Below are 144,179 nucleotides of genomic sequence, written 5' to 3'. Positions count from 1 at the left end.
ATGGTAGACCTTTGAATTGTCTGAATTCTTTCTGGTCCTAGCTGCCTTTGCCCCTGAGATATGTGAAAACCCAGCTACTGGACTTGAGTCTGACAAAATTGTAACTTTTGTAACGACATTCGGTGCCCTCTTTCACATAGGTGCTGTAACAGTTTCAGGGAATCTTGCATGCACCTGTATCCGTGGCTGGAAGCCACAAGCAAATCGTCCGCATACTGCAGCAGTACAGACTGGTCTTATAATGGACAGTCTTCGAGGTCTCTTTTTACTGCTGCTGCATATACTGCGGGGCTTTCGGTGTATCCTTGGGGCAACCTGGTCAATGTGTACTGCTGCTTCTTGTGGGTGAAAGCAAACAGATACTGACTCTCTTGATTTAACGGGATGGAGAAAAAAGCTGAACACTGGTCTATTACTGTAAAGACAGATGCTGTTGGTGGTATAGCAGATAGTATAATGTTGGTGTCCGGTACCACAGGGGTGATAGGGACGAATATCTTATTAATAGCTCTCAAATCTTGCACAAATCTCTATTCATTCGGCCTATTAACCTTTGGTATGGGCAGTATCGGAGTGTTACATGGGCTCTGTGTCTTTTCTAAAACTCCTTGTACCAACAATGCAGAAATGACTGGTTCTATCCCATTTTCTGCCTCTGGAGGCAGTCTGTACTGCCTAATGCTTGGTAACACGGCGTTCTTTATCAATTGTACCCGAAGGGGTACTGCAGAATGTACTTGCCCAACATGATTCTTATGCTTTGCCCAAAGTTCAAAAGATACTTGATTCAATGCCATTGGCAGCTTAGGGCTTGGTTGTTCCGGGGTTTGCTGTTTTTCAAAAGTGGAGGCATGATTTTTACCTTTCCACTGGAGAATCCCCCTGTTGTGGGTAATAAAGTCTATCTGAACATTTTGCAGTTTTATTACTACCCAAGGTTGATAGCCGTGTTGCTGTTTTTCTCTTTCTATTCCTACAATCATCGGACCCATATCTTTAGGTTTCGCTTGCGGTTTTACAGCCAATGTCAGATGGGGTGTCGAGATGTCTTCTCTAAACCACTGTTGCTGTAAGGGTGTCAAATCGATAGCTACCCCCAATCCTTCTGGTCCAAAATAAATGCGGGGCGTAGCTTCTACTATTTCTTCTCTATTTAAAAAGGACTGTACCAAACACTGGTAAGTTTCAGCCTTTTGGCGAGTGTACCAGGCTGTACAGTGAAGCTGAACTGCCTCAAAGCTTTTCAAAATTCTATACATCAATTCTTCAGTTTTAGAGTCAAATTTAGCTTTTAAGTTTTGTACAACTTCATGTATCACGGGGGAATACAATCTGCCATTCAATTGCCAACAATAGAGGGCAGCCTTTTCTTTGTTATCCTCCCTTTTCTCTTCTTAAATCCCATTAAAGAACTGATGAATATTATAGGGAGGGAGCTCCATGTACATTCCTTCCTTTGTGCAATAAATTTTGGCTTCTAGTTTGCACAAAGTCTGTCTACCCAATAAAGGGAGCGGTGCTGTTTTAGCGACTATCAAAGTCTCATCATTAACCGATTGTCCTTCAATTCTCAATTTGGTAGGTTCTGATAAAAATTATTTCAGGGAGATACCGGCCACAACCATACTTAAGACGGTGGTGTTGCTTACAGGTAATCCCACAGAGGATGCTACAGAAGACATAGTAGCAGCGGTATCCACCAGGAACTTCACATAAGTGTCTCCTACTTTTACTACTGCCAGAGGGTTTTCTTCTATGTCCGCTGATAGGCGGAGGGCTGGCGCCTGTACCACTAACCCTCCGGGGCATCCCTATGCTGATTGGTGCGGGTTGGGGTTAGAGAACGAAAACTGAGGGGCCAAGGGAAACCCCCTTTCAATCCTCCAACCTGTTTCGGGGGGCAGCTGCAATCGCGAGCCCAATGCCCTTTTCTTCCGCAATTTCTACACTCATCTTGAGATCGGTCTCTTTGGGGCCACTGTCCTCTCCCTCTTCCTCGTCCTCGTCCCCCAAATCTTCCTCTATTATTCTGCGCTTGTCCTCTTCCTTTTTGCTGATAGTACTGACCTGCTGTTTTAGCCTTGTTTTCCTTATAGGTAAATAGTCCCTCCCTATCCATGTTGGCCAGTACTGTGGTCGTTTCTTTCCAACTTTTTCCTTGCCAGTCCAAGATCTTAATTTTGTATGTTCTTGCTTGTTGTGGCAACATACAATTTAGCAAAGTTTGGACTGCCAAAGGTTCATTTTGATCCATTGGTATTCCTGCATGCTCGCCCCAACTATTTTTCCATCTGCCTGCAAAATCTATCATCGATTCTTCTGCTTTCTGCAAGCAGCGGGTGACTTCCACTATATCTCCATGCTTTTTAGCTCCCTTTAATATGGCATCCTTGCCCCGGTGCTGTAACCAATGTTCCCGGGACTCATTTCCTTCTATGTCATTATTTTCCCGCCAATCTCCATTTTCTCCGGCGGGTATAGGGAACATGTCTTTTACCCCTTGCCAAGAGGACCCATATGCTGCCTGCAGTAATAATTTCACATCTCCAGGGAGGGGGTTATAAATGGTACAGGTTTGCTCAAGCCAGTTGTGAAAGGTCACTGGCTTAAAAAACAGGATTAGGGGCGGCTGATATCATATCTCTGGCTTCTCCAGGGGACCATGGTTTTAAAAATGCCGTAGTTCCTATCTTTACCCTAGGATTTTGGACGACGGGGATTGGGAAGTAGAGTCAGCTGCTTCTCTTTGAGCCGCTTGCCCTCTTGCTATTACCCCAGATCTGTGGTCTATGCCCTCTTCTCCAGAGGCTCTGGCTTCCCCTGACCCAGATGCTCCCGGGTCCCCTCCATCGGCTCCTCTTTCCCCGTTTTCATTTTCTAGTGGGTTTTGTGGATTTTCTCGTCGCCTAGAGGACTGATCCAACTGAGCGGCCACTATTTCTATAATCTCCTTCCAATCATCCGGCTTGGTGGATGGAAGACGGGGGTATAAGCCGACAGGGGGAAGCGTTCAGAACCCGGGCACTCGGGGGGCTGTAAGAGGGAGTGGGCTTCTCCTTACCCTCCTCCTCTTTCTTTTTATTTTTAGGGTGCTGGTGCTTCTTTGCCACCTCTGTCTATTTTTTAAAACAATTCTCCATATAATCTTTATCCCAAGTGGGGTCCCCCGTCCCATTTTTGGTGGTCTGTCTGCATTCCTCAATTAAGGACAACTTAAAACTTCCTCCATATGGCCAAACCCCATCAGACCAACCGTACAAATCGCTACTAAACGTTACTGCGTATCTGTCATCTCCTGTTTCTTTAATTACAGTGTCCGCCGGCGAGCCAGGCGGCACAATGGGATCTCCTACCTTCTCTCGTTGCTTTATTACCTTACTGATTCTTTTCTCAGTCTTAGGATGTACTTCCATTCTTTCAGTCGAGAGGTCGTCCGTCTTTCCTTTTCTAGGAACTGGGCGCCAGCGACCTGCTCGACTAGAGCCGTTTCCCATTCTTCCGGGTGCAACGTCTCGCAATTTTTTCTGAAATGAGAGTTAGGGCAATCCTAAAAAATATACAATAATTTACAAAGCGCTCATCGGTGTTCTCTTTTCTGCTCAGCTCGGGGTCTCCTTTTGCCTTAATGTTATTTTAGCTTCTTAGCGGTAGCTATCTTAGGCCTCACCCCCTAGGGGATCTCGGCGGCCCGTCCCCCTTTTGCTAGGACGGCCTAGGCACCTTCCTTCTTTCAGCTAGTAAGGCCCTTAAAATTCCTCTTTTTTAGTTCCTTTGGATCTCGTTTTTTAGAGATCCTGCCGACTATGCCAGAATCTGTCGAGGAAATATTTAGCTTAAATTAACTCAGGCGGAGACCTTCAGAAGTGCACTTCGAGAGAATTTATTTTAAAAAGCAAGATATATCTCGGAGAGCCTGCTTGGACCGTACCACGGCAAAAACTCTGTCGTACAAGCAAATTACACTTATCTTTATACAGAAATTGTATACAGAAATAGAAAAGGAATCTTATTCATTACTCCCAAGAGTACAAAGGCCGTCTCGGGAGGTAGACACTCTAGCTGTCCTTGCATAGTTTTTCTCTGTTCACAGTCTGATAAGCAGAATAAAAAGGAGACTCCCTTTTAATATCAGATGGTCATTCCTAAGTTTCAAGGCTAAAAAGCGTGGCTATTTTTCTAGTCCTATTATTTCTTTAAGCATAGCAGAAATAGAATTTAACACTTCCCTCTTCCATAAGCCATACATTCATAGATTCTTTCTTCCACACACTCTCTGGTTAAAGATGTCTACATCTCCATCTCACCATTCGCTGGGTAAAGATATCTATATCCCCATCTCAACCCTCTCTGGATAAAGATGTCTATATCCCCATCTCACCCCTTTCTGTGTAAAGATGTCTATATCCCCATCTCACCATTCTCAGGGTAAAGATGTCTATATCTCGATCTTAGCCTTCTCAGGGTAAAAATGTCAATATCCCCAGCACACCATTCCCTGGGTAAAGATGTCTATATCCCCATCTCACCATTCTCTGCATAAGGATTTCTATATCCCCATCTCACAACTCTCAGGGTAAAGAAATGTATATCCGCATCTCACGCCTCTCTGGGTAAAGATGTCTATATCCCCATCTCACCCCACTCTGGGTAAAGATGACTATTTCCACACCTCATCATTCCCTGCGTAAATATATCTATAACCCAATTTCACCATTCCTATTGTAAAGATGTCTATATCTCCATCTCATCATTCTCTGGGTAAAGATGTATATATCCCCATCTCACCATTCTCTGTGAAAAGATGTCTATATCCCCATCTCACCCCTCTCCAGGTAAAGATGTCTATTTCACCATCTCACCATTCTCTGGGTAAAGATGTCTATATTATCATCTCACCATTCTCTGGGTAAAGATGTCTATATGCTCATCTCACCATTCCCTGGCTAAAGATCTCTTTATCCCCATCTCACCATTCTCTGGGTAGAGATTTCTAGATCACCATCTCACCATTCTATGGGTAAAGATGTCCATATACGCATCTCAACATTTCCTAGGGTAAAGATGTCTATATCCCCATCTCATCATTCCCAGGGTAAAGATGTCTATATCACCATCTCATCATTGTCTGGGTAAAGATGTCTATATACACATCTCACCATTCCCTTGCTAAAGATCTCTCTATCCGCATCTCACCATTCTCTGGGTAAAGATTTCTAGATCCCCATCTCACCATTCTACGGGTAAAGATGTCCATATCCGCATTTCAACATTCTCTGGGTACAGATGTCTATATTCCCATCTCACTCCTTTCTGGGTAAAGATGCCTATATCCCCATCTCACCATTCTCTGTGTAAAGTTGTCTATATCCCGATCTCACCATTCCCTTGGTAAAGATGTCCATATCCCCATATCACCATTCCCTGGTAAAGATGTCTATATTCCCATCTCACCTTTCGCTGGGTAAAGATGTCTATATCGCCAGGTCACCATTCCCTGGGTAAAGATGTCTATATCCCCATCTCACCATTCTCTGGGTAAAAATGTCTATATCCCCATCTCATCATTCCCTGGCTAAAGATGTCTATATCGCCATCTCACCTTTCTCTGGGTAAAGATGTCTATATCCACATCTCAGAATTCCCTTGCTAAAGATCCCTCTATCCCCATCTCATCATTTTCTGGGTAAAGATATCTAGTTCGCCATCTTACCATTCTACGGGTACAGATGTCCATATCAGCATCTCAACATTCTCGGGTACAGATGTCTATTTCCCCATCTCACTCCTTTCTGGGTAAAGATGCCTATATCCCCATCTCACCATTCTCTGTGTAAAGTTGTCTATATCCCGATCTCACCATTCTCTGGGTAAAGATTTATATATCCCCATCTCATCATTCCCTTGGTAAAGATGTCTCTATCCCCATCTCACCACTCCATGGGTAAATATGTCTATATCACCATTTCATCATTCCCTGGTAATTATGTCTATATCCCCATCTCATATTTCGTTGGGTAAAGATGTCTACCTCTCCACCTCACCATTCCCTGGGTAAAGATGTCTATATCCCCATCTCACCATTCTCTGGGAAAAGATGTCTATATCCCCATCTCACCATTCTCTGGGAAAAGATGTCTATATCACCATCTCACCTTTCCCTATATAAAGATGTCTATATCCCCATCACACCATTCTCTGGGTAAAGATTTCTAGATCCCCATCTCACTATTCTATGGGTAAAGATGTCCATATCCGCATCTCAACATTCTCTGGGTAAAGATGCCTATATCCCCATCTCACCATTCACGGGTAAAGATGTCTATATCCACATCTCTACCGTCAGTGTGTAAAGATGTCTATATCCCCATCTCATCATTCCCTGGGAAAAGATGTCTATATCACAAACACACCATTCCCTGGGTAAAGATGTCTATATCCCCATCTCACCCCTCTCTGGGTAAAGATGTCTATATCCCCATCTCACAACTCTCTGGGTAAAGAAATGTATATCCACATCTCACGCCTCTCTGGGCAAAGATGTCTATATCCCCATCTCACCCCTCTCTGGGTAAGGAAGTCTATATACCTATCTCACCCCACTTTGGGTAAAGATGACTATTTCCACATCAAACCATTCACTGAGTAAAGATGTCTATAACCCAATTTCACCATTCCTTGGGTAAAGATGTCTATATCTCCATCTCATCATTCTCTGGGTTAAGTTGTATATATCCCCATCTCACCATTCTCTGTGTAAAGATGTCTATATCCCCATCTCACCATTCTCTGTTTAAAGATGTCTATATCCCCATCTTAACCGTCTCTGGGTATAGATGTCTATATCCCCATCTCATCATTCCCTGGGTAAAGATGTCAATATCCCCATCTCACCATTTTCTGGTTAAAGATGTCTATATCCACATCTCACCATTCCCTGGCTAAAGATCTCTATATCCCCATCTCAGCATTCTCTGGGTAAAGATTTCTAGATCCCCATCTCACCATTCAATGGGTAAACATGTCTATATCTCTATTTCATCATTCTCTGGGTAAAGATGTATATATCCCCATCTCACCATTCTCTGGGAAAATATGTCTATATCCCCATCGCAACCGTTTCTGGGTCAAGATGTTTATATGCCCATCTCATCACTCCCTGTGTAAAGATGTCTATATCCCCATCTCACCATTCTCTGGGTAAAGATGTCTATATCCACAATTCACCATTCCCTGGCTAATGATCTCTATATCCCCATCTCACCATTCTCTGGCTAAAGATTTCTAGATCCCCATCTCAGCATTCAATGGGTAAAGATGTCCATATACGCATCTCAACATTCCCTGGGTAAAAATGTCTATATCCCCATCTCATCATTCCCTGGCTAAAGATGTCTATATCGCCATCTCATCTTTCTATGGGTAAAGATGTCTATATCCACATCTCAGAATTTCCTTGCTAAATATCCCTCTATCCCCATCTCATCATTTTCTGGGTAAAGATATCTAGTTCGCCATCTTACCATTCTACGGGTACAGACGTCCATATCAGCATCTCAACATTCTCGGGTACAGATGTCTATTTCCCCATCTCACTCCTTTCTGGGTAAAGATGCCTATATCCCCATCTCACCATTCTCTGTGTAAAGTTGTCTATATCCCGATCTCACCATTCTCTGGGTAAAGATTTCTATATCCCCATCTCATCATTCCCTTGGTAAAGATGTCTCTATCCCCATCTCACCAATCCCTGGGTAAAGATGTCTATATCACCATTTCATCATTCCCTGGTAATTATGTCTATATCCCCATCTCATATTTCGTTGGGTAAAGATGTCTACATCTCCACCTCACCATTCCCTGGGTAAAGATGTCTATATCCCCATCTCACCATTCTCTGGGAAAAGATGTCTATATCCCCATCTCACCATTCTCTGGGAAAAGATGTCTATATCCCCATCTCACCTTTCCCTATATAAAGATGTCTATATCCCCATCACACCATTCTCTGGGTAAAGATTTCTAGATCCCCATCTCACTATTCTATGGGTAAAGATGTCCATATCAGCATCTCAACATTCTCTGGGTAAAGATGCCTATATCCCCATCTCACCATTCACGGGTAAAGATGTCCATATCCACATCTCTACCGTCAGTGTGTAAAGATGTCTATATCCCCATCTCATCATTCCCTGGGAAAAGATGTCTATATCACAAACACACCATTCCCTGGGTAAAGAAATGTATATCCCCATCTCACGCCTCTCTGGGTAAAGATGTCTATATCCCCATCTCACCCCTCTCTGGGTAAGGAAGTCTATATCCCTATCTCACCCCACTTTGGGTAAAGATGACTATTTCCACATCAAACCATTCACTGAGTAAAGATGTCTATAACCCAATTTCACCATTCCTTGGGTAAAGATGTCTATATCTCCATCTCATCATTCTCTGGGTTAAGTTGTATATATCCCCATCTCACCATTCTCTGTGTAAAGATGTCTATATCCCCATCTCACCATTCTCTGTGTAAAGATGTCTATATCCCCATCTCAACCGTCTCTGAGTATAGATGTCTATATCCCCATCACATCATTCCCTGGGTAAAGATGTCTATATCCCCATCTCACCATTTTCTGGTTAAAGATGTCTATGTCCACATCTCACCATTCCCTGGCTAAAGATCTCTATATCCCCATCTCAGCATTCTCTGGGTAAAGATTTCTAGATCCCCATCTCATCATTCAATGGGTAAACATGTCGATATCCGCATCTCACCATTCCCTGGGTAAAGATGTCTATATCCCCCTCTCATAACTCTCTGGTTAAAGCAATGTATATCCCCATCTCACGCCTCTCTAGGTAAATATGTCTATATCCCCATCTCACCCCTCTCTGGGTAAAGATCTCTCTATCCCCATCTCAACATCCTCTGGGAAAAGATTTCAAGATCGCCATCTCACCATTCTACGGGTACAGATGTCCATATCCGCATCTCAACATTCTCTGGGTACAGATGTCTATATCGCCATCTCACTCCTTTCTGGGTAAAGATGCCTATATCCCCATCTCACCATTCTCTGTGTAAAGTTGTCTATATCCCGATCTCACCATTCTCTGGGTAAAGATGTCTATATCCCCATCTCATCTTTCCCTGGGTAATGATGTCTATATCCCCATCTCACCACCCCCTGTGTAAAGATGTCTATATCCCTATTTCACCATTCCTGGTAATTATGTCTATATCCCCATGCCACCCGTCGCTGGGTAAAGATGTCTACATCTCCACCTCACCATTCCCTGGGTAAAGATATCTATATCCCCATCTCACCATTCTCTGGGAAAAGATGTCTATATCCCCATCTCACCATTCCCTAGCTAAAGATGTCTATAAACCAATCTCACCACTTTCTGGTTAAATATGTCTATATCCACATCTCACCATTCCCTAGCTAAAGATGTCTTTATCCCCATCTCAGCATTCTCTGGGTAAAGATTTCTAGATCCCCATCTCACTATTCTATGGGTAAAGATGTCCATATCCGCATCTCAACATTATCTGGGTAAAGATGCTTATATCCCCATCTCACCATTCTCTGTGTAACGTTGTCTATATCCCCATCTCACCATTCTCTGGGTAAAGATGTCTATATCCCCATCTCCCCATTCCTTGCATAAAGATGTCTATAACCCAATTTCACCATTCCTTGGGTAAAGATGTCTATATCTCCATTTCATCATTCTCTGGGTAAAGATGTATATATCCCCATCTCACCATTCCCAGGGTAAAGATGTCTATATCCCCATCTCAACCTTCTCTGGGTAAAGATGTCTATATCCCAATCTCATTATTCCCTGGGTAAAGATGTCTATATCCCCATCTCACCATTCTCTGGGTAAAGATTTCTAGATCCCCATCTCACCATTCTAATGGTAAATATGTCCATATACGCATCTCACCATTCCCTGGGTAAAAAGGTCTATATACCTATCTCATGATTCCCTGGGTAAAGATGTCTATATCCCCATCTCACCATTTTCTGGGTAAAGATGTAAATATCCACATATCTCCATTCCCTGGCTAAAGATGTCTATATCCCCATCTCACCATTCTCTGGGTGATGATTTCTAAATCCCCATCTCACCATTCTATGGGTAAAGATGTCCATATCCCCATCTCACCATTCTCTGGGAAAAGATGTCTATATCCCCATCTCACCTTTCCCTATATAAAGATGTCTATATCCCCATCACACCATTCTCTGGGTAAAGATTTCTAGATCCCCATCTCACTATTCTATGGGTAAAGATGTCCATATCAGCATCTCAACATTCTCTGGGTAAAGATGCCTATATCCCCATCTCACCATTCACGGGTAAAGATGTCCATATCCACATCTCTACCGTCAGTGTGTAAAGATGTCTATATCCCCATCTCATCATTCCCTGGGAAAAGATGTCTATATCACAAACACACCATTCCCTGGGTAAAGATGTCTATATCCCCATCTCACCCCTCTCTGGGTAAAGATGTCTATATCCCCATCTCACAACTCTCTGGGTAACGAAATGTATATCCCCATCTCACGCCTCTCTGGGTAAAGGAGTCTATATCCCCATCTCACCCCTCTCTGGGTAAGGAAGTCTATATCCCTATCTCACCCCACTTTGGGTAAAGATGACTATTTCCACATCAAACCATTCACTGAGTAAAGATGTCTATAACCCAATTTCACCATTCCTTGGGTAAAGATGTCTATATCTCCATCTCATCATTCTCTGGGTTAAGTTGTATATATCCCCATCTCACCATTTTCTGTGTAAAGATGTCTATATCCCCATCTCACCATTCTCTGTGTAAAGATGTCTATATCCCCATCTCAACAGTCTCTGAGTATAGATGTCTATATCCCCATCACATCATTCCCTGGGTAAAGATGTCTATATCCCCATCTCACCATTTTCTGGTTAAAGATGTCTATATCCACATCTCACCATTCCCTGGCTAAAGATCTCTATATCCCCATCTCAGCATTCTCTGGGTAAAGATTTCTAGATCCCCATCTCACCATTCAATGGGTAAACATGTCGATATCCGCATCTCACCATTCCCTGGGTAAAGATGTCTATATCCCCCTCTCATAACTCTCTGGTTAAAGCAATGTATATCCCCATCTCACGCCTCTCTAGGTAAATATGTCTATATCCCCATCTCACCCCTCTCTGGGTAAAGATCTCTCTATCCCCATCTCAACATCCTCTGGGAAAAGATTTCAAGATCGCCATCTCACCATTCTACGGGTACAGATGTCCATATCCGCATCTCAACATTCTCTGGGTACAGATGTCTATATCGCCATCTCACTCCTTTCTGGGTAAAGATGCCTATATCCCCATCTCACCATTCTCTGTGTAAAGTTGTCTATATCCCGATCTCACCATTCTCTGGGTAAAGATGTCTATATCACCATCTCATCTTTCCCTGGGTAATGATGTCGATATCCCCATCTCACCACCCCCTGTGTAAAGATGTCTATATCCCCATCTCACCATTCTCTGGGAAAAGATGTCTATATCCCCATCTCACCATTCCCTAACTAAAGATGTCTATAAACCAATCTCACCACTCTCTGGTTAAATATGTCTATATCCACATCTTACCATTCCCTAGCTAAAGATGTCTTTATCCCCATCTCAGCATTCTCTGGGTAAAGATTTCTAGATCCCCATCTCACTATTCTATGGGTAAAGATGTCCATATCCGCATCTCAACATTATCTGGGTAAAGATGCTTATATCCCCATCTCACCATTCTCTGTGTAACGTTGTCTATATCCCCATCTCACCATTCTCTGGGTAAAGATGTCTATATCCCCATCTCCCCATTCCTTGCGTAAAGATGTCTATAACCCCATTTCACCATTCCTTGGGTAAAGATGTCTATATCTCCATTTCATCATTCTCTGGGTAAAGATGTATATATCCCCATCTCACCATTCCCAGGGTAAAGATGTCTATATCCCCATCTCAACCTTCTCTGGGTAAAGATGTCTATATCCCAATCTCATCATTCCCTGGGTAAAGATGTCTATATCCCCATCTCACCATTCTCTGGGTAAAGATTTCTAGATCCCCATCTCACCATTCTAATGGTAAATATGTCCATATACGCATCTCACCATTCCCTGGGTAAAAAGGTCTATATACCTATCTCATGATTCCCTGGGTAAAGATGTCTATATCCCCATCTCACCATTTTCTGGGTAAAGATGTATATATCCACATATCTCCATTCCGTGGCTAAAGATGTCTATATCCCCATCTCACCATTCTCTGGGTGATGATTTCTAAATCCCCATCTCACCATTCTATGGGTAAAGATGTCCATATCCGAATCTCAAAATTCTCTGGGTACAAATGGCTATATCCCCATCTCACCCCTTTCTGGGTAAAGATGCCTATATCCCCTTCTCAACATTCTCTGTGTAAAGTTGTCTATATCCCGATCTCACCATTCTCTGGGAAAAGATGTCAAGATCCCCATCTCATTATTCACTAGATCAAGATGTCTATATCCCCATCTCACCATTCTCTGGGTAAAGATATCTATATCCCCATCTCACCATTCTCTGGGTAAATATGTCTATAGCCCCATCTTTCCATTCCCTGGTAAATATATCTATGTCCCCATCTCACCCTTCGCTGGGTAAAGATGTCTATATCCCCATCTCACCATTCTCTGGGTAAAGATGTATATATATCCCCATCTCACCATTCCCTGAGTAAGGATGTCTATATCCCCATCTCACCATTCTCTTGGTAAAGATGTCTATTTCCCCATCTCACCATTCCCTGGGTAAAGATGTCTATATCCCCATCTCACCATTCTCTGGGTAAAGATGTCTATATCCACATCTGACCATTCCCTAGCTAAAGATGTCTATATCCCCATCTCACAATTTTCTGGGTAAAGATTTCTAGATCCCCATCTCACCATTCTATGGGTAAAGATGTTCCTAATCCCCATCTCAACATTCTCTGGATAAAGGTGTCTATATCCCCACCTCACCATTCTCTGTGTAAAGTTGTCTATATCCCCATCTCACCATTGTCTGGGTAAGCATGTCTACATCCCCATCTCATCATTCCCTGTGTAAAGATGTCTATATCCCCATCTCACCATTCCCTGAGTAAAGATGCCTATATCCCGATCTCAACATTCCCTGGTGAAGATGTCGATATCCCATCCCACCATTTTTTGGGTAAAGATTTCAATATCCCCATCTCACTATTCCCTAGGTAAAGATGTCTATATCCCCATCTCACCATTCTCTGGGCAAAGATGTCTATTCCCCATCTCACCTTTCCCTGGGTAAAGATATCTATATCCCCATCTCACCATTCTCTGGGTAAAGATAACTATATCCCCATCTCACCATCGTCTGAGTAAATATGTCTATATACCCATCTTTCCATTCCCTGGGTAAAGATGTCTATATGACCCTCTCACCATTTTTTGGGTAAAGATATCTATATCCACAACTCAACGTTCTCTGCTAAAGTTGTGTATATCCACATCTCACCATTCTCTGGTTATATATTTCAATATCCCCATTTCACAATTCCCTGGGTATAGTTTTCTATATCCCCATCTCGCCATACCCTGGTAAAGATATTTATATCCCCATCTCAGCATTCTCTAGTTAAAGTGGTCTATATCCCCATGTCAACATTCCATCGGTAAAGACATGTATATCCCCATCTCACCATTCCCTTTGAAAAGATGTCTATATCCCCATCTCACCATTCTCTGATAAAATATATCTATATTCCATCTCACCGTTCCCTGGTAAAGATATCTATATCCCCATCTCACCATACTCTGGGTAAAGATGTCTATATCCCCATCGGACCATTGCCAGGATAAACATGTCTATATCCCCATCTCAACTCTCTCTTCGTAAAGATGTCAATATCCCCGTCTAACCATTCCCTGGGTAAAGATGACTATATCCCCATCTCAATCCACTCTGTGTAAATTTGTCTATATCCCCATCTCACCATTCTTGGGTAAAGATGTCTATATCCCCATCTCACGCCTCTCTGGGTAAAGATGTATATATCCCCATCTCACCATTCTCTGGGTAAAGATGTCCATATCCCCATCTCACCATTCTCTCGTTAAAGTTGTCTATATCCTCATCTTACCATTCCCTGGATAAAAATGTATATATACCCATCTCACCCCTCTCTAGGTAAAGATGTCTATATGCCCATCTTACCATTCCCTGGGTAAAGATACCTATATCCCCATCTCACCACTCTCTGGATAATGATGTCTATAACACTATCTCATCCCTCTCTGGGTAAAGATGTCTATATCCACATCACTACATTCACTGGGTAAAGATGTCTATATCCCCATCTCACAACTCTCTGGGTAAAGATATGTATATCCCCATCTCACGCCTCTCTGGGTAAAGATGTCTATATCCCCATCTCATGCCTCTCTGTTTAAAGATGTCTATACCCCCATCGCACCATTCTCTGGGTAAAGATGTCTATATCCCCAACTCACCCATCTCTGTGTAAATATATCTATATCCCCATCTCACCATTCCCTTGGTAAAGATGACTATATCACCATCTCATCATTGCCTGAGTAAAGATGTCTATATCCACATCTCACCATTCCCTGGGTAAAGATGACTATCTCACCATCTCAACATTCCCTGGGTATAAATGTCAATATCCCAACCTCACCATTCTCTGGGTAAAGATGTCTATATCCCCATCTCATCGCTCTCAGGGTCAAGATGTCTATATCCGCATCTCACCATTCTCTGGGTAAAGATTTCTGGATCTCTTTCTCACCATTCCCTGGGTAAAGATGTCTATATCCCCACCTCATCATTCTCTGGGTAAAAATGTCTATATCCCCATCTCACCATTCGCTTTGAAACGATATCTATATCCCCATCTCACCATTCTCTGATAAAATATATCTATATTCCATCTCACCGTTCCCTGGTAATGATATCTATATCCCCATCTCCCCATACTCTGAGTAAAGATGTCTATATCCCCATCGGACCATTCCCAGGATAAACATGTCTATATCCCCATCTCACCTCTCTCTGGGTAAAGATGTCAATATCCCCGTCTAACCATTCCCTGGGTAAAGATGATTATATCCCCATCTCACGCCTCTCTGGGTAAAGATGTATATATCCCCATCTCACCATTCTCTGGGTAAAGATGTCCATATCCCCATCTCACCATTCTCTCGTTAAAGTTGTCTATATCCTCATCTTACCATTCCCTGGATAAAAATGTATATATACCCATCTCACCCCTCTCTAGGTAAAGATGTCTATATGCCCATCTTACCATTCCCTGGGTAAAGATACCTATATCCCCATCTCACCACTCTCTGGATAATGATGTCTATAACACTATCTCATCCCTCTCTGGGTAAAGATGTCTATATCCACATCACTACATTCACTGGGTAAAGATGTCTATATCCCCATCTCACAACTCTCTGGGTAAAGATATGTATATCCCCATCTCACGCCTCTCTGGGTAAAGATGTCTATATCCCCATCTCATGCCTCTCTGTTTAAAGATGTCTATACCCCCATCGCACCATTCTCTGGGTAAAGATGTCTATATCCCCAACTCACCCATCTCTGTGTAAATATATCTATATCCCCATCTCACCATTCCCTTGGTAAAGATGACTATATCACCATCTCATCATTGCCTGAGTAAAGATGTCTATATCCACATCTCACCATTCCCTGGGTAAAGATGACTATATCACCATCTCAACATTCCCTGGGTATAAATGTCAATATCCCAACCTCACCATTCTCTGGGTAAAGATGTCTATATCCCCATCTCATCGCTCTCAGGGTCAAGATGTCTATATCCGCATCTCACCATTCTCTGGGTAAAGATTTCTGGATCTCTTTCTCACCATTCCCTGGGTAAAGATGTCTATATCCCCACCTCATCATTCTCTGGGTAAAAATGTCTATATCCCCATCTCACCATTCGCTTTGAAACGATATCTATATCCCCATCTCACCATTCTCTGATAAAATATATCTATATTCCATCTCACCGTTCCCTGGTAATGATATCTATATCCCCATCTCCCCATACTCTGAGTAAAGATGTCTATATCCCCATCGGACCATTCCCAGGATAAACATGTCTATATCCCCATCTCACCTCTCTCTGGGTAAAGATGTCAATATCCCCGTCTAACCATTCCCTGGGTAAAGATGATTATATCCCCATCTCAATCCACTCTGTGTAAATTTGTCTATATCCCCATCTCACCATTCTTGTGTAAAGATGTCTATATCCCAATCTCACGCCTCTCTGGGTAAAGATGTATATATCCCCATCTCACCATTCTCTGGGTAAAGATGTCTATATCCCCATCTCACAATTCTCTCGTTAAAGATGTCTATATCCTCATCTTACCATTCCCTGGATAAAAATGTATATATACCCATCTCATCCCTCTCTAGGTAAAGATGTCTATATGCCCATCTTACGATTCCCTGGTTAAAGATACCTATATCCCCATCTCACCACTCTCTGGATAATGATGTCTATAACAATATCTCATCCCTCTCTGGGAAAAGATGTCTATATCCACATCTCTACATTCACTGGGTAAAGATGTCTATATCCCCATCTCACAAATCTCTGGGTAAAGATATGTATATCCCCATCTCACGCCTCTCTGGGTAAAGATATCTATATCCCCATCTCACGCCTCTCTGTGTAAAGATGTCTATACCCGCATCTCACCATTCTCTGGGTAAAGATGTCTATATCCCCATCTCACCCATCTCTGTGTAAATATATCTATATCCCCATCTCACCATTCTCTGGGTAAAGATATCTATATCCCCATCTCACCATCGTCTGAGTAAATATGTCTATATACCCATCTTTCCATTCCCTGGATAAAGATGTCTATATGACCCTCTCACCATTTTTTGGGTAAAGATATCTATATCCACAACTCAACGTTCTCTGCTAAAGTTGTGTATATCCACATCTCACCATTCTCTGGTTAAATATTTCAATATCCTCATTTCACAATTCCCTGGGTATAGTTTTCTATATCCCCATCTCGCCATACCCTGGTAAAGATATTTATATCCCCATCTCAGCATTCTCTAGTTAAAGTGGCCTATATCCCCATGTCAACATTCCATCGGTAAAGACATCTACATCCCCATCTCTCCATTCCCTTTGAAAAGATGTCTATATCCCCATCTCACCATTCTCTGATAAAAGATATCTATATTCCATCTCACCGTTCCCTGGTAAAGATATCAATATCCCCATCTCACCATACTCTGGGTAAAGATGTCTATATCCCCATCGGACCATTGCCAGGATAAACATGTCTATATCCCCATCTCAACTTTCTCTGGGTAAAGATGTCAATATCCCCGTCTAACCATTCCCTGGGTAAAGATGACTATATCCCCATCTCAATCCACTCTGTGTAAATTTGTCTATATCCCCATCTCACCATTCTTGGGTAAAGATGTCTATATCCCCATCTCACGCCTCTCTGGTTAAAGATGTATATATCCCCATCTCACCATTCTCTGGGTAAAGATGTCCATATCCGCATCTTACCATTCTCTCGTTAAAGATGTCTATATCCTCATCTTACCATTCCCTGGATAAAAATGTATATATACCCATCTCACCCCTCTCTAGGTAAAGATGTCTATATGCCCATCTTACCATTCCCTGGGTAAAGATACCTATATCCCCATCTCACCACTCTCTGGATAATGATGTCTATAACACTATCTCATCCCTCTCTGGGTAAAGATGTCTATATCCACATCTCTACATTCACTGGGTAAAGATGTCTATATCCCGATCTCACAACTCTCTGGGTAAAGATATGTATATCCCCATCTCACGCCTCTCTGGGTAAAGATGTCTATATCCCCATCTCATGCCTCTCTGTTTAAAGATGTCTATACCCCCATCGCACCATTCTCTGGGTAAAGATGTCTATATCCGCATCTCACCCATGTCTGTGTAAATATATCTATATCCCCATCTCACCATTCCCTTGGTAAAGATGACTATATCACCATCTCACCATTGCCTGAGTAAAGATGTCTATATCCCCATTTCATCATTCCCTGGGTAAAGATGTCTATAACCCCATCTCACCATTCCCTGGGTATAGATGTCAATATCCCAACCGCACCATTCATGGGTAAAGATGTCTATATCCCCATCTCATCGCTCTCAGGGTCAAGATGTCTATATCCGCATCTCACCATTCTCTGGGTAAAGATTTCTGGATCTCTTTCTCACCATTCCCTGGGTAAAGATGGCTATATCTCCACCTCATCATTCTCTGGGTAAAAATGTCTATATCCCCATCTCACCATTCTCTTTGAAAAGATATCTATATCCCCATCTCACCATTCTCTGATAAAATATATCTATATTCCATCTCTCCGTTCCCTGGTAATGATATCTATATCCCCATCTCCCCATACTCTGGGTAAAGATGTCTATATCCCCATCGGACCATTCCCAGGATAAACATGTCTATATCCCCATCTCACCTCTCTCTGGGTAAAGATGTCAATATCCCCGTCTAACCATTCCCTGGGTAAAGATGACTATATCCCCATCTCAATCCACTCTGTGTAAATTTGTCTATATCCCCATCTCACCATTCTTGTGTAAAGATGTCTATATCCCAATCTCAAGCCTCTCTGGGTAAAGTTGTATATATCCCCATCTCACCATTCTCTGGGTAAAGATGTCTATATCCCCATCTCACAATTCTTCGTTAAAGATGTCTATATCCTCATCTTACCATTCCCTGGATAAAAATGTATATATACCCATCTCACCCCTCTCTAGGTAAAGATGTCTATATGCCCATCTTACCATTCCCTGGGTAAAGATACCTATATCCCCATCTCACCACTCTCTGGATAATGATGTCTATATCACTATCTCATCCCTCTCTGGGTAAAGATGTCTATATCCACATCTCTACATTCACTGGGTAAAGATGTCTATATCCCCATCTCACAACTCTCTGAGTAAAGATATGTATATCCCCATCTCACGAATCTCTGGGTAAAGATATCTATATCCCCATCTCACGCCTCTCTGTGTAAAGATGTCTATACCCCCATCTCACCATTCTCTGGGTAAAGATGTCTATATCCCCATCTCACCCATCTCTGTGTAAATATATCTATATCCCCATCTCACCATTCCCTTGGTAAAGATGACTATATCACCATCTCATCATTGCCTGAGTAAAGATGTCTATATCCCCATCTCACCATTCCCTGGGTAAAGATGACTATATCACCATCTCACCATTGCCTGACTAAAGATGTCTATATCCCCATTTCATCATTCCCTGGGTACAGATGTCTATAACCCCATCTCACCATTCCCTGGGTATAGATGTCAATAACCCAACCGCACCATTCTCTGGGTAAAGATGTCTATATCCCCATCTCATCGCTCTCAGGTTCAAGATGTCTATATCCGCATCTCACCATTCTCTGGGTAAAGATTTCTGGATCTCTTTCTCACCATTCCCTGGGTAAAGATGGCTATATCTCCACCTCATCATTCTCTGGGTAAAAATGTCTATATCCCCATCTCACCATTCTCTGGGTAAAGATGTCTATATACAAATATCACCATTCCCTTGCTAAAGATGTCTATATCCCCATCTCACCATTCTCTGGATAAAGATTTCTACATCTCCATCTCACCATTCTATGCGAAAAGATGTCCATATCCGCATCTCAACATTCTCTGGATACAGATGTCTATATCCCCATCTCACTCCTCTCCAGGTAAAGATGTCTATATCATCATCTCACCATTCTCTGGGTAAAGATGTCTATATCCCCATCTCACCCCTCTCTGGGTAAATATGCCTATATTCCCATCTCTCCCCTCTCTGGGTAAAGATGTCAATATCCCCATCTCACCCCTCTCTGGGTAAAGATGTCTATATACCCAACTCACCATTCCCTGGGTAAAGGTTTCTATATACCCATCTCACCATTCCCTGGGTAAAGATGTCTATATACCCATCTCACCTCTCTCTAGGAAAAGATGTATATATCCCCATCTCTCAATTCCCTGGGTAAAGATACCTATATCCCCACCTCACACCTCTCTGGATAAATATGTCTATATCCCTATCTCATGCCTCTCTGGGAAAATATGTCTATAACCACATCTATCCATTCTCTGGCTAAATATGTCTATATCCCCATCTCACCCCTCTGTGGGTAAAGATTTGTATATACCCATCTCACTCCTCTCTGGGTAAATATGTCTATATCCCCAACTCACCATTCGCTGGGTAAAGATGTCTATATCCCCATCTCACCCCTCTCTGGGTAAGGATGTCTATATCCCCAGCTCAACATTCTCTTGGTAAAGATGTCTATATCCCCATCTCACCACTCTGTGGGTAAAGATTTCTATATCCCCATCTCACCATTCTCTGGGTAAAGATGTCTATATCCTCATCTCACCATTCCCTTGGTAAAGATGTCTCTATACCCATCTCACTCCTCCCTGGGTAAATATGTCTATATCTCCATCTCACCATTCCCTGGTTAAAGATATCTATATCCCCATCTCAACCCTCTCTGGATAAAGGTGTCTATCTACCCATCCCATCATTCCCTGGGTAAAGGGTTCTATATACCTATCTCACCATTCGCTGGTAAATATGTCTATATTCCCATCTCACCCATCTCTGGGTAAAGATGTCTATATCCCCATCTCACCCCTCTCTGGACAAAGATGTCTATATCCCTATCTCATGCCGCTCTGGGTAAAGTTGTCTATATCCACATCTCTCTATTCTATGCGTAAGGATGTCTATATCCCCATCTCACGACTCTCTGGGTAAAACTATGTATATCCCCATCTCACGTCTCTCTGGGTAAAGATGTATATATCCCCATCTCACCCCTCTCTGGGTAAGGATGTCTATATCGCCATCTCACGATTCTCTGGGTAAAGATGTCTATATACCCATCTCATCATTTCCTGGGTAAAGGTTTCTATATACCCATCTCACCATTCGTTGTGTAAAGATGTCTATATACCCAACTCTCCCATCTCTGGGTAAAGATATCTATATCACCATCTAATCCTCTCTGGATAAAGATGTCTATATCCCTATCTCATGCCTCTCTGGTTAAAGATGTCTATAACCACATTTCTCCATTCTCTGGTTAAGATGTTTATATCCCCATCTCACCGCTCTGTGGGTAAAGATATGTACATCCCCATCTCACGCCTCTCTGGTAAAGATGTCTATACCCCCATCTCACCATTCCCTGGGTAAAGATGTCTATATCCCGATCTTAGCCCTCTCTAGGTAAATATGTCTATATCCCCAACTCACCATTCTCTGCGTAAGGATGTCTATATCCCCATCTCACAACTCTCTGGGTAATGATATATATATTCCCATCTCACCCCTCTCTGAGTAAAGATGTCCACTTACACATCTCACTATTCCATGCATACAGATGTCTATATCTCCATCTCATTATTCTCTGGGTAAAGATGTAGATATCCCCATCTCACCATTCTCTGGGTAAAGATGTCTATATCCCCATCTCACCCATCTCCGGGTAAAGATATCTATATCCCCATTTCCCCATTCACTTGGTAAAGATGACTATATCACCATCTCACCATTGTTGAGTAAAGATGTCTATATCCCCATCTCATCATTCCATGGGTAAAGATGACTATATCACCATCTCACCATTGCCTGAGTAAAGATGTCTATATCCCCATCTTACCATTAACTGGGTAAAGATGTCTATAACCCCATCTCACCATTCCCAGGGTATAGATGTCAATATCCCAACCTCACCATTCTCTGGGTAAAGATGTCTATATCCCCATTTCATCTCCCTCAGGGTCAAGATGTCTATATCCTCATCTCACCATTCTCTGCGCAAAGATTTCTGGATCTCTTTCTCACCATTCCCTGGGTAAAGATGTCTATATCCCCATCTCATCATTCCCTGGGTAAAAATGTCTATAGCCCCATCTCACCATTCTCTGGGTAAAGATTTCTACATCCCCATCTCACCATTCTATGGGAAAAGATGTCCATATCCGCATCTCAAAATTCTCTGCGTACAGATGTCTATATCCCCATCTCACCCCTTTCTGGGTAAAGATGCCTATATCCCCATCTCACCATTCTCTGTTTATAGTTGTCTATATCCCGATCTCACCATTCTCTGGGTAAATATATCTATATCCCCATCGCATCATTCCCTGGGTAAAGATGTCTATATCCCCATCTCACCATTCCCTAGGTAAAGCTGTCTATATCACCCTCTGAGCATTCTTTGGGTAAATATATCTATATCCCCAACTTACCATTGTCTGCTAAAGATGTCTATATCCCCAACTCACCTTTCCCTGTGTAAAGATGTCTATATCCTCATCTCACCATTCTCTGGGTAAATATATCTAAATTCCCATCTCACCGTTGCCTGGTAAAGATATCTATATCCCCATCTCAACATTCTCTGGGTAAAGATGTCTATATCCCCCTAGCACCATTCCCTGGAGAAACATGTCTATATCCCCATCTCACCCCTCTCCAGGTAAAGATGTCTATATCACCATCTCACCATTCTCTGGCAAAAATGTCTATATCCCCATCTCACCTCTCTCTGGGTAAATATGTCTATATCCCCATCGCACCCCTTCTGGGTAAAGATGTCAATATCCACATCTCACCCCTCTCTGGATAAAGACGTCTATATATCCATCTCACCATTCCCTGGGTAAAGAATTCTATATACCCATCTCACCATTCCCTGGGTAAAGATGTCTATATACCCACCTCACGTCTTTCTGGGAAAAGATGTCTATATCCCCACCTCACAATTCCCTGGGTAAAGATAACTATACCCCACCTCACCCTCTCTGGATAAAGATGTCTATATCCCAATCTCACGCCTCTCTGGGTAAAGATGTCTATAACCACATCTCTCCATTCTCTGGGTAAAGATGTCTATTCCGCATCTCACCCCTCTGTGGGTAAAGATTTGTATATCCCCAGCTCACGCCTCTCTGGTAAAGATGTCTATACCCCCATCTCTCCACTCCCTGGGTAAAGATGTCTATATCCCAATCTTAGCCCTCTCTGATTAAATATGTCTATATCCCCAACTCACCATTCGCTGTGTAAAGATTTCTATATCCCCATCTCACCCTCTCTGGGTCAAGATTTCTATATCCCCATCTCACCATTCTCTGGGTAAAGATGTCTATATCCCCATCTCACCACTCTCTGGGTAAAGATTTCTATATCCCCATCTCACCGTTCTCTGGGTAAAGATGTCTATATCCTCATCTCACCATTCTCTTGGTAAAGATGTCTCTATACCCATCTCACTCCTCTGTGGGTAAATATGTCTATATCTCCATCTCACCATTCCCTGGGTAAAGATATCTGTATCCCCATCTCAACCCTCTCTGGATAAAGGTGTCTATATCCCATCTCAACCCTCTCTGGGTAAATGTGTCTATATACCCATCTCATCATTCCCTGGGTAAAGGTTTCTATATACCCATCTCACCATTCGCTGGGTAAAGATGTCTATATACCCATCTCACCCATCTCTGGGTAAAGATGTCTATATCCCCATCACACCTCTTTCTGGATAAAGATGTCTATATCCCTATCTCATGCCTCTCTGGGTAAAGATGTCTATATCCACATCTCTCCATTCTATGCGTAAGCATATCTATATCCCCATCTCACAACTATCTGGGTAAAGCTATGTATATCCCCATCTCACGCCTCTCTGGGTTAAAGATGTCTATATCCCAATCTCAAGCCTCTCTGGGTAAAGATGTTTATATCCCCATCTCACAATCTCTGGGTAAAGATGTCTATATCCCCATCTCACTACTCTCTGGGAAAAGATGTCTATATCCCCATCTCACCATTCTCTGGGTAAAGATGTCTGTATCCCTATCTCAACCCTCTCTGGATAAAGGTATCTATATCCCCATCTCACCATTCCCTGGGTAAAGATATCTATATCCCCATCTCAACCCTCTCTGGGTAAAGATGTCTATATACCCATCTCATCATTCCCTGGGTAAAGGTTTCTATATACCCATCTCACCATTCGCTGGGTAAAGATGTCTATATACCCATCTCACCCATCTCTGGGTAAAGATGTCTATATCCCCATCTCACCTGTCTCTGGATAAAGATGTCTATATCCCTATCTCATGCCTCTCTGGGTAAAGATGTCTATATCCACATCTCTCCATTCTATGCGTAAGGATGTCTATATCCCCATCACACAACTCTCTGGGTAAAGCTATGTATATCCCCATCTCACGCCTCTCTGGGTAAAGATGTCTATATCCCTATCTCATGCCTCTCTGGGTAAAGATGTCTATATCAACATCTCTCCATTCTCTGGGTAAAGATGCCTATATCCCCAACTCACCACTCTCTGTGTAAAGATTTCTATATTCCCATCTCAACATTCTCTGGGTAAAGATGTCTATATCCTCATCTCACCATTCCCTTGGTAAAGATGTCTCTATACCCATCTCACTCCTCTCTGGGTAAATATGTCTATATCTCCATCTCACCATTCCCTGGGTAAAGATATCTATATCCCCATCTCAACCCTCTCTGGATAAAGTTGTCTATATCCCGATCTCACCCCTCTCTGTGTAAATGTGTCTATATACCCATCTCATCATTCCCTGGGTAAAGGTTTCTATTTACCCATCTCACCATTCGCTGGGTAAAGATGTCTATATACCCATCTCACCCATCTCTGGGTAAAGATGTCTATATCCCCATCACACCCCTTTCTGGATAAAGATGTCTATATCCCCATCTCATGCCTCTCTGGGTAAAGATTTCTATATCCACATCTCTCCATTCTATGCGTAAGGATGTCTATATCTCCATCTCACAACTCTCTGGGTAAAGCTATGTATATCCCCATCTCACGCCTCTCTGGGTAAAGATGTCTATATCCCCATCTCACGCCTCTCTGGGAAAATATGTCTATATCCCCATCTCACCATTCTCTGGGTAAAGATGTCTATATCCACATCTCTCCATTCTATGCGTAAGGATGTCTATATCCCCATCACACAACTCTCTGGTTAAAGCTATGTATATCCCCATCTCACGCCTCTCTGGGTAAAGATGTCTATATCCCTATCTCATGCCTCTCTGGGTTAAGATGTCTATATCAACATCTCTCCATTCTATGCTTAAGGATGTCTATATCCCCATCTCACCATTCTCTGGGTAAAGATGTCTATATCCCCAACTCACCACTCTCTGGGTAAAGATTTCTATATTCCCATCTCAACATTCTCTGGGTAAAGATGTCTATATCCTCATCTCACCATTCCCTTGTTAAAGATGTCTCTATACCCATCTCACTCCTCTCTGGGTAAATATGTCTATATCTCCATCTCACCATTCCCTGGGTAAAGATATCTATATCCCCATTTCAACCCTCTCTGGATAAAGTTGTCGACATCCCCATCTCACCCCTCTCTGGGTAAATGTGTCTATATACCCATCTCATCATTCCCTGGGTAAAGGTTTCTATATACCCATCTCACCATTCGCTGGGTAAAGATGTCTATATACCCATCTCACCCATCTCTGGGTAAAGATGTCTATATCCCCATCACACCGCTTTCTGGATAAAGATGTCTATATCCCTATCTCATCCCTCTCTGGGTAAAGATGTCTATATCCACATCTCTCCATTCTATGCGTAAGGATGTCTATATCTCCATCTCACAACTCTCTGGGTAAAGCTATGTATATCCCCATCTCACGCCTCTCTGGGTAAATATGTCTATATCCCCATCTCATGCCTCTCTGGGAAAAGATGTCTATATCCCCATCTCACCATTCTCTGGGTAAATATATCTATATCCACATCTCTCCATTCTATGCGTAAGGATGACTATATCCCCATCTCACAACTCTCTGGGTAAAGCTATGTATATCCCCATCTCACGCCTCTCTGGGTAAAGATGTCTATATCCCCATCTCACGCCTCTCTGGGTAAAGATTTCTATATCCCCATCTCACCATTCTCTGGGTAAAGATGTCTATATCCCCATCTCACCACTCTCTGGGAAAAGATGTCTATATCCCCATCTCACCATTGCCTTGGTAAAGATGTCTCTATACCCACCTCACTCCTCTCTGGGTAAATATGTCTATATCTCCATCTCACCATTCCCTGGTTAAAGATATCTATATCCCCATCTCAACCCTCTCTGGATAAAGGTGTCTATCTACCCATCCCATCATTCCCTGGGTAAAGGGATCTATATACCTATCTCACCATTCGCTGGTAAATATGTCTATATACCCATCTCACCCATCTCTGGGTAAAGATGTCTATATCCCCATCTCACCCCTCTCTGGATAAAGATGTCTATATCCCAATCTCATGCCCCTCTGGGTAAAGTTGTCTATATCCACATCTCTCTATTCTATGCGTAAAGATGTCTATATCCCCATCTCACGACTCTCTGGGTAAAGCTATGTATATCCCCATCTCACGCCTCTCTGGGTAAAGATGTCTATATCCCCATCTCACCCCTCTCTGGGTAAGGATGTCTATATCGCCATCTCACCATTCTCTGGGTAAAGATGTCTATATACCCATCTCATCATTCCCTGGGTAAAGGTTTCTATATACCCATCTCACCATTCGTTGTGTAAAGATGTCTATATACCCAACTCACCCATCTCTGGGTAAAGATATCTATATCACCATCTAATCCTCTCTGGATAAAGATGTCTATATCCCTATCTCATGCCTCTCTGGGTAAAGATGTCTATAACCACATTTCTCCATTCTCTGGTTAAGATGTTTATATCCCCATCTCACCGCTATGTGGGTAAAGATATGTACATCCCCATCTCACGCCTCTCTGGTAAAGATGTCTATACCCCCATCTCACCATTCCCTGGGTAAAGATGTCTATATCCCGATCTTAGCCCTCTCTAGGTAAATATGTCTATATCCCCAACTCACCATTCTCTGCGTAAGGATGTCTATATCCCCATCTCACAACTCTCTGGGTAATGATATATATATTCCCATCTCACCCCTCTCTGGATAAAGATGTCCACTTACCCATCTCACTATTCCATGCATACAGATGTCTATATCTCCATCTCATCATTCTCTGGGTAAAGATGTAGATATCCCCATCTCAACATTCTCTGGGTAAAGATGTCTATATCCCCATCTCACCCATCTCTGGGTAAAGATATCTATATCCCCATTTCCCCATTCACTTGGTAAAGATGACTATATCACCATCTCACCATTGTTGAGTAAAGATGTCTATATCCCCATCTCATCATTACATGGGTAAAGATGACTATATCACCATCTCACCATTGCCTGAGTAAAGATGTCTATATCCCCATCTTACCATTAACTGGGTAAAGATGTCTATAACCCCATCTCACCATTCCCAGGGTATAGATGTCAATATCCCAACCTCACCATTCTCTGGGTAAAGATGTCTATATCCCCATTTCATCTCCCTCAGGGTCAAGATGTCTATATCCGCATCTCACCATTCTCTGCGCAAAGATTTCTGGATCTCTTTCTCACCATTCCCTGGGTAAAGATGTCTATATCCCCATCTCATCATTCCCTGGGTAAAAATGTCTATAGCCCCATCTCACCATTCTCTGGGTAAAGATTTCTACATCCCCATCTCACCATTCTATGGGAAAAGATGTCCATATCCGCATCTCAAAATTCTCTGCGTACAGATGTCTATATCCCCATCTCACCCCTTTCTGGGTAAAGATGCCTATATCCCCATCTCACCATTCTCTGTGTATAGTTGTCTATATCCTGATCTCACCATTCTCTGGGTAAATATATCTATATCCCCATCGCATCATTCCCTGAGTAAAGATGTCTATATCCCCATCTCACCATTCCCTAGGTAAAGCTGTCTATATCACCCTCTCAGCATTCTTTGGGTAAATATATCTATATCCCCAACTTACCATTGTCTTCTAAAGATGTCTATATCCCCAACACACCTTTCCCTGTGTAAAGATGTCTATATCCTCATCTCACCATTTTCTGGGTAAATATATCTAAATTCCCATCTCACCGTTGCCTGGTAAAGATATCTATATCCCCATCTCAACAATCTCTGGGTAAAGATGTCTATATCCCCCTCGCACCATTCCCTGGATAAACATGTCTATATCCCCATCTCACCCCTCTCCAGGTAAAGATGTCTATATCACCATCTCACCATTCTCTGGCTAAAATGTCTATATCCCCATCTCACCTCTCTCTGGGTAAATCTGTCTATATCCCCATCTTACCCCTTCTGGGTAAAGATGTCAATATCCACATCTCACCCCTCTCTGGATAAAGACGTCTATATATCCATCTCACCATTCTCTGGGAAAAGATTTCTATATACCCATCTCACCATTCCCTGGGTAAAGATGTCTATATACCCACCTCACGTCTTTCTGGGAAAAGATGTCTATATCCCCACCTCACAATTCCCTGGGTAAAGATACCTATACCCCACCTCACCCTCTCTGGATAATGATGTCTATATCCCAATCTCATGCCTCTCTGGGTAAAGATGTCTATAACCACATCTCTCCATTCTCTGGGTAAAGATGTCTATATCCGCATCTCACCCCTCTGTGGGTAAAGATTTGTATATCCCCAGCTCACGCTTCTCTGGTAAAGATGTCTATACCCCCATCTCTCCACTCCCTGGGTAAAGATGTCTATATCCCAATCTTAGCCCTCTCTGATTAAATATGTCTATATCCCCAACTCACCATTCGCTGGGTAAAGATGTCTATATCCCCATCTCACCCTCTCTGGGTAAAGATTTCTATATCCCCATCTCACCATTCTCTGGGTAAAGATGTCTATATCCCCATCTCACCACTCTCTGGTTAAAGATTTCTATATCTCCATCTCACCATTCTCTGGGTAAAGATGTCTATATCCTCATCTCACCATTCTCTTGGTAAAGATGTCTCTATACCCATCTCACTCCTCTCTGGGTAAATATGTCTATATCTCCATCTCACCATTCCCTGGGTAAAGATATCTATATCCCCATCTCAACCCTCTCTGGATAAAGTTGTCTATATCCCCATCTCACCCCTCTCTGGGTAAATGTGTCTATATACCCATCTCATCATTCCCTGTGTAAAGTTTTCTATATACCCATCTCACCATTCGCTGGGTAAAGATGTCTATATACCCATCTCACCCATCTCTGGGTAAAGATGTCTATATCCCCATCACACCTCTTTCTGGATAAAGATGTCTATATCCCTATCTCACGCCTCTCTGGGTTAAAGATGTCTATATCCCAATCTCAAGCCTCACTGGGTAAAGATGTCTATAGCCCCATCTCACCATTCTCTGGGTAAAGATGTCTATATCCCCATCTCACTACTCTCTGGGAAAAGATGTCTATATCCCCATCTCACCATTCTCTGGGTAAAGATGTCTGTATCCCTATCTCAACCCTCTCTGGATAAAGATATCTATATCCCCACCTCACCATTCCCTGGGTAAAGATATCTATATCCCCATCTCAACCCTCTCTGGGTAAAGATGTCAATGTACCCATCTCATCATTCCCTGGGTAAAGGTTTCTATATACACATCTCACCATTCGCTGGGTAAAGATGTCTATATACCCATCTCACCCATCTCTGGGTAAAGTTGTCGACATCCCCATCTCACCCCTCTCTGGGTAAATGTGTCTATATACCCATCTCATCATTCCCTGGGTAAAGGTTTCTATTTACCCATCTCACCATTCGCTGGGTAAAGATGTCTATATACCCATCTCACCCATCTCTGGGTAAAGATGTCTATATCCCCATCACACCCCTTTCTGGATAAAGATGTCTATATCCCCATCTCATGCCTCTCTGGATAAAGATGTTTATATACACATCTCTCCATTCTATGCGTAAGGATGTCTATATCCCCATCACACAACTCTCTGGGTAAAGCTTTGTATATCCCCATCTCACGCCTCTCTGGGTAAAGATGTCTCTATCCCCATCTCACGCCTCTCTGGGAAAAGATGTGTATATCCCCATCTCACCATTCTCTGGGTAAAGATGTCTATATCCACATCTCTCCATTCTATGCGTAAGGATGTCTATATCCCCATCACACGACTCTCTGGTTAAAGCTATGTATATCCCCATCTCACGCCTCTCTGGGTAAAGATGTCTATATCCCTATCTCATGCCTCTCTGGGTAAAGATGTCTATATCAACATCTCTACATTCTATGCTTAAGGATGTCTATATCCCCATCTCACCATTCTCTGGGTAAAGATGTCTATATCCCCAACTCACCACTCTCTGGGTAAAGATTTCTATATTCCCATCTCAACATTCTCTGGGTAAAGATGTCTATATCCTCATCTCACCATTCCCTTGGTAAAGATGTCTCTATACCCATCTCACTCCTCTCTGGGTAAATATGTCTATATCTCCATCTCACCATTCCCTGGGTAAAGATATCTATATCCCCCATCTCAACCCTCTCTGGATAAAGTTGTCGATATCCCCATCTCAACCCTCTCTGGGTAAATGTGTCTATATATCCATCTCATCATTCCCTGGGTAAAGGTTTCTATATACCCATCTCACCATTCGCTGGGTAAAGATGTCTATATACCCATCTCACCCATCTCTGGGTAAAGATGTCTATATCCCCATCACACGCCTTTCTGGATAAGGATGTCTATATCCCTATCTCATGCATCTCTGGGTAAAGATGTCTATATCCACATCTCTCCATTCTATGCGTAAGGATGTCTATATCACCATCTCACAACTCTCTGGGTAAAGCTATGTACATCCCCATCTCACGCCTCTCTGGGTAAAGATGTCTATATCCCCATCTCACGCCTCTCTGGAAAAGATGTCTATATCCCCATCTCACCATTCTCTGGGTAAAGATGTCTATATCCACATCTCTCCATTCTATGCGTAAGGATGACTATATCCCCATCTCACAACTCTCTGGGTAAAGCTATGTATATCCCCATCTCACGCCTCTCTGGGTAAAGATGTCTATATCCCCATCTCACGCCTCTCTGGGTAAAGATTTCTATATCCCCATCTCACCATTCTCTGGGTAAAGATGTCTATATCCCCATCTCACCACTCTCTGGGAAAAGATGTCTATATCCCCATCTCACCATTCTCTGGGTAAAGATGTCTATATCCCTATCTCAACCCTCTCTGGATAAAGATTTCTATATCCCCATCTCACCATTCCCTGGTTAAAGATATCTATATCCCCATCTCAACCCTCTCTGCGTAAAGATGTCTATATACTCATCTCATCATTCCCTGGGTAAAGGTTTCTATATACCCATCTCACCATTCGCTGGGTAAAGATGTCTATATACCCATCTCCCCCATCTCTGGGTAAAGATGTCTATATCGCCATCTCACCCCTCTCTGGATAAAGATGTCTATATCCCTAACTCATGCCTCTCTGGGTAAAGATGTCTATATCCACATCTCTCCATTCTATGCGTAAGGATTTCTATATCCCCATCTCACAACTCTCTGGGTAAAGCTATGTATATCCCCATCTCACGCCTCTCTGGGTAGATGTCTATATCCACATCTCACCCCTCTCTGGGTAAGGATGTCTATATACCCGTCTCACCATTCTCTGTGTAAAGATGTCTATATCCCCATCTCACCAATCTCTGGGTAAAGATTTCTATATTCCCATCTCACCATTCTCTGGTAAAAGATGTCTATATCCTCATCTCACCATTCTCTTGGTAAAGATGTCTGTATACCCATCTCACTCCTCTCTGTTTAAATATGTCTATATCTCCATCTCACCATTCCCTGCGTAAAGATGTCTATATACCAATCTCATCATTCCCTGGGTAAAGCTTTCTATATACCCATCTCACCATTCCCTGGGTAAAGATGTCTATATACCCATCTCACCCATCTCTGGGTAAAGATATCTATATGCCCATCTCACCCCTCTCTGGATAAAGATGTCTATAACGACATCTCTCCATTCTCTGGGTAAAGATGTTTATATCCCCATCTCAAAGCTCTGTGGATAAAGATATGTATATTCTCATCTCACCTCTATCTGGGTAAAGATGTCTACTTCCCCAACTCACTATTCCATGCGTAACGATGTCTATGTCTCCATCTCATCATTCTCTGGGTAAAGATGTAGATATCCCCATCTCACCATTATCTGGGTAAAGATGTATATATCCACATCTCACCCCTCTCTGCTTAAAGATGTCTATATACCCATCTCATAATTCCCTGGGTAAAGGTTTCTATATACCCATCTCATCATTCCCTGGGTAAAGATGTCTATATACCCATCTCACCCATCTCTGGGTAAAGATATCTATATCCCCATCTCACGCCTCTCTGGATAAAGATGTCTATATCCCTATCTCATCCCTCTCTGGGTAAAGATGTCTATAACCACATCTCTCCATTCTCTGGGTAAAGATGTTTATATCCCCATCTCTCCGCTCTGTGGGTAACGATATCTATATCCCCATCTCACGCCTCTCTGGTAAAGATGCCTATACCCCCATCTCACCATTCCCTGGGTAAAGATGTCTATATCCCGATCTTAGCCCTCTCTAGGTAAATATGTCTATATCCCCAACTCAACATTTTCTGCGTAAGGATGTCTATATCCACAGTTCACAACTCTCTGGGTAATGATATGTATATTCCCATCTCACCCCTCTCTGGGTAAAGATGTCTACTTCCCCATCTCACTATTCCATGCGTAAAGATGTCTATATCTCCAAGTCATCATTCTCTGGGTAAAGATGTAAATATCACCATCTCACCATTCTCTGGGTAAAGATGTCTATATCCCCATCTCCCCCATCTCTGGGTAAAGATATCTATAACCCCATCTCCCCATTCCCTGGGTAAAGATGACTATATCACCATCTCACCATTGCCTGAGTAAAGATGTCTATATCACCATCTCACCATTCCCTGGGTAAAGATGACTATATCACCATCTCACCATTGCCTGAGTAAAGATGTCTGTATCCCTATCTCACCATTCCCTGGGTAAAGATGTTATAACCCCATCGCACCATTCCCAGGGTATAGGTGTCAATATCCCAACCTCACCATTCTCTGGGTAAAGATGTCTATATCCCCATCTCATCTACCTCAGAGTCAAGTTGTCTATATTCGCATCTCACCATTCTCTGGGTAAAGATTTCTGGATCTCTTTCTCACCATTCCCTGGGTAAAGATGTCTATATCCCTATCTCATCATTCCCTGGGTAAAAATGCCTATATCCCCATCTCATCATTCTCTGAGTAAAGATGTCAATATCCACATATCACCATGCCCTGGCTAAAGATGTCTATATCCCCATCTCACCATTCTCTGTTAAAGATTTCTACATCCCCATCTCACCATTCTATGAGAAAAGATGTCCATATCCTCATCTCAAAATTCTCTGGGTACAGATGTCTATATCCCCATCTCACCCCTTTCTGGGTAAAGATGCCTATATCCCCATCTCACCATTCTCTGTGTATAGTTGTCTATATCCCGATCTCAATTTCTCTGGGTAAAGATATCTATATCCCCGTCGCATCATTCCCTGGGTAAAGATGGCTATATCCCCATCTCACCATTCCCTAGGTAAAGATGTCTATATCACCCTGTCACCATTCTTTGTGTACATATATCTATATCCCCAACTCACCATTGTCTGCTAAAGATGTCTATGTTCCCAACTCACCATTTCCTGTGTAAAGATGTCTATATCCTCATGTCACCATTCTCAGGGTAAAGATATCTAAATTCCCATCTCACCGTTCCCTGGTAAAGATATCTATATCCCCATCTCACAATTCTCTGGGCAAAGATGCCTATATCCCCATCGCACCATTCCCTCGATAAACATGTCTATATCCCCATCTCACCCCTCTCCAGGTAAAGATGTCTATATCACCATCTCACCATTCTCTGGGTAAAGATGTCTATATCCCCATCTCACCACTCGCTGGGTAAAGATGTCAATATCCCTATCTCACCCCTCTCTGGGTAAAGATGTCTATATACCCATCTCACCATTCCCTGGGTAAAGGTTTCTATATACCCATCTCCCCATTCCCTGGGTAAAGATGTCTATATACCCATCTCACCTCTCTCTGGGGAAAGATGTCTATATCTCCATCTCACAATTCCCTAGGTAATGATACCTATATCCACACCTCACCCCTCTGTGGGTAAAGATTTGTATATCCCCAGCTCACGCCTCTCTGGTAAAGATGTCTATACCCCCATCTCACCACTACCTGGGTAAAGATGTCTATATCCCGATCTTAGCCCTCTCTGGGTAAGTATGTCTATATCCCCAACTCACCATTCGCTGGGTAAAGATGTCTATATCCCCATCTCACCCCTCTCTGGGTAACGATGTCTATATCCCCATCTCACAATTCTCTGGGTAAAGATGTCTATATCCCCATCTCACCACTCTCTGGGTAAAGATTTCTATATCCCCATCTCACCATTCTCTGGGTAAAGATGTCTATATCCTCATCTCACCATTCCCTTGGTAAAGATGTCTCTATACCCATCTCACTCCTCTCTGGGTAAATATGTCTATATCTCCATCTCACCATTCCCTGGGTAAAGATATCTATAACCCCATCTCATCATTCCCTGGGAAAAGGTTTCTATATACCCATCTCACCATTCGCTGAGTAAAGATGTCTATATACCCATCTCACCCATCTCTGGGTAAAGATGTCTATATCCCCATCACACCTCTTTCTGGATAAAGATGTCTATATCCCTATCTCATGCCTCTCTGGGTAAAGATGTCTATATCCACATCTCTCCATTCTATGCGTAAGGATGTCTATATCCCCATCTCACAACTATCTGGGTAAAGCTATGTATATCCCCATCTCACGCCTCTCTGGGTTAAAGATGTCTATATCCCAATCTCAAGCCTCTCTGGGTAAAGATGTCTATATCCCCATCTCACCATTCTCTGGGTAAAGATGACTATATCCCCATCTCACTACTCTCTGGGAAAAGATGTCTATATCCCCATGTCACCATTCTCTGTGTAAAGATGTCTGTATCCCTATCTCAACCCTCTCTGGATAAAGATATCTATATCCCCATCTCACCATTCCCTGGGTAAAGATATCTATATCCCCATCTCAACCCTCTGTGTAAAAATGTCTATATACCCATCTCATCATTCGCTGGGTAAAGGTTTCTATATACCCATCTCATCATTCGCTGGGTAAAGATGTCTATATACCCATCTCACCCATCTCTGGGTAAAGATGTCTATATCCCCATCTCACCTCTCTCTGGATAAAGATGTCTATATCCCTACCTCATGCCTCTCTGGGTAAAGATGTCTATATCCACATCTCTCCATTCTATGCGTACGGATGTCTATATCCCCATCACACAACTCTCTGGGTAAAGCTATGTATATCCCCATCTCACGCCTCTCTGGGTAAAGCGTCTATATGCCTATTTCATGCCTCTCTGGGTAAAGATGTCTATATCAACATCTCTCCATTCTATGCGTAAGGATGTCTATATCCCCATCTCACCATTCTCTGGGTAAAGATGTCTATATCCCCAACTCACCACTCTCTGGGTAAAGATTTCTATATTCCCATCTCAACATTCTCTGGGTAAAGATGTCTATATCCTCATCTCACGATTGCCTTGGTAAAGATGTCTCTATACCCATCTCACTCCTCTCTGGGTAAATATGTCTATATCTCCATCTCACCAATCCCTGGGTAAAGATATCTATATCCCCATCTCAACCCTCTCTGGATAAAGTTGTCTATATCCCCATCTCACCCCTCTCTTGGTAAATGTGTCTATATACCCATCTCATCATTCCCTGTGTAAAGGTATCTATTTACCCATCTCACCATTCGCTGGGTAAAGATGTCTATATACCCATCTCACCCATCTCTGGGTAAAGATGTCTATATCCCCATCACACCCCTTTCTGGATAAAGATGTCTATATCCCCATCTCATGCCTCTCTGGGTAAAGATGTCTATATCCACATCTCTCCATTCTATGCGTAAGGATGTCTATATCTCCATCTCACAACTCTCTGGGTAAAGCTATGTATATCCCCATCTCACGCCTCTCTGGGTAAAGATGTCTATATCCCCATCTCACGCCTCTCTGGGAAAAGATGTCTATATCCCCATCTCACCATTCTCTGGGTAAAGATGTCTATATCCACATCTCTCCATTCTATGCGTAAGGATGTCTATATCCCCATCACACAACTCTCTGGGTAAAGCTATGTATATCCCCATCTCACGCCTCTCTGGGTAAAGATGTCTATATCCCCATCTCATGCCTCTCTGGGTAAAGATGTCTATATCAACATCTCTCCATTCTATGCGTAAGGATGTCTATATCCCCATCTCACCATTCTCTGGGTAAAGATGTCTATATCCCCAACTCACCACTCTCTGGGTAAAGATTTCTATATTCCCATCTCAACATTCTCTGGGTAAAGATGTCTATATCCTCATCTCACCATTCCCTTGGTAAAGATGTCTCTATACCCATCTCACTCCTCTCTGGTTAAATATGTCTATATCTCCATCTCATCATTCCCTGGGTAAAGATATCTATATCCCCATCTCAACCCTCTCTGGATAAAGTTGTCTATATTCCCATCTCACCCCTCTCTGGGTAAATGTGTCTATATACCCATCTCATTATTCCCTGGGTAAAGGTTTCTATATACCCATCTCACCATTCGCTGGGTAAAGATGTCTATATACCCATCTCACCCATCTCTGGGTAAAGATGTCTATATCCCCATCACACCCCTTTCTGGATAAAGATGTCTATATCCCTATCTCACGCCTCTCTAGGTAAAGATGTCTATATCCACATCTCTCCATTCTATGCGTAAGGATGTCTATATCTCCATCTCACAACTCTCTGGGTAAAGCTATGCATATCCCCATCTCACGCCTCTCTGGGTAAAGATGTCTATATCCCCATCTCACGCCTCTCTGTGAAAAGATATCTATATCCCCATCTCACCATTCTCTGGGTAACGATGTCTATATCCACATCTCTCCATTCTATGCGTAAGGATGACTATATGCCCATCTCACAACTCTCTGGGTAAAGCTATGTATATCCCCATCTCACGCCTCTCTGGGAAAAGATGTCTATATCCCCATCTCACTCCTCTCTGGGTAAAGATTTCTAAATCCCCATCTCACCATTCTCTGGGTAAAGATGTCTATATCCACATCTCACCACTCTCTGGGAAAAGATGTCTATATCCCCATCTCACCATTCTCTGGGTAAAGATGTCTATATCCCTATCTCAACTCTCTCTGGATAAAGATTTCTATATCCCCATCTCACCATTCCCTGGGTAAAGATATCTATATCCCCATCTCAACCCTCTCTTCGTAAAGATGTCTATATACCCATCTCATCATTCCCTGGGTAAAGGTTTCTATATACCCATTTCACCATTCGCTGGGTAAAGATGTCTATATACCCATCTCCCCCATCTCTGGGTAAAGATGTCTATATCCCCATCTTACCCCTCTCTGGATAAAGATGTCTATATCCCTATCTCATGCCTCTCTGGGTAAAGATGTCTATATCCACATCTCTCCATTCTATGCGTAAGGATTTCTATATCCCCATCTCACAACTCTCTGGGTAAAGCTATGTATATCCCCATCTCACGCCTCTCTGGGTAGATATCTATATCCCCATCTCACCCCTCTCTGGGTAAGGATGTCTATATCCCCATCTCACCATTCTCTGGGTAAAGATGTCTATATCCCCATCTCACCACTCTTTGGGTAAAGATTTCTATATTCCCATCTCACCATTCTCTGGGTAAAGATGTCTATATCCTCATCTCACCATTCTCTTGGTAAAGATGTCTCTATATCCATCTCACTCCTCTCTGTTTAAATATGTCTATATCTCCATCTCACCATTCCCTGCGTAAAGATGTCTATATAGCCATCTCATCATTCCCTGGGTAAAGCTTTCTATATACACATCTCACCATTCCCTGGGTAAAGATGTCTATATACCCATCTCACCCATCTCTGGGTAAAGCTATCTATATCCCCATCTCACCCCTCTCTGGATAAAGATGTCTATAACGACATCTCTCCATTCTCTGGGTAAAGATGTTTATATCCCCATCTCAACGCTCTGTGGATAAAGATATGTATATTCTCATCTCACCTCTCTCTGGGTAAAGATGTCTACTTCCCCAACTCACTATTCCATGCGTAACGATGTCTATGTCTCCATCTCATCATTCTCTGGGTAAAGATGTAGATATCCCCATCTCACCATTATCTGGGTAAAGATGTCTATATCCACATCTCACCCCTCTCTGCTTAAAGATGTCTATATACCCATCTCATAATTCCCTGGGTAAAGGTTTCTATATACCCATCTCATCATTACCTGGGTAAAGATGTCTATATACCCATCTCACCCATCTCTGGGTAAAGATATCTATATCCCCATCTCACGCCTCTCTGGATAAAGATGTCTATATCCCTATCTCATCCCTCTCTGGGTAAAGATGTCTATAACCACATCTCTCCATTCTCCGGGTAAAGATGTTTATATCCCCATCTCTCCGCTCTGTGGGTAACGATATCTATATCCCCATCTCACGCCTCTCTGGTAAAGATGCCTATACACCCATCTCACCATTCCCTGGGTAAAGATGTCTATATCCCGATCTTAGCCCTCTCTAGGTAAATATGTCTATATCCCCAACTCACCATTCTCTGCGTAAGGATGTCTATATCCCCAGTTCACAACTCTCTGTGTAATGATATGTATATTCCCATCTCACCCCTCTCTGGATTAAGATGTCTACTTCCCCATCTCACTATTCCATGCGTAAAGATGTCTATATCTCCAAGTCATCATTCTCTGGGTAAAGATGTAAATATCACCATCTCACCATTCTCTGGGTAAAGATGTCTATATCCCCATCTCTGGGTAAAGATATCTATAACCCCATCTCCTCATTCCCTGGGTAAAGATGACTATATCACCATCTCACCATTGCCTGAGTAAAGATGTCTATATCCCCATCTCACCATTCCCTGGGTAAAGATGACTATATCACCATCTCACCATTGCCTGAGTAAAGATGTCTGTATCCCTATCTCACCATTCCCGGTAAAGATGTCTATAACCCCATCGCACCATTCCCAGGGTATAGGTGTCAATATCCCAACCTTACCATTCTCTGGGTAAAGATGTCTATATCCCCATCTCATCTCCCTCAGAGTCAAGTTGTCTATATCCGCATCTCACCATTCTCTGGGTAAAGATTTCTGGATCTCTTTCTCACCATTCCCTGGGTAAAGATGTCAATATCCACATATCACCATGCCCTGGCTAAAGATGTCTATATCCCCATCTCACCATTCTCTGGTAAAGATTTCTACATCCCCAACTCACCATTCTATGAGAAAAGATGTCCATATCCGCATCTCAAAATTCTCTGGGTACAGATGTCTATATCCCCATCTCACCCCTTTCTGGGTAAAGATGCCAATATCCCCATCTCACCATTCTCTGTGTATAGTTGTCTTTATCCCGATCTCATCTTTCTCTGGGTAAAGATATCTATATCCCCGTCGCATCATTCCCTGGGTAAAGATGTCTATATCCCCATCTCACCATTCCCTAGGTAAAGATGTCTATATCAACCTCTCACCATTCTTTGTGTAAATATATCTATATCCCCAACTCACCATTGTCTGCTAAAGATGTCTATGTTCCCAACTCACCATTCCCTGTGTAAAGATGTCTATATCCTCATGTCACCATTCTCAGGGTAAAGATATCTAAATTCCCATCTCACCGTTCCCTGGTAAAGATATCTATATCCCAATCTCACAATTCTCTGGGTAAAGATGCCTATATCCCCATCGCACCATTCCCTGGATAAACATGTCTATATCACCATCTCACCCCTCTCCAGGTAAAGATGTCTATATCACCATCTCACCTTTCTCTGGGTAAAGATGTCTATATCCCCATCTCATCTCCCTCTGGGTAAATATGTCTATATCCCCATCTCACCCCTCGCTGGGTAAAGATGTCAATATCCCTATCTCACCCCTCTCTGGGTAAAGATGTCTATATACCCATCTCACCATTCCCTGGGTAAAGGTTTCTATATACCCATCTCCCCATTCCCTGGGTAAAGATGTCTATATACCCATCTCACCTCTCTCTGGGAAAAGATGTCTATATCTCCATCTCACAATTCCCTAGGTAATGATACCTATTTCCCCACCTCACCCCTCTGTGGGTAAAGATTTGTATATCCCCAGCTCGCGCCTCTCTTGTAAAGATGTCTATACCCCCATCTCACCACTCCCTGGGGAAAGATGTCTATATCCCGATCTTAGCCCTCTCTGGGTAAATATGTCTATATCCCCAACTCACCATTCGCTGGGTAAAGATGTCTATATCCCCATCTCACCCCTCTCTGGGTAACGATGTCTATATCCCCATCTCACCATTCTCTGGGTAAAGATGTCTATATCCCCATCTCACCCCTCTCTGGGTAACGATGTCTATATCCCCATCTCACCATTCTCTGGGTAAAGATGTCTATATCCTCATCTCACCATTCCCTTGGTAAAGATGTCTCTATACGCATCTCACCCCTCTCTGGGTAAATATGTCTATATACCCATCTCATCATTCCCTGGGTAAAGGTTTCTATATACGCATCTCAACATTCACTGGGTAAAGATGTCTGTATACCCAACTCACCCATCTCTGGGTAAAGATGTCTATATCCCCATCTCACCCCACTCTGGATAAAGATGCCTATATCCCTATCTCATGCCTCTCTGGGTAAAGATGTCTATATCCACATCTCTCCATTCTATGCGTAAGGATGTCTATATCCCCATCTCACAACTCTCTGGGTAAAGCTATGTATATCCCCATCTAACGCCTCTCTGGGTAAATATGTCTATATCCACATCTCACGCCTCTCTGTGTAAAGATGTCTATATCCCCATCTCACCATTCTCTGGGTAAAGACGTCTATATCCCAATCTCGCCACTCTCTGGGTAAAGATTTCTATATCCCCATTTCACCATTCTCTGGGTAAAGATGTCTATATCCTCATCTCACCATTCTCTTGGTAAAGATGGCTCTATACCCATCTCACTCCTCTCTTAGTAAAGATGTCTATATTCCCATCTCACCATTCCCAGGGTAAAGATGACTATATCACCATCTCACCATTGCCTGATTAAAGATGTCTATATCCCCATCTCACCATCCCCTGGGTAAAGATGTCTATAACGCCATCTCACCATTCCCAGGGTATAGATGTCAATATCCCAACCTCATCATTCTCTGGGTAAAGATGTCTATATCCCCATCTCATCTACCTCAGGGTCAAGATGTCTATATCCGCATCTCACCATTCTCTGTGTAAAGATTTCCAAATTTCCATCTCACCATTCCATGTGTAATGATGTCTATATCCCCATCTCATCATTCCCTTGGTAAAGATGTCTATATCCCCATCTCACCATTCTCTGGGTAAAGATAACTATATCCGCATCTCACCATTCCCTGGCTAAATTTTCTATATCCCCATCTCACCATTCTCTGGGTAAATATTTCTAGATCCCCATCTCAACATTCTATGGGTAAAGATGTCCATATCCGCTTCTCACCCCTTTCTGGGTAAAGATGCCTATATACTCATTTCACCATTCTCTGTTTATTGTTGTCTGTATCCCGATCTCACCATTCTCTGGGTAAAGATATGATATCCCCATCGCATCATTCCCTGGCTAAAGATGTCTATATCCCCATCTCACCATTCGCTGGTTAAAGATGTCTATATCCCCATCTCACCATTCCCTGCTAAAGATGTCTATGTCCCCAGCTCACCATTCTTTGGGTAAAGATGTCGATATCCCCATCTCACCTTTCCTTGCATAAAGTTGTCTATACCCCATTTCACCATACTTGAGTAAAGGTGTCTATATCTACATTTCATCATTCTCTGGGTAAATATGTATATATCCCCATCTCACCATTCTCTGGGTAAAGATGTCTATATCCCCATCTCAACCGTCTCTGGGTAAATATGTCTATATCCCGATCTCATCATTCCCTGGGTAAACATGTCTATATCCCCAACTCACCATTATCTGAGTAAAGATGTCTATATCCATATCTCAACATTCTCTGGGTAAATATTTCTAGATCCCCATCTCACCATTCCCTGGGTAAAGATGTCTATATCCCCATCTCACCATTCTCTGGGTAAAGATGTCTATATACATATCTCACCATTCCCTGGCTAAAGATCTCAATATCCCCATCGCACCATTCTCTGTGTAAAGATTTCTAGATCCCCATCTCCCTATTCTATGGGTAAAGATGTCCATATACGCATCTCACCATTCCCTGGGTAAAGATGTCTACATCCCCATCTCATCATTCCCTGGGTAAAAATGTCTATATCCCCATCTCACCATTCTCTGGGTAAAGTTGTCTAATTCCACATCTTAACATTCCCTGGCTAAATTTCTCTATATCCCAATCTCACCATTCTCTGGGTAAAGATTTCTAGATCCCCATCTCCCTATTCTATGGGTAAAGATGTCCATATACGCATCTCACCATTCCCTGGGTAAAGATGTCTACATCCCCATCTCATCATTCCCTGGGTAAAGATGTCTATATCCCCATCTCACCATTCTCTGGGTAAAGTTGTCTAATTCCACATCTTAACATTCCCTGGCTAAAGGTCTCTATATCCCCATCTCACTATTCTCTGGGTAAAGATTTATAGATCCCCATCTCACCATTCTATAGCTAATGATGTCCATATACGCATCTCAACATTCCCTGGTTAAAGATGTCTATATCCCCATCTCATCATTCCCTGGTTAAAGATGTCTATATCCCCATCTCACCATTCTCTGGGTAAAGATGTCTATATCCACATCTCACCATTCCCTTGCTAAAGATCTCTCTATCCCCCATCTCACCATTTTCTGAGTAAAGATTTCTAGATCCCCATCTCACCATTCTAATGGTAAAGATATCCATATACGCATCTCAAAATTCTCTGGGTACAGATGTCTATATCCCCATCTCACTCCTTTCCGGGTAAAGATGCCTATATCCCCATCTCACCATTCTCTGTGTAAAGTTTTCTATATCCCGATCTCAGCATTCTCTGGGTAAAGATGTCTATATCCCGATCACATCATTCCCTGGGTAAAGATGTCTATATCCCCATCTCACCACTCCCTGCTAAAGATGTCTATATCCACATCTCACCATTCCCTGGTAAATATGTCTATATCCCCATCTCAACCTGCGCTGGGTAAAGATGTCTACATCTCCACCTCAACAATCCCTGGGTAAAGATGTCTATATCCCATCTCACCATTCTCTCGGAAAAGATGTCAATATCCCCATCTCACCATTCCCTGGGTAAAGATGTCTATAACCCAATCTCACCCTTCTCTGGGTAAAGATGTCTATATCCACATCTCACCATTCCCTAGCTAAAGATGTCTATATCCCCAACTCACCATTCACTGGGTAAAGATTTCTAGATCCCCATCTCACTATTCTATGGGTAAAGATGTCCATATCCGCATCTCAGCATTCTCAGGGTAAAGATGCCTATATCCCCATCTCACCATTCTCTGTGTAAAGTTGTCTATATCCCCATCTCACCAATCTCTGGGTAAAGATGTGTATATCCCCATCTCTCCATTCCTTGCGTAAAGATATCTATTAACCCATTTCACCATTCCTTGGATAAATATGTCTGTATCTCCATTTCATCATTCTCTGGGTAAAGATGTATATATCCCCATCTCACCATTCTCTAGGTAAAGATGACTATATCTCCATTTCAACCGTCTCTCGGTAAAGATGTCTATTTCCCCTTCTCATCATTCCCTGGGTAAAGATGTCTATATCCCCATCTCTCCATTCTCTTGGTAAAGATGTCTATATCCACATCTCACCATTCCCAGGCTAAAGATCTCTATATCCCCATCTCACCATTTTCTCGGTAAAGATTTCAAGATCCCCATCTCACTATTCTATGGGTAAAGATGTCCATATACGCATCTCACAATTCCCTGTGTAAATTTGTCTATATCCCCATCTCATCATTCCCTTGGTAATGATATCTATATCCCCATCTCAGCATTCTCTGGATAAAGATGTATATATCCACATCTCACCATTCCCTGTCTAAAGATCTCTATATCCCCATCTCACCATTCTCTGGTAAAGATTTCTAGATCCCCATCTCATCATTCTATAGCTAAAGATTTCCATATACGCATCTCAACATTCCCTGGGTAAAGATGTCTATATCCCCGTCACATCATTCCCTGGGTAAAGATGTCTATATCCCCATCTCACCATTCTCTGGGTAAAGATGTCTATATCCACACCTCAACATTCCCTTGCTAAAGATCTCTCTATCCCCATCTCACCATTCTCTGGGTAAAGATTTCTAGATCCCCGTCTCACCATTCTACGGGTAAAGATGTCCATATCCGCATCTCAACATTCCCTGGGTACAGATGTCTATATCCCCATCTCACTCCTTTCCGGGTAAAGATGCCTATATCCCCATCTCACCATTATCTGAGTAAAGTTGTCTATATCCCAATCTCACCATTCTCTGGGTACAGATGTCTATATCCCGATCTCATCATTCCATGGGTAAAGATGTCTATATCCCCATCTCACCACTCCCTGGGTAAAAATGTCTATATCCCCATGTCACCATTCCCTGGTAAATATGTCTATATCCGCATCTCACCCTTCGCTAGGTAAAGATGTCTACATCTCCACCTCACCATTCCCTGGGTAAAGATGTCTATATCCCATCTAACCATTCTCTGGGAAAATATGTCTATATCCCCATCTCACCATTTCCTGGGTAAAGATGTCTATAACCCAATCTCACCATTCTCTCGGTAAAGATGTCTATATCCACATCTCACCATTCCCTAGCTAAAGATGTCTATATCCCCATCTCACCATTCTCTGGGTAAAGATTTCTAGATCCCAATCTCACTATTCTATGGGTAAAGATGTCCATATCCGCAACTCAACATTCTCTGGGTAATGATGCCTATATCCCCATCTCACCATTCTCTGTGTAAACTTGTCTATATCCCCATCTCACCAATCTCTGGGTAAAGATGTCTATATCCCCATCTCACCATTCCTTGCGTAAAGATGTCTATAACCCCATTTCACCATTCCTTGTGTGAAGATGTCTATATCTCCATTTCATCATTTTCTGGGTAAAGATGTTTATATCCCCAACTCACCATTCTCTGTGTAAAGATGTCTAAATCCCATCGCAACCGTCTCTGGGTTAAAGATGTCGATATCCCCATCTCATCATTGCCTGGGTAAAGATGTCTATATCCCCTTCTCACAATTCCCTGGCTAAAGATCTCTAGATCCCCATCTCACCATTCTATGGGTAAAGATGTCCATATCCACATCTCACCATTCCCTGGGTAAAGATGTATATATCCCCATCTCATCATTTCGTAGGTAAAGATGTCTATATCCCCATCACACCATTCTCTGGGTAAAGATGTCTATATCCACATCTCACCATTCCCTGGCTAAATATGTCTATATCCCCATCTCACCATTCTCTGGGTACAGATTTCTAGATTCCCATCTCACCATTCTATGGTAAAGATGTCCATATCCGCATCTCAAAATTCTCTGGGTACAGATGTCTATATCCCCATCTCACCACTTTCTGGGTAAAGATGCCTATATCCCCATCTCACCATTCTCTGTGTAAAGTTGTCTATATCCCGATCTCACCATTCTCTGGGTAAAGATATCTATATACCCATCTCATCATTCGCTAGGTAAATATGTCTATATCCCCATCTCACAATTCCCTACATAAATATGTCTATATCCCCATCACACCATTCCCTGTTAAAGATGTCTATATCCCCATCTCACCATTCGCTGGGTAAAGATGTCTATATCCCCATCTCACCATTCCCTGGGTAAAGATGTCTATATCCCTATCTCACCATTCCCTGGGTAAAGATGTCTATATCCCCATCTCACCATTCTCTTGGTAAAGATGTCTATGTCCCCAGCTCACAATTCCGTGGTTAAAGATGTCTATATCACCATCACACCATTCTTTGGGTAAAGATGTCTATATCCACATCTCACCATTCCCTAGCTAAAGATGTCTATATCCCCATCTCAACATTCTCTGTTTAAATATTTCTAGATCCCCATCTCACCATTCTATGGGTAAAGATGTCTCTATCTGCATATCAACTTTCTCTGGGTAAAGAGGCATATATCCCCATCTCACCATTCTCTATATAAAGTTGTATATATCCCCATCTCACCATTCTCTGGGTAAAGATGACTATATCCCCATCTCATCATTCCCTGGGTAAAGATGACTATATCCCCATCTCACCATTCCCTGGGTAAAGATGTCTATATCCAGATCTCACAATTCCCTGGTGAAGATGTCTATATCCCAACCCACCATTTTTTGAGTAAAGATGTCTATATCCCCATCTCACCATTCCCTAGGTAAAGATGTCTATATCCCCATCTCACCATTCTCTGGGCAAAGATGTCTATATACCGATCTCACCATTCCCTGGGTAAAGATATCTATATCCCCATCTCACCAATCTCTGGGTAAAGATATCAATATCCTCATCTCACCATTCTCTGGGTAAATATGTCTATATCCCAACTCACCATTCCCTTGGTAAGATGTCTATATCACCCTCTCACCATTTTTTGGGTAAAGATATCTATATCCCCAAGTCAACGTTCTCTGCTAAAGATGTGTATATCCCCATCTCACCATTCTCTGGGTAAAGATTTCAATATCCCCATTTCACAATTCCCTGGGTAAAGGTTTCTATATCCCCATCTCGCCATACCCTGGGTAAAGATATCTATATCCCTATCTCACCATTCTCTAATTAAAGTGGTCTATATCCCCATGTCAACATTCCCTCGGTAAAGACGGCTATATCCCCATCTCACCATTTCCTGTGTAAAGATGTCTATATGCCCATCTCACCATTTTCTGGGTAAAGATATCTATATTCCCATTTCACCGTTCCCTGGTAATGATATCTATATCCCCATCTCACCATTCTCTGGGTAAAGATGTCTATATCACCATCGCACCATTCTCTCGATAAACATGTCTATATCACCAGCTCACCCTTCTCCAGGTAAAGATGTCTATATCAACATCTCACCATTCTCTGGGTAAAGATGTCTCGATCCCCATCTCACCCCTCTCTGTGTAAAGATGTCTATATCCCCATCTCACCTCTCTCTGGGTAAAGATGTCAATATCCCTATCAAACCTTTCCCTGGGTAAAGATGACGATATCCCCATCTCACCCACTCTGTGTAAATTTGTCTATATCCCCATCTCACATTTATTGGGTAAAGATGTCCATATCCCCATCTCACCTCTCTCTGGGTAAAGATGTATATTTCCCCATCTCACCATTCTCTGGGTAAAGATTTCTATATCCCCATCTCACCACTCTCTGGGTAGAGATGTCTATATCAATCTCACTATTCTCTGGGTAAAATTGTCTGTATCCCCATCTCACCACTCTCTGGGTAAAGATTTCTATATCCCCATTTCACCATTCTCTCGGTAAAGATGTCTATATCCTCATCTTACCATTCCCTCGGTAAAGATGTCTACATACCCATCTCACCCCTCTCTGGATACAGACGTCTATATCTCCATCTCACCATTCCCTGGGTAAAGATATCTATATCCCCACATCAACTCTCTCTAGATAAATATGTCTATATCCCCATCTCACCCCTCTCTGGGTAAAGGTTTATATATACCCATCTCTCCATTCCGTGGGTAAAGATGTCTATATACCCATCTCACCCCTCTCTGGGTAATGATGTCTATATCCCCATCTCAACATTCCCTGGGTAAAGATACCTATATCCCCATCTCACTCCTCTCTGGATAAAGATGTCTATATCAGTATCTCATCCCTCTCTGGGTAAAGATGTCTACATCCACATCTCTTCATTCACTGAGTAAAGATGTCTATATCCCCATCTCACACCTCTGAGGGTAAAGATTTGTATATCACCATCTCCCGCCTCTCTGGTAAAGATGTCTATACCCCATCTCAACACTCCCTGCGTAAAGATGTCTACATCCCGATCTTAGTCCTCTCTTGGTAAATATGTCTATATCCCCAACTCACCATTCGCTGGGTAAAGATGTCTATATCCCCATCTCACAGCTCTCTGGGTAAAGATATGTATATCCCCATCTCACGCCTCTCTGGGTAAAGATGTCTATATCCACATCTCTCCATTCTCTGGGTAAAGATGTTTATATCCCCATCTCACCGCTCTTTGGGTAAAGATATGTATATCCCCATCTCACGCCTCTCAGGTAAAGATGTCTATACCCCCATCTCACCATTCCCTGGTTAAAGATGTCTATATCCCGATCTTATTCCTCTCTGGGTAAATATGTCTATATCCCCAACTCACCATTCTCTGCGAAAGATGTCTATATCCCCATCTCACAACTCTCTGGGTAAAGATATGTATATTCCCATCTCACCCCTCTCTGGGTAAAGATGTCTACTTCCCCATCTAACTATTCCCTGCGTAAAGATGTCTATATCTCCATCTCATCATTCTCTGGGTAAGGTGTATATATCCCCATCTCACCATTCTCTGGTTAAAGATGTCTATATCCACATCTCACCCATCTCTGGGTAAATATATCTATATCCCCATCTCATCATTCCCTTGGTAAAGATGACTATATCACCATCTCATCATCGCCTGAGTAAAGATGACTATATCCCCATCTCACCATTCCCTGGGTAAAGATGACTATATCACCATCTCACCATTGCCTGAGTAAAGATGTCTATATCCCCATCTCACTATTCCCTAGGTAAAGATGTCTATAACCCCATCTCACCATTCCCTAGGTATAGATGTCAATATCCCAACCTCACAATTCTCTGGGTAAAGATGTCTATATCCCCATCTCATCCCTCTCAGAGTCAAGGTGTCTATATCCGCATCTCACCATTCTCTGGGTAAAGAGTTCAGAATCTCTTTCTGAACATTCCCTGGGTAAAGATGCCTATATCCCCATTTCATCATTCCCTGGGTAAAAATGTCTATATCCCAATCTCACCATTCTCTGGGTTAAGATGTCTTTATCCAAATATCACCCCTTACTGGGTAAAGATGCCTATATCCCCATCTCACCATTCTCTGTGTCTAGTTGTCTATATCCCGATCTCACCATTCTCTGGGTAAAGATGTCTATATCCTCATCTTACCATTCCCTGGGTAAAGATGTCTACATACCCATCTCATTCCTCTCTATGTAAAGATGTCTATATCTCCATCTCACCATTCCCTGGGTAAAGATATCTATATCCCCATCACAAGCCTTTCTGGATAAATATGTCTATATCACCATCTCACCCCTCTCTGGGTAAAGATGTCTATATACCCATCTCACCATTCCCTGTGTAAAGGTTTCTATATACCCATCTCACCATTCCCTGGGTAAAGATGTCTATATACCCATTTCAACCCTCTCTGGGTAAAGATGTTCTATATCCCCATCTCACCATTCCCTGGGTAAAGATACCTATATCCCCATCTCACTCCTCTCTGGATAAAGATGTTTATATCAGTATCTCATCCCTCTTTGCGTAAAGATGTCTATATCCACATCTCTCCATTCACTGGGTAAAGATGTCTATATCCCCATCTCACTCCTCTATGGGTAAAGATTTGTATATCCCCATCTCCCGCCTCTTTGGTAAAGATGTCTGTATCTCCATCTCACCACTCCCTGGGTAAAGATGTATACATCCCGATCTTAGTCCTCTCTCGGTAAATATGTCTATATCCACAACTCACCATTCTCTGTGAAAGGATGTCTATATCCCCATCTCACAACTCTCTGGGTAAAGATATGTATATTCCCATCTCACCACTCTCTGGGCAAAGATGTCTACTTCCCCATCTAACTATTCCCTGCGCAAAGATGTCTATATCTCCATCTCGTCATTCTCTGGGTAAGGTGTCTATATCCCCATCTCACCATTCCCTGGGTAAAGATACCTATATCCCCATCTCACTCCTCTCTGGATAAAGATGTTTATATCAGTATCTCATCCCTCTTTGCGTAAAGATGTCTATATCCACATCTCTCCATTCACTGGGTAAAGATGTCTATATCCCCATCTCACTCCTCTCTGGGTAAAGATTTGTATATCCCCATCTCCCGCCTCTTTGGTAAAGATGTCTGTATCCCCATCTCACCACTCCCTGGGTAAAGATGTATACATCCCGATCTTAGTCCTCTCTCGGTAAATATGTCTATATCCACAACTCACCATTCGCTGGCTAAAGATGTCTATATCCCCATCTCACAACTCTCTGGGTAAAGATATGTATATCCCCATCTCTCGCCTCTCTGTGTAAAGATGTCTATATCCACATCTATACATTCCCTGGGTAAAGATGTTTATATCCCCATTTCACCGCTCTGTGGGTAAAGATATGTATATCCACATCTCACGCCTCTCTGGTAAAGTTGTCTATACCCCCATCTCACCATTCCCTGGGTAAAGATGTCTATATCCCGAACTTAGTCCTCTCTGGGTAAATATGTCTATATCCGCAACTCACCATTCTCTGCGAAAGGATGTCTATATCCCCATCTCACCCCTTACTGGGTAAAGATGCCTATATCCCCATCTCACCATTCTCTGTGTCTAGTTGTCTATATCCCGATCTCACCATTCTCTGGGTAAAGATGTCTATATCCTCATCTTACCATTCCCTGGGTAAAGATGTCTACATACCCATCTCATTCCTCTCTATGTAAAGATGTCTATATCTCCATCTCACCATTCCCTGGGTAAAGATATCTATATCCCCATCACAAGCCTTTCTGGATAAATATGTCTATATCACCATCTCACCCCTCTCTGGGTAAAGATGTCTATATACCCATCTCACCATTCCCTGTGTAAAGGTTTCTATATACCCATCTCACCATTCCCTGGGTAAAGATGTCTATATACCCATTTCAACCCTCTCTGAGTAAAGATGGTCTATATCCCCATCTCACCATTTCCTGGGTAAAGATACCTATATCCCCATCTCACTCCTCTCTGGATAAAAATGTTTATATCAGTATCTCATCCCTCTTTGCGTAAAGATGTCTATATCCACATCTCTCCATTCACTGGGTAAAGATGTCTATATCCCCATCTCACTCCTCTATGGGTAAAGATTTGTATATCCCCATCTCCCGCCTCTTTGGTAAAGATGTCTGTATCTCCATCTCACCACTCCCTGGGTAAAGATGTATACATCCCGATCTTAGTACTCTCTCGGTAAATATGTCTATATCCACAACTCACCATTCTCTGTGAAAGGATGTCTATATCCCCATCTCACAACTCTCTGGGTAAAGATATGTATATTCCCATCTCACCACTCTCTGTGTAAAGATGTCTACTTCCCCATCTAACTATTCCCTGCGCAAAGATGTCTATATCTCCATCTCGTCATTCTCTGGGTAAGGTGTCTATATCCCCATCTCACCATTCCCTGGGTAAAGATACCTATATCCCCATCTCACTCCTCTCTGGATAAAGATGTTTATATCAGTATCTCATCCCTCTTTGCGTAAAGATGTCTATATCCACATCTCTCCATTCACTGGGTAAAGATGTCTATATCCCCATCTCACTCCTCTCTGGGTAAAGATTTGTATATCCCCATCTCCCGCCTCTTTGGTAAAGATGTCTGTATCCCCATCTCACCACTCCCTGGGTAAAGATGTATACATCCCGATCTTAGTCCTCTCTCGGTAAATATGTCTATATCCACAACTCACCATTCGCTGGCTAAAGATGTCTATATCCCCATCTCACAACTCTCTGGGTAAAGATATGTATATCCCCATCTCTCGCCTCTCTGTGTAAAGATGTCTATATCCACATCTATACATTCCCTGGGTAAAGATGTTTATATCCCCATTTCACCGCTCTGTGGGTAAAGATATGTATATCGACATCTCACGCCTCTCTGGTAAAGTTGTCTATACCCCCATCTCACCATTCCCTGGGTAAAGATGTCTATATCGCGAACTTAGTCCTCTCTGGGTAAATATGTCTATATCCGCAACTCACCATTCTCTGCGAAAGGATGTCTATATCCCCATCTCACAACTCTCTGGGTAAAGATATGTATATTCCCATCTCACCACTCCTCTGGGTAAAGATGTCTACTTCCCCATCTAACTATTCCCTGCGCAAAGATGTCTATATCTCCATCTCGTCATTCTCTGGGTAAGGTGTCTATATCCCCATCTCACCATTCTCTGGTTAAAGATGTCTATATCCCCATCTCACCCATCTCTGGGTAAAGATATCTATATCCTCATCTTACCATTCCCTTGGTAAAGATGATTATATCACCATCTCACCATTGCCTGAGTAAAGATGTCTATAACCCCATCTCACCATTCCCTGGGTAAAGATGACTATATCACCATCTCACCATTGCCTGAGTAAAGATGTCTATATCCTCATCTCAACATTCCCTGGGTAAAGATGTCTATAACCCCATCTCACCATACCCTGGGAATAGATGTCAATATCCCAACCTCACAATTCTCTGGGTAAAGATGTCTATATCCCCATCGCATCATTCCCTGGGTAAAGTTGTCTATATCCCCATCTCACCATTCTCTGGGTAAAGATGTCTAAATCCACATATCACCCCTTTCTGGGTAAAGATGCCTATATCCCCATCTCACCATTCTCTGTGTATAGTTGTCTATATCCCGATCTCACCATTCTCTGAGTAAAGATATCTATATCCCCATCGCATCATTCCCTGGGTAAAGTTCGCTATATCCCCATCTCACCATTCCCTGGGTAAAGATGTCTATATCCCCATCTCACCATTCCCTGGTAAAGATGTCTATATCACCATCTCACCATTCTCTGGCTAAAGATATCTATATCCACATCTCAACCCTTTCTGGGTAAAGATGCCTATATCCACATCTCACCAATCTCTGTGTTAAGTTGTCTATATCCCCATCTCACCATTCTCTGGGTAAAGATGTCTATATCTCCATCTCAACATTCCCTGGGTAAAGATATCTATATCCCCATCTCAACATTCTCTGGGTAAAGATATCTATATCCCCATCTCAACCCTTTCGGGGTAAAGATACCTATATCCCCATCTCACCATTCTCTGTGTTAAGTTGTCTATATCATCATCTCACCATTCTCTGGGTAAAGATGTCTATATCTCCATCTCACCATTCCCTGGGTAAATATATCTATATCCCCATCTCAACACTCTCTGGATAAAGATGTCTATATCCCCATCTCACCCCTCTCTTGGTAAAGATGTCTATATACCCATATCACCATTCCCTGGGTAAATGTTTCTGTATACCCATCTCACCATACCCTGCGTAAAGATGTCTATATATCCATCTCACCTCTCTCTGGGAAAAGATGTCTATATCCGCATCTCACCATTCCCTGGGTAAAGATGCCTATATCCCCATCTCAACATTCTCTGTGTAAAGTTGTCTATAAACCCGATCTCAACATTCTCTGGTTAAAGATATCTATATCCCCATCGCATCATTCCCTGGGTAAAGATATCTATATCCCCATCTCACCTTCCCTGGGCAAAGATGTCTATATCCCCATCTCACCATTCCCTGGTAAAGATGTCTATGTCCCTATCTCACCATTCTTTCGGTAAAGATGTCTATTTCCCCACCTCAACATTCTCTGGGTATTGATGTCTATATCTCCATCTCACCATTCCCTGAGTAAAGATGTCTATATCCCCATCTCACCATTCTCTGGGTAAAGATGTCTATATGCTCATCTCACCATTCTCTGGATAAAGATGTCTATATCCCCATTTCATCATTCGCTGGGTAAATATTTCTCTCCCGCCATCTCAACATTCTCTGGGTAAAGATCTCTATATCCCTATCACATTCCTCTCTGGGTAAAGATGTATATATCACTATCTCATCCCTCTCTGGGTAAAGATGTCTATATCGACATCTCTCCATTCTCTTGGTAAAGATGTCTTTATCCCCATCTCACCCCTCTCTGTGTAAAGATGTGTATATCCACATCTCATGTCTCTCTGGTAAAGATGTCTATACCCCCATCTCACAACTCCATGGGTAAAGATGTCTATATCCCGATCTTAGCCCTCTCTGGGTAAATATGTCTATATTCCCAACTCACCATTCGCTGGGTAAGGAAGTCTATATCCCCATCTCATCCCTCTCTGGGTAAAGATGTCTATATCCCCATCTCACAACTCTCTGGGTAACGATATGTATATCCCCATCTCACGCCTCTCTGGGTAAAGATATCTATATCCCGATCTCAAGCCTCTCTGGGTAAAGGTGTCTATATCCCCATCTCATCATTCTCTGGGTAAAGATGTCTATATACCCATCTTACCACTCTCTGGGTAAAGATTTATATATCCCCATCTCACGATTCTCTGGGTAAAGATGTCTATATCCTCATCTCACCATTCCCTTGGTAAAGATGTCTCCATACCCATCTCACTACTCTCTGGGTAAATATGTATATATCTCCATGTCACCATCCCCTTGGGTAAAATTATCTATATCCCCATCTCAACCCTCTCTGGATAAAGAAGTCTATATCCCCATCTCACCCCTCACTGGATAAATATGTCTATATTGCCATCTCATCATTCCCTGTGTAAAGGTTTCTATATACCCATCTCACCATTCCCTGGGTAAAGATGTCTATATACCATCTCACCCCTCTCTGTGTAAAGATGTCTATATCCCCATCTCACCATTCCCTGGGTAAAGATATCTATATTCCCATCTCACCCCTCTCTGGATAAAGATCTCTATATCCATTTCACATCCCTCTCTGGGTAAAGATGTATATATCGCAATCTCACAACTCTCTGGGTACAAATATGTATATTGCCATCTCACCCCTCTCTGGGTAAAGATGTCTACTTCCCTATCTCAGTATTCCCTGCGTAAAGATGTCTATATCCCCATATCACCATTCCCTGGTAAAGATGACTATATCACCATCTCACCATTGCCTGAGTAAAGATGTCTATATCCCCATCTCACCATTCCCTGGGTATGGATGTCAATATCCCAACCTCACCATTCTCTGGGTAAAGATGTCTATATCCCCATCTCATCCCTCAGAGTCAAGATGTCTATATCCGCATCTCACCATTCTCTGGGTAAAGATTTCTAGATCTCCATCTCACCATTCCCTGGGTAAAGATGTCTATATCCCCATCTCTCCATTCTCTGGGTAAAGTTGTTTATATCCTCATCTCACCGCTCTGTGGGAAAAGATATGTATATCCCCATCTCACGCCTCTCTGGTAAAGATGTCTATACCCCCATCTCACCATTCCCGGGGTAAAGTTGTCTATATCCCGATCTTAGCCCTCTCTGGGTAAATATGTCTATATCCACTACTCACTATTCTCTGATCTAGATGTCTATATCCCCATCTCATCATTCCCTCGGTAAAGATGTCTATATCCCCATCTCACCATTCTCTGGGTAAAGATGTCTATATCCACATCTCACTATTCCCTGGCTAAAGATGTCCATATCCGCATCTCAAAATTCTCTGGCTAAAGATGTCTATATCCACATCTCACCATTCCCTTGGTAAAGATGTCTATATTCCCATCTCACCATTCTCTGTGTAAAGGTGTCTATATCCACATCTCACCATTCCCTGGGTAAAGATATCTATATCCCCATCTCAACCCTCTCTGGATAAAGATGTCTATATCCCCATTTCACCGCTCTGTGGGTAAAGATATGTATATCCCCATCTCACGCCTCTCTGGTAAAGTTGTCTATACCCCATCTCAACATTCCCTGGGTAAAGATGACTATATCCCGAACTTAGTCCTCTCTGGGTAAATATGTCTATATCCGCAACTCACCATTCTCTGCGAAAGGATGTCTATATCCCCATCTCACAACTCTCTGCGTAAAGATATGTATATTCCCATCTCACCCTTCTCTGGGTAAAGATGTCTACTTCCCCATCTAACTATTCCCTGCGCAAAGATGTCTATATCTCCATCTCGTCATTCTCTGGGTAAGGTGTCTATATCCCCATCTCACCATTCTCTGCTTAAAGATGTCTATATGCACATCTCACCCATCTCTGGGTAAAGATATCTATATCCTCATCTTACCATTCCCTTGGTAAAGATGACTATACCACCATCTCACCATTGCCTGAGTAAAGATATCTATAACCCCCATCTCACCATTCCCTGGGTAAAGATGACTATATCACCATCTCACCATTGCCTGAGTAAAGATGTCTATATCCTCATCTCAACATTCCCTGGGTAAAGATGTCTATAACCCCATCTCACCATACCCTGGGAATAGATGTCAATATCCAAACCTCAAAATTCTCTGGGTAAAGATGTCTATATCCCCATCTCATCCCTCTCAGGGTCAAGATGTCTATATCCGCATCTCACCATTCTCTGGGTAAAGATTTCAGGATCTCTTTCTGACCTATCACTGGGTAAAGATGTCTATATCCCCATCTCATCATTCCCTGGGTAAAAATGTCTATATACCCATCTCACCATTCTCTGGGTAAAGATGTCTAAATCCACATATCACCCCTTTATGGGTAAAGATGCCTATATCCCCATCTCACCATTCTCTGTGTAGAGTTGTCTATATCCCGATCTCACCATTCTCTGAGTGTAGATATCTATATCCCTTTCGCATCATTCCCTGGGTAAAGATGTTTATATCCCCATCTCACCATTCCCTGGTAAAGATGTCTTTATCCCCATCTCACCATTCTTTGGGTAAAGATGTCTATATCCTCATTTCACCATTCCCTGGGTAAAGATGTCTATATCTCCATCTCAACATTCTCTGGGTAAATATATCTCTGTCGCCATCTCAACATTCTCTGGCTAAAGATATCTATATCCACATCTCAACCCTTTCTGGGTAAAGATGCCTATATCCACATCTCACCAATCTCTGTGTTAAGTTGTCTATATCCCCATCTCACCATTCTCTGGGTAGAGATGTCTATATCTCCATCTCACCATTCCCTGGGTAAAGATTTCTATATCCCCATCTCAACATTCTCTGGGTAAAGATATCTATATCCCCATCTCAACCCTTTCTGGGTAAAGATGCCTATATCCCCATCTCACCATTCTCTGAGTTAAGTTGTCTATATCCCCATCTCACCATTCTCTGGGTAAAGATGTCTATATCTCCATCTCACCATTCCCTGGGTAAAGATATCTATATCCCCATCTCAACACTCTCTGGATAAAGATGTCTATATCCCCATCTCACCCCTCTCTGGGTAAAGATGTCTATATACCCATATCACCATTCCCTGGGTAAAGGTTTCTGCATACCCATCTCACCATACCCTGCGTAAAGATGTCTATATATCCATCTCACCTCTCTCTGGGAAAATATGTCTATATCCGCATCTCACCATTCCCTGGGTAAAGATGCCTATATCCACATCTCAACATTCTCTGTTTAAAGTTGTCTATATCCCGATCTCACCATTCTCTGGGTAAAGATATCTATATCCCCATCGCGTCATTCCCTGGGTAAAGATGTCTATATCCCCATCTCACCTTCCCTGGGTAAAGATGTCTATATCCCCATCTCACCATTCCCTGGTAAAGATGTCTATATCCCCATCTCACCATTCTTTCGGTAAAGATGTCTATATCCCCACCTCACCATTCTCTGGGTATAGATGTCTTTATCTCCGTCTCACCATTCCCTGGGTAAAGATGTCTATATCCCCATCTCACCATTCTCTGGGTAAAGATGTCTATATGCTCATCTCACCATTCTCTGGATAAAGATGTCTATATCCCCATCTCATCATTCTCTTGGTAAATATATCTCTGCCGCCATCTCAACATTCTCTGGGTAAAGGTATCTATATCCCCATCTCACCATTCTCTGGGTAAAGATGTCTATATCTCCATCTCACCATTCCCTGGGTAAAGATATCTATATCCCCATCTCAAATCTCTCTGGAAAAAGATGTGTATATCCCCATCTCACCCCTCTCTGGTTAAAGATGTCTATATACACATCTCACCATTCCCTGGGTAAAGGTTTCTATATATCCATCTCACCATTCCCTGGGTAAAGATGTCTATATATCCATCTCACATCTCTCTCTCGGAAAAGATGTCTATATCCGCATCTCACCATTCCCTGGGTAAGTATACCTATATCCCCATCTCACCCCTCTCTGGATAAAGATGTCTATATCCCTATCTCATCCCTCTCTGGGTAAAGATGTATTTATCGACATCTCTCCATTCTCTGGGTAAAGATGTCTATATTCCCATCTCACCCCTCTCTGTGTAAAGATTTGTATATCCACATCTCAGGTCTCTCTGGTAAAGATGTCTATACCCCCATCTCACAACTCCATGGGTAAAGATGTCTATATCCCGATCTTAGCCCTCTCTGGGTAAATATGTCTATATTCCCAACTCACCATTCGCTGGGTAAGGAAGTCTATATCCCCATCTCATTCCTCTCTGGGTAAAGATGTCTATATCCCCATCTCACAACTCTCTGGGTAAAGATATGTATATCCCCATCTCACGCCTCTCTGGGTAAAGATATCTATATCCCGATCTCACGCCTCTCTGGGTAAAGGTGTCTATATCCCCATCTCATCATTCTCTGGGTAAAGATGTCTATATCCCCATCTTACTACTCTCTGGGTAATGATTTATATATCCCCATCTCACGATTCTCTGGGTAAAGATGTCTATATCCTCATCTCACCATTCCCTTGGTAAAGATGTCTCCATACCCATCTCACTACTCTCTGGGTAAATATGTATATATCTCCATCTCACCATCCACTTGGGTAAAATTATCTATATCCCCATCTCAACCCTCTCTGGATAAAGAAGTCAATATCCGCATCTCACCCCTCACTGGGTAAATATGTCTATATTGCCATCTCATCATTCCCTGAGTAAAGGTTTCTATATACCCATCTCACCATTCCCTGATAAAGATGTCTATATACCATCTCACCCCTCTCTGGATAAAGATCTCTATATCCCTATCTCATCCCTCTCTGGGTAAAGATGTCTATATCCCCATCTCACAACTCTCTGGGTACAGATATGTATATTGCCATCACACCCCTCTCTGGGTAAAGATGTCTACTTCCCCATCTCAGTATTCCCTGCGTAAAGATGTCTATATCCCCATATCACCATTCCCTGGTAAAGATGACTATATCACCATCTCACCATTGCCTGAGTAAAGATGTCTACATCCCCATCTCACGATTCCCTGGGTATGGATGTCAATATCCCAACCTCACCATTCTCTGGGTAAAGATGTCTATATCCCCATCTCATCCCTCAGGGTCAAGATGTCTATATCCGCATCTCACCATTCTCTGGGTAAATATTTCTAGATGGCCATCTCACCATTCCCTGGGTAAAGATGTCTATATCCCCATCTCTCCATTCTCTGGGTAAAGTTGTTTATATCCTCATCTCACCGCTCTGTGGGTAAAGATATGTATATCCCCATCTCACGCCTCTCTGGTAAAGATGTCTATACCCCCATCTCACCATTCCCGGGGTAAAGTTGTCTATATCGCGATCTTAGCCCTCTCTGGGTAAATATGTCTATATCCCCTACTCACAATTCTCTGATAAAGATGTCTATATCCCCATCTCATCATTCCCTGGGTAAAGATGTCTATATCCCCATCTCACCATTCTCTGGCTAAAGATGTCCATATCCGCATCTCAAAATTCTCTGGCTAAAGATGTCAATATCCACATCTCACCATTCCCTTGGTAAAGATGTCTATATTCCCATCTCACCATTCTCTGTGTAAAGATGTCTATATCCACATCTCACCATTCCCTGGGTAAAGATATCTATATCCCCATCTCAACCCTCTCTGGACAAAGATGTCTATATCCCCATCTCACCCCTCTCTGGGTAAAGATGTCTATATACCCATCTCACCATTCCCTGGGTAAAGGTTTCTATATACCCATCTCAACATTCCCTGCATAAAGATATCTATATACCCATCTCACCTCTCTCTGGGAAAAGATGTCTATATCGCCATCTCACCATTCCCTACGTAAAGATGTCTGCATCCCCATCTCACCCCTCTCTGTGTAAAGATGTCTATAACCCCATCTCTCCATTCTCTGGGTAAAGATGTCTATCTATATCCCCATCTCACCCCCTCTGGTTAAAGATGTGTATATCCACATCTGACCATTCTGTGGGTAAAGATATCTATATCCAAATCTCACCATTCTCTGGGTAAAGATGTCTATATCCCCATCTCATCCCCCTCAGGGTCAAGATGTCTATATCCACATCTCACCATTTTCTGGGTAAAGATTTTTATATCCCCATTTCACCATTCTCTGGGTAAAGATGTCTATATTGCCATCTCACGGTTCCCTGGGTAAAGCTATCTATATCCCCATCTCACTATTCGCTGGGTAAAGATATCTATATCCCCATCTCAACATTTTTTGGGTAAAGTTGTCTATATCCGCATCTCACCATTCACTAGGTGTAGATTTCTATACACCCATCTCACCATTCCCTGGGTAAAGATGTCTATATCCTCATCTCACCATTCTCTGGGTAAAGATATCTCTGTCGCCATCTCACCATTCTCTGGGTAAAGATGTCTATATCGCGATCTCAACATTCCCTGACTAAAGATGTCTATATCCTCAGCTCACCCCTCTCTGGGTAAATATATCTATATCCCCATCTCACCCCTCTCTGGGTAAAGATGTCAATATCCCCAACTCACCATTCCCTACGTAAAGATGTCTGTATCCCCCATATCACCCCTCTCTGGGTAAATATGTCTATATCCCCATCTCACCATTCTCTGGGAAAAGATGTCTATATCCGCATCTCACCGCTCTCTGTGTAAAAATGTCTATAACCCCATCTCACCATTCTCTGGGTAAAGATGTCTATCTACATCCCCATCTCACCCCTCTCTGGTTAAAGATGTGTATATCCACATCTCACCATTCTGTGGGTAAAGATATCTATATCCAAATCGCACCATTCTCTGGTTAAAGATATCTATATCCCCATCTCACCATTCTCTGGGTTAATATGTCTATATCTCCATTTCACCATTCCCTGGGTAAATATGTCTATATCACCCTCTCACCATTTTGTGGGTAAAGATATCTATAGCCCCAGCTCAACATTGTCTGCTAAAGATGTCTATATCCACACCTCACCATTCTCTGGGTAAAGATTTATATATCCCCATCTCACCATTCTCTAATTAAAGTAGTCCATATCCCCATGTCAACATTCCCTCCGTAAAGATGTCTATATCACCATCTCACCATTCCCTGTGTAAAGATGTCTATATGCCCATCTCACCATTTTCTGGGTAAAGATATCTATATTCCCATTTCACCGTTCCCTGGTAATGATATCTATATCCCCATCTCACCATTCTCTGGGTAAAGATGTCTATATCACCATCGCACCATTCTCTCGATAAACATGTCTATATCACCAGCTCACCCTTCTCCAGGTAAAGATGTCTATATCAACATCTCACCATTCTCTGGCTAAAGATGTCCATATCCGCATCTCAAAATTCTCTGGCTAAAGATGTCAATATCCACATCTCACCATTCCCTTGGTAAAGATGTCTATATTCCCATCTCACCATTCTCTGTGTAAAGATGTCTATATCCACATCTCACCATTCCCTGGGTAAAGATATCTATATCCCCATCTCAACCCTCTCTGGACAAAGATGTCTATATCCCCATCTCACCCCTCTCTGGGTAAAGATGTCTATATACCCATCTCACCATTCCCTGGGTAAAGGTTTCTATATACCCATCTCAACATTCCCTGCATAAAGATATCTATATACCCATCTCACCTCTCTCTGGGAAAAGATGTCTATATCGCCATCTCACCATTCCCTACGTAAAGATGTCTGCATCCCCATCTCACCCCTCTCTGTGTAAAGATGTCTATAACCCCATCTCTCCATTCTCTGGGTAAAGATGTCTATCTATATCCCCATCTCACCCCCTCTGGTTAAAGATGTGTATATCCACATCTGACCATTCTGTGGGTAAAGATATCTATATCCAAATCTCACCATTCTCTGGGTAAAGATGTCTATATCCCCATCTCATCCCCCTCAGGGTCAAGATGTCTATATCCACATCTCACCATTTTCTGGGTAAAGATTTTTATATCCCCATTTCACCATTCTCTGGGTAAAGATGTCTATATTGCCATCTCACGGTTCCCTGGGTAAAGCTATCTATATCCCCATCTCACTATTCGCTGGGTAAAGATATCTATATCCCCATCTCAACATTTTTTGGGTAAAGTTGTCTATATCCGCATCTCACCATTCACTAGGTGTAGATTTCTATACACCCATCTCACCATTCCCTGGGTAAAGATGTCTATATCCTCATCTCACCATTCTCTGGGTAAAGATATCTCTGTCGCCATCTCACCATTCTCTGGGTAAAGATGTCTATATCGCGATCTCAACATTCCCTGACTAAAGATGTCTATATCCTCAGCTCACCCCTCTCTGGGTAAATATATCTATATCCCCATCTCACCCCTCTCTGGGTAAAGATGTCAATATCCCCAACTCACCATTCCCTACGTAAAGATGTCTGTATCCCCCATATCACCCCTCTCTGGGTAAATATGTCTATATCCCCATCTCACCATTCTCTGGGAAAAGATGTCTATATCCGCATCTCACCGCTCTCTGTGTAAAAATGTCTATAACCCCATCTCACCATTCTCTGGGTAAAGATGTCTATCTACATCCCCATCTCACCCCTCTCTGGTTAAAGATGTGTATATCCACATCTCACCATTCTGTGGGTAAAGATATCTATATCCAAATCGCACCATTCTCTGGTTAAAGATATCTATATCCCCATCTCACCATTCTCTGGGTTAATATGTCTATATCTCCATTTCACCATTCCCTGGGTAAATATGTCTATATCACCCTCTCACCATTTTGTGGGTAAAGATATCTATAGCCCCAGCTCAACATTGTCTGCTAAAGATGTCTATATCCACACCTCACCATTCTCTGGGTAAAGATTTATATATCCCCATCTCACCATTCTCTAATTAAAGTAGTCCATATCCCCATGTCAACATTCCCTCCGTAAAGATGTCTATATCACCATCTCACCATTCCCTGTGTAAAGATGTCTATATCCCCATCTCACCATTCTCTGGGTAAAGATGTCTATATCCACATCTCACCCCTTCTCCAGGTAAAGGTGTCTATGTACCCATCTCACCATTCCCTGGATAAAGCTGTCTATATACCCATCTTACCCATCACTGGGTAAAGATGTATATATCCCCATCTCACCATTCCCTGTGTAAAGATATCTATATACCCATCTCACCCATTCTGGATAAAGGTGTCTATATCCGGATCTCATCCCTCTCTGGTAAAGATGTCTATATCCACATCTCTCCATTCTCTGGGTAAATATGTTTGTATCCCCAGCTCACCGCTCTGTGTGTAAAGATATGTATATCCCCATCTCACGCCTCTCTGGTAAAGTTGTCTATACCCGAATCTCACTATTCCCTGCGTAAAGATGTCTATATCTCCATCTCATCATTCTCTGTGAAAAGATGTATATATCCCCATCTCACCATTCTCTGAGTAAAGATGTTTATATCCCCATCTCACCCATCTGTGGATAAAGATATCTATATCCCCATCTCACTATTCCCTGGGTAAAGCAGTCTATATCACCATCTCACCTTCCCTGGGTAAAGATGTCTATAACCCCATCTCACCATTCCATGGGTATAGATGTCAATTTCCCAAACTCACCATTCTCTGGGTGAAGATGTCTATATCCCCATCTCATTTCCCTCAGGGTCAAAATGTCTATATCCGCATCTCACCCTTCTCTGGGTAAACATTTCTAGATCTCCATCTCATCATTCCCTTTGTAAAGATGTCTATATGCCCATCTCATCATTGCCTGGGTAAAGATGTCTATATCCCCATCTCATCATTCACCTGGTAAAGATGTCTATATCTCCATTTCACCAATCCCTGGGTAAAGATGTCTATATCCCCATCTCAACATTCTCTGGGTAAAGATGTCTATATGCACATCTCACCATTCTCTGGGTAATGATGTCTATATCCCCATCTGATCATTCCCTGGGTAAAGATGTCTATATCCCCATTTCATCATTCACTTGGTAAATATGTCTATATCTCCATTTCACCAATTCCTGGGTAAAGATGTCTATATCCCCATCTCAACATTCTCTGGGTAAAGATGTCTATATGCACATCTCAACATTCTCTGGGTAAAGATATCTATATTCCCATCTCCCCCCCTTCTGGGGAAAGATGCCTATATCCCCATCGCACCATTCTCTGTGTAAAGTTCACTATATCCACATCTCACCATTCTCTTGGTAAAAATGTATATATCCCCATCTCATCATTCCCTGGGTAAAGATGTCTATATCCCCATCTCACCATTCCCTGTTAAAGATGTCTATATCCCCATCTCACCATTTTTTGTTTAAAGGTGTCTATATCCCGATCTCACCATTCCCTTGGGAAAGATATCTATATCCCAATCTCACCATTCTCTGGGTAAAGATATCTATATCCCCATCTCACCATTCTCTTGGTAAATATGTCTATATCCCCATCTCACCATTCCCTGGGAAAAGATGTATATATTACCCTCTCACCATTCTTTGGGTAAAGATATCTATATCCCCAAATCACCATTGTCTGCTAAAGATGACTATAATCACATCTCACCATTCTCTGGGTTAAGATTTCTATATCCCCATTTCACAATTCCCTGGGTAAAGGTTTCTATATCCCCATATCACCATACACTGCGTAAAGATATCTATATCCCCATCTTACCATTCTCTAGTTAAAGTAGTCTATATCCCCATGTCAATTTTCCCTCGGTAAAGATGTCTATATCCCCATCTCACCATTCCCTGTGTAAAGATGTCTATATCCCCATCTCACCATTCTTTGGGTAAAGATATCTATTTTCCCATCTTACCGTTCCCCGGTAAAGATATCTATTACCCATCTCACCATTCTCTGGGTAAAGATGTCTATATCCCCATCGCACCATTTCCTGGATAAACATGTTTATATACACATCTCACTACTTCTCCAGGTAAAGATGTCTATATACCCATCTCATCATTCCCTGGGTAAATGTTTCTATATACCCATCTTACCATTCCCCGGGTAAAGATGTCTATATACCCATCTCACCCATCTCTGGGTAAAGATGTCTATATCCCCATCTCACCATTCCCTAGGTAAAGATATCTATATCCCCATCTCAACCCTCTCTGGATAAAGATGTCTATATCCACATCTCTCCATTCTCTAGGTAAAGATGTTTATATCCGCATCTCACCGCTCTGTGGGTAAAGATATGTATATCCCCATCTCACGCCTCTCTGGTAAAGTTGTCTATATCCACATCTCACAACTCTCCGGGTAAAGGTATATATGTTCCCATCTCACCCCTCTCTGGGTAAAGATGTCTCCTTCCCCATCTCACTTATCCCTGCGTAAAGATGTCTATATCTCCATCTCATCACTATCTGGGTAAAGATGTATAAATCCCCATCTCACCATTCACTGGGTAAAGATGTCTATATCCCCATCTCACCCATCTCTGTGTAAAGATATCTATATCCCCATCTCACCATTCCCTGGGTAAAGATGACTATATCACCAACTCACCATTGCCTGAGTAAAGATGTCTATATCACCATCTCACCATTCCCTGGGTAAAGATAACTATATCAACAACTCACCTTTGCCTGCGTAAAGATGTCTATATCACAATCTCACCATTCCCTGGGTAAAGATGTCTATAACCCCATATCACTATTCCCTGGATATAGATGACAGTATCCCAACCTCACCAATCTCTGGGTAACGAACTCTATATACCCATCTCATCACCCTCAGGGTCAACATGTCTATATCCGCATCTCACCATTCTCTGGGTAAAGAGTTCTAGATCTCCAACTCACCATTCCCTGGGTAAAGATGTGTATATCCACATCTCACCATTCTGTGGGTAAAGATGTTTATATCCCCTTCTCACCATTTTCTGGGTAAATATGTCTATATCCACATCTCACCATTCCCTGGCTACAGATGGCTATATCCCCATCTCACCATTCTCTGGGTAAAGATTTCTAGATCCCCATCTCACCATTCTATGGGTAAAGATGTACATATCCGCATCTCAAAATTCTCTGGGTACAGATGTCTATATCCCCATCTCACCCCTTTCTGGGTAAAGATGCCTATATCCCCTTCTCACCATTCTCTGTGTAGAGTTGTCTATATCCCGATCTCACCATTCTCTGGGTAAAGATATCTATATCCCCATCGCTTCATTCCCTGGGGAAAGATGTCTATATCCCCATCTCAACATTCCCTGGTAAAGATGTCTATATCCCCATCTCAGCATTCCCTGGGTAAAGATGTCTATCTCACCATTCTCTGGGTAAAGATGTCTATATTGCCATCTCACCGTTCACTGGATAAAGATATCTATATCCCCATCTCAATATTCCCTGGGTAAATTTATCTATATCCGCATCTCAACATTCTTTGGGTAAAGATGTATATATCCCCATCTCACCATTCTCTGGGTAAAGATGTCTATATCCGCATCTCACCATTCCCTAGGTAAAGATTTCTATACACCCATCTCAACATTCCGTGGGTAAAGATGTCTATATCCTCATCTCATCATTCTCTGGGTAAAGATATCTCTGTCGCCATCTTAGCATTCTCTGGGTAAAGATGTCTATAATGCCATCTCACCATTCCCTGATTAAAGATGTCTATATCCTCATCTCACCCCTCTCTGATTAAATATATCTATATCCCAATCTCACCCCTCTCTGGGTAAAGATGTCTATATCCCCGTCTCACCATTCCCTGGGTAAAGATGTCAGTATCCCCATCTCTCACCTCTCTGGGTAAATATGTCTATATCCCCATATCCCCATTTTCTGTGTAAAGATGTCTATCTATATCCCAATCTCACACCTCTCTGGTTAAAGATGTGTATATCCACATCTCACCATTCTGTGGGTAAAGATGTCTATATCCCCATCTCAACATTCCCTGGGTAAAGTTGTCTATATGCCCATCTCAACACTCCCTTTTTAAAAATGTCTATATCCCATTCTCAACATTCCCTGGATAAAGATATCTACATCCCCATCTCATCTCTCTCTGGATAAAGATGTCAATATCCCCATCTCACCATTATCTGAGTAAAGAAATTATATCCCCATCTCACCATTCTCTGGGCATAGATATCTATATCCGCATCTCACCATTCCCTGGGAAAAGATATCTTTATCCCCATCACACCATTCTCTGGGTAAAGAGATCTATATCCCAATCTCTCCATTCTCTGGGTAAAGATAACTATATCCCCATCTCACCATTCTCTGGGTAAATATGTCTTTATCCCCATCTCACCATTCCCTGGTTAAAGATGTCTATATCAACCTCTCACCATTCTTTGGGTAAAGATATCTATATCCCCAACTCACCATTGTCTGCTAAAGATGTCTATATCCACATCTCACCATTCTCTGGGTAAAGATTTCTATATCCACATTTCACCATTCTCTGGGTAAAGATGTCTATATTGCCATCTCACCCTTCCCTGGGTAAATATATCTATATCCCCATCTCATTATTCGCTGGGTAAAGATATCAATATCCCCATCTCAACATTCTTTTAGTAAACATGTCTATATCCCCATCTCACCATTCTCTGGCGAAAGATGTCTATATCCGCATCTCACCATTACCTAGGTAAAGATTTCTATACACTCATCTCAACATTCCCTCGGTAAAGATGTCTATAACCTCATCTCACCAATCTCTGGGTAAAGATATCTCTGTCGCCATCTCACCATTATCTGGGTAAAGATGTCTATATCGCCATCTCAACATTCCCTGAGTAAAGATGTATATATCCGCATCTCACCCCTCTCTGGGAAAATATATCTATATCCCCATCGCACCCCTCTCTGGGTAAAGATGGCTATAACCCCATCTCACCATTCCCTGGGTAAAGATTTCTGTTTCCCCATCTCACCCTTCTCTGGGAAAATATGTCTATATGCCTATCTCACCATTCTCTGGGTAAAGATGTCTATATCCGCATCTCACCCCTCTCGGTGTAAAGATATCTATAACCCCATCTCACCATTCTCTGGGTAAAGATGTCTATCTATATCCCCATCTCACCCCTCTCTGGTTAAAGATGTGTATATCCACATCTCACCATTCTGTGGGTAAAGATGTCTATATCCGCATCTCACCCCTCTCTGTGTAAAGTTGTCTATAACCCCATCTCACCATTCTCTGGGTAAAGATGTCTATCTATATCCCCATCTCACCCCTCTCTGCTTAAAGATATGTATATCCACATCTCACCATTCTGTGGGTAAAGATGTCTATATCCCCATCTCACCATTCCCTTGGTAAAGATGTCTATATCCCCATCTCACGTCTCCCTGTTTAAATATGTCTATATCCCATTCTCAACATTCCCTGGGTAAAGATGTCTACATCCCCATATCATCATTATCTGGGTAAAGATGTCTATATCCCCATCTCAACATTCTCTGGGTAAAGATATCTATATCCCAATCTCACCATTCTCTGGGTAAAGATATCTATATCCACACCACACCATTCTCTAGGTAAAGATATCTATATCCCAATCTCACAATTCTCTGGGTAAAGATATCATCCCCATCTCACCATTCTCTGGGTAAATATGTCTATATTCCCATCTCACCATGCCCTGGCTAAAGATGTCTATATCAACCTCTCACCATTTTTTTGGTAAAGATATCTATATCCCCAACTCAACATTGTCTGCTAAAGATGTCTATATCCACATCTCACCATTCTCTTGGTAAATATTTCTATATCCTCATTTCAAAACTCCCTGGGTAAAGGTTTCTATATCCCCATCTCAACATACTCTGGGTAAAGATATCTATATCCCCATCTCACCATTCTCTAGTTAAAGTAGTCTATATCCCCATGTCAACATTCCCTCGGTAAAGATGTCTATATCCCCATCTCACCATTCCCTGTGTAATGATGTCTATATCCCCATCTCACCATTCTCTGGGTAAAGATATCTATATTCCCATCTTACCGTTCCTTGGTAAAGATATCTATATCCCAATCTCACCATTCTCAGGGTAAACATGTCTATATCCCCATCTCCCCCCTTCTCCAGGTAAAGATGTCTATATACCCATCTCATCATTCCCTGGATAAAGGTTTCTATATACCCATCTCACCATTCCCTGGGTAAAGATGTCTATATACCCATCTCTGTGTAAAGATGTCTATATCCCCATCTCACCATTCCCTGGGTAAAGATATCTACATCACCATCTCACCCCTCTCTGGATTTAGATGTCTATATCCCTATCTCATCTCTCTCTGGGTAAAGATGTCTATATCCACATTTCTCCTTTCTCTGGGTAAAGATGTTTATATCCCCATCTCACCGCTCTGTGGGTAAAGATATGTATATCCCCATCTCACCCCTCTCTGGGTAAAGATGTCTACTTCCCTATCTCTCTATTCCCTGCGAAAAGATGTCTATATCTCCATCTCATCATTCTCTGGGTAAAGATGTATATATCCCCATCTCACCATTCTCTGGGTAAAGACGTCTATATTCCCATCTCACCCATCTCTGGGTAAAGATATCTATATCCCTATCTCCCCATTCCCTGGGTAAAGATGACTATATCACCATCTCATCATTGCCTGAGTAAAGATGTCTATATCCCAATCCCACCATTCCCTGGGTAAAGATGACTATATCACCAACTCACCATTGCCTGAGTATAGATATCTATATCCCCATCTCACCATTCCCTGGGTAAAGATGTCTATAACCCCATCTCACCATTCCCTGGGTATAGATGTCAATATCCCAACCTCACCATTCTCTGGGTAAAGATGTCTATATCCCTAAGACATCCCCCTCAGGGTCAAGACGTCTATATCCGCATCTCACCATTCTCTCGTTAAAGATTTCTAGATCTCCATCTCACCATTCCCTGGGTAAAGATGTCTATATCCGCATCTCATCATTCCCTAGGTTAAGATGTCTATATCCCCATCTTACCATTCTCTGGGTAAAGATGTCTATATTGCTATCTCTCCGTTCTCTGGATAAAGATATCTATATCCCTATCTCACTATTACCTGGGTAAATTTATCTATATCCCCATCTCAACATTCTTTGTGTAAAGATGTCTATATCCCCCTCTCACCATCCTCTGGGTAAAGATGTCTATATCCGCTTCTCACCATTCCCTAGGTAAAGATTTATAAAACCCATCTCACCATTCCGTGGGTAAAGATGCCTATATCCTCATCTCACCATTCTCTGGGTAAAGATATCTCTGTCGCCATCTGACCATTCTCTGGGTAAAGATGTCTATATCGCCATCTCACCATTCCCTGAGTAAAGATGTTTATATCCTCATCTCACCCCTCTCTGGGTAAATATAACTATATCCCCATCTCATCCCTCTCTGGGTAAAGATGTCTATATCCCCATCTCACTATTCCCTGGGTAAAGATGTCTGTATCCCCATCTCACACCTCTCTGGTTAAAGATGTGTATATCCATATCTCACCATTCTGTGGGTAATGATATCTATATCCCTATCGCACCGTTCCCTCGGTAAAGATGTCTATATCGCCATCTCACCCATCCCTGTTTAAATATGTCTATATCCCATTCTCAACATTCCCTGCGTAAAGATGTCTGCATCCCCATCTCCACCCTATCTGGGTAAAGATGTCTATATCCCGATCTCACCATTTGATGGGTAAGGAAATTATATCCCCATCTCACCATTCTCTGGGTAAAGATATCTATATCCCAATCTCACCATTCTCTGGGTAGAGATAAATATATCCCCATCTCACCATTCTCTGGGTAAATATGTCTATATCCCCATCTCACCATTCCCTGGGTAAATATGTCTATATCACCCTCTCACCATTCTTTGGGTAAAGATATCTATATCCCCAACTCAACATTGTCTGCTAAAGATGTCTATATCCGCATCTCACCATTCCCTAGGTAAAGATTTCTATACACCTATCTCATCATTCCCTGGGTAAAGATGTCTATATCCTCATCTCACCATTCTCTGGGTAAAGATATCTCTGTCGCCATCTCACAATTTTCTGGGTAAAGATGTCTATATCGCCTCCTCACCATTCCCTGAGTAAAGATGTCTATATCCTCATCTCACACCTCTCTGGGTAAATATATCTATATCCCCATCTCACCCCTCTCTGGGTAAAGATGTCTATATCCCCATCTCACCATTCCCTGGGTAAAGATGTCTGTATCCCCATCTTACCCCTCTCTTGGTAAATATGTCTATATTCCCATCTCACCATTCTCTGGGTAAAGATGTCTATATCCGCATCTCACCCCACTCTGTGTAAAGATGTCTATAACCCCATTTCACCATTCTCTGGGTAAAGATGTCTATCTGTATCCCCATCTCACCCCTCTCTGGTTAAAGATGTGTATATCCACATCTCACCATTCTGTGGGTAAAGATGTCTATATCCCCATCTCACCATTCCCTGGGTAAAGATGTCTATATCCCGATCTCACCTCTCCCTGTTTAAATATGTCTATATCCCATTCTCAACATTCTCTGGGTAAAGATGACTACATCCCCATCTCATCCCTCTCTGGGTAAAGATGTCTATATCCCCATCTCACCATTATCTGGGTAAAGATGTCTATATCCACATATCACAATTCCCTGGATATACATGTCTATATCCCCATAGCACCATTCCCTGGATAAACATGTATTTATCCCCATCTCACCACTCCCCAGGTAAAGATATCTATATCCCCATCTCTTCATTCTCAGAGTAAAGATATCTGTATCCCCATCTCACCCCTCTCTGGGTAAATATGTCTATATTCCCATCTCACCCCTCTCTGGGTAAAGATGTCAATATCCCCATCTAACCTTTCCCTGGGTAAAGATGACAAATCCCCATCTCACTCCACTCTGTGTAAATATGTCTATATCCCCATCACACCATTCTCTGGGTAAAGATGTCTATATCCGCATCTCACCCCACTCTGTGTAAAGATGTCTATAACTCCATTTCACCATTCTCTGGGTAAAGATGTCTATCTGTATCCCCATCTCACCCCTCTCTGGTTAAAGATGTGTATATCCACATCTCACCATTCTGTGAGTAAAGATGTCTATATCCCCATCTCACCATTCCCTGGGTAAAGATGTCTATATCCCGATCTCACCCCTCCCTGTTTAAATATGTCTATATCCCATTCTCAACATTCCCTGGGTAAAGATGACTACATCCCCATCTCATCCCTCTCTGGGTAAAGATGTCTATATCCCCATCTCACCATTATCTGGGTAAAGATGTCTATATCCACATAGCACAATTCCCTGGATATACATGTCTATATCCCCATAGCACCATTCCCTGGATAAACATGTATTTATCCCCATCTCACCACTCCCCAGGTAAAGATATCTATATCCCCATCTCTTCATTCTCAGAGTAAAGATGTCTGTATCCCCATCTCACCCCTCTCTGGGTAAATATGTCTATATTCCCATCTCACCCCTCTCTGGGTAAGGATGTCAATATCCCCATCTAACCTTTCCCTGGGTAAAGATGACAAATCCCCATCTCACTCCACTCTGTGTAAATATGTCTATATCCCCATCACACCATTCTTGGGTAAAGATGTCTATATCCCCATCTCAACCATCTCTGGGTAAAGATGTATATATCCCGATCTCAACCCTCTCTGGGTAAAGATGTCTATATCTCCATCTCACCATTCTCTGGGTAAAGATGTCTATATGCTCATCTCACCATTCCCTGGAAAAAGATGTCTATATACCCATCTCACCCCTCTCAGGGTAAATATGTCTTTATCTCCATCTCACCATTCCCTGGGTAAAGATATCTATATACCCATCTCAACATTCCGTGGATAAAGTTTTCTATATACCCATCTCACCATTCCCTGGGTAAAGATACCTATATCCGCATCTCACCCCTCTCTGGATAAATATGTCTATATCCCTATCTCATCCCTCTCTGGGTAAAGATGTCAATATCCACATCTCTCCATGCTCTGGGTTAAGATGTCTATATCCCCATTCACTCCTCTTTGGGTAAAGATGTGTATATCCCCATCTCACGCCTCTCTGGTAAAGATGTCTATACTCCCAGCTCACCATTCCCTGGGTAAAGATGTCTATATCCCGATCTTAGCCCTCTCTGGGTAAATATGTCTATATCCCCATCTCACCATTCTCTGGGTAAATATATGTATAATCCCCATCTCCCGCCTCTCTGGGTAAAGATATATATTTCCCCATATCATATTCCCTGCTAAAGATGTCTATAACCCGATTTGACCATTCCTTGGGTAAAGATGTCTATCTATATCTCCATCTCACCCCTCTCTGGTTAAAGATGTGCATATCCACATCTCACCATTCTGTGGATAAAGATGTCTATATCTCCATCTCACCATTCCCTGGGTAAAGATGTCTATATCCCCATCTCACTCCTCCCTGTTCAAATATGTCTATATCCCATTCTCAAAATTCCCTGGTAAAGATGTCTATATCCCCATCTCATCATTCTTGGGTAAAGATGTGTATATCCCCATTTCAACATTCTCTGGGTAAAGATGTCTATATCCCCATCTCACCATTATCTGGGTAAAGATGTCTATATCCATTCTCTACATTCCCTGGTAAATATGTGTATATCCCCATCTCGTCCCTCTCTGGGTGAAGATGTCTATATCCCCATCTCACCATTATCTGGGTAAAGATGTCTATATCCCCATCTCACCATTCTTTGGTTAAAGATGTCTATATCCCCATCTCACCATTCCCTGAGTAAAAAAGTTTATATCCCCATCTCACCATTCACTGCTAAAGATGTCTATATCCCCATCTCACCATTCTCTGGGTAAAGATGTCTATATCTCCATTTCACCAATCCCTGGGTAAAGATGTCTATATCCCCATCTCATCATTCTCTGGGTAAAGATATCTCTGTCGCCATCTCAATATTCTCTGAGTAAAGATATCTATATTCCCATCTCACCCCTTTCTGGGTAAAGATGCCTATATCCCCATCTCACCATTCTCTGTGTAAAGTTGTCTATATCCGCATCTCATCATTCCCTGGGTAAAGATGTCTATATCCCCATCTCACCATTCCTTGGTAAAGATGTATATATCATAATCACACCATTCCCTGGGTAAAGATGTCTATATCCCCATCTCACCATTCTCTGTGTATAGTTGTCTATATCCAGATCTCACCATTGTCTGGGTAAAGATATCTACATCCCCATCGCATCATTCACTGGGAAAAGATGAGTATATCCCCATCTCACCATTCCCTGCGTAAAGATGTCTATATCCCTATCTCACCTTTCCCTGGTAAAGATGTCTATATCCCCATCTCAGCATTCTTTGGTTAAAGATGCCTATATCCCCATCTCACCATTCTCTGTGTAAAGTTGTCTATATCCGCATCTCATCATTCCCTGGGTATAGATGTCTATATCCCCTACTCACCATTCCCTTGGTAAAGATATATATAGCACCATCTCACCATTCCCTGGGTAAAGATGTCTATATCCCCATCTCACCATTCTCAGGGTAAAGAAGTCTATATCGCCATCTCACCATTCTCTGGGTAAAAATGTCTATATCCCCATCTCACCATTCCCTGGGTAAAGATGTCTATATCCCCATCTCACCATTCTCTGGGAAAGATGTCTATATTGCCATCGCTCCGTTCTCTGGATAAAGATATCTATATCCCTATCTCACTATTACCTGGGTAAATTTATCTATATCCCCATCTCAACATTCTTTGGGTAAAGATGTCTATATCCCCATCTCACCATCCTCTGGGTAAAGATATCTATATCCGCTTCTCACCATTACCTAGGTAAAGATTTATAAAACCCATCTCACCATTCCGTAGGTAAAGATGTCTATATCTCATCTCACTATTCTCTGGGTAAAGATATCTCTGTCGCCATCTGACCATTCTCTGGGTAAAGATGTCTATATCGCCATCTCACCATTCCCTGAGTAAATATGTTTATATCCTCATCTCACCCCTCTCTGGGTAAATATATCTATATCCCCATCTCATCCCTCTCTGGGTAAAGATGTCTATATCCCCATCTCACCATTCCCTGGGTAAAGATGTCTGTATCCCTATCTCACACCTCTCTGGGTAAATATGTCTATATCCCCATCTCACGATTCTCTGGGTAAAGATGTCTATCTATATCCCGATCTCACACCTCTCTGGTTAAAGATGTGTATATCCACATCTCACCATTCTGTGGGTAATGATCTCTATATCCCTATCGCAACATTCCCTCGGTAAAGATGTCTATATCGCCATCTCACCCATCCCTGTTTAAATATGTTTATATCCCATTCTCAACATTCCCTGGGTAAAGATGTCTGAATCCCCATCTCAACCCTATCTGGGTAAAGATGTCTATATCCCGATCTCACCATTATCTGGGTAAAGAAATTATATCCCTATCTCACCATTCTCTGGGCAAAAATGTCTATATCGCCATCGCACCATTCCCTGGGTAAAGATATCTATATCCCCATCACACCATTCTCTGGGTAAAGATATCTATATCCCAATCTCACCATTCTCTGGGTAGAGATAAATACATCCCCATCTCACCATTCTCTGGGTAAATATGTCTATATCCCCATCTCCCCATTCCCTGAGTAAATATGTCTATATCACCCTCTCACCATTCTTTGGGTAAAGATATCTATATCCCCAACTCAACATTGTCTGCTAAAGATGTCTATATCCGCATCTCACCATTCCCTAGCTAAAGATTTCTATACACCTATCTCATCATTCCCTGGGTAAAGATGTCTATATCCTCATCTCACCATTCTCTGGGTAAAGATATCTCTGTCGCCATCTCACAATTTTCTGGGTAAAGATGTCTATATCGCCATCTCACCATTCCCTGAGTAAAGATGTATATATCCACATCTCACACCTCTCTGGGTAAATATGTCTATATTCCCATCTCACCATTCTCTGGGTAAAGATGTCTATATCCGCATCTCACCATTCCCTGGGTAAAGATGACTGTATCCCCATCTTAACCCTCTCTGGGTAAATATGTCTATATTCCCATCTCACCATTCTCTGGGTAAAGATGTCTATATCCGCATCTCACCCCAATCTGTGTAAAGATGTCTATAACCCCATTTCACCATTCTCTGGGTAAAGATGTCTATCTGTATCCCCATCTCACCCCTCTCTGGTTAAAGATGTGTATATCCACATCTCACCATTCTGTGGGTAAAGATGTCTATATCCCCATCTCACCATTCCCTGGGTAAAGATGTCTATATCCCGATCTCACCCCTCCCTGTTTAAATATGTCTATATCCCATTCTCAACATTCCCTGGGTAAAGATGACTACATCCCCATCTCATCCCTCTCTGGGTAAAGATGTCATATCCCCATCTCACCATTATCTGGGTAAAGATGTCTATATCCACATAGCACAATTCCCTGGATATACATGTCTATATCCCCATAGCACCATTCCCTGGATAAACATGTATTTATCCCCATCTCACCACTCCCCAGGTAAAGATATCTATATCCCCATCTCTTCATTCTCAGAGTAAAGATGTCTATATCCCCATCTCACCCATCTCTGGGTAAATATGTCTACATTCCCATCTCACCCCTTTCTGGGTAACGATGTCAATATCCCCATCTAACCTTTCCCTGGGTAAAGATGACAAATCCCCATCTCACTCCACTCTGTGTAAATATGTCTATATCCCCATCACACCATTCTTGGGTAAAGATGTCTATATCCCCATCTCAACCATCTCTGGGTAAAGATGTATATATCCCGATCTCAACCCTCTCTGGGTAAAGATGTCTATATCTCCATCTCACCATTCTCTGGGTAAAGATGTCTATATGCTCATCTCACCATTCCCTGGAAAAAGATGTCTATATACCCATCTCACCCCTCTCTGGGTAAATATGCTATTATCTCCATCTCACCATTCCCTGGGTAAAGATATCTATATACCCATCTCAACATTCCGTGGATAAAGTTTTCTATATACCCATCTCACCATTCACTGGGTAAAGATGTCTATGTACCCATCTCACCCTACTCTGGGTAAAGAGGTCTATATCCCCATCTCACCATTCCATGGGTAAAGATACCTATATCCGCATCTCACCACTCTCTGGATAAATATGTTTATATCCCTATCTCATCCCTCTCTGGGTAAAGATGTCAATTTCCACATCTCTCCATGCTCTGGGTTAAGATGTCTATATCCCCATTCACTCCTCTGTGGGTAAAGATGTGTATATCCCCATCTCACGCCTCTCTGGTAAAGATGTCTATACTCCCAGCTCAACATTCCCTGGGTAAAGATGTCTATATCCCGATCTTAGCCCTCTCTGGGTAAATATGTCTATATCCCCAACTCACCATTCCCTGGGTAATGATGTCTATATCCCCATCTCACCCCTCTCTGGGTAAGGATGTCTATATCCCCATCTCACCATTCTCTGGGTAAATATATGTATAATCCCCATCTCCCGCCTCTCTGGGTAAAGATATCTATTTCCCCATATCACTATTCCCTGCTAAAGATGTCTATAACCCGATTTCACCATTCCTTGGGTAAAGATGTCTATCTATATCTCCATCTCACCCCTCTCTGGTTAAAGATGTGTATATCCACATCTCACCATTCTGTGGATAAAGATGTCTATATCCCCATCTCACCATTCCCTGGGTAAAGATGTCTATATCCCCATCTCACTCCTCCCTGTTCAAATATGGCTATATCCTATTCTCAAAATTCCCTGGTAAAGATGTCTATATCCCCATCTCGTCCCTCTCTGGTTAAAGATGTCTATATCCCCATCTCACCATTATCTGGGTAAAGATGTCTATATCCCCATCTCATCATTTTGGGTAAAGATGTGTATATCCCCATTTCAACATTCTCTGGGTAAAGATGTCTATATCCCCATCTCACCATTATCTGGGTAAAGATGTCTATATCCATTCTCTACATTCCCTGGTAAAGATGTGTATATCCCCATCTCGTCCCTCTCTGGGTGAAGATGTCTATATCCCCATCTCATCATTATCTGGGTAAAGATGTCTATATCCCCATCTCACCATTCTCTGGGTAAAGATGTGTATATCCCCATTTCAACATTCTCTGGGAAAAGATGTCTATATCCCCATCTCACCATTATCGGGGTAAAGATGTCTATATCCCCATCTCACCATTCTCTTGGTAAAGATGTGTATATCCCCATCTCACCATTATCTGGGTGAAGATGTCTATATCCACATATCACCATTCTCTGGGTAAAGATTTCTATATCGCCATTTCACAATTCCCTGGTTAAGGTTTCTATATCGCCATCTCACCATACACTGGGTAAAGATATCTATATCCCCAGCTCAACATTCTCTAGTTAAAGAGGTCTATATCCCCATGTTAACATACCCTCGGTAAAGATGTCTATAGCCCCATCTCACCATTCCCTGTGTAAAGATGTTTATATCTCCATCTCACCATTATCTGGATAAAGATATCTATATTCCCATCTCACCGTTCCCTGGTAAAGATATCTATATCCCCATCTCACCATTCTCTGGGTAAAGATGTCTATATCCACATCGCACCATTCCCTGGATAAACCTGTCTATATCCCCATCTCACCCCTCTCCAGGTAAAGATGTCTATATCCCCATCTCTTCATTCTCTGGGTAAAGATATCTATATTCCCATCTCACCCTTCACTGGGTAAATATGTCTATATCCCCATCTCACCCCTCTCTGGGTAAAGATGTCAATATCCCCATCTAAACATTCCCTGGGTAAAGATGACTATATCCCCATCTCAATCCACTCTGTGTAAATATGTCTATAGCCCCATCTTACCATTCTTGGGTAAAGATGTCTATATCCCCATCTCACCTCTCTCTGGGTAAAGATGTATATATCCTAATCTCACCCCTCTCTGGGTAAAGATGTCTATATCTCCATCTCACCATTCCCTGGGTAAAGATACCTATATCCCCATCTCAACCCTCTCTGGGTAAAGATGTCTATATTCCCATCTCACCATTATCTGCGTAAGGATGTCTATATCCCCATCTCACAATTCTCTGGGTAAAGATATGTATAATCCCCATCTCACCACTCTCTGTGTTAAGATGTCTATATCCCCATCTCACCCCTCTCTGGGTAAAGATGTCTAATTCCCCATCTCATTTTCCCTGCATAAAGATGTCTATAACACCATTTCACCATTCCTTGGTTAAAGATGTCTATATCTCCATCTCATCATTCTCTGGGTAAAGATGTATATATCCACATCTCACCAATCTCTGGGTAAAGATGTCTATATCCCCATCTCACCCGTCTCTGGGTAAAGATGCCTATATCCCCATCTCACCATTCCCTCGGTAAAGATGACTATATCACCATCTCACCATTGCCTGAGTAAAGATGTCTCTATCCCCATCTCACCATTCCCTGGGTAAAGATGTCTATATCCCCATCTTACCATTCTCTGTGTAAAGATGTCTATATCCCCATCTCACCATTCCCTGGGTAAAGAAGTCTATATCCCCATCTCACCATTCTCCGTGTAAAAATGTCTATATCCCCATCTCAACATTCTCTGGGTAAAAATGTCTATATACCCAGCTCATCATTCCCTGGTTAAAGATGTCGCTATCCCCATCTCACCATTTCCGGGGTAACGATGTCTATATCTCCATCTCACCATTCCCTGGTAAAGATGTCTAAAGCCCCATTTCACGATTCCCTTGGTAAATATGTATATATCCCCATCTCGCCATTCCCTTGGTAAAGATGTCTATATCCCCATCTCACCATTCTCTGGGTAAAGTTGTCTATATCCCCATCTCATCATTCTCTGGGTAAAGATGTCTATATCCCCATCTCACCATTCCCAGGGTAAAGATGTCTATATACCCATCTCAGCATTCTCTGAGTAAAGATATCTATATCCCGATATGAGCCATCTCTGGGTAAATAGGTCTATATCCCCAACTCACCATTCCCTGGGTAATGATGTATCTATCCCCATCTCGCCCCTCTCTGGGTAAGGATGTCTATATCCCCAACTCACCATTCTCTGGGTAAAGATATGTATAATCCCCATCTTCCGCCTCTCTGGCTAAAGATATCTATATCCCCATCTCAACCGTCTCTGGGTAAAGATGTCTATATCCCCATCTCACCCCTCTCTGGGTAAAGATGTCTAATTACCAATCTCACTATTCCCTGCGTAAAGATGCCTATAACCCCATTTCACCTTTCCTTGGGTAAAGATGTCCATATCTCCATCTCATCATTCTCTGGGTAAAGATGTAAATATCCCCATCTCACCATTCTCTGGGTAAAGATGTCTATATCCCCAACTCACCCTTCTCTGGGTAAAGATGCCTATATCCCCATCTCACCATTCCCTGGGTAAAGATGACTATATCACCATCTCACCATTGCCTGAGTAAAGATGTCTATATCCCCATCTCACCATTCCCTGGATAAAGATGTCTATATCACCATCTCAACATTGCCTGATTAAAGATATCTATATCCCCATCTCACCATTCCCTGGGTAAAGATGTCTATATCCCCATCTCAACATTCCCTGGGTAAAGATGTTAATATCCCCCATCACCATTCTTTGCGTAAATATGTTTATATCCCATCTCATCCCTCTCAGGGTCAAGATGTCTCGATCCGCATATCAACATTCTCTGGGTACAGATGTCTATATGCCCACCTCACCCCTTTCTGGGTAAAGATGCCTATATCCCCATCTCACTATTATCTGTTTAAAGATGTCTATATTCCGATCTCATCTTTCTCTGGGTAAAGATGTATTTATCCACACTCATCATTCCCTGGTTGAAGATGTGTATATCCCCATCTCACCATTCCCTGGGTAAAGATGTCTATATCCCCATCTGAACATTCCGTGGTAAAGATGTCTATATCCCCATCACACCATTCTTTGGGTAAATATATCTATATTCCATCTCACCATTCCCTGGGTAAAGATCTATTTATCCCCATCGCTCCATACCCTGGCTAAAGATGTCTATATCCCAATCTTACCATTCTATGGGTAAAGATGTCTATATCCCCATCTCACCATTCCCTGGGTAAAGCTGTCTATATCCCCATCTCACCATTCCCTGGGTAAAGATGTCTATATCCCCATCTCATCTCTCTCTGGGTAAGGATGTCTATATCCCCATCTCACCATTCTCTGCGTAAGGATGTCTATATCCCCATCACACAACTCTCTGGGTAAAAATATGTATAATCCCCATCTCATGCCTCTCTGGCTAAAGATGTCTATATTCCCATCTCACCCCTCTCTGGGTAAAGATGTCAATTTCCCCATATCACTATTCCCCGGTAAAGATGTCTATAACCCGATTTCACCATTCCTTGGGTAAAGATGTCTATCTATATCCCCATCTCACCCCTCTCTGGTTAAAGATGTGTATATCCACATCTCACCATTCTGTGGATAAAGATGTCTATATCCCCATCTCACCATTCCCTGGGTAAAGATGTCTATATCCCCATCTCACTCCTCCTTGTTCAAATATGTCTGTATCACATTCTCAACATTCCCTGGTAAAGATGTCTATATCCCCATCTCGTCCCTCTCTGGGTAAATAAGTCTATATCCCCATCTCACCATTATCTAGGTAAAGATGTCTATATCCCCATTTCACCATTCTCTGGGCATAGATGTGTATATCCCCATTTCAACATTCTCTGGGTAAAGATATCTATATCCCCATCTCACCATTATCTGGGTAAAGATGTATATATCCCCATCTCACCCTTCTCTTGGTAAAGATGTGTATATCCCCATCTCACCATTCTCTGGGTAAAGATGTCTATAGCCACATCTCGCCATTCTCTGGGTAAAGATTTCTATATCGCCATTTCTCAATTCACTGGGTAAAGGTTTCTATATCACCATCTCTCCATACACTGGGTAAAGATATCTATATCCCCATCTCACCATTCTCTAGTTAAAGAGAACTATATCCCCATGTTAACATACCCTCGGTAAAGTTGTCTATATCCCCTACTCACCATTCCCTGGGTAAATATGTCTATATCCCCATCTCACCATTCTCTGGGTAAAGATATCTATATTCCCATCTCACCATTCCCTGGTAAAGATATCTGTATCCCCATCTCACCATTCTTTGGGTGAATATGTCTATATCCCGATCGCACCATTCCCAGTATAAACATATCTATATCCCCATCTCACCACTCTCCAGGTAAAGTTGACTATATCCCCATTTCTTCAATCTCTGGGTAAAGATGTCTATATCCCCATCTCACCCCTCACTGGGTAAATATTTTTCTATCCCCATCTCACCCCTCTCTCGGTAAAGATGTCAATATCCCCATCTTACAATTCCCTGGGTAAAGATGACGATATCCCCATCTCACTCCACTCTGTGTTAATATGTCTATATCCCCATCTCACCATTCTCTGCGTAACGATGTCTATATCCCCATCCCACCTCTCTCTGGGTAAAGATGTCTAATTCCCCATCTCACTATTCCTTGCGTAAAGATGTCCATAACCCCATTTCACCATTCCTTGGGTAAAGATGTCTATATCTCCATCTCATCATTCTCTGGGAAAAGATGTATATATCCCCATCTCACCATTCTCTGGGTAAAGATGACTATATCACCATCTCACCATTCTCCGTGTAAAGATGTCTATATCCCCATCTCACCATTCCCTGGGTAAAGATGTCTATATCCGCATCTTACCATTCTCTGGGTAAAGATGTCTATATCCCCATCTCACAATTCCCTGGGTAAAGAAGTCTATATCCCCATCTCACCATTCTCCGCGTAAAGCTGTCTATATCCCCATCTCACCATTCTCTGGGTAAAAATGTCTATATCTCCATCTCATCATTCCCTGGGTAAAGATGTCGCTATCCACATCTCACCATTACCTGGGTAACGATATCTATATCACCATCTCACCATTCCCTGGTAAAGATGTCTATATTCCCATCTCACGATTCCCTTGGTAAAGATGTATATATCCCCATCTCACCATTCTTTGGGTAAAGTTGTCTATATCCCCATCCCACCATTCTCTCTGTAAAGATGTCTATATCCCCATCTCACCATTCCCAGGGTAAAGATGTCTATATACCCATCTCAACATTCTCTGAGTAAAGAAGTCTATATCCCGATCTTAGCCCTCTCTGGGTAAATATGTCTATATCCCCAACTCACCATTCCCTGGTTAATGTTGTCTATATCCCCATCTCACTCCTCTCTGGGTAAGGATGTCTATATCCCAATCTCACCATTCTCGGTGTAAAGATATGTATAATCCCCATCTTCTGTATCTCTGGCTAAAGATTTCTATATCCACATCTCAACCCTCCCTAGGTAAGGAGGTCTATATCCCCATCTCACCCCTCTCTGGGTAAAGATGTCTAATTACCAATCTCACTATTCCCTGCGTAAAGATGCCTATAACCCCATTACACCTTTCCTTCGGTAAAGATGTCCATATCTCCATCTCATCATTCTCAGGGTAAAGATGTATATATCCCCATCTCACCATTCTCTGGGCAAAGATGTCTATATCCCCACCACACCCGTCTCTGGGTAAAGAAGCCTATATCCCATCTCACCATTCCCTGGGTAAAGATGACTATATCACCATCTCATCACTGCCTGAGTAAAGATGTCTATATCCCCATCTCACGTTTCCATGGGTAAAGATGACTATATCACCATCTCAACATTGCCTGAGTAAAGATGTCTATATCCCCATCTCACCATTCTCTGCGTAACGATGTCTATATCCCCATCCCACCTCTCTCTGGGTAAAGATGTCTAATTCCCCATCTCACTATTCCTTGCGTAAAGATGTCCATAACCCCATTTCACCATTCCTTGGGTAAAGATGTCTATATCTCCATCTCATCATTCTCTGGGAAAAGATGTATATATCCCCATCTCACCATTCTCTGGGTAAAGATGACTATATCACCATCTCACCATTCTCCGTGTAAAGATGTCTATATCCCCATCTCACCATTCCCTGGGTAAAGATGTCTATATCCGCATCTTACCATTCTCTGGGTAAAGATGTCTATATCCCCATCTCACAATTCCCTGGGTAAAGAAGTCTATATCCCCATCTCACCATTCTCCGCGTAAAGCTGTCTATATCCCCATCTCACCATTCTCTGGGTAAAAATGTCTATATCTCCATCTCATCATTCCCTGGGTAAAGATGTCGCTATCCACATCTCACCATTACCTGGGTAACGATATCTATATCACCATCTCACCATTCCCTGGTAAAGATGTCTATATTCCCATCTCACGATTCCCTTGGTAAAGATGTATATATCCCCATCTCACCATTCTTTGGGTAAAGTTGTCTATATCCCCATCCCACCATTCTCTCTGTAAAGATGTCTATATCCCCATCTCACCATTCCCAGGGTAAAGATGTCTATATACCCATCTCAACATTCTCTGAGTAAAGAAGTCTATATCCCGATCTTAGCCCTCTCTGGGTAAATATGTCTATATCCCCAACTCACCATTCCCTGGTTAATGTTGTCTATATCCCCATCTCACTCCTCTCTGGGTAAGGATGTCTATATCCCAATCTCACCATTCTCGGTGTAAAGATATGTATAATCCCCATCTTCTGTATCTCTGGCTAAAGATTTCTATATCCACATCTCAACCCTCCCTAGGTAAGGAGGTCTATATCCCCATCTCACCCCTCTCTGGGTAAAGATGTCTAATTACCAATCTCACTATTCCCTGCGTAAAGATGCCTATAACCCCATTACACCTTTCCTTCGGTAAAGATGTCCATATCTCCATCTCATCATTCTCAGGGTAAAGATGTATATATCCCCATCTCACCATTCTCTGGGCAAAGATGTCTATATCCCCACCACACCCGTCTCTGGGTAAAGAAGCCTATATCCCATCTCACCATTCCCTGGGTAAAGATGACTATATCACCATCTCATCACTGCCTGAGTAAAGATGTCTATATCCCCATCTCACGTTTCCATGGGTAAAGATGACTATATCACCATCTCAACATTGCCTGAGTAAAGATGTCTATATCCCAATCTCACCATTCCCTGGGTAAAGATGTCTATAGACCCATCTCACAATTCCCTGGGTAAAGATGTCAATATCCCAACCTCACCATTCTTTGGGTAAAGATGTCAATATCCCCATCTCATCCCTCTCAGGATCAAGATGTCTATATCCGCATCTCACCATTCTCTGGGTAAAGATTTCTAGATCCGCATCTCAACATTCTCTGGGTACAGATGTCTATATCCCCACCTCAACACTTTCTGGGTAAAGATGCCTATATCCCCATCTCACTATACTCTGTGTAAAGATGTCTATATCCCGATCTCACCATTCTCTCGGTAAAGATGTCTATATCCCCATCTCATCATTCACTGCGTGAAGATGTCTGTATCCCCATCTCACTATTCCCTGGGTAAAGATATATATATCCCCATCTCACTATTCCCTGGTAAAGATGTCTATATCCCCATCTCACCATTCTTTGGGTAAAGATGTCTATATTCCCATCTCACCATTCCCTGTGTAAAGATGTCTATATCCCCATCTCACCATTCCCTGGTAAAGATGTCTATATTCCCATCTCACGATTCACTTGGTAAAGATGTATATATCCCCATCTCGCCATTCCCTGGGTAAAGATGTCTATATCCCCATCTCACCATTCTTTGGGTAAAGTTGTCTATATCCCCATCCCACCATTCTCTCTGTAAAGATGTCTATATCCTCATCTCACCATTCCCAGGGTAAAGATGTCTATATACCCATCTCAACATTCTCTGAGTAAAGAAGTCTATATCCCGATCTTAGCCCTCTCTGGGTAAATATGTTTATATCCCCAACTCACCATTCCCTTGGGTAATGATGTCTATATCCCCATCTCACTCCTCTCTGGGTAAGGATGTCTATATCCCCATCTCACCATTCTCGGTGTAAAGATATGTATAATCCCCATCTTCTGTCTCTCTGGCTAAAGATTTCTATATCCACATCTCAACCCTCTCTAGGTAAGGAGGTCTATATCACCATCTCACCCCTCTCTGGGTAAAGATGTCTAATTACCAATCTCCCTATTCCCTGCGTAAAGATGCCTATAATCCCATTACACCTTTCCTTGGGTAAAGATGTCCATATCTCCATCTCATCATTCTCAGGGTAAAGATGTATATATCCCCATCTCACCATTCTCTGGGCAAAGATGTCTATATCACCACCACACCCGTCTCTGGGTAAAGAAGCCTATATCCCATCTCACCATTCTTTGGGTAAAGATATCTATATCCCCATCTCATCCCTCTCAGGTTCAAGATGTCTATATCCACATCTCACCATTGTCTGGGTAAAGATTTCTAGATCCGCATCTCAACATTCTCTGGGTACAGATGTCTATATCCCCACCTCACCACTTTCTGGGTAAAGATGCCTATATCCCCATCTCAATATACTCTGTGGAAAGATGTCTATATCCCGATCTCACCATTCTCTGGGTAAAGATGTCTACATCCCTATCTCATCATTCCCTGGGTGAAGATGTCTATATCCCCATCTCACCATTCCCTGGGTAAAGATTTCTATATCCCCATCTCACCATTCCGTGGTAAAGATGTCTATATCTCCATCTCACCATTCTTTGGGTAAAGATGTCTATATCCCAATCTCACCATTCCGTGGTAAAGATGTCTATATCCCCATCTCACCATACTTTGGGTAAAGATGGCTATATCCATCTCATCCCTCTCAGGGTCAAGATGTCTATATCCGCATCTCACCATTCTCTGGGTAAAGATTTCTAGATCCGCATCTCAACATTCCGTGGGTAAAGATGTCAATATCCCAACCTCAAAATTCTTTGGGTAAAGATGTCTATATCCACATCTCACCATTCCCTGGGTAAAGATGACTATATCCCCATCTCACCATTCCGTGGTAATGATGTCTATATCCCCATCTCACCATTCTTTCGGTAAAGATGTCTATATCCCCATCTCAACCCTCTCAGGGTCAAGATGTCTATATCCGCATCTCACCATTCTCTGGTTAAAGATTTCTAGATCCCCATCTCACCATTCCCTGGGTAAAGATGTCTATATCCCCATCTCACCATTACCTGGGTAAAGATGTCTATATCCGCATCTCACCTCTCTCTGGGTAAGGATGTCTATATCCCCATCACACAACTCTCTGGATAAAGATATGTATAATCCCCATCTCATACCTCTCTGGCTAAAGATGTCTATATCCCCATCTCACCCCTCACTGGGTAAAGATTTCTATATCCCCATCTCACCCTTCTCTGGGTAAATATATCTATTTCACTATATCACTATTCCCTGCTAAAGATGTCTATAACCCGATTTCACCATTCCTTGGGTAAAGATCTCTATCTATATTCCCATCTCACCCCTCTCTGGTTAAAGATGTGTATATCCACATCTCACCATTCTGTGGATAAAGATGTCTATATTCCCATCTCAGCATTCCCTGGGTAAAGATGTCTATATCCCCATCTCACTTCTCCCTGTTCAAATATGTCTATATCCCATTCTCAACATTCCCTGGTAAAGATGTCTATATCCCCATCTCGTCCCTCTCTGGGTAAAGATGTCTATATCCCCATCTCACCATTATCTGAGTAAAGATGTCTATATCCCCATCTCACCATTCTCTGGGTAAAGATGTCTATATCCCCATCTCACCATTCTCTTGGTATAGATGTCTATATCCCCATCTCACAATCATCTGGGTAAAGATGTCTATATGCACATCTCACCATTCTCTGGGTAAAGATTTCTATATCCCCATTTCACAATTCCCTTGGTAAAGGTTTCTATATCACCATCTCACCATACACTGGGTAAAGATAACTATATCCCCATCTCACCATTCTCTAGTTAAAGAGGTCTATATCCCCATGTTAACATACCCTCGCTAAAGATGTCTATATCCCCATCTCACCATTCCCTGGGTAAAGATATCTATATTCCTATCTCACCGTTCTATGGTAGAGATATCTATATCCCCATCTCACCATTCTCTGGGTAAAGATGTCTATATCCCCATCGCATCATTCCCTGGATAAACATGACTATATCACCATCTCACCCCTCTCCAGGTAAAGATGTCTATATCCCCATCTCTTCATTCTCTGGGTAAAGATGTCTATATCCCCATCTCACCCCTCTCTGGGTAAAGATGTCAATATCCCCATCTAACCATTCCCTTGGTAAAGATGACTATATCCCCATCTCACTCCACTCTGTGTAAATATTTCTAAATCCCCTCCCACCATTCTTGGGTAAAGATGTCTATATCCCCATCTCTCCACTCTCTGGGTAAAGATGTATATATCCCAATACACCCCTCTCTGGGTAAAGATGTCTATATCCCCATCTCAACATTATCTGAGTAAAGATGTCTATATCCTTATCTCACCATTCTCTGGGTAAAGATGTGTTTATTCCATTTCAACATTCTCTGGGTAAAGATGTCTATATCGCCATCTCACATTTATCTGGGTATAGATGTCTATATCCCCATCTCACCATTCTCTTGGTAAAGATGTGTATATCCCCAAGTTAACATACCCTCGGTAAAGATGTCTATATCCCCATCTCACCATTCCCTGTGTAAAGATGGCTATATCCCCGTCTCACCCTCTCTGGGTAAGGATGTCTATATCCCCATCTCACAACTCTCTGGGTAAGATATGTATAATCCCCATCTCACGCCTCTCTGGCTAACAATGTCTATATCCCCATCTCACCCCTCTCTGGGTAAAGATGTCTAAATCCCCATCTCAATATTCCCTGCGTAAAGATGTCTATAACCTCATTTCACCATTCCTTGGGTAAAGATGTCTATTTCTGCATCTCATCATTCTCTGGGTAAAGATGTATATATCCCCATCTCACCATTCTCTGGATAAAGATGTCTATATCCCCATTTCACCCGTCTCTGGGTAAAGATGCCTATATCCCCATCTCACCATTCCCAGTGTAAAGATGTCTATATACCAATCTCACCATTCTCTGAGTAAAGATGTCTATATCCCGATCTTAGCCCTCTCTAGGTAAATATGTCTATATCCCCAACTCACCATTCTCTGGGTAAAGATGTCTATATCCCCACCTCACCCGTCTCTGGGTACAGATGTCTATATCCCCACCTCACCCGTTTCTGGGTAAAGATGCCTCTAACCACATCTCACGATTCTCTGTGTAAAGATGTCTATATCCCGATCCCACCATTCTCTGGGTAAAGATGTCTATATCCCCATCTCATCATTCCATGGGTGAAGATCTCTATATCCCAATCTCACCATTCAGTGGGTAAAGATGTCTATATCCCCATCTCACCATTCCGTGTTAAAGATGTCTATATCCCCATCTCACCATTATTTGGGTAAAGATGTCTATATTCCCATCTCACCATTCCCTAGGTAAAGATGTCTATATCCCCATCGCTCTATTCCCAGGGTAAAGATGTCTATATCCCCATCTTAAAATTCTCTGCGTAAGGATGTCTATATCCCCATCACACAACTCTCTGTGTAAAGATATCTATTAACCCATCTCACCCCTCTCTGGGTAAAGATGTCTTTATCCCCATCTCACCATTTTCTGGGTAAATTTGTCTATATCCCCATCTCACCATTCCCTGGGTAAAGATGTCTATATGCCCATCTCACCATTCCCTGGGTAAGGATGTCTATATCCCTATCTCACCTCTCTCTGGGTAAGGATGTCTATATCCCCATCTCACCATTCTCTGCGTAAGGATGTCTATATCCCCATCACACAACTTTCTGTGTAAAGGTATCTATTTCCCCATCTCACCCCTCTCTGGGTAAAGATGTCTATATCTCCATATCACCCCTCTCTGGGTAAAGATATATATTTCCCCATACCACTATTCCCTGCTAAAGATGTCTATAACCCGATTTCACCATTACTTGGGTAAAGATGTCTATCTATATCTCCATCTCAACCCTCTCTGGTTAAAGAAGTGTATATTCACATCTCACCTTTCTGTGGAAAAATATATCTATATCCCCATCTCACCATTCCCTGGGTAAAGATGTCTATATCCCCATCTCACGCCTCCCTGTTCAAATATCTCTATGTCCCATTCTCAACATTCCCTGGTAAAGATGTCTATATCCCCATCTCATCCTTGTCTGAGTAAAGATGTCTATATACCCATCTCACCATTATCTGGGTAAAATGTCTATATCCCCATCTCACCATTCTCTGGGTAAAGATGTGTATATCCCCATTTCAACATTCTTGGGTAAAGATGTCTATATCCCCATCTCTCCACTCTCTGGGTAAAGATGTATATATCCCAATCTCATCCCTCTCTGGGTAAAGATGTCTATATCCCCATCTCACCATTATCTGAGTAAAGATGTCTATATCCTCATCTCACCATTCTCTGGGTAAAGATGTGTTTATTCCATTTCAACATTCTCTGGGTAAAGATGTCTATATCCCCATCTCACCATTATCTGGGTAAAGATGTCTATATCCCCATCTCACCATTCTCTTGGTAAAGATGTGTATATCCCCATGTTAACATACCCTCGGTAAAGATGTCTATATCCCCATCTCACCATTCCCTGTGTAAAGATGTCTATATCCACGTCTCACCCTCTCTGGGTAAGGATGTCTATATCCCCATCTCACAACTCTCTGGTTAAGATATGTATAATCCCCATCTCACGCCTCTCTGGCTAACGATGTCTATATCCACATCTCACCCCTCCCTGGTTAAAGATGTCTATATCCCCATCTCACCCCTCTCTGGGTAAAGATGTCTAATTCCCCATCTCACTATTCCCTGCGTAAAGATGTCTATAACCTCATTTCACCATTCCTTGGGTAAAGATGTCTATATCTCCATCTCATCATTCTCTGGGTAAAGATGTATATATCCCCATCTCACCATTCTCTGGATAAAGATGTCTATATCCCCATTTCACCCGTCTCTGTGTAAAGATGCCTATATCCCCATCTCACCATTCCCAATGTAAAGATGTCTATATACCAATCTCACCATTCTCTGAGTAAAGATGTCTATATCCCGATCTTAGCCCTCTCTGGGGAAATATGTCTATATCCCCAACTCACCATTCTCTGGGTAAAGATGTCTATATCCCCACCTGACCCGTCTCTGGGTCAAGATGTCTATATCCGCACCTCACCATTCTCTGGGTAAAGATTTCTAGTTCCGCATCTCAACATTCTCTGGGTACAGATGTCTATATACCCACCTCACCCGTTTCTGGGTAAAGATGCCTCTATCCCCATCTCACGATTTTCTGTGTAAAGATGTCTATATCCCGATCTCACCATTCTCTGGGTAAAGATGTCTTTATCCCCATCTCATCATTCCATGGGTGAAGACCTCTATATCCCAATCTCACCATTCAGTGGGTAAAGATGTCTATATCCCCATCTCATCATTCCGTGTTAAAGATGTCTATATGCCCACCTCACCATTCTTTGGGTAAAGATGTCTATCTTCCCATCTCACCGTTCCCTGGGTAAAGATGTCTATATCCCGATCGCTCTATTCCCAGGGTAAAGATGTCTATATCCCCATCTTACCATTCTCTGCGTAAGGATGTCTATACCCCATCACACAACTCTCTGTGTAAAGATATCTATTAACCCATCTCACCCCTCTCTGGGTAAAGATGTCTTTATCCCCATCTCACCATTTTCTGGGTAAATTTGTCTATATCCTCATCTCACCATTCTCTGGGTAAAGAAGTCTATATCCCCATCTCATCATTCCCTGGGTAAAGATGCCTATGTCCCCATCTTACCATTCTCTGGGTAAAGATGTCTAATTCCCCATCTCACTATTCCCTGCATAAAGATGTCTATAACCCCATTTCTCCATTCCTTGGGTAAAGATGTCTATATCTCCATCTCATCATTCTCTGGGTAAAGATGTATATATCCCCATCTCACCAATCTCTGGGTAAATATGTCTATATCCCCATCTCACCCGTCTCTGGGTAAAGATGCCTATATCCCCATCTCACCATTCCCTGGGTAAAGATGACTATATCAACATCTCACCATTGCCTGAGTAAAGATGTCTATATCCCCATCTCACCATTCCCTGGGTAAAGATGTCTATATCCCCATCTTACCATTCTCTGGGTAAAGATGTCTATATCCCCATCTCACCATTCCCTGGGTAAAGAAGTCTATTTCCCCATCTCAACATTCTCCGTGTAAAGTTGTCTATATCCCCATCTCAACATTCTCTGGGTAAAAATGTCTATGTCCCCATCTCATCATTCCCTGGGTAAAGATGTCGCTATCCCCATCTCACCATTCCCTGGGTAACGATGTCTATATCCCCATCTCATCATTCCCTGGTAAATATGTCTATATCCCCATCTCACCATTCCCTTGGTAAAGATATATATATCCCCATCTCGTCATTCCCTGTGTAAAGATGTCAATATCCCCATCTCACCATTCTCTGGGTAAAGTTGTCTATATCCCCATCTCACCATTCTCTGGGTAAAGATGTCTATATCCGCATCTCACCATTCCCAGGGTAAAGATGTCTATATACCCATCTCACCATTCTCTGAGTAAAGATGTCTATATCCCGATCTTAGCCATCTCTGGGTAAAGATGTCTATATCCCCAACTCACCATTCCCTGGGTAATGATGTCTCTATCCCCATCTCACCCCTCTCTGGGTAAGGATGTCTATATTCCCATCTAACTATTCTCTGGGTAAAGATATGTATAATCCCCATCTTCCGCCTCTCTGGCTAAAGATGTCTATATCCCAATCTCCACCTTCTCTGGGTAAAGATGTCTATATCCCCGTCTCACCCCGCTCTGGGTAAAGATGTCTAATTACCAATCTCACTATTCCCTGCGTAAAGATGCCTATAACCCCATTTCATCTTTCCTTGGGTAAAGATGTCCATATCTCCTTCTCATCATTCTCTGGATAAAGATAGTTATATCCCCATCTCACCATTCTCTGGGTAAAAATGTCTATATCCCCACCTCACCCGTCTCTGAGTAAAGATGTCTATATCCTCATCTCACCATTACCTGGGTAAAGATGACTATATCTCCATCTCACCATTGCCTGAGTAAAGATGTCTATATCCCCATCTCACAATTCACTGGGTAAAGATGTCTATATCACCATCTCAACATTGCCTGAGTAAAGATGGCAATATCCACATCTCACCATTCCCTGGGTAAAGATGTCTATATCCCCATCTCACCATTCCCTGGGTAAAGATGTCAATATCCCAACCTCACCATTCTTTGGGTAAAGATGTTTATATCCCCATCTCATCCCTCTCAGGGTCAAGATGTCTATATCCGCATCTCACCATTCTCTGGGTAAAGATTTCTAGATCCGCATCTCAACATTCTCTGTGTACAGATGTCTATATCCCCACCTCACCCCTTTCTGGGTAAAGATGCCTATATCCCCATCTCACTATTCTCTGATTAAAGATGTCTATATCCCGATCTCACCTTTCTCTGGGTAAAGATGTCTTTATTCCCATCTCATCATTCCCTGGTTGAAGATGTGTATATCCCCATCTCACCATTCCCTGGGTAAAGATTTTTATATCCCCATCTCACCATTCCGTGGTAAAGATTTCTATATCCCCATCTCACCATTCTTTGGGTAAAGATGTCTATATTCCCATCTCACCATTCCCTGGGTAAAGATGTATATATCCCCATCGGTCCATTCGCTGGGTAAAGATGTCTATATCCCCATCTTACCATTCTCTGGGTAAAGATGTCTATATCCCCATCTCACCATGCCCTGGTTAAAGATGTCTATATGCCCATCTCACCATTCCCTGGGTAAAGATGCCTATATACCCATCTCACCTCTCTCTGAGTAAGGATGTCTATATCCCCATCACACAACTCTCTGTGTAAAGGTATGTATAATCCCCATCTCACCCCTCTCTGGGTAAAGATGTCAATTTCCCCATATCACTATTCCCTGCTAAAGATGTCTATAACCCGATTTCACCATTCCTTGGGTAAAGATGTCTATCTATATCCCCATCTCACCCCTCTCTGGTTAAAGATGTGTATATCCACATCTCAACATTCTGTGGATAAAGATGTCTATATCCCCATCTCACCATTCCCTGGGTAAAGATGTCTATATCCCCATCTCACTCCTCCCTGTTCAAATATGTCTGTATCCCATTCTCAAAATTCCCTGGTAAAGATGTCTATATCCCTATCTCGTCCCCCTTGGGTAAAGAAGTCTATATCCCCATCTCACCATTATCTGGGTAAAGATGTCTATATCCCCATCTCACCATTCTCTGGGTATAGATGTGTATATCCCCATTTCAACATTCTCTGGGTAAAGATGTCTATATCCCCATCTCACCATTATCTGGGTAAAGCTGTCTATATCCCCATCTCACCATTCTCTTGGTAAAGATGTGTATATCCCCGTCTCACCAATCTCTGGGTAAAGATGTCTATATCCGCATCTCACCATTCCCAGGGTAAAGATGTCTGTATACCCATCTCACCATTCTCTGAGTAAAGATGTCTATATCCCGATCTTAGCCATCTCTGGGTAAATATGTCTATATCCCCAACTCACCATTCCCTGGGTAATGATGTCTCTATCCCCATATCACCCCTCTCTGGGTAAGGATGTCTATATTCCCATCTCACCATTCTCTGGGTAAAGATATGTATAATCCCCATCTTCCGCCTCTCTGGCTAAAGATGTCTATATCCCCATCTGCACCTTCTCTGGGTAAAGATGTCTATATCCCCGTCTCACCCCGCTCTGGGTAAAGATGTCTAATTACCAATCTCACTATTCCCTGCGTAAAGATGCCTATAACCACATTTCACCTTTCCTTGGGTAAAGATGTCCATACCTCCTTCTCATCATTCTCTAGGTAAAGATATATATATCCCCATCTCACCATTCTCTGGGTAAAAATGTCTGTATCCCCACCTCACCCGTCTCTGAGTAAAGATGCCTATATCCCCATCTCACCATTACCTGGGTAAAGATGACTATATCTCCATCACATCATTGCCTGAGTAAAGATGTCTATATCCCCATCTCACAATTCACTGGGTAAAGATGTCTATATCACCATCTCAACATTGCCTGATTAAAGATGTCAATATCCCCATCTCACCATTCCCTGGGTAAAGATGTCTGTATCCCCATATCACCATTCCCTGGGTAAAGATGTCAATTTCCCAACCTCACCATTCTTTGGGTAAAGATGTTTATATCCCCATCTCATCCCTCTCAGGGTCAAGATGTCTATATCCGCATCATTCCATTCTCTGGGTAAAGATTTTTAGATCCGCATCTCAACATTCTCTGGGTACAGATGTCTATATCCCCACCTCACCACTTTCTGGGTAAAGATGCGTATATCCCCATCTCACTATTCTCTGATTAAAGATGTCTATATCCCGATCTCACCTTTCTCTGGGTAAAGATGTCTTTATCCCCATCTCATCATTCCCTGGTTGAAGATGTGTATATATCCCCATCTCACCTTTCCCTGGGTAAAGATGTTTATATCCCCATCTCACCATTCCGTGGTAAAGATTTCTATATCCCCATCTCACCATTTTTTGTGTAAAGATGTCTATATTCCCATCTCACCATTCCCTGTGTAAAAATGTCTATATCCCCATCGGTCCATTCCCTGGGTAAAGATGTCTATATCCCCATCTTACCATTCTCTGGATAAAGATGTCTATATCCCCATCTCACCATGCCCTGGTTAAATATGTCTATATCCCCATCTCACCATTCCCTGGGTAAAGATGTCTATATACCCATCTCACCTCTCTCTGAGTAAGGATGTCTATATCCCCATCACACAACTCTCTGTATAAAGTTATGTATAATCCCCATCTCACCCCTCTCTGGGTAAGTATGTCAATTTCCCCATATCACTATTCCCTGCTAAAGATGTCTATAACCCGATTTCACCATTCCTTGTGTAAAGATGTCTATCTATATCCCCATCTCACCCCTCTCTGGTTAAAGATGTGTATATCCACATCTCACCATTCTGTGGATAAAGATGTCTATATCCCCATCTCACCATTCCCTGGGTAAAGATGTCTATATCCCCATCTCACTCCTCCCTGTTCAAATATGTCTATCCCATTCTCAACATTCCCTGGTAAAGATGTCTATATCCCCATCTCGTCCCTCTCTGGGTAAAGAAGTCTATATCCCCATCTCACCATTATCTGGGTAAAGATGTCTATATCCCCATCTCACCATTCTCTTGGTAAAGATGTGTATATCCCCGTCTCACCATTCTCTGGGTAAAGATGTCTATATCCACATCTCACCATTCTCTGGGTAAAGATTTCTATATCGCCATTTCTCAATTCCCTGGGTAAAGGTTTCTATATCACCATCTCAGCATACACTGGGTAAATCTATCTATATCCCCATCTCACCATTCTCTAGTTAAAGAGAACTATATCCCCATGTTAACATACCCTCGGTACAATTGTCTACATCCCCATCTCACCATTCCCTGGGAAAAGATGTCTATATCCCCATCTCTCCATTCTCTGGGTAAAGATATCTATATTCCCATCTCACCTTTCCCTGGTAAAGATATCTATATCCCCATCTCACCATTCTCTGGGTAAAGATGTCTATATCCCCATCGCACCATTCCCTGGATAAACATGTCTATATACCCATCTCAGCCCTCTCCAGGTAAAGATGTCTATATCCCCATCTATTCATTCTCTGGGTAAAGATGTCTATATCCCCATCTCACCCCTCACTGGGTAAATATGTCTATATCCCCATCTCACCCCTCTCTGGGTAAAGATGTCACTATCCCCATCTTAACATTCCCTGGGTAAAGATGACTATATCCCCATCTCACTCCACTCTGTGTAAATATGTCTATATCCCCATCTCACCATTCTTGGGTAAAGATGTCTATATCCCCATCTCACCCCTCTCTGGTTAAAGATGTATATATCCTAATCTCAGTCCTCTCTGGGTAAAGAGGTCTATATCTCCATTTCACCATTCTCTGGGTAAAGATGTCTATATCCCCATCGCACCATTCCCTGGATAAACATGTCTATATCCCCATCTCACCCCTCTCTAGGTAAAGATGTCTATATCCCCATCTCTTCATTCTCTGGGTAAAGATGTCTATATCCCCATCTCATCCCTCTCTGGATAAAGAAGTCAATATCCCCATCTTACCATTCCTTGGGTAAAGATGACTATATCCCCATCTCACTCCACTCTGTGTAAATATGTCTATATCCCCATCTCACCTTTCTAGGGTAAAGATGTCTATATCCCCATCTCACCCCTCTCTGGGTAAAGATGTATATATCCCAATCTCACCCTTCTCTGGGTAAGGATGTCTATATCCCCATCTCACCCCTCTCTGGGTAAAAATGTCTGTATCCCATCCCACCCCTCTCTGGGTAAAGATGTCTATATCCCCATCTCACCATTCCCTTGGTAAAGATGTCAATATCCCAACCTCACCATTCTTTGGGTAAAGATGTTTATATCCCCATCTCATCCCTCTCAGGGTCAAGATGTCTATATCCGCATCTCACCATTCTCTGGGTAAAGATTTCTAGATCCGCATCTCAACATTCTCTGGGTACAGATGTCCATATCCCCATCTCACCACTTTCTGGGTAAAGATGCCTATATCCCCATCTCACTATTCTCTGATTAAAGATGTCTATATCCCGATCTCACCTTTCTCTGGGTAAAGATGTCTTTATCCCCATCTCATCATTCCCTGGTTGAAGATGTGTATATCCTAATCTCACTATTCCCTGGGTAAAGATGTTTATATCCCCTTCTCACCATTCCGTGGTAAAGATTTCTATATCCCCATCTCACCATTCTTTGGGTAAAGATGTCTATATTCCCATCTCACCATTCCCTGGGTAAAGATGTCTATATCCCTATCGGTCCATTCCCTGGGTAAAGATGTCTATATCCCCATCTTACCATTCTCTGGGTAAAGATGTCTATATCCCCATCTCACCATGCCCTGGTTAAAGATGTCTATATCCCCATCTCACCATTCCCTGGGTAAAGATGTCTATATACCCATCTCACCTCTCTCTGAGTAAGGATGTCTATATCCCCATCACACAACTCTCTGTGTAAAGGTATGTATAATCCCCATCTCAACCCTCTCTGGGTAAAGATGGCAATTTCCCCATATCACTATTCCCTGCTAAAGATGTCTATAACCAGATTTCACCATTCCTTTGTGTAAAGATGTCTATCTATATCCCCATCTCACCCCTCTCTGGTTAAAGATGTGTATATCCACATCTCACCATTCTGTGGATAAAGATGTCTATATCCCCATCTCACCATTCCCTGGGTAAAAATGTCTATATCCCCATCTCACTCCTCCCTGTTCAAATATGTCTGTATCCCATTCTCAACATTCCCTGGTAAAGATGTCTATATCCCCATCTCGTCCCTCTCTGGGTAAAGAAGTCTATATACCCATCTCACCATTATCTGGGTAAAGATGTCTATATCCCCATCTCACCATTCTCTGGGTATAGATGTGTATATCCCCATTTCAACATTCTCTGGGTAAAGATGTCTATATCCCAATCTCACCATTATCTGGGTAAAGATGTCTATATCCCCAACTCACCATTCTCTTGGTAAAGATGTGTATATCCCCGTCTCACCATTCTCTGGGTAAAGATGTCTATATCCACATCTCACCATTCTCTGGGTAAAGATTTCTATATCGCCATTTCTCAATTCCCTAGGTAAAGGTTTCTATATCACCATCTCAACATACACTGGTAAAGCTATCTATATCCCCATCTCACCTTTCTCTAGTTAAAGAGAACTATATCCCCATGTTAACATACCCTCGGTAAAATTGTCTATATCCCCATCTCACCATTCCCTGGGAAAAGATGTCTATATCCCCATCTCTCCATTCTCTGGGTAAAGATATCTACATTCCCATCTCACCGTTCCCTGGTAAAGATATCTATATCCCCATCTCACCATTCTCTGGGTAAAGATGTCTATATCCCCATCGCACCATTCCCTGGATAAACATGTCTATATACCCATCTCACCCCTCTCCAGGTAAAGATGTCTATATCGCCATCTATTCATTCTCTGGGTAAAGATGTCTATATCCCCATCTCACCACTCACTGGGTAAATATGTCTATATCCCCATCTCACCCCTCTCTGGGCAAAGATGTCAATATCCCCATCTTAACATTCCCTGGGTAAAGATGACAATATCCCCATCTCACTCCACTCTGTGTAAATATGTCTATATCCCCATCTCACCATTCTTGGGTAAAGATGTCTATATCCCCATCTCACCCCTCTCTGGGTAAAGATGTATATATCCCAATCTCAGCCCTCTCTGGGTAAAGAGGTCTATATCTCCATCTCACCATTCACTTTGTAAAGATGTCTATATCCCCATCGCACCATTCCCTGGATAAACATGTCTATATCCCCATCTCACCCCTCTCTATGTAAAGATGTCTATATCCCCATCTCTTCATTCTCTGGGCAAAGATGTCTATATCCCCATCTCACCCCTCTCTGGATAAAGATGTCAATATCCCCATCTTACCATTCCCTGGGTAAAGATGACTATATCCCCATCTCACTCCACTCTGTGTAAATATGTCTATATCCCCATCTAACCTCTCTTGTGTAAAGATGTCTATATCCCCATCTCACCCCTCTCTGGGTAAAGATGTATATATCCCAATCTCACCCTTCTCTGGGTAAAGATGTCTATATCTTCATCTCACCTTTCCCTGAGTAAAGATATCTATATCCCTATCTCACCATTCTATGGGTAAAAATATCTATATCCCCATCTCACCCCTCTCTGGTTAAGGATGTCTATATCCCCAGCTCACAATTCCCTGGGTAAAGAAGTCTATATCCACATCTCACCATTCTCCGTGTAAAGTTGTCTATATCCCCATCTCACCATTCTCTGGGTAAAAATGTCTATATCCCCATCTCATCATTCCCTGGGTAAAGATGTCGCTATGCGAATCTCACCATTCCCTGGGTAACGATGTCTATATCCCTATCTCACCATTCCATGGTAAAGATGTATATATCCCCATCTCACGATTCCCTTGGTAAAGATGTATATATCCCCAACTCGACATTCCTTGGGTAAAGATGTCTATATCCCCTTCTCACCATTCTCTGGGCAAAGTTGTCTATATCCCCATCTCACCATTCTCTGGGTAAAGATGTCTATATCCCCATCTCACCATTCCCAGGGTAAAGATGTCTATATACCCATCTCAACATTCTCTGAGTAAAGATGACTATATCCCGATCTTAGCCCTCTCTGGGTAAATATGTCTATATCCCCGACTCACCATTCCCTGGGTAATCATGTCTATATCCCCATCTCACCACTCTCAGGGTAAAGATGTATAAATCCCCATCTCACCATTCTCTGGGTAAAGATGTCTATATTCCCACCTCAACCGTCTCTGGGTAAAGATACCTATATCCCATCTCACCATTCCCTGGGTAAAGATGACTATATTACCATCTCACCATTGCCTGAGTAAAGATGTCTATATCCCCATCTCACGTTTCCCTGGGTAAAGATGACTATATCACCATCTCAACATTGCCTGAGTAAAGATGTCTATATCCCCATCTCACCATTCCCTGGGTAAAGATGTCTATTGACCCATCTCACCATTCCCTGGGTAAAGATGTCTATAGACCCATCTCAACGTTCCCTGGGTAAAGATGTCAATATCCCAACCCAACCATTCTTTGGGTAAAGATGTCTATATCCCCACCTCATCCCTCTCAGGGTCAAGATATCTATATCCGCATCTCACCATTCTCTGGGTAAAGATTTCTAGATCCGCATCTCAACATTCTCTGGGTACAGATGTCTATATCCCCACCTCACCACTTTCTGGGTAAAGATGCCTATATCCCCATATCACTATTCTCTGTGTAAAGATGTCTATATCCCGATCTCACCATTCTCTGGGTAATTATGTCTATATCCCCATCTCATCATTCCCTGGGTGAAGATGTCTATATCCCCATCTCACCATTCCCTGGGTAAAGATGTCTATATCCGCATCTCACCATTCCGTGGTAAAGATTGCTATATCCCCATCTCACCATTCTTTGGGTAAAGATGTCTATATTCCCATCTCACCATTCCCTGGTTAAAGATGTCTGTATCAACATCTCACCATTCCGTGGTAAAGATGTCTATAACCCCATCTCACCATTCTTTGGGTAAAGATGTCTATATTCCCATCTCACCATTCCCTGGGTAAAGATGTCTATATCCCCATCTCACCGTTCCCTGGGTAAGGATGTCTATATCCGCATCTCACCATTCCCTGGGTAAAGATGTCTATATCCGCATCTCACCTCTCTCTGGGTAAGGATGTCTATATCACCATCTCACCATTCTCTGCGTAAGGATGTCTATATCCCCATCACACAACTCTCTGGGTAAAGATATGTATGATCCCCATCTCATGCCTCTCTGGCTAAAGATGTCTATATCCCCATCTCACCACTCTCTGGGTAAAGATGTCTAAATCACCATCTCACCCCTCTCTGGGTAAATATTTCTATTTCCCCATATCACTATTCCCTGCTAAAGATGTCTATAACCCGATTTCACCATTCCTTGGGTAAAAATGTCTATCTATATCCCCATCTCACCCCTCTCTGGTTAAAGATGTGTATATCCACATCTCACCATTCTGTGGATAAAGATATCTATATCCCCATCTCACCATTACCTGGGTAAAGATGTCTATATCCCCATCTCACTTCTCCCTGTTCAAATATGTCTATATCCCATTCTCAACATTCCCAGGTAAAGATGTCTATATCCCCATCTCGTCCCTCTCTTGGTAAAGATGTCTATATCCCCATCTCACCATTATCTGAGTAAAGATGTCTATATCCCCATCTCACCATTCTCTGGGTAAAGATGTGTTTATCCCCATTTCAACATTCTCTGGGTAAAGATGTCTATATCCCCATCTCACCATTATCTGGGTAAAGATGTCTATATCCCCATCTCACCATTCTCTTGGTAAAGATGTGTATATCCCCATCTCACCATTCTCTGGGTAAAAATGTCTATATCCAATAATCACCATTCTCTGGTTAAAGATTTCTCTATCCCCATTTCACAATTCCCTTGGTAAAGGTTTCTATATCAACATCTCACCATACACTGGGTAAAGATACCTATATCCCCATCTCACCATTCTCTAGTTAAAGAGGTCTATATCCCCATGTTAACATACCCTCGGTAAAGATGTCTATAGTCCCATCTCACCATTCCCTGAGTAAAGATGTCTATATCCCCATCTCACCATTCCCTGGTAAAGATATCTATATTTCCATCTCACCGTTCCCTGGTAAAGACATCTATATCCCCATCTCACCATTCTCTGGGTAAAGATGTCTATATCCGCATCACATCTTTCCCTGGATAAACATGACTATATCACCATCTCACCCCTCTCCAGGTAAAGATGTCTATATCCCCATCTCTTCTTTCTCTGGGTAAATATGTCTATATCCCCATCTCACCCCTCACTGGGTAAATATGTCTATATCCCCATCTTACCCCTCTCTGGGTAAAGATTTCAATATCCCCATCTAAACATTCCCTTGGTAAAGATGACTATATCCCCAACTCACTCCACTCTGCGTAAATATGTCTATATCCCCCTCCCACCTTCTTGGCTAAAGATGTCTATATCCCCATCTGTCCGCTCTCTGGGTAAAGATGTATATATCCCAATCTCACCACTCTCTGTGTAAGGATGTCTATATCCCCATCTCACCATTATCTGAGTAAAGGTGGCTATATCCCCATCTCACCATTCTCTGGATAAAGATGTGTTTATCCCCATTTCAACTTTCTCTGGGTAAAGATGTCTATATCCCCATCACACCATTATCTGGGTAAAGATGTCTATATACCAATCTCACCATTCTCTTGGTAAAGATGTGTATATCCCCATCTCACCATTCTCTGGGTAAAGTTGTCTATATCCACATCTCACCGTTCTCTGGGTAAAGATTTCAATATCCCCATTTCACAATTCCCTTGGTAAAGGTTTCTATATCACCATCTCACCATACACTGGGTAAAGATAGCTATATCCCCATCTCACCATTCTCTAGTTAAAGAGGTCTATATCCCCATGTTAACATACCCTCGGTAAAGATGTCTATATCCCCATCTCACCATTCCCTGTGTACAGATGTCTATATCCCCATCTCACCATTCCCTGGGTAAAGATATCTATATTCCCATCTTACCGTTCCTTGGTAAAGATATCTATATCCCCATCTCACCATTCTCTGGGTAAAGATGTCTATATCCCCATCGCATCATTCCCTGGATAAACATTACTATATCACCATCTCAACCCTCTCCAGGTAAAGATGTCTATATCCCCATCTCTTCATTCTCTGGGTAAAGATGTCTATATCCCCATCTCACCCCTCACTGGGTAAATACCTCTATATCCCCATCTCACCCCTCTCTGGGTAAAGATGTCAATATCCCCATCTAAACATTCCCTTGGTAAAGATGACTATATCCACATCTCACTCCACTCTGTGTAAATATGTCTATATCCCCATCCCACCATTCTTGGGTAAAGTTGTCTATATCCCCATCTCACCGCTCTCTGGGTAAAGATGTATATATCCCAATCTCACACCTCTCTGGGTAAAGATGTCTATATCTCCATCTCACCATTCTCTGGGTAAAGATGTCTATATCCTCATCTCACCATTCCCTGGGAAAAGATGCCTATATACCAATCTCACCCCCCTCTTGGTAAATATGTCTATATCTCCATCTCGCCATTCCCTGGGTAAAGATATCTATATCCCCATCGCAACACTCTCTGGGTAAAAATGTCTATATCCCCATCTCACCCTCTCTGGGTAAAGATTGCTATATCCCCATCTCACCCCTCTCTGGGTAAGGATGTCTATATCCCCATCTCACAACTCTCTGGGTAAAGATATGTATAATCCCCATCTCACGCATCTCTGGCTAACGATGTCTATATCCCCATCTCACCCCGCTCTGGGTAAAGATGCCTATATCCCCATCTCACCCCTCTCTGGGTAAAGATGTCTAATTCCCCATCTCACTATTCCCTGCGTAAAGATGTCTATAACCTCATTTCACCATTCCTTGGGTAAAGATGTCTATATCTCCATCTCATCATTCTCTGGATAAAGATGCCGATATCCCCATCTCACCATTCCCTGCATAAAGATGACTATATCACCATCTTACCATTGCCTGAGTAAAGATGTCTATATCCCCATCTCACCATTCCCTGGGTAAAGATGACTATATCACCATCTCAACATTGCCTGTGTAAAGATGTCTATATCCCCATCTCAACATTCCCTGGGTAAAGATGACTATATCACCATCTCACCATTCCCTGGGTAATGATGTCAATATCCCAACCTCACCATTCTTTGGGTAAAGATGTGTATATCCCCATCTCATCCCTCTCAGGGTCAAGATGTCTTTATCCGCATCTCACCATTCTCCGGGTAAAGATTTTTAGGTCCGCATCTCAACATTCTCTGGGTACAGATGTCTAAATCTCCACCTCACCCCTTTCTGGGTAAAGATGCTTATATCCCCATCTCACTATTCTCTGTGTACAGATTTCTATATCCCGATCTCACCATTCTCTGGGTAAATATGTCTATATCTCCATCTCATCATTCCCTGGGTGAAGATGTCTATAACGCCATCTCACCATTCAATGGGTAAAGATGTCTATATCCCCATCTCACCATTCCGTGGTAACGATGTCTATATCCCCATCTCGCCATTCTTTGGGTAAAGATGTCTATATTCCCATCTCACCATTCCCTGGATAAAGATATCTATATTCCCATCTCACCGTTCCCTGGTAAAGATATCTATATCTCCAACTTACCATTGCCTGTGTAAAGATGTCTATATCCCCATCTCACCATTCCCTGGGTAATGATGTCTAAATCCCCATCTCACCATTCCCTGTGTAAATATGTCAATATCCCAACCTCACCATTCTTAGGGTAAATATGTCTATATCCCAATCTCATCCCTCTCAGGGTCAAGATGTCTATATCCGCATCTCACCATTCTCCGGGTAAAGATTTCTAGGTCCGCATCTCAACATTCTCTGGGTACAAATGTCTATATCCCCACCTCACCCCTTTCTGAGTAAAGATGCCTATATCCGCATCTCACTATTCACTGTGTAAAGATGTCTGTATCCCGTTCTCACCATCTCTGGGTAAGGATGTCTATATCCCCATCTCATCATTCCCTGGGTGAAGATGTCTATATCCCCATCTCACCATTCCCTGGGTAAAGATGCCTATATCCCCATCTCACCATTCCGTGGTAAAGATGTCTATATCCCCATCTCACCATTCTTTGGGTAAAGATGTCTATATTCCCATTTCACCATTCCCTGGGTAAATATGTCTATATCCCCCATCTCACCATTCCATGGGTAAAGATGTCTATATCCCCATCTCACCATTCTCTGTGTAAAGTTGTCTATATCCCCATCTCACCATTCTCTGGGTAAAAATGTCTATATCCCCATCTCATCATTCCCTGGGTAAAGATGTCGCTATCCCCATCTCACCATTCCCTGGGTAACGATGTCTACATCCCCATCTCACCATTCCCTGGGTAAAGATGTCTATATGCCCATCTCACCATTCGCTGGGTAAAGTTGTCTCTATCCCCATCTCACCATTCCCTGGGTACAGATGTCTATATCCTCTCCTCATCTCACCATTCCCTGGGTAAAGATGTCTATATCCCCATCTCACCATTCCCTGCGTAAAGGTTTCTATATACCCATCTCACCATTCCCTGGGTAAAGATGTCTATATACCCATCTCACCCCTCTCTGGGTAAAGATGTCTATACACCCATCTCACCCCTCTGTGGGTAAAGATCTGTATATCCCCATCTCACCATTCCCTGGTTAAAGATATCTATATCGCGATCTTAGCCCTCTCTGGGTACATATGTCTATATCCCCAACTCACCATTCCCTGGGTAATGATGTCTATATCCCCATCTCACCCCTCTCTGGTTAAGGATGTCTATATCCCCATCTCACCCATCTCTGGGTAAGGATGTCTATATTCCCATCTCACCCCTCCCCAGGTAAAGATGTCTATATCCCCATCTCTTCATTCTCTGGGTAAAGATATCTATATCCCCATCTCACCCCTCTCTGGATAAAGATGTCAATATCCCCATCTTACCATTCCCTGGGTAAAGATGACTATATCCCCATCTCACTCCACTCTGTGTAAATATGTTTATATCCCCATCTCACAATTCTTGGGTAAAGATGTCTATATCCCCATCTCACCCCTCTCTGGGTAAAGATGTATATTCCCCATCCCACCCCTCTCTGGGTAAAGAAGTCTATATCTCCATCTCACCATTCTCTGGGTAAAGATGTCTATATGCTCATCTCACCATTCCCTGGGAAAATATGTCTATATACCCATCTCACCCCTCTCTGGGTAAATATGTCTATATCTCCATCTCACCATTCCCTGGGTGAAGATGTCTATATTCCCATCTCACCATTACCTGGGTAAAGATGTCTATATCCCCATCTCACCATTCCCTGGGTAAAGATGTCTATATCCCTATCTTATCAATCTCTGGGTAAAGATGTCTATATCCCCATCTCACCATTCCCTGGGTAAAGAGGTGGCCTTGGAAATAGTGGATGCGTTGACAGTCGTTTTCCAACATTCCATTGACTCTGGATCAGTTCCTATGATGTGGAGCGTAGCCAATGTAACCCCACATTTTAAAAAAGGAGGGAGAGAGAAAACAGGGAACTATAGACCGGTCAGCCTGGCATCGGTAGTGGGTAAAATGATGGAATCAATTATTAAGGATGTCATAGCAGTGCATTTGGAAAGAGGTGACATGATAGGTCCAAGTCAGCATGGATTTGTGAAAGGGAAATCATGCTTGACAAATCTTCTGGAATTTTTTGAGGATGTTTCCAGTAGAGTGGATAAGGGCGAACCAGTTGATGTGGTATATTTGGACTTTCAGAAGGCGTTCGACAAGGTCCCACACAAGAGATTGATGTGCAAAGTTAGAGCACATGGGATTGGGGGTAGTGTACTGACATGGATTGAGAACTGGTTGTCAGACAGGAAGCAAAGTGTAGGAGTAAATGGGTACTTTTCAGAATGGCAGGCAGTGACTAGTGGGGTACCGCAAGGTTCTGTGCTGGGGCCCCAGCTGTTTACACTGTACATTAATGATTTAGATGAGGGGATTAAATGTAGTATCTCCAAATTTGCGGATGACACTAAGTTGGGTGGCAGTGTGAGCTGCGAGGAGGATGCTGTGAGGCTGCAGAGCGACTTGGATAGGTTAGGTGAGTGGGCAAATGCATGGCAGATGAAGTATAATGTGGATAAATGTGAGGTTATCCACTTTGGTGGTAAAAACAGAGAGACAGACTTTTATCTGAATGGTGACAGATTAGGAAAAGGGGAGGTGCAAAGAGACCTGGGTGTCATGGTACATCACTCATGGAAGGTTGGCATGCAGGTGCAGCAGGCGGTTAAGAAAGCAAATGGCATGTTGGCCTTCATAGCAAGGGGATTTGAGTACAGGGGCAGGGAGGTGTTGCTGCAGTTGTACAGGGCATTGGTGAGGCCACACCTGGAGTATTGTGTACAGTTTTGGTCTCCTAACCTGAGGAAGGACATTCTTGCTATTGAGTGAGTGCAGCGAAGGTTCACCAGACTGATTCCCGGGATGGCGGGACTGACCTATCAAGAAAGACTGGATCAACTGGGCTTGTATTCACTGGAGTTCAGAAGAATGAGAGGGGACCTCATAGAAACATATAAAATTCTGACGGGGTTAGACAGGTTAGATGCAGGAAGAATGTTCCCAATGTTGGGGAAGTCCAGAACCAGGGGTCACAGTCTAAGGATAAGGGGTAAGCCATTTAGGACCGAGATGCGGAGGAACTTCTTCACCCAGAGAGTGGTGAACCTGTGGAATTCTCTACCACAGAAAGTTGTTGAGGCCAATTTACTAAATATATTCAAAAAGGAGTTAGATGAAGTCCTTACTGCTAGGGGGATCAAGGGGTATGGCGAGAAAGCAGGAATGGGGTACTGAAGTTGAATGTTCAGCCATGAACTCATTGAATGGCGGTGCGGGCTAGAAGGGCCGAATTGCCTACTCCTGCACCTATTTTCTATGTTTCTATGTTTCTATATCCCTATATCACCATTCTCTGGGTAAAGATGTCTATATCCACATCTCACCATTCCCTGGCTAAAGATTTCTATATCCCCATATCACCATTCTCTGTGTAAGGATTTCTAGATCCCCAGCTCACCGTTCTATGGGTAAATATGTCCATATCCGCATCTCAACATTCTCTGGGTAAAGATGTCTATATCCCCATCTCACCCCTTTCTGGGTAAAGATGCCTATATTCCCATCTCACCATTCTCCGTGTAAAGTTTTCTATATCCCCATCTCACCATTCACTGGGTAAAAATGTCTATATCACCATCTCATCATTCCCTGGGTAAAGATGTCGCTATCCCCATCTCACCATTCCCTGGGTAACGATGTCTATATCACCATCTCATCATTCCCTGGGTGAAGATGTCTATATCCCCATCTCACCATTCCCTGGGTAAAGATGTCTATTTACCCATCTCACCATTCCGTGGTAAAGATGTCTATATACCCAACTCACCATTCTTTGGGTAAAAATGTCTATATTCCCATCTCACCATTCCCTGGGTAAAGATGTCTATATCCCCCATCTCACCATTCCCTGGGTAAAGTTGTCTATATCCCCATCTCACCATTCTCTGGGTAAAAATGTCTATATCCCCATCTCATCATTCCCTGGGTAAATATGTCGCTATCCCCATCTCACCATTCCCTGGGTAACGATGTCTACATCCCCATCTCACCATTCCCTGGTAAAGATGTCTATATCCCCATCTCACGATTCCCTTGGTAAAGATGTATATATCCCCATCTCACCATTCCCTGGGAAAAAATGTCTATATGCCCATCTTACCATTCTCTGGGTAAAGTTGTATATATCCCCATCTCACCATTCCCTGGGTACAGATGTCTATTTCCTGATCTCACCATTCCCTGGGTAAAGATGTCTATATCGCCATTTCACCATTCCCTGCGTAAAGGTTTCTATATACCCATCTCACCATTCTCTGGGTAAAGATGTCTAATTACCCATCTCACCCCTCTCTGTGTAAAGATGTCTATATACCCATCTCACCATTACCTGGGTAAAGATACCTATATCCCCATCTCACCGCTCTCTGGATAAAGATGTCTATATCCCTATCTCATCCCTCTCTGTGTAATGATGTCTATATCCACATCTCTCCATTCTCTGGGTTAAGATGTCTATATCGCGATCTAACCCCTCTGTGGGTAAAGATGTGTATATCCCCATCTCACGCCTCTCTGGTAAAGATGTCTATACCCCCAGCTCAACATTCCCTGGGTAAAGATATCTATATCCCGATCTTAGCCATCTCTGGGTAAATATGTCTATATCCCCAACTCACCATTCCCTGGGTAATGATATCTATAAGCCCATCTCACCCCTCTCTGGGTAAGGATGTCTATATCCCCATCTCACCCCTCCCTGGGTAAAAATGTCTATATCCCCATCTCAACCCTCCCCAGGTAAAGATGTCTATATCCCCATCTCTTCATTCACTGGGTAAAGTTGTCTATATCCCCATCTCACCCCTCTCTGGGTAATTATGTCTATATTCCCATCTCACCCCTCTCTGGGTAAAGATGTCAATAACCCCATCTAACCAGTCCCTGGGTAAAGATGACTATATCCCCATCTCACTCCACTCTGTGTAAATATGTTTATATCCACATCTCACCATTCTTGGGTAAAGATGTCTATATCCCCATCTCATCCGTCTTTGGTTAAAGATGTCTATATCTCCATCTCACCATTCTCTGGGTAAAGATGTCTATATGCTCATCTCACTATTCCCTGGGAAAAGATGTCTATATACCCATCTCACTCCGCTCTGGGTAAATATGTCTATATCTCCATCTCACCATTCCCTGGGTGAAGATGTCTATATCCCCATCTCACCATTCCCTGGGTAAAGATGTCTATATCCCCATCTCACCATTCCGTGGTAAAGATGTCTATATCCCCATCTCACCATTCTTTGGATAAAGATGTCTATATTCCCATCTCACCATTCCCTGGGTAAAGATGTCTATATCCCCATCTCACCATTCCCTGGGTAAAGATGTCTATATCCCCATCTTACCATTCTCTGGGTAAAGATGTCTATATCCCCATCTCACCATTCCCTGGGTAAAGATGTCTATATCCCCATATCACCATTCTCTGGGTAAATATGTCTATATCCACATCTCACCATTCCCTGGCTAAAGATTTCTATATCCCCATATCACCATTCTCTGGGTAAGGATTTCTAGATCGACATCTCACCATTCTATGGGTAAAGATGTCCATATCCGCATCTCAACATTCTCTGGGTAAAGATGTCTATATCCCCATCTCACCCCTTTCTGGGTAAAGATGCCTATATCCCCATCTCACCATTCTCCGTGTAAAGTTTTCTATATCCCCATCTCACCATTCTCTGGTAAAAATGTCTATATCCCCATCTCATCATTCCCTGGGTAAATATGTCGCTATCCCCATCTCACCATTCCCTGGGTAACGATGTCTATATCCCCATCTCACCATTCCTTGGTAAAGATGTCTATATCCCCATCTCACGATTCCCTTGGTAAAGATGTATATATCCCCATCTCACCTTTCCCTGAATAAAGATGCCTATATCCCCATCTCACAATTCTCTGGGTAAAATTATCTACATCCCCATCTCACCATTCTCTGGGAAAAGATGTCTATATCCCAATCTCACCATACCCAGGGTAAAGATGTCTATATACCCATCTCACCATTCTCTGGGTTAAGATGTCTATATTGCCATCTCACCGTTCCCTGGGTAAAGATATGTATATCCCCATCTCACCATTCGCTGGGTAAAGATATCTATATCCCCATAGCAACATTATTTGGGTAAAGATGTCTATATCTCCATCGCACCATTCCCCAGGTAAAGATTTCTATACACCCATCTCACCATTCCCTGGGTACATATGTCAATATCCTCATCTCACCATACCCTGGGTAAAGATGTCTATATCCCCATCTCACCATTCCCTGGGTAAATATTTCTATATACACATCTCACCATTTCCTGTGTAAAGATGTCTATATCCCCATTTCGCGCCTCTCTGGTAAAGATGTCTATACCCCCAGCTCACCATTCCGAGGGTAAAAATATCTATATCCCGATCCTAGCCCACTCTGGGTAAATATGTCTATATCCCCAAAACACCATTCCCTGGTTAATGATGTCTATATCCCCATCTCACCATTCTCTGCGTAAGTATGTCTATATCCCCATCTCACAACTCTCTGGGTAAAGATATGTATAATCCGCATCTCACGCCTCTCTACTAATGATGTCTATATCACCATCTCACCATTCTCTGGGTAAATATATCTATATTCCCATCTCATCGTTCCCTGGTAAAGATATCTATATCCCCATCTCACCATTCTCTGGGTAAAGTAGTCTATATCCCCATCTCTCCATTCCCTGTGTAAAGGTTTCTATATACCCATCTCACCATTCCCTGGGTAAAGATGTCTATATACCCATCTCACCATTACCTGGGTAAAGATACCTATATCCCCATCTCACCCCTCTCTGGATAAAGATGTTTATATTCCTATCTCATCCCTCGCTATGCAAAGATGTCTATATCCACATCTCTACATTCTCTGGGATAACATGTCTATATCGCCATCTCACCCCTCTGTGTGTAAAGATGTGTACATCCCCATCTCACGCCTCTCTGGTAAAGATGTCTAGACCCCCAGCTCACCATTCCCTGGGTAAAGATATCTATATCCCGGTCTTAGCCCTCTCTGGGTAAATATGTCTATATACCCAACTCACCATTCCCTGGTTTATGATGTATATATCCCCATCTCACAACTCTCTGGTTAAAGATATGTATAATCCCCATCTGAAGCCTCTCTGGCAAAAGATGTCTATATCACCATCTCATCATTCTCTGGGTAAAAATATCTATATTCCCATCTCACCGTTCCCTGGTAAAGATATCTATATCCCCTTCTCACAATTCTCTGGGTAAAGATGTCTATATCCCCATCGCAACATTCCCTGGATAAACATGTCTATATCCCCATCTCACCCCTCCCCAGGAAAAGATGTCTATATCCCCATCTCTTCATTCTCCGGGTAAAGATGTCTATTTCCCCATCTCACCCCTCTCTAGGTAAATATGGCTATACTCCCATCTCACCCCTCTCTGGGTAAAGATGTCAATATCCCCATCTCAACATTCTTTGGTTAAAGATGTCTATATCCCCATCTCACCATTCTCTGGGTAAAGATGTCTATATCCCCGTCTCACCATTTTTTGGGTAAAGATGTCTATATCCCCATCTCACGATTCCCTTGGTAAAGATGTATATATCCCCATCTCACCATTCCCAGGGTTAAGATGTCTATATCCCCATCTCACCATTCTCTGAGTAATGTTGTCGATATCCCCATCTCACGATTCTCTGGGTAAAGATGTCTATATCCCCATCTCACCATTCCCAGGGTAAAGATGTCTATATACCCATCTCACCATTCTCTGGGTAAAGATGTCTATATTGCCATCTCACCGTTCCCTGGGTAAAGATATGTATATCCCCATCTCACCATTCGCTGGGTAAAGATATCTATATCCCCATCTCAACATTCTTTGGTTAAAGATGTCTATATCCCCATCTCACCATTCTCTGGGTAAAGATGTCTATATCCTCATCTCATCATTCGCTAGGTAAAGATTTCTATACACCCATCTCATCATTGCCTGGGTACAGATGTCTATATCCTCATCTCACCATTCCCAGGTTAAAGATGTCTATATCCACATCTCACCATTCCCTGGGTAAAGGTTTCTATATACCCATCTCACCATTCCCTGGGTAAAGATGTCTATATCCCCATCTCACCCCTCTCTGGATAAAAATGTATATATCCCTATCTCATCCCACCCTATGTAAAGATGTCTATATCCACATCTCTCCATTCTCTGGGTTAAGATGTCTATATCGCCATCTCAACCATCTGTGGGTAAAGATGTGTATATCCCCATCTCACGCCTCTGTGTTAAAATGTCTATACCCCCAGCTCACCATTCCCTGGGTAAAGATGTCTATATCCCGATCTTAGTCCTCTCTGGGTAAATATGTCTAAATCCCCAACTCACCATTCCCTGGGTAATGATGTCTATATCCACATCTCACCTCTCTCTGGGTAAGGATGTCTATATCCCCATCTCACCATTCTCTGGGTAAAGATATCAATATTCCCATCTCACCATTCTCTGTGTAAAGATGTCTATATCCCCATCGCACCATTCCCTGGATAAAGATGTCTATATCCCCATCTCACCACTCCCCAGGTAAAGATCTCTATATTCCCATCTCTTCATTCTCTGGGTAAAGATATCTATATTCCCATCTCACCATTCTCTGTGTAAAGATGTCTATATCCCCATCGCACCATTCCCTGGCTAAAGATGTCTATATCCCCATATCACCATTCTCTGGGGAAAGATTTCTAGATCCACATCTCACCATGCTATGGGTAAAGATGTCCATATCCGCATCTCAACATTCTCTGGATAAAGATGTCTATATCCCCATCTCACCCCTTTCTGGGGAAAGATGCCTATATCCCCATCTCACCATTCTCCGTGTAAAGTTGTCTATATCCCCATCTCACCATTCTCTGGGTAAAAATGTCTATATCCCCATCTCATCATTCCCCGGGTAAATCTGTCGCTATCCCCATCTCACCATTCCCTGGGTAACGATGTCTATATCCCCATCTCAACATTCCCTGGTAAAGATGTCTATATCCCCATCTCACCATTTATTGGGTAAAGATGTCTATATCCCCATCTCACGATTCCCTTGGTAAAGATTTATATATCCCCATCTCACCATTCCCAGGGTTAAGATGTCTATATCCCCATCTCACCATTCTCTGAGTAATGTTGTCGATATCCCCATCTCACGATTCTCTGGGTAAAGATGTCTATATCCCCATCTCACCATTCTGGGTAAACATGTCTATATACCCATCTCACCATTCTCTGGGTAAAGATGTCTATATTGCCATCTCACCGTTCCCTGGGTAAAGATATGTATATCCCCATCTCACCATTCGCTGGGTAAAGATATCTATATCCCCATCTCAACATTCTTTGGTTAAAGATGTCTATATCCCCATCTCACCATTCTCTGGGTAAAGATGTCTATATTCTCATCTCATCATTCGCTAGGTAAAGATTTCTATACACCCATCTCATCATTGCCTGGGTACAGATGTCTATATCCTCATCTCACCATTCCCAGGTTAAAGATGTCTATATCCACATCTCACCATTCCCTGGGTAAAGGTTTCTATATACCCATCTCACCATTCCCTGGGTAAAGATGTCTATATCCCCATCTCACCCCTCTCTGGATAAAAATGTCTATATCCCTATCTCATCCCACCCTATGTAAAGATGTCTATATCCACATCTCTCCATTCTCTGGGTTAAGATGACTATATCGCCATCTCACCCATCTGTGGGTAAAGATGTGTATATCCCCATCTCACGCCTCTGTGTTAAAGATGTCTATACCCCCAGCTCACCATTCCCTGGGTAAAGATGTCTATATCCCGATCTTAGTCCTCTCTGGGTAAATATGTCTATATCCCCAACTCACCATTCCCTGGGTAATGATGTCTATATCCACATCTCACCTCTCTCTGGGTAAGGATGTCTATATCCCCATCTCACCATTCTCTGGGTAAAGATATCTATATTCCCATCTCACCATTCTCTGTGTAAAGATGTCTATATCCCCATCGCACCATTCCCTGGATAAAGATGTCTATATCCCCATCTCACCACTCCCCAGGTAAAGATCTCTATATTCCCATCTCTTCATTCTCTGGGTAAAGATATCTATATTCCCATCTCACCATTCTCTGTGTAAAGATGTCTATATCCCCATCGCACCATTCCCTGGCTAAAGATGTCTATATCCCCATATCACCATTCTCTGGGGAAAGATTTCTAGATCCACATCTCACCATGCTATGGGTAAAGATGTCCATATCCGCATCTCAACATTCTCTGGATAAAGATGTCTATATCCCCATCTCACCCCTTTCTGGGGAAAGATGCCTATATCCCCATCTCACCATTCTCCGTGTAAAGTTGTCTATATCCCCATCTCACCATTCTCTGGGTAAAAATGTCTATATCCCCATCTCATCATTCCCCGGGTAAATCTGTCGCTATCCCAATCTCACCATTCCCTGGGTAACGATGTCTATATCCCCATCTCAACATTCCCTGGTAAAGATGTCTATATCCCCATCTCACCATTTATTGGGTAAAGATGTCTATATCCCCATCTCACGATTCCCTTGGTAAAGATTTATATATCCCCATCTCACCATTCCCAGGGTTAAGATGTCTATATCCCCATCTCACCATTCTCTGAGTAATGTTGTCGATATCCCCATCTCACGATTCACTGGGTAAAGATGTCTATATCCCCATCTCACCATTCCCAGGGTAAACATGTCTATATACCCATCTCACCATTCTCTGGGTAAAGATGTCTATATTGCCATCTCACCGTTCCCTGGGTAAAGATATGTATATCCCCATCTCACCATTCGCTGGGTAAAGATATCTATATCCCCATCTCAACATTCTTTGGTTAAAGATGTCTATATCCCCATCTCACCATTCTCTGGGTAAAGATGTCTATATTCTCATCTCATCATTCGCTAGGTAAAGATTTCTATACACCCATCTCATCATTGCCTGGGTACAGATGTCTATATCCTCATCTCATCATTCCCAGGTTAAAGATGTCTATATCCACATCTCACCATTCCCTGGGTAAAGGTTTCTATATACCCATCTCACCATTCCCTGGGTAAAGATGTCTATCTCCCCATCTCACCACTCTCTGGATAAAAATGTCTATATCCCTATCTCATCCCACCCTATGTAAAGATGTCTATATCCACATCTCTCCATTCTCTGGGTTAAGATGTCTATATCGCCATCTCACCCATCTGTGGGTAAAGATGTGTATATCCCCATCTCACGCCTCTGTGTTAAAGATGTCTATACCCCCAGCTCACAATTCCCTGGGTAAAGATGTCTATATCCCGATCTTAGTCCTCTCTGGGTAAATATGTCTATATCCCCAACTCACCATTCCCTGGGTAATGATGTCTATATCCACATCTCACCTCTCTCTGGGTAAGGATGTCTATATCCCCATCTCACCATTCTCTGGGTAAAGATATCTATATTCCCATCTCACCATTCTCTGTGTAAAGATGTCTATATCCCCATCGCACCATTCCCTGGATAAAGATGTTAATATCCCCATCTCACCACTCACCAGGTAAAGATCTCTATATTCCCATCTCTTCATTCTCTGGGTAAAGATATCTATATTCCCATCTCACCATTCTCTGTGTAAAGATGTCTATATCCCCATCGCACCATTCCCTGGCTAAAGATGTCTATATCCCCATATCACCATTCTCTGGGGAAAGATTTCTAGATCCACATCTCACCATGCTATGGGTAAAGATGTCCATATCCGCATCTCAACATTCTCTGGATAAAGATGTCTATATCCCCATCTCACCCCTTTCTGGGGAAAGATGCCTATATCCCCATCTCACCATTCTCCGTGTAAAGTTGTCTATATCCCCATCTCACCATTCTCTGGGTAAAAATGTCTATATCCCCATCTCATCATTCCCCGGGTAAATCTGTCGCTATCCCAATCTCACCATTCCCTGGGTAACGATGTCTATATCCCCATCTCAACATTCCCTGGTAAAGATGTCTATATCCCCATCTCACCATTTATTGGGTAAAGATGTCTATATCCCCATCTCACGATTCCCTTGGTAAAGATTTATATATCCCCATCTCACCATTCCCAGGGTTAAGATGTCTATATCCCCATCTCACCATTCTCTGAGTAATGTTGTCGATATCCCCATCTCACGATTCACTGGGTAAAGATGTCTATATCCCCATCTCACCATTCCCAGGGTAAACATGTCTATATACCCATCTCACCATTCTCTGGATAAAGATGTCTATATTGCCATCTCACCGTTCCCTGGGTAAAGATATGTATATCCCCATCTCACCATTCGCTGGGTAAAGATATCTATATCCCCATCTCAACATTCTTTGGTTAAAGATGTCTATATCCCCATCTCACCATTCTCTGGGTAAAGATGTCTATATTCTCATCTCATCATTCGCTAGGTAAAGATTTCTATACACCCATCTCATCATTGCCTGGGTACAGATGTCTATATCCTCATCTCATCATTCCCAGGTTAAAGATGTCTATATCCACATCTCACCATTCCCTGGGTAAAGGTTTCTATATACCCATCTCACCATTCCCTGGGTAAAGATGTCTATCTCCCCATCTCACCACTCTCTGGATAAAAATGTCTATATCCCTATCTCATCCCACCCTATGTAAAGATGTCTATATCCACATCTCTCCATTCTCTGGGTTAAGATGTCTATATCGCCATCTCACCCATCTGTGGGTAAAGATGTGTATATCCCCATCTCACGCCTCTGTGTTAAAGATGTCTATACCCCCAGCTCACAATTCCCTGGGTAAAGATGTCTATATCCCGATCTTAGTCCTCTCTGGGTAAATATGTCTATATCCCCAACTCACCATTCCCTGGGTAATGATGTCTATATCCACATCTCACCTCTCTCTGGGTAAGGATGTCTATATCCCCATCTCACCATTCTCTGGGTAAAGATATCTATATTCCCATCTCACCATTCTCTGTGTAAAGATGTCTATATCCCCATCGCACCATTCCCTGGATAAAGATGTTAATATCCCCATCTCACCACTCACCAGGTAAAGATCTCTATATTCCCATCTCTTCATTCTCTGGGTAAAGATATCTATATTCCCATCTCACCATTCTCTGTGTAAAGATGTCTATATCCCCATCGCACCATTCCCTGGCTAAAGATGTCTATATCCCCATATCACCATTCTCTGGGGAAAGATTTCTAGATCCACATCTCACCATGCTATGGGTAAAGATGTCCATATCCGCATCTCAACATTCTCTGGATAAAGATGTCTCTATCCCCATCTCACCCCTTTCTGGGTAAAGATGCCTATATCCCCATCTCACCATTCTCCGTGTAAAGTTGTCTATATCCCCATCTCACCATTCACTGGGTAAAAATGTCTATATCCCCATCTCATCATTCCCTGGGTAAATCTGTCGCTATCCCCATCTCACCATTCCCTGGGTAACGATGTCTATATCCCCATCTCAACATTCCCTGGTAAAGATGTCTATATCCCCATCTCACCATTTATTGGGTAAATATGTCTATATCCCCATCTCACGATTCCCTTGGTAAAGATTTATATATCCCCATCTCACCATTCCCAGGGTTAAGATGTCTATATCCCCATCTCACCATTCTCTGAGTAATGTTGTCGATATCCCCATCTCACGATTCTCTGGGTAAAGATGTCTATATCCCCATCTCACCATTCCCAGGGTAAACATGTCTATATACCCATCTCACCATTCTCTGGGTAAAGATGTCTATATTGCCATCTCACCGTTCCCTGGGTAAAGATATGTATATCCCCATCTCACCATTCGCTGGGTAAAGATATCTATATCCCCATCTCAACATTCTTTGGTTAAAGATGTCTATATCCCCATCTCACCATTCTCTGGGTAAAGATGTCTATATTCTCATCTCATCATTCGCTAGGTAAAGATTTCTATACACCCATCTCATCATTGCCTGGGTACAGATGTCTATATGCTCATCTCACCATTCCCAGGTTAAAGATGTCTATATCCACATCTCACCATTCCCTGGGTAAAGGTTTCTATATACCCATCTCACCATTCCCTGGGTAAAGATGTCTATATCCGCATCTCACCCCTCTCTGGATAAAAATGTCTATATCCCTATCTCATCCCACCCTATGTAAAGATGTCTATATCCACATCTCTCCATTCTCTGGGTTAAGATGTCTATATCGCCATCTCACCCATCTGTGGGTAAAGATGTGTATATCCCCATCTCACGCCTCTGTGTTAAAGATGTCTATACCCCCAGCTCACCATTCCCTGGGTAAAGATGTCTATATCCCGATCTTAGTCCTCTCTGGGTAAATATGTCTATATCCCCAACTCACCATTCCCTGGGTAATGATGTCTATATCCACATCTCACCTCTCTCTGGGTAAGGATGTCTATATCCCCATCTCACCATTCTCTGGGTAAAGATATCTATATTCCCATCTCACCATTCTCTGTGTAAAGATGTCTATATCCCCATCGCACCATTCCCTGGATAAAGATGTCTATATCCCCATCTCACCACTCCCCAGGTAAAGATCTCTATATTCCCATCTCTTCATTCTCTGGGTAAAGATATCTATATCCCCATCTCACCCCTCTCTGGGTAAAGATGTCAATATCCCCATCTAACAATTCCCTGGGTAAAGATGACTATATCCCCATCTCACTCCACTCTGTGTAAATATGTCTATATCCCCATCTCGCCATTCTTGGGTAAAGATGTTTATATCCCCATCTCACCCCTCTCTGGGTAAAGATGTATATATCCCCATCTCACCCCTCTCTGGGTAAAGATGTCTATATCTCCATCTCACCATTCCCTGGGTAAAGATGTCTATATGCTCATCTCACACCTCTCTGGGTAAAGATGTCAATATCCACATCTAACCATTCCCTGGGTAAAGATGACTATATCCCCATCTCAATCCACTCTGTGTAAATATGTCTATATCCCCATCTCACCATTCTTGAGCAAAGATGTCTATATCCCCATCTCACCACTCCCCAGGTAAAGATCTCTATATTCCCATCTCACCATTCTCTGGGTAAAGATGTATATATCCCCATCTCACCCCTCTCTGGGTAAAGATGTCTATATCCCCATCTCACCATTCCCAGGGTAAATATGTCTATATACCCATCTCACCATTCTCTGGGTAAAGATGTCTATATTGCCATCTCACCGTTCCCAGGGTAAAGATATGTATATCGCCATCACACCATTCGATGGGTAAAGATATCTATATCCCCATCTCAACATTCTTTGGTTAAAGATGTCTATATCCCCATCTCAACATTCTCTGGGTAAAGATGTCTATATCCTCATCTCACCATTCGCTAGGTAAACATAGAAACATAGAAACATAGAAAATAGGTGCAGGAGTAGGCCATTCGGCCCTTCTAGCCTGCACCGCCATTCAATGAGTTCATGGCTGAACATGCATCTTCAGTACCCCATTCCTGCTTTCTCAGCATACCCCTTGATTCCCCTAGTAGTAAGGACTTCATCTAACTCCTTTCTGAATATATTTAGTGAATTGGCCTCAACGACTTTCTGTGGTAGAGAATTTCACAGGTTCACCACTCTCTGGGTGAAGTAATTCCTCCTCATCTCGGTCCTAAATGGCTTCCCCCTTATCCTTAGAGTGTGTCCTCTGGTTCTGGACTTCCCCAACATTGGGAACATTCTTCCTGCATCTAACCTGTCTAACCCCGTCAGATTTTTAAAACGTTTCTATGAGGTCCCCTCTCATTCTTCTGAACTCCAGTGAATACAAGCCCAGTTGATCCAGTCTTTCTTGATAGGTCAGTCCCGCCATCCCGGGAATCAGTCTGGTGAACCTTCGCTGCACTCCCTCAATAGCAAGAATGTCCTTCCTCAGGTTAGGAGACCAAAACTGTACACAATACTCCAGGAATGACCTCACCAAGGCCCTGTACAATTGTAGCAACACCTCCCTGCCCTTGTACTCAAATCCCCTCGCCATGAAGGCCAATTTGCCATTTGCTTTCTTAACCGCCTGCAGTACCTGCATGACAACCTTCAATGACTGATGTACCATGACACCCAGGTCTCTTTGCACCTCCCCTTTTCCTAATCTGTCATCATTCAGATAATAGTCTGTCTCTCTGTTTTTACCACCAAAGTGGATAACCTCACATTTATCCACATTATACTTCATCTGCCATGCATTTGCCCACTTAGCTATCTTATCCAACTCGCTCTGCAGCCTCAAAGAATCCTCTTTGCAGCTCACACTGCCACCCAACTTAGTGTCATCCGCAAATTTGGAGATACTACATTTAATCCCCTCGTCTAAATCATTAATGTACAGTGTAAACAGCTGGGGCCCCAGCACAGAACCTTGCGGTAGCCCACTAGTCACTGCCTGCCATTCTGAAAAGTCCCCATTTACTCCTACTCTTTCTATGCACCAATCTCACCATTACCTGGGTACAGATGTCTATATCCTCATCTCACCATTCCCAGGGTAAAGATGTCTATATCCACATCTCACCATTCCCTGGGTACAGGTTTCTATATACCCATCTCACCATTCCCTGGGTAAAGATGTCTATATCCCCATCTCACCCCTCTCTGGATAAAGATGTCTATATCCCTATCTCATCCCACCCTATGTAAAGATGTCTAAATCCACATTTCTCCATTCTCTGGATTAAGATGTCTATATCGCCATCTCACCCTTCTGTGGGTAAAGATGTGTATATCCCCATCTCACGCCTCTGTGTTAAAGATGTCTATGCCCCCAGCTCACCCTTCCCTGGGTGAAGATGTCTATATCTCCATCTCACCATTCTCTGGGTAAAAATGTCTATATGCTCATCTCACCATTCCCTGGTAAAAGATGTCTATATCCCCATCTCAACCCTCTCTGGGTAAAAATGTCTATATCTCCATCTCACCATTTCCTGGTTAAAGATATCTATATCCCCATCACAACCCACTCTGGATAAAGATGTCTATATCCTCATCTCACCCCTATCTGGGTAAAGATGTCTATATAACCATGTCATCATTCCGTGGACAAAGGTTTCTATATACCCATCGCACCATTCACTGGGTAAAGATGTCAATGTACCCATCTCACCCCTCTCTCGGTAAAGATGTCTATATCCCCATCTCACAATTCTCTGGGTAAAGGTACCTATATCCCAATCTCACCCCTCTCTGGATAAATATATCTATATCCCTATCTCATCCCTCGCTGGGTAAAGATGTCAATATCCACATCTCTCCATTCTTTGTGTTAAGATGTCTATATCCCCATCTCACCCCTCTGTGGGTAAAGATGTGTATATCCCCATCTGACGCCTCTCTGGTAAAGATGTCTATACTTCCAGCTCACCACTCTCTGGGTAAGGATGTCTATATCCCCATTTCCCCATTTTCTGCGTAAGGATCTCTATATCCCCATCTCACAACTCTCTGTGTAAAGATATGTTTAATCCCCATCTCACGCCTCTCTGGCTAAAGATGTCTATATCCCCATCTCACCCCTCTCTGGGTAAGTATGTCTATATCCCCATCTCACCGCTCTCTGGGTAAAGATGTCTAATTCCCCATCTCACTATTCCCTGTTTAAAGATGACTATAACCCCATTTCACCATTCCTTGTGTAAAGATGTCTATATCTCCATCTCATCATTGTCTGGGTAAAGATGTATATATCCCCATCTCACCTTTCTCTGGGTAAAGATGTCTATATCTCAATCTCACCCGTCTCTGAGTAAAGATGACTATATCCCCATCTTACCATTCCCTGGGTAAAGATGAATATATTACCATCTCACCATTGCCTGAGTAAAGATGTCTGTATCCCCATCTCACCATTCCCTGGGTAAAGATGACTATATCACCATCTCACAATTGCCTGAGTAAAGATGTCTATATCCCCATCTCATCCCTCTCAGGGTCAAGATGTCTATATCAGCATCTCACCATTCTCTGGGTAAAGATTTCTAATACGCATCTCAACATTCTCTGGGTACAGATGTCTATATGCCCAACTCACCCCTTTCTGGGTAAAGATTACTATATCCCAATCTCACTATTCTCTGTGTAAAGATGTCTATATCCCGATCTCACCAGTCTCTGGGTAAAGATGTCTATATCCCCATCTCATCATTCCCTGGGTAAAGATGTCTATATCCCCATCTCACCATTCCCTGGGTAAAGATGTCTATATCCCCATCTCACCATTCCGTGGTAAAGATGTCTATATCCCCATCTCACCATTCTTTGGGTAAAGATGTATATTTTCCCATGTCACCTTTCCCTGGGTAAAGATGTCTATATCCCCATGTCATCATTCCCTGGATAAAGATGTCTATGTCCCCATCTTACCATTCTCTGGGTAAAGATGTCTATATCCCCATCTCACCATTTGCTGGGTAAAGATGTATATAACCCATCTCACCATTCTCTGGGTAAAGATGTCTATATCCACATCTCACCATTCCATGGATAAAGATGTCTATATCCCCATATCACCAATCTCTGGGTAAAGATTTCTAGATACCATCTCACCATTCTATGTAAAGATTTCCATATGGGCATCTCAACATTCTCTGGGTAAAGATGTCTATATCCCCATCTCACCCCTTTCTGGGTAAAGATGCCTATATCCCCATTACACCATTCTCCGTGTAAATTGTCTATATCCCCATCTCACCATTCTCTGAGAAACGATGTCTATATCCCCATCTCACCATTCTCTGGGTAAAGATGTCTAAATCCCCATCTCACCATTCCCAGGGTAAAGATGTCTATATACCCATCTCACCATTCTCTGGGTAAAGAAGTCTATATTGCCATCTCACCGTTCCAGGGTAAACATATGTATATCCCCATCTCACCATTCGCTGGGTAAAGATGTCTATATCCACATCTCACCATTCCCTGGATAAAGATGTCTATATCCTCATATCACCATTCTCTGGGTAAAGATTTCTAGATACCATCTCACCATTCTATGGGTAAAGATGTCCATATCCGCATCTCAACATTCTCTGGGTAAAGATGTCTATATCCCCATCTCACCCCTTTCTGGGTAAAGATGCCTATATCCCCATTATACCATTCTCCGTGTAATGTTGTCTATATCCCCAACTCACCATTCTCTGTGTAAAAATGTCTATATCCCCATCTCATCATTCCCTGGGTAATGATGTCGCTATCCCCATCTCACTATTCTCTGAGAAACGATGTCTATATCCCCATCTCACCATTCTCTGGGTAAAGATGTCTAAATCCCCATCTCACCATTCCCAGCGTAAAGATGTCTATATACCCATCTCACCATTCTCTGGGTAAAGAAGTCTATATTGCCATCTCACCGTTCCTTGGGTAAACATATGTATATCCCCATCTCACCATTCGCTGGGTAAAGATATCTATATCCCCATCTCAAAATTCTTTAGGTAAAGATGTCTATATCCCCATCTCACCATTCTCTTGGTAAAGATGTCTATATCCCCATCTCACCATTCCCTAGGTAAAGATTTCTGTACACTCTTCTCACCATTCCCTGGGTACAGATGTCTATATCCTCATCTCAACATTCCCTGGGTAAAGATGTCTATATCCCCATCTCAACATTCCCTGGGTAAAGATGTCTATATCCTCATTTCACCATTCCCTGGGTAATGATGTCTATATCCTTATCTCACCATTCTCTGGGTGAAGGTATTTATGTCGCCATCTCACCATTCTATGTGTAAAGATGACTATATCGCCATTTCACCATTCCCTGAGTAAAGATGTCTATATCCCCATCTCACCACTCTCTGGGTAAATATATCTATACCCTCATCTCACCCCTCTCTGGGTAAAGATGTCTATATCCCCATCTCACCATTCCCTGGGTTAAGATGTCTGTATCCCCATCTCACCCCTCTCTGGGTAAACATGTCTATATCCCCATCTCACCATTCTCTGGATAAAGATGTCTATATCCGCATCTCACCCCTCTCTCTGTAAAGATGTCTATAACCCTATCTCACCATTCCCTGGGTAAAGATATCTATATCCCGATCTCAACCCTCTCTGGATAAAGATGTCTATATCCCCATCTCACCCATCTCTGGGTAAAGATGTCTATATCCCCATCTCACCATTCCCTGGGAAAAGATACCTATATCCCCATCTCACATCGCTCTGGATCAAGATGTCTATATCCCTATCTCATCCCTCTCTGGGTAAATATGTCAATATCCACTTCTCTCCATTCTCTGGTTTAAGATGTCTATATCCGCATCTCACCCCTCTCTGGGTAAAGATGTGTATATCCCCATCTCACGCCTCTCTGGTAAAGATGTCTATTCTCCCAGCTCACCATTTCCTGGTTAAAGATGTCTATATCCCGATCTTAGCCCTCTCTGGCTAAATATGCCTATATCCCCAACTCAACATTCCCTGGGTAATGATGTCTATATACCCATCTGACCCCTCTCTGGGTAATGATGTCTATGTCCCCATCTTACCATTCCCTGGTTAATATCACCATCTCACCATTGCCTGAGTAAAGATGTCTATATACCCATCTCAACATTCTCTGGGTAAAGATGACTATATCAACATCTGACCATTGCCTGAGTAAAGATGTCTATATCCCCATCTCACCATTCCCTGGGTAAAGATGTCTATATCCCCATCTCACCATTGCCTGTGTAAAGATGTCAATAACCCAACCTCACCATTCTTTGGGTAAAAATGTCTATATCCACATCTCATCTCTCTCAGGGTCAAGATGTCTATATCCGCATCTCACCTTTCTCTGGGTAAAGATTTCTAGATCCGCATCTCAACATTCTCTGGGTACAGATGTCTATATCCCCATCTATCCCCTTTCTGGGTAAAGATGCCTATATCCCCATCTCACAATTCTCTGTTTAAAGATGTCTATATCGCGATCTCACCATTCTCTGCGTAAAGATTTCTATATCCCCATCTCACCATTCCCTGTGTAAAGATGTCTATATCACCATCTCACCATTCCCTGGGTAAAGATGTCTATATCCCCAACTCAGCATTCCGTGGTAAAGATGTCTATATCCCCATCTCACCATTCTTTGGGTAAAGATGTCTATATCCGCATCTTACCATTCTCTGGGTAAAGATGTCTCTTTCCCCATCTCACCATTCCCTGGGTAAAGATGTCTATATCCACATCTCACCATTCCCTGGCTAAAGATGTCTATATCCCCATATCACCATTCTATGGGTAAAGATTTCTAGATCCCTATCTCACCATTTTATGGGTAAAGATGTCCATATCCGCATGTCAACATTCTCTGGGTAAAGATGTATATATCCCCATCTCACCCTTTTCTGGGTAAAGATGCCTATATCCCCATCTCACCAATCTCTCTGTAAAGTTGTCTATATCCCCATCTCACCATTCTCGGGGTAAAAATGTCTATATCCCCATCTCATCATTCCCTGGGTAAAAATGTCGCTCTCCCCATCTCTCCATTCCCTGGGTAACGATGTCTATATCCCCATCTCACCATTAACTGGTAAAGATGTCTATATCCCCATCTCACCATTTTTTGGGTAAAGATGTCTATATCCCCATCTCACGATTCCCTTGGTAAAGATGTATATATCCCAATCTCATCATTCCCTGGGTAAAGATGTCTATATCCCCATCTCACCATTCCCAGGGTAAAGATGTCTATATACCCATCTCACCATTCTCTGGGTAAAGATGTCTATATTGCCATCTCACCATTCGCTGGGTAAAGATATCTATATCCCCTACTCAACATTCTTTGGGTAAAGATGTCTATATCCACAACTCACCATTCTCTGGGTAAATATGTCTATATCCCCATCTCACCATTCCCTTGGTAAAGATTTCTATACACCCATCTCACCATTCCCTGTGTACAGATGTCTATATCCTCATCTCACCATTCCCTGTGTAAACATGTTTATAAATCATCTCACCATTCCCTGGGTAAAGATGTCTATATCCTCATCTCACCATTCCCTGGGTAATGATGTCTATATCCTCATCTCACCATTCTCTGGGTAAAGATATCTATATCGCCATCTCACCATTCTCTGGGTAAAGATGTCTATATCGCCATCTCACCATTCCCTGAGTAAAGATGTCTATATCCCCATCGCACCGCTCATTGGGTAAATATATATATATATCCCCATCTCACCCCTCTCTGGGTAAAGATGTCTATATCCCCATCTCAACATTCCCTGGGTAAAGATGTCTGTATCCCCATGTCACCCCTCTCTGGGTAAATATGTCTATATTCCCATCTCACTATTCTCTGGTTAAAGATGTCTATATCCGCATCTCAACACTCTCTGTGTAAAGGTGTCTATAACCCCATCTCACCATTCTCTGCGTAAAGATGTCTATATAAATCCCCATCTCACCCCTCTCTGGTTAAAGATGTGTATATCCACATCTCACCATTCGCTGGTAAAGATGTCTATATCCCCATCTCACCATTCCCAGGGTAAAGATGTCTATATACCCATCTCACCATTCTCTGGGTAAAGATGTCTATATAAATCCCCATCTCACCCCTCTCTGGTTAAAGATGTGTATATCCACATCTCACCATTCGCTGGTAAAGATGTCTATATCCCCATCTCACCATTCCCAGGGTAAAGATGTCTATAACCCCATCTCACCATTCTCTGGGTAAAGGTACATATATCCCAATCTCACCCCTCTCTGGATAAATATATCTATATCCCTATCTCATCCCTCGCTGGGTAAAGATGTCAATATCCACATCTCTCCATTCCTTGGGTTAAGATGTCTATATCCCCATCTCACCCCTCTGTGGGTAAAGATATGTATATCCCCATCTGACGCCTCTCTGGTAAAGATGTCTATACTTCCAGCTCACCACTCTCTGGGTAAGGATGTCTATATCCCCATTTCCCCATTTTCTGCGTAAGGATCTCTATATCCCCATCTCACAACTCTCTGTGTAAAGATATGTTTAATCCCCATCTCACGCCTCTCTGGCTAAAGATGTCTATATCCCCATCTCACCCCTCTCTGGGTAAGTATGTCTATATCCCCATCTCACCGCTCTCTGGGTAAAGATGTCTAATTCCCCATCTCACTATTCCCTGTTTAAAGATGACTATAACCCCATTTCACCATTCCTTGTGTAAAGATGTCTATATCTCCATCTCATCATTGTCTGGGTAAAGATGTATATATCCCCATCTCACCTTTCTCTGGGTAAAGATGTCTATATCTCAATCTCACCCGTCTCTGAGTAAAGATGACTATATCCCCATCTTACCATTCCCTGGGTAAAGATGAATATATTACCATCTCACCATTGCCTGAGTAAAGATGTCTGTATCCCCATCTCACCATTCCCTGGGTAAAGATGACTATATCACCATCTCACAATTGCCTGAGTAAAGATGTCTATATCCCCATCTCATCCCTCTCAGGGTCAAGATGTCTATATCAGCATCTCACCATTCTCTGGGTAAAGATTTCTAATACGCATCTCAACATTCTCTGGGTACAGGTGTCTATATGCCCAACTCACCCCTTTCTGGGTAAAGATTACTATATCCCAATCTCACTATTCTCTGTGTAAAGATGTCTATATCCCGATCTCACCATTCTCTGGGTAAAGATGTCTATATCCCCATCTCATCATTCCCTGGGTAAAGATGTCTATATCCCCATCTCACCATTCCCTGGGTAAAGATGTCTATATCCCCATCTCACCATTCCGTGGTAAAGATGTCTATATCCCCATCTCACCATTCTTTGGGTAAAGATGTATATTTTCCCATGTCACCTTTCCCTGTGTAAAGATGTCTATATCCCCATCTCATCATTCCCTGGATAAAGATGTCTATGTCCCCATCTTACCATTCTCTGGGTAAAGATGTCTATATCCCCATCTCACCATTTGCTGGGTAAAGATGTATATAACCCATCTCACCATTCTCTGGGTAAAGATGTCTATATCCACATCTCACCATTCCATGGATAAAGATGTCTATATCCCCATATCACCAATCTCTGGGTAAAGATTTCTAGATACCATCTCACCATTCTATGGGTAAAGATTTCCATATGGGCATCTCAACATTCTCTGGGTAAAGATGTCTATATCCCCATCTCACCCCTTTCTGGGTAAAGATGCCTATATCCCCATTACACCATTCTCCGTGTAAAGTTGTCTATATCCCCATCTCACCATTCTCTGAGAAACGATGTCTATATCCCCATCTTACCATTCTCTGGGTAAAGATGTCTAAATCCCCATCTCACCATTCCCAGGGTAAAGATGTCTATATACCCATCTCACCATTCTCTGGGTAAAGAAGTCTATATTGCCATCTCACCGTTCCATGGGTAAACATATGTATATCCCCATCTCACCATTCGCTGAGTAAAGATGTCTATATCCACATCTCACCATTCCCTGGATAAAGATGTCTATATCCCCATATCACCATTCTCTGGGTAAAGATTTCTAGATACCATCTCACCATTCTATGGGTAAAGATGTCTATATCCCCATCTCACCCCTTTCTGGGTAAAGATGCCTATATCCCCATTATACCATTCTCCGTGTAATGTTGTCTATATCCCCAACTCACCATTCTCTGTGTAAAAATGTCTATATCCCCATCTCATCATTCCCTGGGTAAAGATGTCGCTATCCCCATCTCACTTTTCTCTGAGAAACGATGTCTATATCCCCATCTCACCATTCTCTGGGTAAAGATGTCTAAATCCCCATCTCACCATTCCCAGCGTAAAGATGTCTATATACCCATCTCACCATTCTCTGGGTAAAGAAGTCTATATTGCCATCTCACCGTTCCTTGGGTAAACATATGTATATCCCCATCTCACCATTCGCTGGGTAAAGATATCTATATCCCCATCTCAAAATTCTTTAGGTAAAGATGTCTATATCCCCATCTCACCATTCTCTTGGTAAAGATGTCTATATCCCCATCTCACCATTCCCTAGGTAAAGATTTCTGTACACTCTTCTCACCATTCCCTGGGTACAGATGTCTATATCCTCATCTCAACATTCCCTGGGTAAAGATGTCTATATCTCCATCTCACCATTCCCTGGGTAAAGATGTCTATATCCTCATCTCACAATTCCCTGGGTAATGATGTCTATATCCTTATCTCACCATTCTCTGGGTGAAGGTATTTATGTCGCCATCTCACCATTCTATGGGTAAAGATGACTATATCGCCATTTCACCATTCCCTGAGTAAAGATGTCTATATCCCCATCTCACCACTCTCTGGGTAAATATATCTATACCCTCATCTCACCCCTCTCTGGGTAAAGATGTCTATATCCCCATCTCACCATTCCCTGGGTTAAGATGTCTGTATCCCCATCTAACCCCTCTCTGGGTAAACATGTCTATATCCCAATCTCACCATTCTCTGGATAAAGATGTCTATATCCGCATCTCACCCCTCTCTCTGTAAAGATGTCTATAACCCTATCTCACCATTGCCTGGGTAAAGATATCTATATCCCGATCTCAACCCTCTCTGGATAAAGATGTCTATATCCCCATCTCACCCATCTCTGGGTAAAGATGTCTATATCCCCATCTCACCATTCCCTGGGAAAAGATACCTATATCCCCATCTCACATCGCTCTGGATCAAGATGTCTATATCCCTATCTCATCCCTCTCTGGGTAAATATGTCAATATCCACTTCTCTCCATTCTCTGGTTTAAGATGTCTATATCCGCATCTCACCCCTCTCTGGGTAAAGATGTGTATATCCCCATCTCACGCCTCTCAGGTAAAGATGTCTATTCTCCCAGCTCACCATTTCCTGGTTAAAGATGTCTATATCCCGATCTTAGCCCTCTCTGGCTAAATATGCCTATATCCCCAACTCAACATTCCCTGGGTAATGATGTCTATATACCCATCTGACCCCTCTCTGGGTAATGATGTCTATGTTCCCATCTTACCATTCCCTGGGTAATATCACCATCTCACCATTGCCTGAGTAAAGATGTCTATATACCCATCTCAACATTCTCTGGGTAAAGATGACTATATCAACATCTGACCATTGCCTGAGTAAAGATGTCTATATCCCCATCTCACCATTCCCTGGGTAAAGATGTCTATATCCCCATCTCACCATTGCCTGTGTAAAGATGTCAATAACCCAACCTCACCATTCTTTGGGTAAAAATGTCTATATCCACATCTCATCTCTCTCAGGGTCAAGATGTCTATATCCGCATCTCACCTTTCTCTGGGTAAAGATTTCTAGATCCGCATCTCAACATTCTCTGGGTACAGATGTCTATATCCCCATCTATCCCCTTTTTAGGTAAAGATGCCTATATCCCCATCTCACAATTCTCTATTTAAAGATGTCTATATCGCGATCTCACCATTCTCTACGTAAAGATTTCTATATCCCCATCTCACCATTCCCTGTGTAAAGATGTCTATATCACCATCTCACCATTCCCTGGGTAAAGATGTCTATATCCCCAACTCAACATTCCGTGGTAAAGATGTCTATATCCCCATCTCACCATTCTTTGGGTAAAGATGTCTATATCCGCATCTTACCATTCTCTGGGTAAAGATGTCTCTTTCCCCATCTCACCATTCCCTGGGTAAAGATGTCTATATCCACATCTCACCATTCCCTGGCTAAAGATGTCTATATCCCCATATCACCATTCTATGGGTAAAGATTTCTAGATCCCTATCTCACCATTTTATGGGTAAAGATGTCCATATCCGCATGTCAACATTCTCTGGGTAAAGATGTATATATCCCCATCTCACCCTTTTCTGGGTAAAGATGCCTATATCCCCATCTCACTAATCTCTCTGTAAAGTTGTCTATATCCCCATATCACCATTCTCGGGGTAAAAATGTCTATATCCCCATCTCATCATTCCCTGGGTAAAAATGTCGCTCTCCCCATTTCTCCATTCCCTGGGTAACGATGTGTATATCCCCATCTCACCATTAACTGGTAAAGATGTCTATGACCCCATCTCACCATTTTTTGGGTAAAGATGTCTATATCCCCATCTCACGATTCCCTTGGTAAAGATGTATATATCCCAATCTCATCATTCCCTGGGTAAAGATGTCTATATCCCCATCTCACCATTCCCAGGGTAAAGATGTCTATATACCCATCTCACCATTCTCTGGGTAAAGATGTCTATATTGCCATCTCACCATTCGCTGGGTAAAGATATCTATATCCCCTACTCAACATTCTTTGGGTAAAGATATCTATATCCCCAACTCACCATTCTCTGGGTAAATATGTCTATATCCCCATCTCACCATTCCCTTGGTAAGGATTTCTATACACCCATCTCACCATTCCCTGTGTACAGATGTCTATATCCTCATCTCACCATTCCCTGGGTAAACATGTTTATAAATCATCTCACCATTCCCTGGGTAAAGATGTCTATATCCTCATCTCACCATTCCCTGGGTAATGATGTCTATATCCTCATCTCACCATTCTCTGGGTAAAGATATCTATATCGCCATCTCACCATTCTCTGGGTAAAGATGTCTATATCGCCATCTCACCATTCCCTGAGTAAAGATGTCTATATCCCCATCGCACCGCTCATTGGGTAAATATATATATATATCCCCATCTCACCCCTCTCTGTGTAAAGATGTCTATATCCCCATCTCAACATTCCCTGGGTAAAGATATCTGTATCCCCATGTCACCCCTCTCTGGGTAAATATGTCTATATTCCCATCTCACTATTCTCTGGTTAAAGATGTCTATATCCGCATCTCAACACTCTCCGTGTAAAGGTGTCTATAACCCCATCTCACCATTCTCTGCGTAAAGATGTCTATATAAATCTCCATCTCACCCCTCTCTGGTTAAAGATGTGTATATCCACATCTCACCATTCGCTGGTAAAGATGTCTATATCCCCATCTCACCATTCCCAGGGTAAAGACGTCTATATACCCATCTCACCATTCTCTGGGTAAAGATGTCTATATAAATCCCCATCTCACCCCTCTCTGGTTAAAGATGTGTATATCCACATCTCACCATTCGCTGGTAAAGATGTCTATATCCCCATCTCACCATTCCCAGGGTAAAGATGTCTATAACCCCATCTCACCATTCCCTAGGTAAAGATTTCTATACACCCATCTCACCATTCCCTGGGTACAGATATCTATATCCTCATCTCACCATTAAATGGGTAAATATGTCTACATCCCCATCTCACCATTCCCTGGGTAAAGATGTCTATATCCTCATCTCACCATTCCCTTGGTAATGATGTCTATATCCTCATCTCACCATTCTCTGGGTAAAGATATCCATATCGCCATCTCACCATTCTCTGTGTAAAGATGTCTATATCGCCATCTCACCATTCCCTGAGTAAAGATGTCTATATCCCCATCGCACCCCTCATTGAGTAAATATATATATATATATATCCCCATCTCACCCCTCTCTGGGTAAAGATGTCTATATCCCCATCTCACCATTCCCTGGCTAAAGATGTCTGTATCCCCATCTCAACCCTCTCTGGGTAAATATGTCTATATTCGCATCTCACTATTCTCAGGGTGAAGATGTCTATATCCGCATCTCACCACTCTCTGTGTAAAGATGTCTATAACCCCATCTCACCATTCTCTGAGTAAAGATGGCTATATAAATACCCATCCCACCACTCTCTGGTTAAAGGTGTGTATATCCACATCTCACCATTCGCTGGTAAAGATGTCTATATCCCAATCTCAACGTTTTTTGGGTAAAGATGTCTATGTCCCCATCTCACGATTACCATGGTTAAGATGTATATATCCCAATCTCACCATTCCCTGGGTAAAGATGTCTATATCCCCATCTCAATATTCCCAGGGTAAAGAGGTCTATATACCCATCTCACCATTCTCTGGGTAAAGATGTCTATATCCCCATCTCACCATTCCCTAGGTAAAGATTTATATACACCCATCTCACCATTCCCTGGGTACAGATGTCTATATCCTCATCTCACCATCCCCTGGGTAAAGATGGCTATATCCCCATCTCACCATTCCCTGGGTAAAGATGTCTAGATCCTCATCTCACCATTCCCTGGGTAAAGATGTCTATATCTCCATCTCATCATTCTCTGGGAAAATATGTATATATCCCCATCTCACCATTCTCTGGGTAAAGAGGTCTATATGCCTATCTCACCCGTCTCTGGGTAAAGATGTATATATCCCCATCTCACCATTCCCTGGGTAAAGATGACTATATCACCATCTCACCATTGCCTGAGTAAAGATGTCTATATCCCCATCTCACCATTCCCTGGGTAAAGATGACTATATCCCCATATCACCATTCCCTCGGTAAAGATGTCAATATCCTAACCTCACCATTCTTTGGGTAAAGATGTCTATATCCCCATCTCATCCTTCTCAGGATCACGATGTCTATATCCGCATCTCACCTTTCTCTGGGTAAAGATTTCTAGATCCGCATCTCAACATTCTCTGCGTACAGATGTCTATATCCCTATCTCACCCCTTTCTGGGTAAAGATGTCTATATCCCCATCTCAATATTCTCTGTGTAAAGATATCTATATCCCGATCTCACCATTCACTGGGTAAGGATGTCTATATCCCCATCTCATCATTCCCTGGGTAAAGATATCTATATCCCCATCTCACCATTCCCTGGGTAAAGATGTCTATATCCCCATCTCACCATTCCGTGGTAAAGATGTCTATATCCCCATCTCACCATTCTTTGGATAAAGATGTCTATATTCCCATCTCACCATTCCCTGGGTAAAGATGTCTATATCCCCATCTCACCATTCTCTGGGTAAAGATGTCTATTTCCACATCTCACCATTACCTGGCTAAAGATGTCTATATCCCCATATCACCATTCTCTGGGTAAAGATTTCTGGATCCCCATCTCACAATTCTATGGGTAAAGATGTCTATATCCGCATCTCAACATTCTCTGGGTAAAGATGTCTATATCCCCATCTCACCCCTTTCTGGGAAAATATTCCTATATCCCCATCTCACCATTCTTTGTTTAAATTTGTCTATATCCACATCTTACCATTCTCTGGGTAAAATTGTCTATATACCCATCTCATTATTCACTGGGTAAAGATGTCGCTATCCCCATCTCACCATTCCCTGGTAAAGATGTCTATATCCCCATCTCACCATTATTTGGGTAATGATGTCTATATCCCCATATCATCATTCTCTGTGTAAAATTGTCTATATCCCCATCTCACCATTCCCTGGGTTAAAATGTCTTTATCCCCATGTCATCCCTCTCTGGGTAACAATGTCTATATCCCCAACTCACCATTCTTTGGGTAAATATGTCTATATCCCCAACTCACCCCTCTCTGGGCAAAGATGTCTATAACCCCATCTCAACATTCTCTGCGTAAAGATGTCTTTATCCCCATCTCACCATTCCCTGGGTAAATATGTCTATATCCCCATCTCAACATTCTCTGCGTAAAGATGTCTTTATCCCCATCTCACCATTCCCTGGGTAAATATGTCTATATCCCCATCTCACCATTCTCTGGTTAAAGATGTCATTATCCCCATCTCACCATTCCCTGGGTAAAGATATCTGTATCCCCATCTCAACATTCTCTGGATAAAGATGTCTATATTGCCAGCTCACCGTTTCCTGGGTAAAGAGATGTATATCCCCATCTCACCATTCCCTAGATAAAGATTTCTATACACCCATCTCACCATTCCCTGGGTACATATGTCTATATCCTCATCTCACCATTCCCTGGGTAAAGGTGACAATATCGCCATCTCACCATTTCATGAGTAAAGATGTCTATATCGCCATCTCAGCATTCCCTGAGTAAAGAAGTCTATATCCCCATCTCACCCCTCTCTGGGTAAATATATCTATATCCCCATCTCACCTCATTCTGGGTAAAGATGTCTATATCCCCATCTCACCATTCCCTGGGTAAAGATGTCTGTATCCCCATCTCACCCCTCTCTGGGTAAATATGTCTATATCCCCATCTCACCATTCTCTGGGTAAAAATGTCTATATCCGCATCTCACCCCTTTCTGTGTAAAGTTGTCTATAACCCCATCACACCATTCTCTTGGTAAAGATGTCTATCTAAATCCCCATTTCACCCCTCTCTGGTTAAAGATGTGTATATCCACATCTCACCATTCTGTGGGTAAAGATGTCTATATCCCCATTCACCATTCCCTGGGTAAAGATGTCTATACCCCATCTCACCCCTCCATGTTTAAATATGTCTATATCCCATACTCATCATTCCCTGGGTAAAATGTCTATATCCCCATCTCATCCCAACCCTGGTTAAGATGTCTATATCCCCATCTCACCATTATCAGGGTAAAGATGTCTATATCCCCATCTCACCATTCTCTGAGCAAAGATGTCTATATATCCATCTCATCATTCCCTGGGTAAAGATATCTATATTCCCATCTCATCATTCTCTGGGTAAAGATATCTATATCCCCATCTCACCATTCCCTGGGTAAATATGTCTATATCCGCATCTCAACATTCTTTGGGTAAAGACGTCTGTATCACCCTCTCACTATTCTCTAAGTAAAGATGTATATATCCACAACTCACCATTCTCTGCTAAAGATGTCCATATGGCCAACTCAGCAGTCTTTGGTTAAATATGTATATATCCCCATCTCACCATTCTCTGGGCAAATATGTCTATATCCCCATCTCACCCCTTTCTAGGTACAGATGTCTATATCCCCATCTCACCATTCTCTGGGTAAAGATGTATATGTCTCCATCTCACCATTCTATGGGCAAATATGTCTATATCAGCATCTCACCATTCCCTGGGTAAGATATCTATATCCCCATCTCACTATTCTCTGGGCAAAGATATCTATATCCCCATCTCACCATTCTCTGGGTAAATATGTCTATATCCCCATCTCAACATTCCCTGGGTAAAGATGTCTATATCATACTCTCACTATTCTCTGGGTAAATATGTCCATATCCACAACACACCATTCTCTGCTAAAGATGTCTATATGACCATCTCAACATTCCCTGTGTAAAAATTCGTATACAACCATCTCACCATTCCCTGGGTAAAGATGTCTATATCCCCATCTCACCATTCTCTATGTAAAGAATTCTCTATCCCCATCTACCATTCTATGAGTAATGATGTCAATATCCCCATCTCACCACTCCCTGAGTAAAGATGTCTATATCTCCATCTCACCCTTCTATGGGTAAATATGTCTATATCCCCATCTCACACCTCTCTGGGTAAAGATGTCTATATCCCCATCTCACCATTCCCTGGGTAAAGATGTCTATACCCCCATCTCAACCCTCTCTGGGTAAAGATGTCTATAACCCCATCTCACCATTCTCTGGGTAAAGATGTATATATATCCATCGCACCCCTCTCTGGTTAAAGATGTGTATATCGCCTTCTCACCCTTCTATGGGTAAAGATGTCTGTATCTCCATCACACTATTCCCTCCGCAAAGATGTGTATCTCCACATCTCACCCTTCCTGGTTAATTATGTCTATATCCCATTCTCAACATTCCCTGGTTAAAGATGTCTATATCCCCATCTCATTCCTCTCTGGGTAACAATGTCTATATACCCATCTCAACATTCTCTGGGTAAGGATGTCTTTATCCCCATGTCACCATTCTCTGGGTAAGATGTCTATATCCTCAACTCACCCCTCTCTGGGTAAAGATGTATATAACCCCATCTCAACATTCCCTGCATAAAGATGTCTACATCCCCATCTCACCATTCCCTGGCTAAAGATGTCTATATCTCCATCTCACCATTCTCTGGCCAACTACGTCTATATCCCCATCTCACCAGTCCTGGGTAAAGATATCTATATCGGCATCTCAACATTCTCTGGTTAAAGATATCTATATCCCCATCTCAACATTCTCTCAGTAAAGATGTCTATATCCCCATCTCACCATTCCCTGTGTAAAGATGTCTACATCCACATCTCATCATTTTCTGGGTAAAGATCTCCAAATCCCCATCTCACCATTCTCTGGCCAAAGATGTCTATATCCCCATCTCACCATTCCTGGGTAAAGTTATCTATATCGCCATCTCAACATTCTCTGGATAAAGATATCTATATCCCCATCTCACCATTCTCTTGGTAAAGATGTCAAATCCCCATCTCACCATTCCCTGTGTAAATATGTCTACAACCACATCTCACCATTTTCTGGGTAAAGATGTCTATATCCCCATCTCACCATTCTCTGGGTAAAGATATCTAAATCCCCATCTCTCCATTCTCTGGGTAAATATGTCTATATCCACAACTCACCATTCTCTGCTAAAGATGTCCATATGGTCATCTTACCATTCTTTGGGTAAAGATGTCTATATCCCCATCTCATCGTTCTCTGGGTAAAGATGTCTATAACCCCACACACCATTCCCTGGGTAAAGATGTCTATATCCCCATCTCACCATTCTTTGCCAAAGATGTATATATCCCCATCTCACCATTCCTGGGTAAAGATATCTATATCGCCATCTCAACATTCTCTGGATAAAGATATCTATATCCCCATCTCACCATTCTCTCGGTAAAGATGTCTATATCCCATCTCACCATTCCCTGTGTAAAGATGTCTACATCCACATCTCATCATTTTCTGGGTAAAGATGTCTATATCCCCATCTCACCATTCTCTGGGTAAAGATATCTATATCCCCATCTCACCATTCTCTGGGTAATATGTCTATATCCCCATCTCAACATTCCGTGGGTAAAGATGTCTATATCACACTCTCACCATTCTCTGGGTAAATATGTCTCTATCCACAACACACCATTCTCTGCTAAAGATGTTCATATGGTCATCTCACCATTCTTTGGGTAAACATGTCTATATCCCCATCTCACCATTCTCTGTGTAAAGATGTTTATAACCCCATCACACCATTCCCTGCGTAAAGATGTCTATATCCCCTTCTCACCATTCCCTGAGTAAAGATCTCTATATCACCATCTCACCATTCTCTGGGTAAAGATTTCAATATCCCCATTTTACCATTCCATGGGTAAAGGTTTCTATATCATCATCTCACTATTCCCTGGTAAAGATATCTATATCCCCATTTCACCATTCTCTGGGTAAAGATGTCTAGATCCCCATGTCAAGATTCCTTCGTAAATATGTCTATATCATCATCTCACCAATCTCTGTGTAAAGATGTCTATATCCCCAGCACACCCCTCTCTGGATAAAGTTATCTAAATCCCCATCTCACCATTCTCTGGGAAAATATGTCTATATACATATCTCACCCCTCTCTCTTTAATGATCTGTATATCCCCATCTCATTCCACTCTAGATAAAGATGTCTATATCCCCATAATACCAATCCCTGGGTAAAGATGTCTATATCCCCATCTCACCATTCTCTGGGTAAAGTTAGCTATATCCCCATCTCACCATTCCCTGGGTAAAGATGTTTATATCCCCATCTCACCATTCCCTGGGTAATGATATATATATATACCCATCTCACCATTCTCTGGGTACAGATGTCTAGATCGCCATCTCACCATCCCCTAGCTAAAGATGCCTATATCCCCATCACACCATTCCCTGGGTAAAGATGTCTATATCCCCATCTCACCATTCTCTGGGTTCAGATGTCTATAATGCCATCTCACTGTTCCCTGGGTAAAGATATCCATATCCCCATCTCACCATTCGTTGACTAAATATATCTATAACCCCATCTCACCATTCTTTGGGTAAAGATGTCTCTATCCCGAACTCACCATTCTTTGGGTAAAGATGTCTATATTCCCATCTCACCATTCCCTGCGTAAAAATTGCAATACAACCCTCACACCATTCCTGGGTAAAGTTGTCTATTTTCCCATCTCACCATTCTCTGGGTAAAAAATTATATATCCCCATCTACCATTCTGTGGTTAAAGATGTTAGTGTACCCATCTCACCATTCCCTGAGTAAAGATGGCTATATCCCCATCTCTCCCCTCTATGGGTAAATATTTCTTTATCCCCATCTCACACCTCTCTGGGTAAAGATGTCAATATCCCCATCTCACCATTCCCTGGGTAAAGATATCTATATCCCCATCTCACTCCTCTCTGGGTAAATATGTCTATATCCCCATCTCACCATTCCCTGGGTAAAGATGTCTATATCCACATCTCATTCCTCTCTGGTTAAAGATTTCTATAACCGCATCTCACCATTCTCTGCGTAAAGATGTATATATATCCATCTCACCCCTCTCTGGTTAATGATGTGTATATCCCCATCTCACCCTTCTATGGGTAAAGATGTCTATATCTCCATCTCACCATTCCCTGGGCAAAGATGTCTATATCCCCATCTCATTCCTCTCTGGGTAAAAATGTCTATATACCCTTCTCACCATTCTCTGGGTAAGGATGTCTTTATCCCCATCTCAACATTCTCTGGGTAAAGATGTCAATATCCTCAACGCACCCATCTCTGCGTAAAGATGTCTATAACCCCATCTCAACATTCCCTGCCTAAAGATATCTATATCCACATCTCACCATTCCCTGGGTAAAGATGTCAATATCCCCATCTCACCATTCTCTGGCCAAAGATGTCTATATCCCCATCTCACCATTCCTGGATAAAGATATCTATATCGCCATCTCACCATTCTCTCGGTAAAGATGTCTATATCCCCATCTCACCATTCCCTGTGTAAAGATGTCTACATCCACATCTCAGCATTTTCTGGGTAAAGATGTCTATATCCCCATCTCACCATTCTCTGGGTAAAGATGTCTATATCCCCATGTCAACATTCCCTGGGTAAAGATATCTACATCCGCATCTCACCATTCCCTGTGTAAAGATGTCTATATCATACTCTCACTATTCTCTGGGTAAATATGTCCAGATCCAAAACACACCATTCTCTGCTAAAGATGTCTATATGACCATTTCAACATTCCCTGTGTAAAAATTCGTATACAACCATCTCACCATTCCCTGGGTAAAGATGTCTATATCCCCATCTCACCATTCTTTGTGTAAAGAATTCTATATCCCCATCTACCATTCTATGAGTAATGATGTCTATATCCCCATCTCACCATTCCCCGAGTAAAGATGTCTATATCCCCATCTCACCCCTCTATGGATAAATATGTCTATATCCCCATCTCACACCTCTCTGGGTAAAGATGTCTAAATCCCCATCTCACCATTCCCTGGGTAAAGATGTCTAAATCCTCATCTCACCCCTCTATGAGTAAATATGTCTATATCCCCATCTCACCATTCCCTGGGTAAAGATGTCTATACACCCATCTCAACCCTCTCTGGGTAAAGATGTCTATAACCCCATCTCACCATTCTCTGGGTAAAGATGTATATATATCCATCGCACCCCTCTCTGGTTAAAGATGTGTATATCGCCTTCTCACCCCTCTATTGGTAAAGATGTCTGTATCTCCATCACACTATTCCCTGGGCAAAGATGTCTATATCCACATCGCACCCCTCCCTGTTTAAAAATGTCTATATCCCATTCTCAACATTCCCTGGTTAAAGATGTCTATATCCCCATCTCATTCCTCTCTGGGTAACAATGTCTATATACCCATCTCACCATTCTCTGGATAAGGATGTCTTAATCCCCATCTCACCATTCTCTGGGTAAAGATATCTATATCCCCATCTCACTCCTCTCTGGGTAAATATGTCTATATCCCCATCTCACCATTCCCTGGGTAAAGATGTCTATATCCACATCTCATTCCTCTCTGGTTAAAGATTTCTATAACCGCATCTCACCATTCTCTGCGTAAAGATGTATATATATCCATCTCACCCCTCTCTGGTTAATGATGTGTATATCCCCATCTCACCCCTCTATGGGTAAAGATGTCTATATCTCCATCTCACCATTCCCTGGGCAAAGATATCTATATCCCCATCTCATTCCTCTCTGGGTAAAAATGTCTATATAACCTTCTCACCATTCTCTGGGTAAGGATGTCTTTATCCCCATCTCAACATTCTCTGGGTAAAGATGTCAATATCCTCAACGCACCCATCTCTGCGTAAAGATGTCTATAACCCCATCTCAACATTCCCTGCCTAAAGATATCTATATCCCCATCTCACCATTCCCTGGGTAAAGATGTCTATATCCCCATCTCACCATTCTCTGGCCAAAGATGTCTATATCCCCATCTCACCATTCCTGGATAAAGATATCTATATCGCCATCTCACCATTCTCTCGGTAAAGATGTCTATATCCCCATCTCACCATTCCCTGTGTAAAGATGTCTACATCCACATCTCAGCATTTTCTGGGTAAAGATGTCTATATCCCCATCTCAACATTCTCTGGGTAAAGATGTCTATATCCCCATGTCAACATTCCCTGGGTAAAGATATCTACATCCGCATCTCACCATTCCCTGTGTAAAGATGTCTATATCATACTCTCACTATTCTCTGGGTAAATATGTCCAGATCCAAAACACACCATTCTCTGCTAAAGATGTCTATATGACCATCTCAACATTCCCTGTGTAAAAATTCGTATACAACCATCTCACCATTCCCTGGGTAAAGATGTCTATATCCCCATCTCACCATTCTTTGTGTAAAGAATTCTATATCCCCATCTACCATTCTATGAGTAATGATGTCTATATCCCCATCTCACCATTCCCCGAGTAAAGATGTCTATATCCCCATCTCACCCCTCTATGGATAAATATGTCTATATCCCCATCTCACACCTCTCTGGGTAAAGATGTCTAAATCCCCATCTCACCATTCCCTGGGT

Source organism: Pristiophorus japonicus, chromosome Y (assembly GCF_044704955.1).
Source record: "Pristiophorus japonicus isolate sPriJap1 chromosome Y, sPriJap1.hap1, whole genome shotgun sequence".
Classification (NCBI taxonomy): Eukaryota; Metazoa; Chordata; class Chondrichthyes; family Pristiophoridae; genus Pristiophorus; species Pristiophorus japonicus.
This window is presented reverse-complemented; position numbering follows the sequence as displayed.